This window comes from Phacochoerus africanus, chromosome 9 (assembly GCF_016906955.1).
Source record: "Phacochoerus africanus isolate WHEZ1 chromosome 9, ROS_Pafr_v1, whole genome shotgun sequence".
Lineage (NCBI taxonomy): Eukaryota > Metazoa > Chordata > Mammalia > Artiodactyla > Suidae > Phacochoerus > Phacochoerus africanus.
Genome location: NC_062552.1, coordinates 82,331,624 through 82,475,802, shown reverse-complemented (window position 1 = coordinate 82,475,802; position 144,179 = coordinate 82,331,624). Strand labels below are relative to the sequence as shown.

General features: G+C 38.1%; 6 protein-coding genes and 2 pseudogenes across 6 annotated transcripts; 2 read left to right on the top strand and 6 right to left on the bottom strand.

Moving 5' to 3' along the window:
- Positions 1-25,112: 25,112 nt before the first annotated feature.
- Positions 25,113-26,048, bottom strand: LOC125136456 (olfactory receptor 11G2-like). The gene has a single exon (XM_047797281.1). It carries the CDS (start codon positions 26,046-26,048, stop codon positions 25,113-25,115), a length of 936 nt encoding a protein of 311 aa, XP_047653237.1.
- Positions 26,049-53,810: 27,762 nt separating this feature from the next.
- LOC125136136 (olfactory receptor 11G2-like) lies at positions 53,811-54,746 on the bottom strand. Its single transcript, XM_047796811.1, has one exon. It carries the CDS (start codon positions 54,744-54,746, stop codon positions 53,811-53,813), a length of 936 nt encoding a protein of 311 aa, XP_047652767.1.
- Positions 54,747-65,275: 10,529 nt separating this feature from the next.
- LOC125136737 (olfactory receptor 11H6-like) lies at positions 65,276-73,257 on the bottom strand. The gene is made up of 3 exons (XM_047797529.1): positions 72,500-73,257; positions 70,701-70,705; positions 65,276-66,222 (listed from the first exon to the last, which is right to left on the bottom strand). The coding sequence occupies exons 1-3, from the start codon at positions 73,255-73,257 to the stop codon at positions 65,276-65,278; spliced, it is 1,710 nt and encodes a 569-aa protein (XP_047653485.1).
- A 15,340-nt stretch (positions 73,258-88,597) lies between these two features.
- LOC125135151 (olfactory receptor 11G2-like) lies at positions 88,598-89,515 on the top strand (annotated as a pseudogene).
- A 9,036-nt stretch (positions 89,516-98,551) lies between these two features.
- LOC125136435 (olfactory receptor 11H12-like) lies at positions 98,552-103,260 on the top strand. The gene is made up of 2 exons (XM_047797241.1): positions 98,552-99,320; positions 103,244-103,260. The coding sequence occupies exons 1-2, from the start codon at positions 98,552-98,554 to the stop codon at positions 103,258-103,260; spliced, it is 786 nt and encodes a 261-aa protein (XP_047653197.1).
- Positions 103,261-108,210: 4,950 nt separating this feature from the next.
- On the bottom strand, positions 108,211-109,182 carry LOC125136736 (olfactory receptor 11H6-like). The gene has a single exon (XM_047797528.1). The coding sequence runs from the start codon at positions 109,177-109,179 to the stop codon at positions 108,211-108,213; it is 969 nt and encodes a 322-aa protein (XP_047653484.1). The 5' UTR covers positions 109,180-109,182.
- A 13,154-nt stretch (positions 109,183-122,336) lies between these two features.
- LOC125136735 (olfactory receptor 11G2-like) lies at positions 122,337-123,344 on the bottom strand. The gene has a single exon (XM_047797527.1). The coding sequence runs from the start codon at positions 123,342-123,344 to the stop codon at positions 122,337-122,339; it is 1,008 nt and encodes a 335-aa protein (XP_047653483.1).
- Positions 123,345-138,052: 14,708 nt separating this feature from the next.
- Positions 138,053-139,019, bottom strand: LOC125136734 (olfactory receptor 11H6-like; annotated as a pseudogene).
- Between the last annotated feature and the right edge of the window lie 5,160 nt (positions 139,020-144,179).

The window sequence follows — 144,179 nt, the reverse complement described above, 5'->3', positions numbered from 1 at the left end:
CAGAGTACTCTAGATCAGTTTTCTACTGCTTTGCAACAAAGTAGCTTAAATCAATAACATTCTATTTGCTCATCAGTCTGCACTTAAAGCTAAGCTCAGCTGGGAAGTTCTTCTGCTGATCTTACCTAGGCTTTCCCATGAGTCATCTGGTATCTGGAAGCTTGACTGGGGTTGAAGGCTTTAAGACAGCCTCATTCACATCTCTGGGGCCTCTCTCTCCAAGAGGTCTACTATCATTCAGTAGTCTTGCCCAAGCTTCCTCACAAGGTGGTGAGGAACACTACATGAGGGCAAAGACAGAAGCTGCAAAGCAAACCACACTTAGAATTCAGCAATATCATTATTGCCACATTCTGATGGTCAAAACAAGGCACAAGACCAGGCCAGAGTTAAGGTTCAGCAAATAGACTCCACCTCTATTGGCAGGATGAGGTGGAAAATATTGTATGTATGCTTCTCTATCAACTAGAAACTGCTTAACTACCCACTCTGATTTGGCTAAATCTCAGAAATACCTTTAATATAAGGAAACTGAGATCTGTCCTACAAGGCTTGAAAGTGCTGTTGTTCCAACTTTTACTAACTCAAAGGAGCATCAGCTCTCTTTCATTCCTGCTTTTATCTTAGATTCAAAGATTTGTAGGAGTTCCCATCATGGTGCAGCAGAAACGAATCTGACTAGGAACCATGAGGTTGTGGGTGAGATCCCTGGCCTCGCTCAGTGGGTTAAGGATGTGGCATTGCTGTGAGCTGTGGTGTAGATCACAGACATAGCTCAGATCCTGTGTTGCTGTGGCTGTGGCGGAGGCCGGCAGCTGTAGCTCTGATTCAGCCCAAAGCTTGGGAACCTCCATATGTTGCAGATACAGCCCTAAAAACAAAAACAAATAAGAAAAAAACCCCAAAGATCTGTAATAAGTAATTGTAATTTTTAAATGGATTTGTATTCTGATACTATATATGAGATTCAGTTAAGCTACTGACCTCTAGAGCTTTCTGTACACAGGGCCACTCAGCCTCCTACCTAATAAAAGAGACACAGTCACATTACTTGACTTGAAAGGAGCCTAGAGGTCCCATGAAAACTCTCATTATCAACAAGTGAGATTGGACATATACAGAACTGTCTGATGAACTTGAGCTGTCCAGAGGAGGGAAGTCTGGTGCATCTGTGGCAAAGTCATTATGAAAAATCAAAGACACCAGGTAGAGTAGGCAAGACAAGCAGCAAGGCCTGGTGTTAGTGGCAGTAACTCCTGGTGTGGAATGAGGGTGTTGTTGATCACCCTCCAATGCAGCTTCTCTACCCCTCCCACTCCACCCCCAGGTTTCTGTGCTCCCTAGAATTGATAGGGTTGTGATACAAAGGAAAGACCTGTGCCATTAGTGTCTAATCTCTTCTGTGGGAAAGGATTCCCACAGAAGAGGCTGTGAGAGGCATACAGCAAGCAAAGGGCTGGCAGTCCAGAGAAGGCTACAGAGTTTCAGCTGGTGTCCTGTAGAAAACTCAGGGATCAGCAATTTTGAAAAAGCTGAGCAATGGCTCAAGAATAAAGCCATATGCCACAGACTGGCATCTGCCCAGGATGTAGAAGAATGGCTACAGTAGGGCCATCAGAACAAAGCATCTATACCCCTTATATGAGAGTCTTTAGAGTACTCTGAGCATGCTAGAGAGAATACTTGGGGAAAAGAACCCAGGAAAAGATGAAATTGCTGCTTCTTAAGCAGGTCAGATAAATAGGACTTGGCATGTATCTACTACTCAGCAGATCCCACAGCCTGTGTTTTTGTTTTGTTTTCTATATTTTTTTCCATTATGGCTTATCATGGGACATTGAATATAGTTCTCTGTGCTGTATACAGTAGGATCTTGTTGATTATCCCCTTCATATATTATAGCTTACATTTGCTAACCCTCACCCCCCACTCCATCCCTCCCCCAAATCCTTCCACCTTGGCAATCACAAGTTTGTTCTCTAGGTCTGTGAGTCTGTTTCTATTTCATAGATAAGTTCATTTGTGTCATATTTTAGATTCCACATATAAGTGATATCATATGGTATTTGTCTTTCTTTTTCTGATTTACTTCACTTAGTATGATAATCTCTAGCTGCATCCATGTTGCTGTGAATGTGTAGCCTGATGTTTTGTTTTGTTTTATTTTTTGACTATGTCTGGGGCATGTGGAAGTTCCCAGGCCAGGGACTGAACCTGTACCACAGCAGGGACCTGAGCCCTGCAGTGACAACTCCAGATCCTTAACCCATGGTGCCACAGGGGAACTCCAGACTGGTGTTTTGATTTTCTCATTTTTACTTTTTAAATTTGATTCCTGTACCTGCTTATTAAATGTGTGACATATTTCTTTAAATGTTGAATGCCTAGAGAAATATTTTTCCCTAAAAATTGTTCTAACCATTTACCAACCAAAAGACAGTAAAATCCTAGGTTTATAAAATGTACGAATCAATATGGGGAAGGTTTTCCCTACAAAACTCTTCATTTATGGCTGAAAACATTTATTGCCATCATTCATATAAATGTCTATGGAGAAGGCATACCAATATCTGTCCATTTTAGATTCTATATATTCTACCTTGTAGTTCCTTATACAGTAGGGATGTGCAATTATTGTCTATTACATATGGCATCTATAGTTATTAATTGTGGCCACAAGATATCTGGGGTTCCAGGAAAAGCCCATTTTCTAATTAGTTCCTATTGCCAGTTGGTTCACTTAATAAGTGACCATTCCATTGTAATCAAAGCAAATTCACAGTAACTTTGTTTCTTCCTCCAGAATACATCCTGAATTCAACATTTAAGCATCTGCATTGCTATGCTTTATGATAGGCAAAGACACTACTGATCTGCCTCTGGGCAACTGCAACTGTCTTATAACCAATTTCTTTTTCCCTACACTTAGCACCTTATATCTATTCCCAAGGCAGAAGTCAGAATGAAATTTTTAGATAGAAAGCAGTACCTTGCTATTCCTCTGCTTGAAATCCTTCAGTGGTTTCCAAGCAAGAACATAAAGATGAAAGGGGGGGAGGGGAAGGAGAAGACCAGACTAAAGAAGGGCCAGGTGTTGGAGGGCCTCATTGTCATGTTAATGAGTTTAAACTGCCTCCTAAGGGCAATGGGAGCACTGAAGTTTTATGCAGGCAGTGAAGTGATAAAACCTTTACTTTAGAAAAATTCTTGGTGGATGGATGGAGAATCTATAGAAGGGAATTATACCAACCTACAGAGAAATCCATTAGGAGAGGATTATGATAGTTTGATAATGGTACCTGAACTTTAAGGCATGCAATAATTAAATAGACTGAAAAAATATTTAGGGAAGAAATTATAGGCCTTAGTGATTGGATGAAGAGGCAATGAAGAGGATATTTTAACTGGATGAATTGCGATGCCATCTACCATGCTGGTATAGAAGCTGATTTTGAAGAGAAGTGTTAAGTTTAACTTGGGTCAGTCTGGGTTTCAGTTATTAGTCTGACTTTTCAAGCAGAAAAATCCAGTAGGAAGCTAGATATATAGTATATGGCTTAGCAAAGATATCTAGGCTCGATACTTATATTCTGGTGTTACATGTATACAAGTATATTTGCTGCCAAGAAAGAAGATGAAATCACCCAAGGAGACCATTTAATATGAAAAGAACGTAGGCCTTAAACAGAGTCATAAAGAATGCCAGGATTTAGGGTACAGTCAGGGGAACAAAAACCAACAAAGGATACTAAAAAAGAAATAGTGGGCAAGAATACCGGGAAGGCATATAGGGTTAGGCCACTCAAATGACTGTTCTCTTGCTCTCTGTACTTCCCCTGCTTGACCAGTGCCTGCTGCACCTGCACCCTTCTCACATAACTGGCCTTTCTACATATCTGCCCTGGGCCTCAGCTCATGATTGTTCCTAATAGGTTATCAAAGGGATGGTGAAGGTGTGCCCCTCTGCTGGTTTCCCTGGTAACACATGAAACAACCCAATGTCAATTCCCTCTATAACTTGCAACACTCACCCACCTCCTGCCCACCGGCAAAGAGAAGACTGGGCTTTTTCTTTGAGATCTTGCACTGGACAAGTACAGGCCTGTATGGTGCAGCCCAGCAAAGTGCCAGAGAAGAAAACCATGAGAGCAGCAGGGAAAAAAGAAAAGACAAAGTTATCAACAATGTTGAATTCCATTAAACAAAATCAAGAAAGAAAAACACCAAAGTAAGATCAAGGAAATAATTAACCAAGAATAGCAAGCAAGAACAGTAAGGTCCTGGAGTTCTCCTGTGGCACAGTGGGTTAAGGACCCAGTGTTGTCACTGTAGCAGCTTGGGTCTCTACTGTGGTGTGGGTTCCATGCCTGGCCTGGGAACTTCTGCACATCACAGGTGTGGCCAATATCCCAGCAAGGGTATAATAGGCTCTCAAGGTATTTGTCTGTGAATGTGAAGAACATATAATATGATGGCTAAAAAATGCCTCCCTCTATCAGATGACTACATCTTAATCCCTAGAACCTGTGAATGTTACCTTATATATGACCAAAGGAAAAAAAAAAGAAAAAGAAAGGTCTTTATAGATGTGATTAAATTAAAGATCTTGAGATGCAGATATTACCCTGGATCATCCAAGTGAAGTATAAATGTAGTCATAAATGTCCTTATAAGAGATGAGAGGCAGGGTATTTCATGCCAACAGAAGAGGGGGAAGCAATGTAACCACAGAGGCAGAGATTGGAATGATGCTACTACAAGCTGAGGAATACCTACAGCTACCAGAAGCTGGAGGTGATAAAGAAGAAAGATTCTCTTTGATTGTCTGGAGGGATCATGGCCCTGCTGATACCTTGACGTCAGCCTAGTGGAACTGATTTTGGACTTGAGGTCTCCAGAACTGAAAAAAAAAAAAAAATGTTTAAGCCACCAAATTTGTCCAAATTGGTTAAAGCAGTCATACTGTAGGGGAAAATGACCCAACAAAAAGGTCGAAAGGAGACACCCCAGCCATGACGACTAAGCAAAATCCAGCCAAACTGCCCCTAACCCAGACAACTACCTCTAACCACCCCTCCCCCACACATCTGCTTCTGTAAAACTCACTCCCACGTCTATTACTTTGCCAGTTCTCATTCCGGTCCGCCAAGCACGGACTTGAAAGAACTAGTCCATAAAAGCCTTGTGAAACCCCTCTTCGGTAGTGCTCAGACTTCAGAAGCAATATTTGAATACTGATATAAATAAATCAGTAGAGAGGTTGGATTTAAGGTGTAGGAATGAGATACACCAAGGGCCCTAAGGAAGAATTCAGGGGAGATGTAGAATCCACCCGCAGAAAGGCCTCTGCACAGAGGGGGTCCTGACTCAACTTCACTAATCAAATTCTCTCACTAATCAAATTCATTTATGAAATTTAGGGTTCATAAATGCTGGTCAGACTCTGCTGGCCATTTTAGTGATGCAGCTACAGAGATGTTACAAAGAAAGAAATATAAATGACAGACTTCATGACCTCAGAGTGTTGAAAGAAAAAGTGGCTAAAGTTCCTTACCGTGTTCCCACTCCTGTTCCACCTCCTGATGATTCTGACAGGGATGGAGTAGGCGCAGGTAGTTGTGGAAATCCCAATAAAGGATTACAGATAGAGAGGGAAAACTAGGGGATTTGGGAGATCAGGGTAAGTTAATACATTGCTCAAAAAAGCTATCATAACAAGGCAGGCTTGCTTGACTAGTGGAGGTTCAGAATTGCCTCAGGTCATTGGATGGGGGATGGGATGAGGCCTGCATTCGGATTCAGTCCAAGGGCAGGAGTTTGAGGACTGCCCTTCTGCTGATTTGAATAGACACCTTACCACATACTAAGGAAGAGCAACTGCTCAGAGAAAGAGGAAGAGATGTCTTTTCTGACTCCCAATTCCCTTGGATAATAAAACTGTAGCCCACCTAATCCTCAGGGCAGAGCCTCCTTGCCTACCTGCTTGCATCTCTCCAAGTGTCCTATCATAATAAATCTATTCTTGCCTATCACTTTGTTTTTTGCTGAATTTCTTCTGTGCGATAGCATGAAGAACCTGAACCTCAGCAGGTCCAGACACCAGGTAAGCCATTCTAATTTAAAACTGTGGGTTCAAGTCGCAATCTGGGTTTTGGCTGGGTTTGAGTTCCTGGCACATGGGTTTAAGTCCCAGTGTGGGTTTAGGCTAGGTTCAGGCCATTCGTGCGGTCAGCTTCAATTCTGCTCTTGGAGTCCACAAAATATCTCAGCATGAAAATAAGTCCCCCCTTGTTTTTGTTACTTGCAACCAAAAATTTTTGACTAAGAATTTGACAGGATTAGGTTTTAACCCCAACTTGATCATTTTCTAGGTATTAACTTCTAGGCCAAAGCTACTTAATTTATAAAGTGGAGATAACAAAACCTACCTTTTGAGGTTTTATGGGTTTTATAAGCTTCAAAGTAGAACATATGTGAAACCCCTGGAGTGTCATCCTCAGATGCTCAGTTATTGTTAGTTCCATTCTCCTTCACCCAGAGATGGTTTGAAGAAAATAGAAAAATCTACACAGATAGTTTATTTTACATATAGTACTTAGACCTTGGAAACAGATAGTAAAGAATATTCTATGACCAAAAAGTGCTTGTAGATTATAAAGAACCCTGAAGTTTCCTATGGAAATCTGAGAAAAGATGTGGCACAGTGCCAGAGGACCTTTCCATCCAAGGCAGCCAAATCAACACTGCCTCCCTATGTCTCTTCCAATAACACTGTTTCTGTTTCTGCACCAAATCCACCTCCAAATAGTTACATAATAATAGCTCACCTGGGAATCTATCATGAATATTCTATCAAAGCCTTTTAGATTCCATTTATTTAACATAAGGCACACATTCCTTAAATCCTTAAATTGTACTCTCCACAAAAAACAAGATTTTGCCTCACACCCCGTTCTTCATGGCACCTAAAATATTGCAATTCCCATAACAGGGAAATTTCAGGCAAAATGATAGAGAGGTCATTTTAAATTCCCAAGATTTCTCTTCTTTTTTTTTTTTTTAACTTCTAAAATGGGGGGAGTTATAGTGCCTGCTCCATAGAATTGTTGTGAGAAATAATGAGGCTGTGCATGTAAAATATTCATTGTCTCATTAATGATGATAAAGGTAAGGGAAGAGTACCATAAACCCTTCTTAGCCTTTGTTTGTTTCTTAGAATACTTGATCAAGAGATTTGATGATGCCTCATAGTAATTTTACAGGAGAGTCCTCAGATATTTTTTATTGTGGTCATTTAAAAATAACTCCCTATGCTTTCAGATTAAATTCTAAATCCTCTTGCCACAAACATGACTCTGAAACTAATTTGCAAGACACAAGTTGCCAGACTTGCCATTTACAAGACTAGATGTGCATGTATCTGTTTAAAAAAAAATAATGGTGGCACCTGTGGCATATGGAAGTTTCAAGGCCAAGGGTCAAATCAGAGATGCAGCTCGGGCCTACACCACAGCCACAGCAACACCAGATCTGAGACACATCTGCAACCTAAACCACAGCTGTGACTGAGCTGGATCTTTAACCCACTGAGCCAGGCCAGGGATTGATCCTGTATCCTCACAGAGACTATGCTGGGTTCCTAACCTGCTGAACCACAACAGGAATGTCCATATATTGAATTTTAAACCAAAGAACATGCGACATGAAGTCTTATTCGATCAGCTATGCACTATTTAGTCCCTGAGGTCTGAGATATGCAACTCAGAAACCCAGAACTTGCAGTCAACCTTACACTCTTCTTCACTATCAATAGCAATGAACACTCAGTTAAGCAAATTACCTTCAACTCATCCCCACTTTCCCATTGCCACTCATGTTCTACTAGTTCATGCTCCTGTAATTTTTGAACTGCTCTGCAGAAGCCATCCTCCTGAAATTGGCCTGCTTCCAGCTTTGGACCCTCAAATTCACCTCCTACACTGACATCAAAGTGATATTCTAAACTTAGAACTGATCATGCTATTCTCATGCCCATATTACTCTTGTTAACCACTGCTTTTAGTAATCTAAGTCACTAAATATATCTATTACACTTTCCATCATATGACATCTACCTAACTCTTCAACCACATCTATGTACCTTATGATTCAGCAAAAAGAACATCTTTATAGCTCACTGATTACCCCTGCTCTTTTTATTAATTTGTAAATATATATATATATATATATACACATATATATATACATGTATACACACACACACATATATATATAAAGATACACACACACACCAATGTTCACAGAACCACTGTAAGATATCTTATATAGCTAAGATAAGTGGCCATCAACAGATGAATGGATAAAGAATATGTGATGGAAGGGAGGGGCAAGATAGGGGAAGGGGCTTAAGAGGTACAAAATACTAAGGATGAAATAAGATAAAAGATGTAATATATGGCACAAGGAATATAGCCAATATTTTATAATAACTTTAAGAGGAGTATAATCTGTGAAAATATTGAAACACTATGATGTATATCTGAAACTAATATAATATTGTATATCAAGTATAATTCAATGAAAAACAAAAGCATAAAGAAGAGGAAAAATCACCTATAGCCCCTTCTTAAAAAGACGGCAATTGTTAAAATTTATACATATCTTCAGGTACTTTAAAATTCATTTACCTCCTTATAAAAATTCCAATTTTGGTTTGAATTTGATAGTTACGCAAAGTTAGGCAATTCATGTGCTCTCTTTGAGTTGTATTTTCTCTCTCTCTCTCTCTCTTTTTTTTTAATGGCTGCACCTTGGCATATGGAAATTCTTGGGCTCTAGCCAGAGCTGCCACCCATGCCACAGCTGCAGCAACACTGAATCCTTAATCCACTGCACTGGTCTGAGGATTAAACAGGCACCTCCATAGAGACAAGCCAGATCATTAACCCACTGTGCCACAGCAGGAAATCCCTGCAGGTGGATTCTCAACCCACTGCAGCATGGCAGGAACTCCAAGTCCTATTTTCTTATCTGTAAAATATGAATTATATACTTCTTTCTTATACTCTTCCTTGATCCATTGTGCAACAAAAGAAATGGAAAGTTTTTAGAGGTTGTGAACTTTTAGAAAAAAGGAAATTAATATTATAAAATTTAGTATTTATATCCTAGGAAATGATTAATGAAATAGATTTAAAAATAGCATTTATACTAGGACATAACTTGAAGAAATTAACTTTGTTGTAATTATGTGAGAGAATAGGAACATTTTCAATTTGGATGAGCTCATGACTCATATTGCTAACCATAAAGAATAATGATATTTTAATATACAGTGTATTTATTTTCAGAGGATATAGTATAGCTATAGTATATATAATATTAATATTACATATATATTATATGATAAATTCTTTCTAAAGCCAATATGAGATAAAAATTAACAGATGTATGACCTGTAAGAGTCAGGAAACAACTGAATCATATTTAAAATTAGTTATGGAGTTCCTGTTTTAGCTCATTGTTTAGCGAACCCAACTAGCATCCATGAGGATGTGGGTTTGATCCCTGGCCTCGTTCAGTGGGTTCAGGATCCTACATTGCTGTGAGCTGTGGTGTAGGTCACAGACACAGCTCGGATTCCGAGTTGCTGTGGCTGTGGCGTAGGCTGGCAGCTACAGCTCTGATTAGACCCCTACCCTAGGAACCTCCATATGCCGCATGTGTGGCCTTAAAAAGACAAAAAGACCAAAATAAAATAAAACAAATAAAATAAAATAAAGTAAAATAAGTTAGAGTCATTAATATTTTATAATCAAATTTAATTAGCATGTTAAGGAAATGGAAATTATGTATACAGATAGTAAAGAGGAGCAGAGAATTACTAATATATTAAAGTTGAAAAAGGAGATAGCATTAATAATAAAAAGTATTCTAGATATCATAAGATTATAGAAAGTTGTAATAATTGTTTTAATTATATAGCTGAATCACAGACAAGTAGATTTAAAATCCTTTGGCATTTCTCAAGTGTATAAAAGATCAATATCTACTGGATTATAATAGTTTCCATCTCTACTGAGGATTCAGCAGAAATAAACTGACCTAAATAATCATCCTAAATAAATTATATCTGAAGGTTTGGAGAGGAATGAGAATACCATTATGAAACCCTCAAAAGGATGCCTAACACAGGTTTTAGAGTTTACACATTTGCACATGTTTAAAGTTAAGCTGTGCATTGTGTATGTAGCCTTGATCTACCCTTTGACCGCTAAGCTACAAGGATTTAGGTCCTTCCCTATGATAGTAACTTTAGTTAAATTTTTTATTTCAGTTGTGTCCACATAAGAATGCTTAGAGAAGGAGGACATTAAATAAGATGGTCTTCCATCCAAATAATACATTATTAACATTGGCCAAGACATGGAAGCAACCTAAATGTCTATAGACAGAGAAATGGATAAAGAAGATGTGGTACAGGAGTTCCTGTTGTGGAGCAGTGGAAATGAATCCAACTAGGAACCATGAGGTTGTGGGTTAGATCCCTGGCCTCACTCAGTGGGTTAAGGATCCAGCATTGCTGTGAGCTCTGGTGTAGACTGCAGATGCGGCTTGGATCCCACGCTGCTGTGGCTATGGTATAGGCTAGCAGCTGTGGCTCTGATTGGACCCCTAGCCTGGGAACCTCCATATGCTGCAGGTGTGGCCCTAAAAAGCAAAAATAAATTTAAAAAAATGTGATGGTCTTACTAAGCTATCTGGCAGTGAATCTTTCAAATTAAAATGATACCTGCTTCAGAGATGATCACTATGGATACTTTTGTATGTTCAGTGAACAGAAATATTTCTGGCTCATGTAATGGGAATGACTTTTGACTTTTTTTCATCTGTAGACAAAAAATTAAACTATTTCTTCCCCTGAAAAGTAACAACTCAAGCTTCTAGAAATATCCACACTTCCCCTCCTTCACTGCTTTCAGTTGTCTGTCCTTTGTTCAAATATTCCTCCTTTGGCTAACCTTTGCGGGTTTTTTTTTGTATTTAAAGAAATTAATGTATAAGACATATTAGTTTCAGGTGTACAACATAATGGGAACTTAAATCTATAAGGATTTAAGTCCTTTTCTATGTTAATGACTAGTTAGAATTCTTATCTGAGGAATTATGTTCTTTAGGTTCAGCCTGTGGAACAGACATTGCCAACAGGGATAGAGATGACCAAGTCTTTTCACAGCCCACTAGCTGTAATATTCCTCAGAAAGCAAGAAACGGTGAACAGTATAAGATGATGCAGAGAGACCAGAATGATGATTAATTTACTCTGAGGTATTTCGTGATCTTCATGTTTAAAGAAGATGCAGGGGAAGCTGTCAGAGTGTAAGGAATTAGGAGGAGGTCATTGATGGGTAATAGAGCAGTTAGTATTAAGGGGAAACAAATATTTCTTGAAAGTTGGAACATAAAGAGAGATGATCATGGAAAGATAGTATGGAACTGAGTTATAGCAACACATTCTAAATTAGGAATTTGTCTTTTCAAAGGCATTGTGAACCACTGAGCACTGAAAATGACAAAAACAGATGGAAAAACATACCATGTCCATGGTCTGGAAGAGGCGATATCGCTAAAATAATCATACTACTAAAGACAATCTAGAGATTCAGTGCAATCCCATCAAAAAAAAAAAAAACTGCCTTTTTTTTTTTTTTTACAAAACTAGAACAAATAATTTTAAAATTTGTATGGAAACACAAATGACCTCAAATATCCAAGACAATCTTGAGAAAAAAAAAAAAGAGTTGGAGAAGTCACTTCAGACTATACTGCAAAGCTACATTAAGCATAACAAAATAATACTGGCACAAAAATAGTACAAAGATCAATGGAATAGAGAGCCTAGAAAAAAAAACACACACAATTATGGTCATTTTCACTTCTATGACCCACTGGAGTTAGTCAGGCAGTATATGGTTGTACATAAGGCAAAAAGATTTTCTTTCCTCTCTCTCACACCAAACAGTAAGACTATTTCTTACAATTTGCATTTACTATTTCTATGATAATTAGTAAAAAATTAAATTTTATTTATCTTCTGAATTTTTTCTTCCTTAAGTTTTCTAAACTGTATGTGCAAAAACAGACCTTATTATCTGATACTTTTCCTTTGATGTTTATATCTTCTTCTTGTACTCTGTTCCTCTCTCCATGAATCAATGAGAATACTACAGTTGTACACAATATAGGAAACTTTGGACCTGGAAGGGACTGCAGAAATAATTTTCTATTACCTGCTCATTTTACAGTTGAGGAAATAATACTATAGAGAAATGAAGTGTGTTATCTGAAGTTACAGAGTAAGTCACTGAATAAACTTGAATAGAATTTAAATTTTATGATTCACAATGTGGATTATGAATCCATAGTGTGTTTAGTCCAACACACTAAAGTTATTTCTGAGTTAAAAGTATTAATTTTGGTGTGAAATTATGGATCATGTAATCAAATCAAGAGTTAAACTGTTCCACATAGATTATGACTATGCTAGCTTTTGATTGGAGAGTGGAATAGCCTTACAGATAATTCACACACACACACACATGCACACAGGATTTTTATGAAGTTTCCTATTTAACTTGCTAATTTTTTTTTTGGTTGAGTTGATTTTAATATAAGTAAAAGCCAAGTATATTTACATATTCCTTAGAGATTCTTTAATCTTACTTATGAGATAAATATTTCAAATTAAGAGGATGATGTTTAAACATTTTTTAAAATCTCTTTTTTCCTCTCCTTTTGTGATTCATTCATAGCTTCCTATGTTGTTCTGCCAGGATTCTGGGTGACAATTCCCTTGGATAAATGAACCCATGTCGGCAAGCCCAAATCTCTGCAGTATCATCTGGTAAGCACTTTATTGTGCCAATTAGCCATATCTTTCACAATAACAGTCTTCACTATTATTCACTTTCACTATAAAGCTTCATACACATGAAGCAATGCTAGTTTTAACCAGGCAAAGTTGCATATGGTTAACTCTTTTGTAATAGTAACATATCAGGTCTTTATAGTGTGTTGGTGACAAATATAGAAATAGCTTAGGGATATTGGTGTATAATGTTGAAGTCCCCAAGGTCAGTATTGAATAAACATCTGGTGAAGGATCAGTTGTAAATAAATTAATTAATTGCTACCTTGTACAACAGAAACAACTTCAGTTGAGCTTAATAAAGAAGAATCAATACACATGAGAGGAAAGAGAACATGCAGTCAGAAACTGAAATTACTTTTTTTCCTTTAATCCATTGCTATCCAAGATTGAGACCCAAGAAAGGGAATTAGAAAAGTTAGGAGGCAGTATTGTAAGTGGGAATGGAATTTGACTTGGTTTAGTTCTGGGCTTTATTTCATCTCCTGATGTGAAGACAGAGCCCCTTTCTTTCCCCCGTTAATAAGAGAGCACTGGGGGCAGAGTCTCTACGGGAAGCAAAAGGAGTTCATGCGGGCCAGGACAATGGCAGTCTGGGAACTCCACCAGGAGCTCTGAGATCAGGCATTATGCAGATTTGCCTTTTCTGACCATGGTTATTTAAATAGGTAGGATGAATTATGACTGTGTTTGAAGCACCTTAAGAAACCCAGATGCTTACGGACACTTGAGGACAAAGCTTCCTTCTCTCTCACTTAGATCAGCCTAGGATGCTGGGAGTAGAATGTGGGGCACTGGAGAGGGACTACGAGGTGTTAAATAATCAGAACGTCATGAGAAAAGAGCAAAATCGTTTTTGTATACTGGATAAAGACAGATCAGAGAAGCAATATAAGTTCTACCTCTTACCAGTCTAACCTGGGGTTTCCCTTCTCATGGTCTCTACTTCCCTTACTGTGAAAAGGAGCTAATATTAGCAACTTTTATGGTTTTTGAACATGCATATAAAGATGTTATTGTGGTGTTTTGCCCAAGATAGCCACTGTTTTTGTTTTGATGTGGGTTGCTATTATATTTTCATAGCTAGCTCGCCAAAACTGCTTCAGACTGAGAGATGTTACCTGATTGTGCCTCATCAATTCTTTAATATCAGATATGAAGTTGTACAGCCAAATAAATTATATCCGTATCTCAAAGTGCAGCATAGATCTTAATTTTTTACCTAAGATAGCCCTGATCAGTCAGGCTCATGTGTATTCTTTCTACTTCAAAAAATTTATGATTATACTTCTTATTTGACATTTTTATATAAGTACATCATTTTTATTTTTCATGGGCTAAAATGTAAAACCTTAAAGGTAGTGAATAATATTTTGACACTTCCAGAAGTCCACAGTGTCCTGGAACAATGCATTCTGCTAATTAGATATTTAGGAAATATTTGGTTGATTGATTACTTATGGGTATGTTAAAGGGCAAAATAAATGACAGAAAATCTATAATAATATTCTAATATGTCATAAGTTATGCAAAAGGAATTAGAGAAGAAGGAGATTAAGATGAAGAGAAGGCTATCTATTGGATATGGGACATAAAACCAGCTGCAGATGAGGGTAAAGATGGTGGTAGCACTCAAATGTGGAGAATACCATCACTGTGGTGAGCTTCCTTACATCCTGCGCTGGCATTCTGTTATAAAATCACAGAAATGTTCAACTTGAAAGGATTACCTAGCATCTCCCACCCCAGTTCCTTATACTTTACTGATAATGTAAATGAATTTGAGCAATGAGTCAAGTGTAGACAGGATGGGAGAAATAACTTATTCTAGCTTCCCACAGACTTAGGTCTAGGACTTGATCACAAATCTTGTGCTTCCAAATGCAAGGTTCTTTCTGAAATTGTGTGAGCCAAGAAAAGTGATCATGGCATGGACAATGATCTACAAATACCAATCACATAGAATTTGGTTTGCTACTTTGCATTAGCTCATCCACGTCTAGCTGCTGCAGCACAAACCTCTTTTCTGGCATGTCCTAATTCCATCATATACTCTCACAGCTTAAGCTATGTGATCACTTTCACTCCAGCTGAGTGACAAAAGCTGGAAAATTCGGGGGTTTCTGTATTATCTTTTATCTTATGGGAAAGAGGAAAGTGATTTGATAAAACTGTGATAGCAACGCTAAACATGAGAGAGTATTAATGTGTAATGATAAGACTAATGGCATTGCATGTAGCAGGTAATCAAGGGAGTAAGGAAAGGGAAGGTCATCAAAATTGTCTCAAACTCCATGGGCAGGAATAACCAACTGTGAGAGACAAATGAATAAGTTATATATGAATAAGTTATATTCCATTTCCTCTTTCTTTCCTCATGTTACTCCAAGGCACTCCTATATTGCCTCTTATGGAAACTGAGAGTATTTTAGGGAGGCTGGGGTGTTAGAAGCAGTGTTTTGTGGCAATGAGTTACTGCCTATTTTCTGCAACTAAAATTTAATGGATTTGTAAGTAAGACAACGTTTTTTATTCATGACTTGAAACTCATGCAGTCACTGACTCCCTATAATATTGATGTCTTCTTTACCTTCTTTTTCAGGTAAAATTTTGTCACCTCTGCTTGCAAAGGCAATGGGTGGAGTCAATCACTCTGCTGTGTCTGAGTTTGTGTTCCTGGAACTCTCTAATTCATGGGAAATCCAGCTTCTTCTTTTCCTTTTTTCCTCTGTGTTCTATGTGGTGAGCCTGATAGGAAACCTACTCATTGTGTTCTCTGTGAGCACTGACCCTAACTTGCACTCCCCCATGTACTTTCTGTTGGCCAACCTCTCCTTTCTTGATGTGGGGGTTTGCTTGATTACAGCCACCAAAGTGATTTATGACATTTTCAGAAAACTCAAAGCCATCTCTTTATTCATGCTACTGGGGGCACAGAAATGTCACTGCTCATTGCCATGGCCTTTGACAGATATGTTGCCATATGTAAGCCTCTCTACTACCTGGCCATCATGAGCCCACAAATATGCATTTTGATTTTGGCTGCCTCCTGGGTCCTTGGCATCATCCATTCAGTGGCCCAATTGGCTTCCGTTGTAGACTTGCCCTTCTGTGGTCCCAATGCATTGGACAGCTTTTACTGTGACCTCCCCCAACTCATTAAACTTGCTTGCACAGAGGATTAATTGAGCATGGTGATATATATTATCTCCCATTCTTAGTTCTGTAAGACATTCATTTACTCCATGGAAAAAAGGGCTCAAAGCTGAAATGTATGTTGTTAGCCAAGGTCACCAAGTATTAAGTGATAGAACGTGGAATATAGTTTTTATATACTGAAGCCTATAGCCATTTCATTATCCATGCAGCTTCTTTAAAAAAAAAAAACAGAATTGCTATGAGGTGTAATAAGAGCTAAAACAGAGGTAATTCAAAGAATTTTGAAATCAAACACAGATTCTATCTTTAATAAAAGTCCCAGATGGCGTCTTCAGTCCCTACAGCCACAGTGAGATTGATGATCAACCTCAATATATTTTGACTTAAATGGGGCACTCAAGCTTTTTACTGAAGTCCTGTTAACTTCTCTAGACACTTCGGTGATTATAGAGAAATAAGATAAGCAGGATAGTCCTAAAATTCATTTGGAGACTTAAAACCACTTATCACTAGCCTGGGAAAATATCAAAATTCAAAGTCTGTTTTTTATTAAACATTGTTTCAAATGACAAAATTTCATTTTTTATGGCTGAGTGGTATTCCATTGTGTGTGTATATGTGTGTGTGTGTGTGTGTGTGTATATATATATATATATATATATATATATATCACATACTTTTTATTCATTCATCTGCTGATAAATACTTAGGTTGCTTCCATAGCTTATCTGTTTTAAATAATGCTGCTGTGAACATTTGGGTACATTTACCTTTTTGAATGAATGTTTTCATTTTCTTCAGATAAATACCCAGGAGTATAATTCAAGGATCTTATAGTAGTTCGATTTTCAGTTGTTTGGGGCATATCCATACTGTTTTCCACAGTGGGTGCATCAGTTTACATTCCCATCTACAGTGCACAGGGGTTCCCATTTCTCCATATCTTTGCCAACATTTATTATTTATGGCCTTTTTGTTGATAGCCATGTTGACTGGTGTGAAGTGATATCTCATTGTGGTTTTGATTTGCCTTTCTCTGAGTATTATTGATCTCGAGCATCTCTTCATGTGCCTATTGGCCAACTATATATCTTTACTGGAAAAATACCTATTCAGGTCTTCTGCTCATTTTTAATCAAGTTGTATTTGTTGTTGAGCTGACTTATTTCTTTAAATATTTTGAATATTAAACCCTTGTCTGTTGCATGGTTTGCAAATATTTTCTTTCATTCTGTAGGTTGTCTTTTCAATTTCTTAAAATTTTTTTATTATTGTTGATTTACAGTGTGGCATCAAATTCTGCTACAGCACAGTGACCCAGTCATACACATAATGTACATCCTTTTCTCACCTTATCTTCTACCATTTTCTATCCCAAGTGATTGGATATAGTTCCCTGTGCTATAAAGCTTATCCATTCTAAATGTAATAGTTTGCATCTACTAACTCAAAACTCCCAGTCCATCCCACTCCTTCCACCCTCCCCCTTGGCAACCACAAATCTGTTCTCCATGTCTGTGAGTTTGCTTCTGTTCTGTAGATGAGTTCATCTGTGCCACATTTTGGATTCCACATATAAGTGATATCATATGGTACTTGTCTTTCTCTTTCTGACTTCATTTAATATGAGAATCTCTACTTGCATCCATGTTGCTGCAAATGGCATTATTTTGTTCCTTTTCGTGGCTGAGTAGTATTCTGTCATGTATATGTACCTCATCTTCTTAATCCATTCATCTGTTCATGGACAATTATGTTGTTTTCATGTCTTGGTTATTGTGATCAGTGGTGCTGTGAACATATGGGTCCATGTATCTTTTTGAATTATAGTTTTGTCCAGATATATACCCAGGACTGGGACTGCTGAATTATATGATACTTCTATATTTAGTTTTCTAAGGAGCCTCCATAGTGTTTTCTATAGTGCTTGTACCCATTACCATTCCCATCAACAGTGTAGGAGGGTTCCTTTTTCACTACACCCTCTCTAGCACTTGTTATTTGCAGACTTCTTAGTGACCAGCTATTCTGACCAGTGTGAGGTGGTACCTCATTGTAGTTTTGGTCTCCATTTTTCTAATAATTAGTGACACTGAGCATTATTTCATGTGCCTACTGGCCATCTGTATTCTCTTTTAGAGAAATGTCTATTTAGGTCTTCTGCCCATTTTTCCTTTGCTTTTTTTTTTCTGCTGTTGAGTTGTATGAATTGTTTGTATGTTTTGGAGATTAGGCCCTTGCCAGTTACATTGTTTGCAAAGGTTTCCTTCCATTCTGTGGGTTGTCTTTTCATTTTGTTTATAGTTCCTTTACTGTGCAAAATATTTTGAGTTTAATTAGGTTCCATTGGTTTTTGTTTTTATTGTCATGATTCTAGGAGGTGGATCAAAGATGTTGCTGTGATTTATGTCAAAGAGCATTTTGCCTGTGTTTTCCTCTAAGAGTTTTATAGTGTCTGGCCTTACGTTGAGGTTGTTAGTCCATTGGAGTTTATTTTTGTGCATGGTGTTACAGAATGTTCTAATTTCATTCTTTTGCATGTAGCTGTCCAGTTTTCTCAGCACCACTTATTGAAGAGATTATCTGTCCTCTACTGTATGTTTTATCTCCTTTGTCATAGATAGTTAACCATAGGTGCTTTGGTTTATTTCTGGTCTTTCTATTCGGTAGATAAAACCTCTCCAGAATGTGGTCATAGAGGGAACTTAACTCAGCATAATAAAGGCCGTATATGATAAATCCACAGCTAACATCACTCTCAGTTGTGAAACAGAAAACATTTCCACTAAGATCAGGAACAAGACAAGAATGTCCCCTCTCATCACCTTTATTCAACATATTTTCAGAAGTCATAGGCATGGTAATCAGAGAAGAAAAAGAAATAAAATGAATCCAGATTGGAAAGGAAGAAGTAAAATTATCACTGTTTTCAGATGACATGATACTATACCTAGAAAATCCTAGACACTGCTTGAAAAGTGTTAGAGCTCATCAATGAATTTGGTAAAGTTAATACATGGAAATCGACTGAATTTATATATTATATCAAGGAAAAATCAGAAAGAGAAATTAGGGAAACAATCCCATTTACCACTGTATCAAAAGGAATAATGTACGTAGGAATAAACCTACCGAGGAAGACAAAGACCCGTACTCTGAAAATTGCAAGACACTGATGAAAGAAGTCAAAGATGACACAAACAGATGGCAAGATATACCATGCTCTTGGAATGGAAGAATCAGTATTCTCACAATGACTATACCACCCAAGTCAGTCTACAGAATCAAAACAATCCGTATCACATTACCAATGGCATTCTTCAGAGAACTATAACAAAATATTTTCAACTTTGTATGGAAACACAGAAGACTCCAGGGTTAAGAATCTAACTAGTACCCATGAGGTTTGATCCATGGCCTTGCTCAGTGGGTTAAGGATCTGGCATTGCAATAAATTGTGGCATAGTTTGCAGATATGGCTTGGATCTTGATTCACAGTTGCTGTGGCTGTGGCATAGGCCAGCAGCTACAGCTCTCTGATTTGACCCCTAGGATGGGAACTTCCATCTGCCACAGGTATAGCCCTAAAGAAGAAAAAAATACTGAAAAAGAAAAATGGGGCTGGAAGAATCAGGCTTCCTGACTTCTGACTATGCTACAAAGCTACAGTAATTGAAACAGTATGGTGCTGTCACAGAAATGAATACAGATCATGTAGTCCTATTTGAGGATTTCTTTCTTTAGTCATTTGCATTTTTGGCAGGGTATTATTATTATAACACTCTTGTATGAAGCTATAATGGATGACAATGTACAAAAATACTGAATTACTATTCTTTACACTGAAACAAATATAATATTATAAATCTGCTATACTCCAATGAAAAAAACATGGCCTAAGTTTATTCTCTGTATTTCTGTTTTTTCCTGTTTTACTGTAAGTAAACTGCCTCTCCCTTACTTTACAATGCAAGGATGGAATTCACTGGAATCTGGAGCTGCTTGCATTGAAAAAAAGAAGGTCTGCTTCCTAGATTTGTGTTCATACCAGTCCATATAAACCTATTCTTGATTTGTGGGTCTTTTTCATGGTTATGCTGCAAGATCATCTTCTGAAAGTGAGGGAAGTAGTGAGAATATATGAGATTTATATAGAAATTTAACAGAAAAGAATTTCTGGTTATGGTTATGACTAAGCAGCTTGTATTAAACTAATAACCTTTCTACAAAAAATAACTATAATATCTGGAGGACATATATAAAGCAACCATTTGAAGACCCTAGAGAGTCATCAATACAGAAAAGACTTCAGGGGTTACAACTGCAAGATGAAGGAACAAGGAGATGAGTTCCATACTCACCTTGGGTGTTGTGGCCTGAGGACATGACAGTCCACTGGCTTGGGAAGGGGTATGTGGACATGGAGGCATGAGGGAAAGAGTAGGGGGAAGGAAGAATAAAGTCTCAGCAAGAAGCAGTAGTTTCACTGAACTGAGGAGATCAAGGATTTGGTATTTATGGCCAGCCACCAAAGCACCTGGGGTTTGGGAAACAAATTCTGGAGAAAGGAAGACCACAGTGAAGGAGGAGCAAAAGACGATATAGTCTCCTTGCAAGACATTTTTTGATTTCTAAGCCATTCATGTGCAAGACGAGATTTCAAGAAATCTAGCAGGGTGCAGAACTGGGAGTCTAATGAGCCAAGCAGAGGTTTCAGAGGTCAGGGTTTCAAAGAGTACAAGAATTGGAAGTCAGGGGTCACTCAGTCAGGTGAAGATATGCTGAGAACAGTCCAGGCTTGCAGTTGAGATCTCAGAAAGGCCATGATCTTTTTAATTTTATTTTAATTTAACTTAATTTTATTTTTTGCTTTTTAGGGCCATACTCGTGGCATATGGAAGTTTCCAGGCTAGGGGTCAATCGGAGCTGTAGCTGCTGGCCTACACCACAGCAACGCAGGATCCAAGCCACATCTGCATCCTACACCAAAGCTCATGGCAATGCAGGATCCTTAACCTACTGAGCAGGGCCAGGGATCAAGCCCACACCGTCAGGAATACTAGTGGGATTTCTTTGTGTTGCACCATAATGGGAATGCTGGCCATGTTCTTGAGTAAAGATCACATCCCATAAGTAACAACAAAATTGGCTCAGATTATTTTTACAACACTGAAACTTAGTCCTTAGGTGAGAACAAAGTGATCTACATTTATTTGTCCTGCTGCTAGAAGAAGCCACAACTTTTGTTGAGTTACCATACCATTTTATGTACAATGTTAAAAATAAAATGATCAGCATTTAATTTTAAAAATGAAGCATATGAAGAAACAGGACAAATGAGCAAGAACCATAAGAACAAACGATAGACACATAGGTGACTGAAATTTGCTCAATGCCGGGATGAACAATTTTCTGAGGAAAGTTTTTTTTACCCTGAAAATAATTTAAGTACAATTTTTAAAAATGTCTGCAAGTAAATTAAATATAATATTCTGCTGTACTTACTCAAGAGCCTTTTTAAAATTAGATTTCACTGGTGTATAGTTGACTTAACAAAGTTGTGTTAGTTTCAGTTGTATGGCAAAGTAAATCAGTTATACATCTACATATATGTATTTCTTTTCAGGTTCTTTTCTCACATAAGTTATTAAGCAGTATTAAGTAGACTACCCGGTGCCATAAAGTAACAACACAGGTCCTTGTTACCTACCTGTTATGTATGTAGTAGTGTGTATATGTCAATCCCAACCCTCTAGTTTATCCTTCCCCTCCATATTTTCCCTTTGGTAACCATAAATTTGGTTTTAAAATCTTTGAGTCTGTAAAGATTCTTTCTTTCTTTTGTATCATTTTTTTTATTATGTTCCATATATTAGTGGTCTCATTTGATACTTGTCTTTCTCTGTCAGACTTACTTCACTTGGTATGATAATTCCTAGGTCCATCCATGTTGCTGCAAATGGCATTCTTTCATTATTTTTTATGTCTAAGTAATATTTTATTGTTTATATGTACCATATCTTCTTTATCCAATCCTCTGTTGATGGACATTTATGTTGCTTCCATGTTTTGTCTGTTGCAACTAGTGCTACAAGGAACATTGGGGGTGCGTGTATCTTTTTGGGTTATGGTTTTCTCCAGATAGATGGCCAGGAGTGGGATTGCTGGATCATATGGTAGTTCTATATTTAGTTTTTTAGGGAACCTCTGGACTGTTTTCCGTGGTGGTTGCACTAGTTTTTATTCCCACCAACAGTGTAGGAGGGTTCTCCTTTCTCCATATCCTCTACACCATTTATTTATTTTAGATTTAAAAACTAATTTTGTTTTACAAAGACAGAAATATAGATCAGTGGAACAGGATAGAAAGCCCAGAATTTAACCCACGCACCTACAGCCAACTAATCAATGACAAAGGAGGCAATAATATGTAATGGAGAAAGGACAGCTTGTTCAATAAGTGGTGCTGGGAAATCTGGACAGCCACATGGAAAAGAATGAAATTAGAACACTCCCTATCACCATACACAAAAATAAACTCCAAATGGATTAAAGAACTAGATATAAGACCAGACACTATAAAACTCTTAGAGGAAAACATAGGCCAAACACTCTCTGACATAAATGACAGCAACATCTTCTCAGATCCACCTATCAGAGTATTGACAATAAAAACAAAAAGAAACAAATGGGACCTAATCAAACTTCAAAGTTTCTGCACAGCAAAGGAAACCCTAAACAACACAAAAAGACAACCCACGGAATGGGAGAAAATCTTTGTAAGTGAATCGACTGACAAGAGATTAATCTCCAAAATTTATAAACACCTTCTGCAGCTCCATGCCAAAAAAACAAACAGCCCCATCAAAAAATGGGCAGAAGATCTAAACAGACAATTCTCCAAAGAAGACATACAGGTGGCCAAAAAACACATGACGAGATGTTCAACATCACTCATTATTAGAGAAATGCAAATCAAAACCACTACGAGGTACCACCTTACACCAGCCAGAATGGCCAGCATCCAAAAGTCTACAAACAATAAGTGCTAGAGAGGTCGTGGAGAAAAAGGAACCCTAATACACTGTTGGTGGGATTGTAAATTGGTGCAACCACTGTGGAAAGCAGCATGGAGATTCCTCAGAAAACTAAATATAGAACTACCATTTGATCCAGCAATCCCACTCCTGGGCATCTATCCAGAGAAAACCATGACTCGCAAAGACACATGTACCCCAATGTTCATTGCAGCACTGTTTACAATAGCCAAGACATGGAAACAACCTAAATGTCCATTGACCGAGGAGTGGATCAAGAAGATACGGTACATATACACAATGGAATATTACTCAGCCATTAAAAGGAATGAAATACCAGCATTTTTAGCAGCATGGATGGACCTAGAAACTATCATGCTGAGTGGTCAGTCAGACAATGAGACACCAGCATCAAATGCTTTCACTGATATGTGGAATCTGAAAAAAGGACATACTGAACTTCTTTGCAGAACAGATACTGACCCACAGACATTGAAAAACTTATGGTCTCCAGAGGAGATAGTTTAGGGGGTGGGGGGATGTGCCTGGGCTGTGGGATGGAAATCCTGTGAAATCAGATTGTTATGATCATTATACAACTACAGATGTGATAAATTCATTTGAGGAAAAATAAATAAATTAATTAATTGATTAAAAAAATAAAATAACAGTACAGGGAAAAAAAAGATGTGGTCTGTATACAATGGAAAATTACTCAGCCTTAAAAAAGGACAAAATAATGCCATTTGAAACAACATAGATGGACATAGAGGATATTATGCTTGGTGAAATGTCAGAGAAAGACAAGTACTGTATGTTATCACTTATTTGTGAAATCTAAAAAATATAATAAATATGAAGGTATATGCAAAACAGAAACAAACTCACAAACAGTGGTTAGGAAAATATCTGTTTTCCTAACAGATAGTGGTGAGGAGAAAGGAGAGCGTGAGGGGGGAGGGGTAAATAAGGGCTTGGGATTAAGACGTACAAACGACTATGTAAAAGTAGATGAGCAACAAGGACATAATAACAACTTTAAATGGGGTGTAATCTATGCAAATATTGAATCACTATGTTGTACACCTGTAATTAATATAATATTGAAAATCAACCATACTTCAATTGAATAATTTAGTCATTGAAAAAAAACCTAATTTTGTTTTTATTAGGGTATAGTTGATTTACAATGTTGTGTCAATTTCTGCTGGACAGTATAGTGACCCCATCAGGTTGATGATTGCCATTCCGACTCGTGTGAGGTGATACCCCTATTGCAAAGGAAGCAACTGATAGCAAATTACTCTCCAAAATATATAATAGCTCACACATGTTTTTTTTTTCAGCTACACCTGTGGCATATGAAAGTTCCTAGGCCAAGGATGGAGTCTGAGCCACAAGTGTGATCTACACCACAGTGTGGCAACACCTGGTCCTTAACCCACTGTACCAGACCAGATGGAACTGGCGCTACTACAGAAACAGCACTGGGTCATTAACCAACTGTGCCACAGTGGGAACTCCTCATACAAATTTATACGAAAAAAAAAACAGCCTAATTAAACATGGCCAGAAGATCTAAATAGACATTTCTCCAAAGAAGACAAACAGATGGCCAAAAGCACAGTGATAATATGCTCAACATAAATAATCATTAGAGATTCCAATCAAGAGCCTTATTAATAAATACTTTTTATAGTATGAGGTGTTTTTTTGTTTTTGTTTTTGTTTTTTGCTTTTTAGGGCTGCACTTGCTGCATGTGGAAGTTCCCAGGCTAGGGGTCTAATTGGAACTGTAGCTGACCACAGCTCTAGCTGACCAGCCTAGACCACAGACACAGCAATGCTGGATCTGAACCGCATCTGCAAACTACACCACTGCTTAGAACAACACCAGATCCTTAACCCACTTTTCAAGGATAGGGATCAAACCTACATCCTCATGGATACTAGCCGAGTTCATTACTACTGATCCATGATGGGAAAGCCTATAGCCTGAAAAATTTCTGCAGGGCCTTCTTCATATCTTTGTTCCTGAGACTGTATATCACAGGATTAAGAAGTGGGGTCACAACAGAATAGAACAGAGTCACAATTTTCTGTGTTGGAGCATCATGCTCAGGGTTTGGGCTCCCATACATAACCAGTACAGAGCCATAAAACAATGAAACCACAGCCAGATGAGAGCCACAGGTGGAGAAAGCCTTTCTTCGTCCAGCTGCTGAAGGGACTTTCAACACAACTCTAAGGACCAGAGCATAAGACCCCATAATTAAGATAAAGAGAATAACCATAGGCACAGGATTTAAAATAGAGAAGACAAGCCCGATCACAGGAGCTTTTCTGCAAGTGAGTGCAAGAAGAGGACTTGGGTCACACAGGAAATGGTCAATGACCCTGGATCCACAGAAGGACATTTGGGAGACAATGATGATGGGAATCAAGAACCAGAGGAAACCAAGTACCCAGCAGCTGACCACAAGATTGGAGCAGAGACGTGCAGTCATGAGAGTGGGGTACTGTAGAGGCCGGCAGATGGCAAGGTATCGATCAAATGCCATAATCGCCAAGAAAAAGCATTCTGTAGAACCCAAGGAGAAGAAAAAGTAGAACTGGAGAAAGCATCCAGAGAAGGAGATGACCTTGTTGTCAGAGAGGAGGTTGGCCAGCATGTTAGGGACAGTGGAGGTGACATAGGAGATCTCGAGGAAGGAGAAGTTGGCGAGCAGGATGTACATGGGGGTGTGGAGTCTCTGATCCCAGCGCACAGCACAGATGATAGAACCATTGCCCATGAGGGTCAGGAGGTAGACCCCAGCGAAGAGCAGAAAGAGGAGGATCTGTCCGTGCCTGGAGCAAGGGAAGCCCAGGAGGATGAAGCCGGTGATGGTGCTGGAGTTGCTGGGGGTGTTGGAGATGTTCATGTGTCTGGGAGCTGTGAAAGGATCAGCAAATATCAAATGAGTGTGCACAGGCATACAGGGACCCAGAGTTCAATTTAAACCCTCTTGGGAAACTAAAAAGGGACTTATATGTCAATAGCAATTTGTTTTCTCGAAAACTCCAATATGACCTGGGTTAATTCTCTTCTTATCAACATTTTCATCATGGTCTCAAGACAATTTCTGGTCAGTATTTATTAGTCCTTCAAAAAATATTATAGAGTTGTTTGAAGATTCCATTAGACTTAATGGATTATATCCACATAAATGTATTCCATTTAATGGAGTATGTACCTCTATCTATTTATCTATCTATATTCCTATCTATCAAGGTACCTGCCTATTGTCACAAAATGGACTATCTTACAATTTCAGAAGAGATGACGTCATTGCATTTGTGCCAGAATCTGAGCAAAATATGTAGCCATGCAACATGAACTCATAGAACTTTTTGAATAACTACTTTTACATCAGTTTGGAACCAGGACTTATTGCAAACTAAATGATTGCCTTATTAATTTAATAATATACACCAATTATGTATGAGAGAATCAGATCAGAGAATCAGATCCACCTATAGGGAGTTAGCCTTAGTTTCTATTGTGTTAAACAGCAGTCTTAGCCATTGAGTAGATCCAAGATGAATGAATTATTGATGGGCACTGTTAAAGCAGGTCTGTGCTTAGCTGGAAAGGGGATATGAATTTTCACAGTCTGCAGCTATAATTCTATAACAGTGCAATGAACTATGGATATCATTGATAATGTGGAATTCTAAATAGCAGGAGCTGGAAAACTAAAAGTTTGCTGAATCCTCCAGTAACTACTTGGCAGCATCTCAAGGCAGAGTGACCTTTGGAGGTTGGATATCTGCAAAATGCCTTCTTTTTATTCAGAACAAGTTAGATTACCTTTGTTAAACACTCATGTATATATTGACCTTGGAATCAATAAGAACCCTGTAAGGAAATGTATAAATGAGCAACATAAAGGAACGTCTGTGTTCCTCATTCATTCTTCTATGTAAAATCGTATTTTGCTTCTTTGAAGTGTGGCACAGGGATCCAGGGAGTCTAATAATTCCTTGCTAGGAATATTGAAGTTCTGAGAAGCTGAAGTTCAGATCAAATTCTCATCAAGAGCTAAAGGTGACAGGAACAACTGACACACCTTCTCAAGTGCAAGTGGGAGTGCTTAGAGTGGTGTTTTGGAGGAGGAATACAGCTGTGTTGGTTGGAGTAGGGAGGAGACATTGGGAGTGGTTATTACATAATACATGTTCCTGTAAAGCCATGTCTGGGTCATTTTAAACTGTAGATCGCCTGATTCCCATTGCATGAGGGATTCTGTTGGCCAGTCAATCTCCACAAATCTGCCCGAGTGTCTTTTAAAGTATGTAACTGAAATAGGGTTTAGTGGACTCGATTCTTGGTGGGAGGAGAGTGGCCTAGGTGGTTGTACCTGCACCATGAACTTCCATTTTCTAAAGTCTCTTTTTTTTTTTTTTGGTCTTTTTTGTTGTTGTTGCTATTTCTTGTTTCTTGGGCCGCTCCCACGGCATATGGAGGTTCCCAGGCTAGGGGTCAAATCGGAGCTGCAGCCACCGGCCTACGCCAGAGCCACAGCAACGCGGGATCCGAGCCACGTCTGCAACCTACACCACAGCTCACGGCAACGCCAGATTGTTAACCCACTGAGCAAGGGCAGGGACCGAACCCGCAACCTCATGGTTCCTAGTCGGATTCGTTAACCACTGCGCCACGATGGGAACTCCCCTAAAGTCTTTTTCTCTTCTGCTTTGAAAGTCACTTTTCTAAGGGTCCAGTAAATGTCTGAGACCACATATTTACCTTTTATAAAGAGAAATTCCCGTTGCGGCTCAGTGGGATAGGAACCCGACTAGTATCCATGAGGATGTGGGCTCGATCCTTGGACTTGCTCAGTGGGTTGAAGATCTGGCGTTGCTGCAAGCTGCATTGTGGGTCTAGATGTGGCTTGATTCTGTCATTGCTGTGGCTGTGGTGTGAGCCAGCAGCTGCAGCTCTGATTTGACTCCTGGGATGGGGACTTCCCTATGCCACAGATGGGTCCCTAAAAGGACCAAATATTAAAACAAAGGAGGTGAAGGCAGACAATAGAAGAGTGTAACATTTAAAAAAAGTCACTCTGTACTACTTTCACTCGTGATCAGTGATGTTAAGCTTTTATCCCTTTTTGAATCATCCTGGCCATTTGCAGTGTGTTTTCAAAGTTATGTTGCAGTCACGTGACCCTATTGATTGGTAATGATAAAAAGGGGACAGAAAGGAATAATTGTGCTGTGTGTAAAGGGCCCTCATGGTTCTGACAGTGATGAAGTCTCTAAGTCTAGTACCAACTCAAAGAAAGGTATTTATTATGCTCAACTAAGAACAATTGTTACTAATCATGATTCAGTATTGCTGACTAGGTTTGTGGAGCTGGTGTTCCTGAAATTTCATTTTAGGAGTAAGCATCTGCTCAACAATCTAATAAATGACCCCTTGAATGAATGTTTAAGAACTCTTTTTTTGGGGTGGGGGTTGGAATTTATTTCAGTGTAGTATTTCCTCCCTACTCTTAACCTCAGATGTAATTTGTCAGCAATTTCTGTTAGTTTTTCTCCAAAATAAATCTCATGTCCAGTATTCTCTCCCTCAAGTCATCACCTTTTCTCGCTTGGGCCACTGTGATGCTGTCCTAACTGGCTCCTGATTCGACCCTTGCTTCTCTTCAACCTTTTATCCAGGCCATGGCCAAGGTGACTCTTTAAAAAAAGGACATCAGATCAACCCTTTTCTTTCCCATAAACTTCAATTAGCTTCCCAGTACACTAAGAATATAGCATCTTCAATCTACACTGTAGATTTGACCACTCTTAACATCTTCAACCTCATCTTGTGATTGTATTAATCAGTCACACTGATCTTCTCTCACTCTGTCTCACATAAGCACACAAACAGAAACTCTCCTGTGCAAAGGATGATGATAAAATTTGAATTTCATGTAACTTTCATGTGTCACAGAATGTTAGTCACCTACTGATTTTTAAATTTAAATTAAAATGTAAGAATTCTTAGCTCACTGGCTATAGAAAAGCAGGCAGCAGGCCAGATTTGGCCCAATGGCTATAATTTCCTGATCCTATATAGGTCTATGCCTAGACAGGGACAGGAAAACAAAGACCATTTATTTTATTGTGGAACAATGGAAGCTCTGTGATCTAGCAAGTGTCCTTGTTAGGCAGGGAGGAGCCCTCCAGAGGGCAGCTGGAATCAGCCTGTTTTTCTTCTGTGCTAAGAGATCTATTGGACCAGCTCGCAGCTTATTTAGAAGAATGAGCTTCCAAAGTTATTGCGTTTTGCCCCTCTCTCTCTGAACACACACACACACACACAGTTACACTCATGCATGCTCATTTACCCTCCTCTGCATGGTACCTTAGTAATATAACATTGATCTTCTTTTAGTTTCTAGACACAGCGAAGTGGGTTCCTGACTCAAGGTCTTTGTTCTTGTTGTCCTTCATGGTCACTCTTTATTCCTAGTTCTTAGCAGAATATGAAGAAGATGATATGTACTTTGTCAATTCTTAAAAGTAATGATTGTGTATATTGTTACCAACATAGAGAACATACACAGATGATATGGCGGTATATTCAGATTACTTCATTTGAACTTCAAAAATCCTGCGAGATGAAACTTTAGGAAGTGGATTTTACAAGAAAAGTCTCCAAGTGATCTGAGTCTTTGAGAGTGCTGGCTCAGACTTGAGAGGAATCTATTCAAAGGAAGTAATGGGAGCTTGAATGTTCTGGGCAAAAGGATAAGCCCCACACCAGGTGGTTTACTCTGAGTGCCAAAGGTAATCATGGTCCCACAGGTGTGGATGTTAAAGTAGCAGAGAGGGAGGATGGGATGGAAATTCTAGGTTCAGTATTAGAGACAAAGTTGACAGTGGCTCTATGGAGTCTTCTAATGTCTATAAGCTTCATTTTCTTTGTATCAAATGGGAGTAGCCTCTTTTTTTTTTTTTTTGTCTTTTTAGGGCTGTACCTGTGGCATATGTAGGTTCCCAGACTAGGGGTCTAATCGGAACTGTAGTTGCTTGCGTACATCACAGCCGGCCTATGCCCCAGCCACAGCACACCAGATCCAAGCCATGTCTGTGACCTACACCACAGTTCGTGGCAATGCCGGATATTTAACCCACTGAGTGAGGCCAGCGATTGAACCTGCATCCTCAAGGATACTAGTCAGATTTGTTTCCGCTGAGCCACGGTGGGAACTCCCAGGGAGTAGCCTCTTATGATTTTTAACCATTTTCATTATAACCTGTTTCCTTCTAAGTATACTGCAAGTATACTTGATATCAGGACTTTGTAGATCTAGAGGTTATATTGTATTTTACCTCTAGTTCTCAGGTGAGAACATCAGTTAGATAGTTTATCACTTCTACATGAAGCCAAAAGATCCAAGCCGGTTCCCTTTCAGGGCAGTTCTTCTACTTTAGAGAGTCTGAAAAAGCTTCCCTAGAAAACACGAAGGGTGTGAAAAAGGATACTCTGTGTGTCATCAGCATTTCATGCTTGACCTAACTAAATTGACTGTGAATGAAAAAAAAAAAGCTATTTCTAACAAGATCATATTGTTTGTTACTTACCTTTTTTTAAAAAATTTTTTGGCCATACCAGCATCATTTGGAATTTCTAGGACCAAGGATTGAACCTGCACCTCAGCAGTGAGCCAAGCCCCTGCAGTGACAATGCTGGATCCTTAACCTGCTGCACCATAGGAGAAACTTCCTGTTACCTCACTTTTTTTTTTTTTATTTTTACTTCCCTCCTCTGTATAGAGTGGCAGTGCTGTTTACCTGGCACAAGGGGAAACCTGAGCTGTCCAGGAGGCATGCAGATTCCCCTGAATCAGCTGTAGAAAGTTTTGTGGCAGAGGGAGTGGGAATGTGCATGCAGTGGTGTCAAGGCTGTGCTAGGTATACAGGATATTTGGCCTGAGTTCACTAAAGAGTCAAACAAAATAAACTACATATTCATTTCCATCATATGTTGGCAAGATGGGATAGTCAAAGTCTAGTTCGTCCATGTCCTCAGCTATAATGTATAAGATGAAGGAAAGAACCTTTCTCTGGAATTTTACTTTTGTCCCAGGGCTAGTCCAAGAAGGCACAATGGTGTGGAATATTATTGACCTGCTCTCTCAAGAGCACACCCCTCTTCTTCATTTTGTCTGTATGGGAGATGTCATAGCTGTCGCATTTCTTGAAAATAAGAACAACGTTTCCACTTCTGAGAAGGGGTAGGCAGCTGAAGCATAATAGAGAAGGATTTGGAGTCAGGAGTGTAGGGTTTGAATTTCCAGTCATACTTCACCAGTTGTGAAAACTTTGTCAAGTCAGTTATTTAAACTATTTCCAGTTCTTTCAAGTGTAAAATGGGCACAGTTAACATTTCCACCAAAGGGTTGAGGACTCTGAATGGGGTAACCCTGTGCAGCCTTGTCTTGATCCTGAAACAGTGTACTGCTTAGAAATCGTTAGCTGAAGAATACATAGCTAGACAAAGTCAAACGGAGGCTTATTTAGAGGGTAGTAGTTCTTGTAGTTCTTTCATGATTATTTTCTCCTCTAAGCATTACCTCATCCCCTTACATGGACCAGAGGGGAATCCATACCTGAAGTATCTCTGGCAGTGTTTGATCTTCCTGGAGAGGGGACTTGGTCTCCTCTACAAAACCCATCAAGGAGTGAAGGAGTAGAAATAGGGTGAAGATCTTTCTGTGTTTGCTGGAGGATGGAGGGATTATAAGCAGAGCCTCCTGGTAGTGAGGATCCATGAGGACTGAGTTACCACTTCCAGAAGGAGAACTGTTTTAGGAGGCTGTTCCATACCAGGTAGTCCCTTCCCCTGGGCCCTTCCTTCTCTGGAGACCCTGATGCCTTCTACCTTTGTCTTCCCGTAGAGTGGAGCATACTACCTTTTGCAGCCCCAAACTTCTTGGGGTTGGCCTGGTATCTAATCGGTCTGTAAGCCAACTCAGAGTGCCTTCCAGTTGTTTCAGGGCAAGTCTGTAATTGTAACCCTGAGTGTGTTGGCTGTGATGTGAGAAGCTGTTCACTGGGTCTCTAGTGAGTACTTAATTGTGGGTTTTGGGAATAGAGCCTCCTCTGATTCTCCAGAAAGAGAGCTGGGCTGGTGGGATTTGTGACCTTAGCCACAGAGGACTCTGTATAAACTCCAGGAATCAGTCTCTTCCCTGGTCCTCTCTGGCTCTTTAAATTCTCCTCTTCTTTCCTGTTTGTGGTTGTGGCCTGTGTGCCCAAATCTTCTTCCTTTCCTCCTTTTCTTCCTTATTTTTTTCTCTTCCCACTCCATCCTCCCCTCCTCTGTCTTCCTTGTTGTTCCTCTTTCTCTCTCTCCATTTTTCTTTCCCTCTTGCCTGCCTGCCTGCCTGCCTTCCTCCCTTCCTTCCTTTTCTCTTCTTTCCCCCTGCTTTTTCCTTTTCCCTCTCCAGGCCACCATTTTTCTTTTCTTCGAGCAGTTTCTTGTGCTTCTAGAAGCCGTCACACTTTGAACCTTGCTGTGAATTTTGCCGTTAATCTTTTGAGACTGAATTTATACTAACATTTTATTTTGGAAATAATCAGCCGTTTTACTGGCAATAGTCACATTTTTTAATAGCATTTTTCTCTGTGTCACTGAATAGACTTGCCCAAAATATGTCTTTTTAAAAAAAACCCACTTTTTTTTGAGGTATGTTTCATGTGCAAGAGCTCTACGTATTGAATGAATACCACTTGATGAATTTAGGGATAAGTGTACACCAGTGAAAAACCATCAGGACTATCAAGTCCATAGACATATTTATCACCTCCCAGAGTTTCCAGCTAATGGTGTTTCCACTATTATTATTATTTTTGGTGGCAAGAATACCTACCCTCTTAGAAAATTTTTAGTATGCAGTACAGTATTGTTAGTTATGGGCACTATATGGTATAGCAGATCTTCAGAAGGTGATTTATCTTGCATACCTGAAACTTGCTTACTTTTAGCATTACCTCTGCACTTTTATGTGCCCCCAGCCCCTGGCAGTCATTGTTCCACTCTCTGCTTCTATGAGTTTGACTACTTTAGATTCCACATATGTATGAGATCATATAGTATTTGTCTTTTGTGTCTGGTTTGTTTCACTTTGCATAATGTCCTTCAGCTTCATCCATGTTGTCCAAACGATAGGATTTCCTTTTTTTTTCCTTTTTTTTTTCTGTCTGTGTCTTTTGTCTTTTTAGGGCTGCACCTGTGGCATATGGAGGTTCCCAGGCTACGGGATCTAAATGGAGCTGTTTCTGCCAGCCTCCACCAGAGCCACAGCAATGCCAGATTTGAGCTGTGTCTGCGACCCACACCACAGCTCACTGCAATGCCGGATCCTTAACCTACTGAGTGAGGCCAGGGATCAAACCAGCAAGCTCATGGTTCCTAGGAGGATTTGTTTCTTCTGTGCCATGACGAGAACTCCATTTTCCAGATTTTAGCTATAAGGCTTTCAGCTTTTCTCCGCTGAGTATTAGGTTTGCTGTGGGTTTGTCATAAATGGCTTTGATTATGTTAAGGTATGTTCCCTCTACACCCACTTTGGTAAGAGTTTTGATCATGAAAGGATGTTGGACTTTGTCACAGGCTTTCTCTGTATCCATTGAGATGATCATGTGGTTTCCGACCTTTCCTGGATTAATATAGTGTGTGACGTTGATTGATTTGCGTATGCTGAACCATCCTTGTGCACCCGGGATGAATCCCACTTGGTTGTGGTGTATGATCTTTTCTATGTGTTGTTGGATTTGGTTGGCTAGAATTTTGCAGAGAATTTTTGTGTCTATATTCATCAAAGATAATGGCCTATAGTTTTCTTTTTTGGTGGTATCTTTGTCTGGTTTTGGAGTTAGGGTGATGGTGGCCTCATAGAATGTCTTTGGGAGTGTTCCTTCTTCTTCAACCTTTTGGAAAAGTTTAAGGAGGATGGGTATAAGTCCTCATAGAATGTCTTTGGGAGTGTTCCTTCTTCTTCAACCTTTTGGAAAAGTTTAAGGAGGATGGGTATAAGTTCCTCTTTGTAGGTTTGGTAGAATTTGCCTATGACACCATCTGGTCCTGGACTTTTATTTTTAGGGAGTGTTTTTATGACACATTCAATTTCATTTCTATTGGTTGGTCTATTCAGTTGGTCTGTTTCATCTTGATTCAGTTTTGACAGGCTGTAAGTTGCTAGAAAGTTGTCCATTTCTTCTAGGTTGTCAAATTTGTTGGCATACAATTGTTCATAGTATACGTGTATGGCTTTTTGTATTTCTGCATATCTGCTGTGATTTCTCCTTTTTCATTTCTTGTTTTGTTTATTTGGGTTCTTTCTCTCCTCTTCTTGGTGAGTCTGGCCAGAAGTTTGTCAATTTTGTTTATCTTTTCAAAGAACTGGCTCTTGGTTTTATAGATGTTTTCTATTGTTCTTTGCATCTCTATTTTATTGATTTTCTTCCTGATCTTTATGATTTCCTTCCTTCTTCTGACTTTAGGTTTTATTTGTTCTTTTTTCTAATTCGTTTAGAGGATGGGTTAGGTTGTCGATTTGAGATTTTTCTTTTTTTTTGAGGAAGGCCTGCACCGCTATGAATTTCCCTCTGAGCACTGCTTTTGTGGCATCCCATAGATTTGGAGTGGTTGTGTCTTCATTTTCATTTGTCTCAAGGTATTTTTTAATTTCCTTCTTGATTTCCTCATTGACCTATTGGTTTTTTAGTAGCATGTTGTTTAGTCTCCATGTAGTAGGTTTTTTCTCATTTCTTTTCCTGTGGTTGATTTCTACTTTCATGTCATTGTGGTCAGAGAAGATACTTGAAATAATTTCTATACTTTTAAATTTGTTGAGGTTAGGTTTGTGGCCCAGCATGTGATTGATCTTTGAGAATGTTCCATGGGCATTTGAGAAGAATGTATATTCTTTTTTTTGTATGTAGTGTCCTGAAAATGTTGATCAGGTCTAACTTTTCTATTGTGTCATTTAGGATCTCTGTTGCCTTATTGATTTTCTGTCTAGAGAATATGTCCATTGATGTGAGTGAGGTGTTAAAGTCTCCTACTCTGATTGTATTCCCATCAGTGTCTCCTTTTACATCTATTAGTATTTGTTGGAGGTATCTGAGTGATCCTCTATTAGGGGCATATATACTGCCGATTGTAATATCCTCTTCTTGAGTGGATCCTTTTACCACGAAATAGTGTCCTTCTGGTCTTTCTTCATAGTCTTCATTTTAAAGTCTATTTTGTCTGATAGGAGGATTGCAACTCCTGCTTTCCTGTCTTGTCCATTGGCATGAAATATCTTTTCCCATCCCCTCATGTTCAATCTATATGTGTCCTTTGCCCTAAGGTGAATCTCTTGCAGACAGCCGATTGTAGGCTTTTGGTTTTTAATCCAGTCTGTCACTCTGTGTCTTTTGATAGGAGCATTTAAGGTGATTATTGATAGATATGTATTTATGGCCATTTTAAGCCTTGTTTTGCAGTAGATCCTATGTTTATCTTTCCTTTTTTTTTTTTTGGTTGGATGATTTCCATTTATTTTATGCTTGAGTACTTTTCTTTTTAGTTTCTGTGAATGTAATGTTTGGTTTTGATTTGTGGTTGCCCTGTTTTTAAAGTATGTTACCCCCTTCCTGTACCTGCTTGCTTTAGTCTGATAGTCATATAGGCTCAAACACATCATTAAAATAAAAAAAAGAATCTATATTTTCTTACTTTCCGTCCCCACATTCTATGGTTTTGAAGTCTTTTCTTTTCTTTTTTTTTAACATCTTCATGTTTATGTCTGTATGCCGGCTTATTTAAGTGATTGTTTTCTACTGGTTTCCTCCATCCTGTTTCTTCTTACTTCTTTCTTTCTTTCTTTATTTAGAGAAGCCCTTTGAGTATTTCCTTTAGAATGGGTTTAGTATTGCTGTACTCTTTTAGCCTTTGTCTGTTGGAGAAATTCTTTATTTCCTGTTCTATCTTAAATGATATTCTTGCTGGATAGAGTATTCTAGGCTGTAAATTTTTTCCTTTCAGAACTTTAAAGGTATCTTGCCACTCCCTTCTGGCCTGTAGTGTTTCTGTAGAGAAATCAGCTGATAGCCTAATGGAGGTTCCCTTATAATTAATGCTTTGCTTTTCTCTTGCTACCTTTAGAATCCTCTCTTTATCTTTACCTTTTGCCATTTTTATTATACTATGTCCTGGTGTGGTCCCATTTGGGTTCAACTTATTTTGGGCCCTGTGTGCTTCCTATATCTTGGTATCAGTATCCTTTAAATTTGCAAAGTTTTCAGCCATAACTTCTTCAAATACATTTTCAACCCCCTTTTCTTTTTCTTCTCCCCTGGAATTCCTATCATGCGTAGATGGGCCCACTTTCTGTTATCCCATAGATGTCTTATGTTGCTTTTGTGTTTTTTCAGTTGGTTTTCTGTCTTCTGTCCTGATTGGGTGATTTCCACTATTCTGTCTTCCAAGTCACTGATTTGTTCCTCTGCATTATTCCTTTTGCTCCCTATTGCCTTTAGCTCAGTTTGTGTCTCTGCAAATGAATTTTCTAATTTTTCTATGTTCCTCCTTATATTTTCTAGTTCCTGTCTAAAGGAATCTGCATTACTGTTCATATCTGCTCTGAATTCCTTGATATTCAGCCTTAATTCCTTCAGTATTTTCACTATGTCCCTTTTGACCTCAGTCTCTGTCAGACTGCAGAGGTCCGTTTCATTGTTTGCTGCTTCATGTGAATTCTGTTCTTTTCACTGGGACTGGTTCCTGAGTTTCTTCACCTTGCTTATGGTTTTCTTTTTCTGTGAGTTTAGGGAAGCCACACTGTAGTCTTGGAGGGCTACTTGTATGCAAGAGCAGCCCTTTGTATTTTGTGTGGGGGGGGTTACTATTTATTTTTGGTGTGGGAAAACATTGAAATGTTTGTTGTTTCTTTGTTTGGTGTGAGCATGGTGTTATCCCCAGGGTGCTGAGTGTGTCCAGGGAGAAGGAGGCAATGGATAGGGTTAGTAGTCAGTGCCTGGTTTTGGGGCTCTTAAGAGCAGCAAGGACCTGCAGGAAGGTGGTGCAGGCTCCTCCTAGCTGCAGGGCCCTGGGAAGTGGTAATGAGCCTAGGCAGATTTCCAAGGTGCCCGGAGCATGTGGCAGTGGCAGCAGTAGGGTGTGTGAGTTCCCAGGGGAGTGAGAGCCCCAACAGGTAGTGTTTGATTGCAGTGCCCTCCTCTGAGGGGATTGGAGCCACACGTGGTGCCTGTTCAGGGACCCCAGTGATAGCAGGCCCTGCCGACCTCTGGAGTCAGTGATAACTGTGGTGGTTTGCCCTTGCTACCTGCAGACAGTTCAAGGGAGCACCCTGTCTCACTTAGCCCACAGAGCAGGTGCTGCACAGGCTGCTCCTCGTTTCAGGATCCTGGGAAGTGACAGAGATCAAGAGTGTGTGTACTGCCCAGAGCATTTGGCAGTGACAGCCACAGGGCCGGTGTGCTCCCAGGGGTGTGAGAGCAACAACAGGCGGTGTTTGGTCACAATACCCCTCCTCTGTGGTACCTTTGAAGTGCTTAGGTCTGCAGGTGGTGCCTGTTTTCGGACCACTAGTGGTGGCGGGCCACGCCCACTCTGGAGTCAGAGATAACTGCTGTGCTTTGCCCCTGCCACCTGTAGACCATTCCAAGAAGCATCTCATTCTGCTTAGCCCCCACAGGAGCTGCTGTACCAGCTGCTTCTAGTTGTAGGGTCTTTGAGAGGACTGTGATCAAGCATCTGGGTGCGGCCCAGAGCACTTGAAGGTGTGTTCCCAAGAGGGTGAAAGCAACAATGTGTGGTGCTTGGTTGCAGCGCCCTCCCCCCCACCCCCCGCTACCCCTTATGTGGCTGGGGCCTCTGGTGGAGCCCACTTACAGGTCCCCAGTGGTGCAGGCCACACCTTCCTCTGGCCTCCAAGAGGACCGCCCAGGTCCTTCCCTGACACTGCCTGTAGATCACGCAAGAGGCACCATGTTGCACTTAGCCCAGTGCTGCCCTTAGCCCCCACAAGAGGTTCCTGGCACCCTGAGCCTGCACAAGAAGCCCCTGTTCTCCTATAGCCAGAGGAAGTGACTTCTCCTGGTGCCCCCCACAGCCTATGCCAGAGACGCCCCACCCTCTGAGAGCACGGGCACGCATGCGCAGGAGATTCCTACGGCGGCCCGCCCCTCCTCCTCTCACTCTCCCCAACAATGGCGCCTTGCTTCTCCTGTGGCTCCCCATGCCATGGCGTTCCACTGCCCAGCCTGTAGATACCACTGCCTCACCCATGGCGCACTACTCCTTAGCCCCTCAGGCTGTCCCCACACAGCCAACCCCTGTCCTCTCCCTGGGACTTACCTCCGGAGCCTGAGTCTCAGCGCCCAGCCCTTGCCCAAGCATCTCAGCCTGTGGCGTCCTGGCCGGTGGTGCAGATCATCTGTGTGGCTCTCACTCTGCTTTGTCCTCAGTCCACCTGCAGCGCTTTTCTCCGTGACTTTGAGGTCCCTCCATCTCGGCTGATCTCCTGGTAGGTTAAGTGGCTTCACCAGGGTGTGGGTTCCTTTTCTCCTTCACAGCTCCCTCTCAGGAATGCTAGTCCTGTGCTGATTCCTTTTCTTTCTCTCTCTTTCTCTTTTGTTCTACCCAGTTATGTCGAGGGTTTCTTGCCCTTTTTGGAGGTGTGAGTTCTTCTGCCAGCATTCATTAGATGTTCCGTGTGAGTCGTTTTACATGTAGATGTGTTTTTTTGGTGTGTTTGTGGGAGAAGGTGAGTGCCACGTCTTACTCCTCCACCCTCTTGATCTGCCTCCCCCCAGCTTATTTATTCTATGCATAGTAGTTTGTACCTCTTAATACCTTACACCTGTATTGCCCTTCCTCCCTTCCCTGTCCCCACTGGTAACCACTAGTTTATTGTTCATGTATGTGAGCCTGCCTCTGTTTTGTTACATTCATTTGTTTTATTTTTTAGATTCTGCATGTAAATGATAATATACAGTATTTGTCTTTAACTTATTTTAATAAGCATAATACCTTCCAGGTCCATCCATGATGTTGCAAATGAGAAAATGTCATTATTTTTTTAGTGATGGACTGGTATTCCATTGTGTGTGTGTATATATGTGTGTATATATATAAATGATGCTGTGAACATTTGGGTACATTTTTTTTACTACCCAGGAGTAGAATTGGAGGATCTTATGGTAGTTCTAATTTTAGTTGTTTGAGACACATCCATACTGTTTCCCACAGTGGCTGGACCGGTTTACATTCCCACCAACAATGTATATGGATTCCCATTTCTCCATGTCTTTGCCAACATTTATTATATAAGGCCTTTTTATGATAGCCATGCTGACTGGTGTGAAATGAAATCTATTGTGGTTTTGATTTCATTTCTCTGAGTATTATTGATATTGAACATCTTTTCATGTGCCTTTTGGCCAGCTATATATCTTTACTGGAAAAATATCTATTCACGTTTGTGCTCTTTTTTTTTTTTTTTTGTCTTTTTGTCACTGCACCCACAGCATATGGAGGTTCCCAGGCTAGGGGTCCAATCAGAGCTGTAGCCACCTGGCCTACACCACAGCCACAGCAACGCCAGATCCGAGCTGTGTCTGCGACCTACACCACAGCTCATGGCAATGCCAGATCCTTAACCCACTGAGTGAGGCCAGGGATCGAACCTGCAACCTCATGGTTCCTAGTCAGATTCATTTCCACTGTGCCACGACAGGAACTCCCTCCCCCTTTTTTGCTCATTTTTAATCAAGTTGTTTGTTATTTTTGTTTGAGTTGCCTGAGTTCTTTATATATTTTGGATATAAAACCCTTGTCTGTTATATGGTTTTCAAATATTCCATTCTGTAGGTTGGCTTTTCATTTTGTTAATTGATTCTTTTGCTTTGCTCATTTAATTGAAGCTTTTGAGTTTCATGTAGTCCCATTTGCTTTTTAAATTTTATTAAAGTATAGTTGATTTACATTGCTGTATCAATTTCAGCTGTACAGCATAGTGACCCAGTCATATATATATATATATATATATATATATATATATATATATATATGAGTGTGTGTGTATATATATATATGAGTATATATATATTGCGGGGAGCCGAGAAGATGCAGGGACTCAAAAAAAAGGACCTTGCCTGATGGCAGAAAAACCTGAAGACAGGTTCCTAACCAAGGAAGGGAGCTCACCTGAACGCTACAAGCCAAAGGTGGGCTTCTGCTCAGGATGAAAGCCTGCCTGAATGGTACAAGCCAAGGGCAGGCCTCAGGTTACACAGCTCTCATTTTGATGTTGATGGGCAAGAATTGGGGCTTTCCTGGGAAAACAATTTCCATGTTTGCGCCAGAGAACATGGATTGTTTCTCAGGGGACCTAGTCTTTCCTGCTGTTTTGTTTGTTATTCAGTTTTCCTCAGTCTTTCCTGATTATTTACTTATTATTCTTATTTTCCTGTGGTGGTGTGTGATTTAACAAAATTACAACAATAGTATAATAAGAATTTCATCCTGAAGGGCTTTCCCCTATTTAAATCCAACTTAATTAAAACATAGTGTTTATCTACTAACTAGTTATACAGTAAACTTTAGAGTTGGGATTTTAGTGAGGTTCATGCAAGTTAGACATATATTATTCATGACCAAAAGACACCTAGCTAGCTATGAGGTATAGAAGCTTTTAAGTGATAGCTGGTTAAGTTGGTTTATATTTTCTTACACTGTCTCCCTGCCATAACACTTTAAAGATAAGCACCAGTCTAAAAACAAGATTTGTGAATGCCAAATTCTTGTGTCTGTGACCTCTTCAACTTGTAGAGACTTGCTGGCCATGGGATGATTTGTACTGCGTCTCCTCCTTTTCAAATGATGTATTATACCTAATTGCCCTTAAATTGTACTCACTAAATGTGGTTAAAACAAAGACCTTAGAACATGATGTATAGCTGCTGTGCCATATTATTACCATGTAATAGTTAACCAATGTACTTTTAACACTGTGATGTAATCTGTAGTGAAAAACTGTCTGTATAATCAACCACTTATGCCAATAAAATTTGAGCAGTCCAGCGCCCTGAAAGAAGGGATAAAGAGGCTGTCTCCATTGCAAAAGGCTGACGTGCATCCCTCTCCTTTGGGAAAAGTGTACACTCCCTGGCCGCCTGGAGCTGGCCTCCGGCAATATATGGATATAGATATATTCTTTTTCTCATACTATCTTCCATCATGTTCTATCCCAAGAGATTGGATATAGTTCCCTGTACTGTACAGTGGAACCTCATTGCTTATCTATGCTAAATGTAATAGTTTGCAACTACCAACCTCAAACTCCCCATCCATCCTACTTCCTCTTTCCTCCCCCTTATCAACCACAAGCCTGTTTTCTATGTCTTTGAGCCTGTTTCTGTTTTGTAAATTGTTCATATGTGCCATAGTCTAGATTCCATATGTCAGTGATATCATGTGGTATTTTTCTCTTTTTTACTTGCTTTACCTAGTATGAGAATTTCTAGTTGCATCCATGTTGCTGCAAATGGCATTATTTTGCTCTTCCTTATGACTGAATAGAATCCAATTGTATATAGGTACCACATTTTCTTTTTTCTTTCTTTTTTTTTCTCTTTTTTTCTTGTTTTATTATTTTAATTTTTTTCCGCTGTACAGCATGGGGACCAAGTTCCTCTTACATGTATACATTTTTTTCCCCACCCTTTGTTCTGTTGCAATATAGGCATCTAGACATAGTTCTCAATGCTACTCAGCAGGATCTCTTTCTAAATCCATTTCCAAGTTTTATCCAATAACCCCAAGCTCTTGAACCCTCCCACTCCCTCCCTCTCCCCCTGGGCTGCCACAAGTCTATTCATCCAAGTCCATGATTTTCTTTTCTGTGGAAAGGTTCATTTGTGCCCTATATTAGATTCCAGTTATAAGTGATATCATATGGTATTTGTCTTTGTCTTTCTGGCTCATTTCCCTCAGTATGAGATTCTCTAGTTCCATCCATGTTGCTGCAAATGGCATGATGTCATTCTTTTTTATGGCTGAGTAGTATTCCATTGTGTATATATACCACCTCTTCCGAATCCAATCCTCTGTCGATGGACATTTGGGTTGTTTCCATGTCTTGGCTATAGTGAATAGTGCTGCAGTGAACATGTGGGTGCATGTGTCTCTTTTAAGTAGAGTTTTGTCTGGATAAGATGCCCAAGAATGGGATTGCAGGGTCATATGGTAGTTCTAAGATAGATAGATTTCTAAGGTATCTCCAAACTGTTCTCCATAGTGGCTGTACCAGTTTACATTCCCACCAACAGTGTAGGAGGGTTCCCTTTTCTCCACAACCCCTCCAGCACTTGTTATTTGTGGACTTATTATTCTGACTGGTGTGAGGTGGTATCTCATGGTTGTTTTGATTTGCATTTCTCTAATAATCAGTGATGTTGAGCATTTTCTCATGTGCTTGTTGGCCATCTGCATATCTTCCTTGGAGAACATTCTATTCAGGTCTTTTGCCCATTTTTCCATTGGGTGGTTGGCTTTTTTGCTGTTGGGTTGTATAAGTTGCTTATGTATTCCAGAGATTAAGCCCTTGTCCGTTGCATCGTTTGAAACTATTTTCTCTCATTCTGTAAGTTGTCTTTTTGTTTTCTTTTGGTTTCCTTTGCTGTGCAAAAGCTTTTCAGTTTGATGCGGTCCCATGGGTTTATTTTTGCTCTAATTTCTATTGCTTTGGGAGACTGACCTGAGAAAATATTCATGAGGCTGATGTCAGAGAGTGTTTTGCCTATGTTTTCTTCTAGGAGTTGGATGGTGTCCTGTCGTATATTTAAGTCTTTCAGCCATTTTGAGTGTATTTTTGTGCATGGTGTGAGGGTGTGTTCTAGTCTCATTGCTTTGCATGCAGCTGTCCAGGTTTCCCAGCCATGCTTGCTGAATAGACTTTCTTTTTCCCATTTTATGTTCTTGCCTCCCTTGTCCAAGATTAATTGGCCATAGGTGTCAGGGTTTATTTCCGGGTTCTCTATTCTGTTCCATTGGTCTGTCTGTCTGTTTTGATACCAGTACCACACTGTTTTCATGACTGTGGCTTTGTAGTATTTCTTGAAGTCTGGGAGAGTGATGCCTCCTGCTTGGTTTTTGTTTCTCAGGATTGCTTTGGCGATTCTGGGTGTTTTGTGGTTCCATATAAATGTTTGGATTGTTTGTTCTAGTTCTGTGAAAAATGTCATGGGTCATTAGATAGGGATTGCATTGGATGTGTAGATTGCTTTGGGTAGTATGGCCATTTTTACAATATTGATTTTCCCAATCCAGGAACATGGAACATCTTTCCATTTCTTTCCATCTTCTTTGATGAAAGTTTTATAGTTCTCGGCATATAGGTCCTTTACCTCCTTGGTCAGGTGTATTCCAAGGTATTTGATTTTGTGAGGTGCAATTTTAAAAGGTATCGTATTTTTGTGTTCCTTTTCTAATATTTCATTACTGGTATACACAAATGGGACTGACCTCTGAATGTTAATCTTATAGCCTGCTACTTTGCTGAATTTATGAATCAGTTCAAGTAGTTTTGGGGTTGAGTCCTTAGGGTTTTCTGTGTATAGTATCATGACGTGTGCATACAGTGACAGTTTTGTCTCTTCCCTTCCTATTTGGATGCCTTTTATTTCTTTTGTTTGTCTAATTGTTGTGGCTAGGACTTCCAAAACGATGTTGAAGAGCATTGGTGAGAGTGGGCATCCCTGTCTTGTTCCAGATTTGAGTGAGAAGGCTTTCAGTTTTCCCCCATAGATTTTGAGAGGTTGTGTCTTCATTATCGTTTGTTTCAAGGTAGTTTTTAATTTCCTTCTTGATTTCCTCATTGACCCATTGGTTTTTTAGTAGCGTGTTGTTTAGTCTCCATGTAGTAGGTTTTTTCTCATTTCTTTTCCCATGGTTGATTTCTACTTTCATACCATTGTGGTCAGAGAAGATACTTGAAATAATTTCTATGCTCCTAAATTTGTTGTGGTTAGCTTTGTGTCCCAATATGTGGTCGATTCTTGAGAATGTTCCATGCACACATGAGAAGAATGTGTATTCTGATTTTTTTGGATGTAGTGTCCTGAAGATATCAATGAAGTCTAACTTTTCTAATGTTTCCTTTAGGATCTCTGTTGCTTTATTGGTTTTCTGTCTAGAGGATCTGTCCATTGGTGTGAGTGGGGTATTAAAGTCTCCTACTATGATTGTATTCCCATCAGTTTCTCCCTTTATGTCTGTTAATATTTGTTGTATATATCTGGGTGCTCCTGTATTTGGGGCATATGTGTTGATGATTGTAATTTCCTCTTCTTGAATGGATCCCTTAATCATTAAATTGTGTCCTTCATTGTCTTCCTTTACGGCTTTCGTCTTAAAGTCTATTTTGTCTGATATGAGCTTTGCGACTCCTGCTTTTCCTGTCATGTCTATTGGCGTGAAATATTTTTTCCCCACCCCTTCACTTTCAAGCCTATGTGTGTCCTTTGTCCTAAGGTGTGTTTCTTGCAAGGAGCAGGTTGAAGGTTTTTGCTTTTTTATCCACTCAGCCACTCCGTGTCTTTTGATTGGGGCATTCAGTCCATTGACATTTAAGGTGATAATTGATAGATGATTATTTATTGCCATTTTAAACCTTGTGTTCCAGTTGATTTATGGTTCTACATTTTTCCTTTCTTTTTTTTCGTTGGATGGTCTCTGATTATTTTCTGCTTGAGTATTTTTTTTTCCATTTTTTTTTTTTTTGCGAATGCAATGTTTGGTTTTGGTTTGTGTGTGCCCTGTTTTTTAAGAATGCTAACCCCTTCCTACAATTGTGTTTTAGCCTGATGGTCCTGTAGGTTTAAACACTTCATTACTATACTAAAATTAAGAAGATAAATAAACAAAAAAATTTTTTTAAACAAAGAATCTATTAATTTCCTTACTTCTCTTGCCCACATTTTATGATTTTGATGACTCTTTTTTTCTTTTTATTTTGTTTGAAACATGTTCATGATTAAATCTGTATGCTGGCTTATTTGAGTGACTGCTCTCTGATTGTGGTTTCCTCAATCATCCTAGTTCTTCCTCTCCCCCCCCTCCTTTTCCTTCTTTTCTTTTTGGTTTAGACAAGCCCTTTCAGTATTTCTTTAAGCCTGGGTTTTGTATTGCTATATTCGTTTAGCTTTTGTTTGTTGGAAAAATTTTTTATTTCCCCTTCTATTTTAAATGATATTCGTGCTGGATAGAGTATTCTAGGTTGCATATTTTTTCCTTTTAGCACTTTAAATATCTCTTGCCATTCCCTCCTGGCCGGTAGTGTTTCTGTAGAGAAGTCAGCTGATAATCTTATGGGGGTTCCCTTGTAGGTAACATTCTGTTTTTCTCTTGCTGCCTTTAGGATCCTCTCTTTATCACTAACTTTTGCCATTTTTATTATGATGTGCCTTGGTGTGGGTCTGTTTGGGTTCAGTTTGTTTGGGGCCCTCTGTGCTTCTTGTATCTTGAACCCAGTATCCTTTAGATTTGGGAAGTTTCCAGTGATAATTTCTTCAAATGTATTTTCCATCCCCTTATCTTTTTCTACTCCTTCTGGAATTCCTATTATGCATAGATTGGCCCAGTTTATATTACCCCATAGGTCTCTTATATTGCTTTCCAGTTTTTTGATTCGGTTTTCTGTCTGTTGACCGGATTGAGTGATTTCCATTATTCTATCTTCCATATCACTGATTCATTCTTCTGCATTATTCATTCTGGTTTTTACTGCCCTTAGTTCCGTTTGCATCTCTGCAAATGAATGTTCTAGTTTTTCTTAGCTCCTCCTTATATTTTCTAGTTCCTTTCTGAGGGTATCTGCATTACTGTTCCTATCTTCTCTTAATTCCTTCAGTATTTTCACTATTTCTCTTTTGAACTCCAGGTCTGTCAGACTGCAGAGATCTGTTTCATTGTTGACTGCTTTAGGTGAGTTCTCCTGTTGGTTTGACTGAGGGTGGTTTCTCAGCTTCTTCATCTTGCTTGTTGTTTTCTTTTTCTTGGTGGAGTTGTACTCCCCGTGGCTGGGCAGGGTTTGCCTTAGCACTGCTATGGAATGTTTCCCGAGGGCTGGCAATGTTGGTCAGTCTTATTTGAGGCAGCATGGCTTTTCCTGAGGGTGGGTGAGGCTGACAGGGTCTCTCTGAAGCAAAGGAGGACTTCCTGAGGGCAGACAGGACTGGGAGTTCTGCAGCGAGGTGGAAGCAGATTTCACACAGCTGGGTAGAGTTTGCTCTGGTGTTTTTGGGCTGTGGGGCTTTTGCAGGCAGCTGATGGTCCTGGGCAGCTGTTTCCGCAGGAGTGCTGCTCCCCCTGAGGGTGGGAGAAGCTAGCTGGGCCACTGAGAACCCAAGGGGACCTTCCTCAGGGCAGCTGAATTGGGAGGACCACCTTGGGATGGAGGCAGATTTTGCACAGCCAGGCTGAGTTTGTTCTAGGGGCTTTTGCAGGGGGCTGGTGGTGCTGGGCAGCTGTTCCACAGGAGTGCAGCATACCCCGAGGACAGGAGCGGCTAGCTGGGCTGCTAAGAACCCAAGGGGCTCTTCCCCAGGGCAGCTGAAATGGCAGGACTGCCTCGGGATGGAGGCAGATGTTGCACGGCCGGGCCGAGCTTGTTCTAGCTTTTCTGGGCTGCAGTCCTTTTTCTGGGGACTGGCAGTGCTGGGTGCTGCTCCATGGGAGTGTAACCCCTCCAGAAGGCAGGCAGGCCAGGGTAGGGAAAGCCCTTGCAGTGGTTGGCTTCCTGCAAATGGTGAGGCCAGCCCTCCAGGATGGTAGGCAGTCTCAGGTCTGGCATGCGAGCATTGGGTAGGGGTGGGAGTGGATGCACTGGGAAGCACAGCTTTCTGATAGCTGGCAGGCAAGTGAGCTCACTGTGGTGTGGGGAGTATTGTGTGGCAGCTCACCCCTTCTCCTCTACCCTCCCCAACACTGGCACCTTGTCTCTCCTGCAGATCCAGCTCTTCTGCCAGGTTCTCTCTGATGTGGCTTTCTGCTCCCCAACCCTGGGCGTATTGCTCCCTCCACCTGCGACGCTCTACTTTCTAGGGTCCTAGGCAGTCTCTGCCCTGCCAATCCGATAGACTGCTTCCTAGACCCCCTGGGTGGTCTCTTCCCTGCCACCCTGACCAACAGGTTCCTAGTTCCCCAAGAAGACTCCACACCACCCACCCCAGCCCATTCCTGAGGACTAACGTCCAGAGCTGAGGTCTCAGTGCCCAGCCCCCACCCAGTGTCTCCATTTTTGGTGTCTGTGCCAGTAGTTCAGATGATCTGTTCGGTTCTCACTCTGGAGATCCCTCCGATTTGGTTGATCTTTCCATGGAGTAGGTGACTTTCCAGGGTGTGGGGTCCTTTTCTCCTCCACAGTTCCCTTTCTGGAGCTCCCATCCAGCCCCAATTCCCCTTCTCTCACTCTCCTCTTTTCTCTTGTTTTACCCAGTTATATCATGAGATTCTTGCCATTATTGGAGTTTAGGTTCTTCTGCCAGCGATTATTGCTGTTCCGTGCCAGTCGTTTAACCTGTAGATGTTGTTTTTTTGTGTGTGTGCGTGTTTGTGGGAGCGGTTGAGCATGTCCCCCTACTCTTCTGCCGTCTTGCTTCCCTCCGTACCACATTTTCTTATACCATTCATCTGTTGATGGATATTTAAGTTGTTTCCATGTCTTGGCTGTTTTGAATGAACATAGCCTGCAGTGTTCATATTCTACAATGAACATGGTGGTACAAGTATCTTTTTGAATTGTAATTTTGTCTGGACATATGCTCAGGAGTGGGATTGGTGGATCATATGGTAGTTCTACATTTAGTTTTCTGAGGAACCTCCATAATGTTTTCTATAGTGGTTGTGTCATTTTACATTCCCAGCAGCAATAAAGGAAGGTTGCCTTTCCTCCACACCTTTTCCACCGCTCCAGCATTTGTTATTTGTTGACTTGTTAATGATGGCCATTGTGACTGGTACCTCATTGTGGTTTTGATTTGAATTTCTTTAATAATTAGTGATGTTGAACATTGTTTAATGTGCCTGCTTGCCATCCATGTGTCTTCTCTGGAGAAATGTCAACTTAGGTCCTCTGCCCATTTTTTGATTGGGTTCTTTTGTTGTTGTTGTTGAGTTGTATGAGTTGTTTGCATATTTTGGAGATTAAGCCCTTGTCAGTTGCATTGGTTGTAAAGATTTTCTCCAGTTCTATGGGTTGTCTTTTAATTTTTTAATGGTTTCCTTTGCTATGCAAAATCTTTTGAGTTTAATTAGATCCCATTGGTTTATTTTAGTTTTTATTGTCATGATTCTAGAAGGTGGATCAAAGAAGATGTTGCCGTGATTTATGTCAAAGAGTGTTCTGCCAGTGTTTTCCTCTAGGAGTTTTATGGTGTCTGGCCTTACATTTAGGTTTTTATGCATTTTGAGTTTACTTTTATGTATGGTGTTAGAGAATGTTCTAATTTCTTTCTTGTGCCTGTAGCTGTCCAGTTTTCCTAGTACCAGTTATTGTTCCATTGTACATTCCTGCCTCCTTTTTATGTTCTTTCCTCCTTTGTAATAGATTAGTTAACCATAGGTGCTTGGGTTTATTTCTGGTCTTTCAATCCTGTAGATAAAGACTGTCCAGAGAGTGGGGATAGAGGGAACCTACCTTGGCATAATAAAGGCCATATATAACAAACCTACAGCTAACATCATTCTCAATGGTGAAAAATTGAAAGCATTTCCACTAAGATCAGGAACAAGACAAGGATGTCCACTCTCACCACATTTATTGAACATAGTTTTGGAAGTCCTAGGCATGGCCATCAGAGAAGGAAAAGAAGTAAAATGAATCCAGATTGGGAAGGAAGAAGTAAAACTGTCACTGTTTGCAGATGACATGATAGTATACCTAGAAAAATCCTATAGATACTACCAGAAAACTGTTAGAGCTCATCAATGAATTGTGTAAAGTTGCAGGAAAAAAATTAATACACATAAATTGATTGCCTTCCTACATAATAACAATAAAAGATCAGAAAGAGAAATTAGGGAAACCATCCCATTTACCATCGCATGAAATACAATAAGATACCTAGGAATATATGTACCTAAAGAGATCAAAGACCTGTCCTCTGAAAACTCTAAGCTGCTGATGAAAGAAATCAAAGATAACACAAACAGATGGAAAGATATACCACACTCTTGGATTGGAAGTATCAATAGTGTCAAAATGACTGTACTACTCAAGACAATCTACAGAGTCAACACAATCCCTATGAAATTACCAAAGGCATTCTTCACAGAACTAGAACAAAATACTTTAAAATTTGTGTGGAAACAGAGAAGACCTCAAATAGCCAAAGCAATATTGAAAAATATCTGGACAAAACTTTCCTTGAAAAAGACACATGTACCCACATGTTCATTGCAGCGTTATTCACAATAGCCAAGACATGGAAAAAACCCAAATGTCCATTGACAGATGACAAGATTAGGAGGAAGTGGTATCTATACACAATGGAATACTACTCAGCCATAAAAAAGAATGAAATGATGCCATTTGCAGCAACATGGATGGAACTAGAGACTCTCATCCTGAGTGAAGTAAGTCAGAAAGAGAACGACAAATACCATATACTATCACTTAAATCTAGAATCTAATATAGGGCACAAATGAACCTTTCCACAGAAAAGAAAATCATGGAGTTTGGGAATAGACGTGTGGTTGCCAAAGGGGAGGAGGAGGGAGTGGGATGGATGGGGTGCTTGGGGTTAATAGATGTAGACTATTGCCTTTGGAATGGATTATCAATGAGATCCTGCTGTGTAGCAGTAGGAACTATGTCTGGTCACTTATGATGGAGCATGATAATGTGAGAAAAAAGAATGTATACATGTATGTGTAACTGGGTCACCATGGTGTACGGTAGAAAATTGACACAACACTGTAAACCAGCTATAATGGAAAAAATAAAAATCATAAAAAATAAGTAAATAAAAGAAAAAGAAAAATGAAACTGGAAGAATCAGGCTCTTTGACCTCTGGCTATACTACAAAGCTACAGTCATTATAACAGTATGTTATTGTCACAAAAACAGAGGTATAGATCATGTAGCCCCAGATGATGTTTTTCCTTTTGTGGTTTTTGCTTTTGAGAAGGTGTTATTATCATCATACTGTTGTGTTAACCAATAATAGATTCTAACCTCAAAAATTCTGAATTACTGGCTTTACACCAAAACTAATATAATAGTTTAAATCCCGAAAGTCCAATGAAAAAATATGCCCCAGATTTGTTCTCTGAAGTGCTGGTTGGTTTTTCCTCTTTTACTCTAAGTAAACTGCCTTCTCCCTTACTGCACAATGAAAGGATGGAATCCATTGGAATCCATCTGGAGTAAACTGCCTCCCCCTCAGTGCATATGAAAGGATGGAATCCACTGGAGCTGCTTGCTTTGAAAAAAAGGTCTGTTTCCTAGATTTGTGTTTATTCCAGTACCTATAAATATATTCTTGATTTGTGGGTTTTTTCACGGTTATGCTCTAAGATCATTTTCTGAAAGTGAAGGAAATAGTGAGAATATATGGAATTTATATATGACATAAAAGAATTTCTGATTATAGTAATGACAAAGCAGCTTTCATTAAACTAACCCTTCTAACAAAAATACTGTAATACCTATAAAATTCATAAAAAAAACCATTTGAAGGCACTTGAGAACCATCAATACAGAAAAGACTTCAGGGGTTACAACTGCAAGATGAAGGAACAAGGAGATGAGTTCCATACTCACCTTGGGTGTTGTGGCCTGAGGACATGACAGTCCACTGGCTTGGGAAGGGGTATGTGGACATGGGGGCATGTGGGAAAGAGTAAGGGGAAGGAAAGAGAATAAAGGCTCAGCAAAAAGCAGTAGTTTCACTGAACTGAGGCGATCAAGGATTTAGTATTTATGGCCAGCCACCAAAGCACCTGGGGTTTGGGAAACAAATTCTGGAGAAAGGAAGACCACAGTGAAGGAGGAGCAAAAGATGATATAATCTCCTTGCAAGACATTTTTTGATTTCTAAGCCATGTGTGTGCAAGATGAGATTTCAAGAAATCTAGAAGAGTGCAGAACTTGGAGTCTAACGAGCCAAGCAGAGATTTCAGAGGTCAGGGTTTCAAAGAGTACAAGAATTGGAAGTCAGGGGTCACTCAATCAGGTGAAGGTATGCTGAAAACAGTCCAGGCTTGAAGTTGAGATCTCAGAAATGTCTTGTTCTTGAGTAAGGATCACATCCCAGATGTAGCAACAAATTGGCTCAGATTGTTTTTACAACACCTAAACCTAGTCCTTAGGTGAGAACAAAGTGATCTACATTTACTTATTCTACCTCTAGAAGAAGCCGTAACCTTTGTTGAGTTGCCATACCATTTTATTTACAACATTAAAAATAAAATGATCAGCATTTAACTTTAAAAATGAAGCATATCAAGAAGCAGGACAAATGAGCAAGAACCTCGAGAACAAATAAGCAGTAGACACATGCTCCTAGGTGACTGAAATTTGATCAATACCAGGATGAACAATTTTCTGAAGAAAGTTTTTTTTTTACCCTGAAAATAATCTAAACACAATTTTTATAAATATCTGCAAGTAAATTAAATACAATTTTGGAGTCACAAGCCTTTTTAAAAATAGATTTCACTGGCGTATAGTTGACTTAACAAAGTTGTGTTAGTGTCAGTTGTATGGCAGAGTAAATCAGTTATACATATACATATATGTATTTCTTTTCAGATTCTTTTCTCCTATAGGTTATTACACTGTATTAAGTAGACTACCCAGTTCCATGCAGTAGGTCTTTTTTATCTATCACATACGTGGTAGTTTGTGTATGTCCCTCCCAACCCCCTAATTTATCCTCCCTTCCACATTTTCCCTTTGGTAACCATAAATTTGGTTTCAAAATCTTTGAGTCTGTTTTTGTTCTGTAAGTTCTTTTGCATAATTTAAAATTATATTCCACATATTAGTGGTCTCATGTGACACTTGTCCTTCTCTGTCAGACTTACTTCACTTAGTATGATAATTTCTGGGTTCATCCATGTTGCTGCAAGTGGCATTGTTTCATTATATTTTTACGCCTGAGAAATATTCTATTGTTTATATGAACCACATCTTCTTTACCTAATTCTCTGTTGATGGACATCTAGGTTGCTTTCATGTCTTGTCTATTGCAACTAGTGCTGCAGTGAACATTGGAGTGCATGTATCTTTTCAGATGATGGTTTCCTCCCGATAGATGCCCAGGAGTGGGATTGCTGGATCATATGGTAGTTCTGTATGTAGGTTTTCAGGGAACCTTCTTACCGTTTTCCATAGTGGTTTCACCAGCTTGTATTCCCACCACAGTGTAGGAGGGTTCTCCTTTTTCCATATTCTGTCCAGCATTGATTTTTTTAATAGACTTTAAAATTGTACTTTGTTTTTATTAGAGTGTGGTTTATTTACAATGTTGTATCAGTTTTCTGATGTACAGCATAGTGACCCATTCAGTTTTGAAGATTGCCATTCTGAGTGGTGTGAGGTGATAACCCCTGCTGCAAAGGAAGCAACAGACAAGAAATTACTCACCAAAATATACAAACATTTCAACAGATTTTTTTTTTTCTTTCAGCTACACCTGTGGCATATGAAAGTTCCTAGGCCACGGATGGAGTCTGAGCCACAACAGTGATCTACACCACAGCTGTGGCAACACCAGGTTCTTAACCCACTGTGCCAGGAAAGATTGAACCAGCACCCCAACAGAAACAACACTGGGTCATTAACCTGTGCCACAGTGGGAACTCCCCATACAGCTTTATACAAAAAACAAACAAACAACAACAACAACAACAAAAAAAAAACCCCAAAAAAACCAAAAAAACACCCCTCACACAGCCTAATTAAAAAATGGTCAGGAGTTCCCATTGTGGTGCAGAGGAAAAGAGTCTGATTAGTAACCATCAGGTTGCTGGTTCGATCCCTGGCATTGCTCAGTGGGATAAGGATCTGGCATTGCTGTGAGCTGTGGTGTAGGTTGCAGATGCAGCATGGATCCTGTGTTGCTGTGGCTGTGAGGTAGGCCGGAAGCTATAGCTCTGATTTGACCCCTAGCTTGGGTACCTCAATATGCCACAGGTAAGACCCTAAAAAGCAAAAAAAAAAAAAAAAAGTCAGAAGGTCTAAACAGACATTTCTCTAAAGAAGACAAACAGATGGCCAAAAACTCATGAAAAGATGCTCAACATAACTAGTTATTAGAGATTCCAATCAAGAGCCTTTTAATAAATACTTTTTATAGTCTGAGGAAAAAAAATTTTTTTGGGGGGGGTTCTTAAGGCTGCACCTGTGTCACAAGGAGGTTCCCAGGCTAGGGGTCTAATCAGAGCTGTAGCTGCCAGCCTAGACCACAGCTACAGCAATGCAGGATCTGAGCCAAATCTGCGTCCTACAGCACAGCTCATGGCAACACTGGATCCTTAACCCACTTAGCAGGCCAGGGATCAAACCCCTGTCCTCATGGATAACGGTCTGCTTCATTATTGTGGAGCCATGATAGGAATTCCTATATTCTGAGAAATTTCTGCAGGGCCTTCTTCATATCTTTGTTCCTGAGACTATATATCACAGGATTAAGAAGTGGGGTCACAACAGAATAGAACAGAGTCACAATTTTCTGTGTTGGAGCATCATGCTCAGGGTTTGGGCTTCCATACATGACCAGTACAGAGCCATAAAACAATGAAACCACAGCCAGATGAGAGCCACAGGTGGAGAAAGCCTTTCTTCGTCCAGCTGCTGAAGGGACATTCAACACAGCTCTAAGGACCAGAGCATAAGACCCCATAATTAAGGTAAAGAGAATGATCATAGGCACAGGACTTAATGTAGAGAAGAGAAGCTCTATCACAGGAGCTTTTTTGCAAGTGAGTACAAGAAGAGGACTTGGGTCACACAGGAAATGGTCAATGACCCTGGATCCACAGAAGGACATTTGGGAGACGATGATGATGGGAATCAAAAACCAGAGGAAACCAAGTACCCAGCAGCTGACCACAAGATTGGAGCAGAGACGTGCAGTCATGAGAGTGGGGTAACGCAGAGGCCGGCAGATGGCAAGGTATCGATCAAATGCCATAATCGCCAAGAAAAAGCATTCTGTAGAACCCAAGGAGAAGAAAAAGTAGAACTGGAGAAAGCATCCAGAGAAGGAGATGACCTTGTTGTCAGAGAGGAGGTTGGCCAGCATGTTAGGGACAGTGGAGGTGACATAGGAGATCTCGAGGAAGGAGAAGTTGGCGAGCAGGATGTACATGGGGGTGTGGAGTCTCTGATCCCAGCGCACAGCACAGATGATAGAACCATTGCCCATGAGGGTCAGGAGGTAGACCCCAGCGAAGAGCAGAAAGAGGAGGATCTGTCCGTGCCTGGAGCAAGGGAAGCCCAGGAGGATGAAGCCGGTGATGGTGCTGGAGTTGCTGGGGGTGTTGGAGATGTTCATGTGTCTGGGAGCTGTGAAAGCACCATCAAATTATTGAATAATTGCAAAGACAGATGGGGACTCAAATATGCATTGGAACCACCCTGGGGAATGCAATAAACAGTTATATGTCAATAGTTACTATTTTATCTAATCCTGAAATATTGAACTGGCTGAGTGGTTGGGTTGTAAAAACACAAGAAGTCAATGAATATTAGTAGACAGAGACATTTCCTTATTTTGCAATATATAGAAACATGCTTGACATTTAAATAATTATTTATAAAACTCTTCAGTAACTATAACTGAGGTCAAGAAATAGATTATCATTTGCACCCTCAAATCTCCTCTCATGCTCTATCACAATCACTACCTCTGCCTCTCTCTGTCCCTCCAGTTGAAACATTCTCCTTTCCTGATGGTAATCACCTTCCTTCTTTTCTTTGTTTTAATAACTAAGTATGGAGGTTTTCTGTTGTGTCTCAGTGGTGATGAACCTGACCAGGATCCATGAGGATTGGTGTTCGATCCTTGGCCTTGCTCAGTAGGTTAAGGATCTGGTGTTGCCGTGACCTGTGGTGTAGGCTGCAGATATGGCTCGAATCTGACATTGCTGCAGCTGTGGCATAGGCTGGTGGCTACAGCTTCCATTAGACCCCTGGCCTGGGAATTTCCAAATGCTGCAAGTGCCAACCTATAAAGCAAAAAACAAACAAACAAAAACCCAAAACAAAACAACTAAGTATGCATTCTGAAACACAATTTTTTGTTTTGATAGTTTTTATATTTTACATAAATGAAATTATGGTATATGTAGTACTTTTGGATGGCTTCTTTTATTCAACAGTAAGTTTTCTGAAATTTATTTTGTGGCATGTATCTATAGTTTGTCCATTTTTACCACTCTATACCATTACAGTCTATGAATAAACCACCACTTATTAAACCACTGTACTACAGTTGGGTATTTTGGCTATTTACACTTTACAGCTATTAGGAGTAATGCTTCTATGAATATATAGTTCCTTTTTTCTGGTTGACCCATGTGTGCATTTCTATAGGCTGGATCAAAGGGCGTATGTATCTTCAGTTTTCATAGATTAAGCTAAACACTGTTCCATCATTATTGCACTGTTTATCACTCTCACTGACAGTATATGAGACCTCTGATTGTCAACATCTTTTTGTAATGTTAAGGTCTATATTTACCAGAGCCTGGGGAATTAAATATAGACTGAATTTTAATGGCTTCTCTCTTTTTTCTTTTCCTTTTGTAATATCAGACTTAGTAGTTGTCTTCCTGACAGTGGGTTTTTTTTTCTTTCTTTTTTTCTTTCTTTCAGGGTAGATGCTTATGTCAGAACTGTTTTGCTTTCAAGGAAGAGAATTCTGAAGATGATAAAGAAAACTGTCTCCAAATTTGATTTAGGAGAACATTTTAATGCATGATGTAATTTACAGCCACTTTTATCTTTTATAAGATTGAGTCTTGTGATCTGCCTTATGATTTAAGAAGACATATCTTTACTGCACCCCTTCTTTTTTCATATGCTTCTCTCAAGAGAGAATTCTTTAAAGTGGGTCACACAGGAACATCTTCCTGAGCAGCAAATTTCAATAGAACCTTTGTCATCAGCTCAAAATCAGTTTGCCTGAGAAGTTACTGTATTAGACATGATTAGGAATTAGTATAATGCTTTGCACTTAGGCATCTTTTAATAAATATTTAGAAAATGGTAAACTTATTAATGATGGCCATTCTGGTACCTCATTGTAGTTTTGATTTGCATAAATGCTAGAGATGGTGTAGAGAAACGCTATTGGTGGGAATGTAAATTGGCACAACCACTATAGAAAACAGTATGGAGGTTTCTCAGGTAACTAAATATAGAATTATCATATGATACAGCAATCCCACTCCTGGGCATATATCCAGACAAAGCTTTCATTCAAAAAGATACATGCACTCCTATGTTCATTACAGCACTATTCACAATAGCCAAGACATGAAAACAACCTAAATATCCAATGACAGGTAAATGGATTAAGAAGATGTGGTATATATACACAATGGAATTGTACTCAGCCATAGAAGAACAAAACAATGTCATTTGCAGCAACATGGATGCAGCTAGAAATTCTCACACTTAAGAAAGACAAATACCATATGATATCACTTATATGTGGAATCTAAAATATGAAACAAATGAACCTGTCTACAAAACAAACAGACTCACAGACATGGAGAACAAATTTCTTGTTGCCAAGGTGGAGGGTTGAGGGAGTGGGAGTTTGGGGTTAGTAGATACAAGCTGTTACTTTTAGAATGGATGGGCAATGAGGTCCTACTGAGTCCAGTCTCTTGAGCTAGAACATGATTGGGGATGCTATGAGAAAGGGAATGTGTATGTATATATGACTGGGTCACTTTGCTGTACAGCAGGAATTAGCACAATACTGTAAATCAACTATAATTAAAAAAAAGATATTTAGCTGGGTAAGCCACCATCAATATTTTCAATTTAGTGATATAATACTATCACAGCAGAAATTGACACAACACAGTAAATAAACTATAGTGTAATAACAATAAAATAAAATTAAAAAACAAATGTTATAAAATGAATGAATAAATGCATTTTTTTAACTTCCAGAAAGAGATCACACCAACATAGCTACTTGTGGACAAAGCCGACTTAGACTCTGTGGCCATGGAACGAGGGACCCTTGGGACTACTGGAATCGCCTTTTCTCTTTTGAGGTACGGAACTAACTTGTTGATTCTATTTGGTAATGCACTCTACCAGTTTCAAGAGGAAAACATTCATATTAATTGTAGGAAATAACTGCAGCTTACTTCTGTTAATACATATCCCAGTCACTTAGAGTAGAGTTCCTCCAGTTAAGAGAAAGGATTAGCAATAATCTAGTCTTGCTCAAACAGGCCTTTGATTATCTGGGTCGTGAATATGACTATGCAAAATCCATTAGTTCTCTTTCTAGTTATGTTAAACTGTGGAACCTGATATTATTGATTTAATGTTAAGATACATGTAGCAGGAAACTTGAAAAGAAGAGAAAACTTTAAATTTCTTTGTTTCCTCTTCCAATCTTGGCAGAATGACTTTGGATGATTATATGTTTATATAATGACTTTATATTTTTCTGGGTTAAAAAACATTGTGAAATAATCCTGCAGTTCAGGCCTTGATTGTCTTATAGCCTTGGTAAATAGGAGATGCATAAGGAACATGAAACGTGTCTATTTTCCATTATTTTTGAGAGTTGGCATAGACTCTTCACAATAGTCTGTCTGAAATATTCAAAAGCAATAAGACCTCACAACACTGTAAATCAACTATACTCCAATAAAAATAAAATAAAAAGGGAGTTCTTGTTGTGGCTGAGTGGATTAAAAATCTGACTAGTCTCCATGAGGATGCAGGTTTGATCCCTGGCCTCACTTGTGGGTTAGGGATCCAGTGTTGCCATGAGCTGTGGTGTAGGTTGCAGATGTGGCTTGGATCCTGTGTTACTGTGGCTGTGGCATCGGCTGGCATCTGCAGCTCCAATTTGACCCACAGCCTGGGAACTTCCATATGCCGCAGGTTCAGCCCTAAAAAGCAAAAACAAACAAACAATAACTCTCAAAAAACCCTTCCTGCAAAAGTGGCAGAAGGTGTTAGGGAAGGGGGTAATTGATTACAGTATATATATATATATATTTTTTTTTTTGGAGAGGAAGAAAAACTGTGACAGGAGATTAATAAACTGTTAATGTTTTGAAAATTATTAAATATGTGCAAAACCGTCCATCTCTGAGCCACATCTAGTTATAGATTTTATATGATTTCAGTGACATGGGGGACTCATGTGGCCAATAAAATTTCCCAAGATCCTTGTAGTTTATGTCTACAGTTACCTCAGGTCTTTCAGTACCTCATATGTGGGAGGATTTGGTTCTTGTACCATAAACTTACCCTTTCTAAATGCCCTTTCCTCTCAGATTTTAAGGACATGTGGCTAGGGACTGAGATTAAGTTTCAGGTACCACATATTCATCTCTTGAAGGTGAACTTAAGCCAGACATAAAATATCTAATATGTATTTGCATTACTTGATACCATTTTTATTGAGGATGAAAATGTTCAGAAAGTGGTATTTTAAAAAATTTTTTATTACTCAAATGAATTTATCACATCTATAGTTGTATAATGATCATCACAGTCCAATTTCACAGGATTTCCATCCCACAACCCAAGCACATTCCCCCCACCCCCCAAACTGTCTCCTCTGGAGACCCTAAGTTTTTCAATGTCTGTGAGTCAGCATCTGTTCTGCAAAGAAGTTCAGTCTGTCCTTTTTTCAGATTCCACATGTCATCAGAAAGAAAGTGGTATTTTATTTTTTTAAAAAAAGTCTTTTCCATTATGGTTTAATTACAGGATATTGGATATAGTTCCCTGTACTGCACAGTAAGACCTTGTTGTTTATCTACTTTATGTATAGCAGTTTGTATCTCCTAGTCCCAAATCCTAATTTATCCCTCCTCCCACCGCCTTTTCCCTATGGTATCCATAAATTTGTTTTCTAAGTCTGTGAGCCTGCTTCTGTTTTGTAAATAAGTTCATTTGTATCATGTTTTAGAGTCCATATATAACTGATATATTTGTCTTTCTCTTTCTGACTGACTTATTTTAGTATGATAATCTCTAGGTTCATCAGTATTGCTGAAAAAGGCATCATTTCATTTTTCTTTTATGACTGAGTAGTATTTCATCATGTACATGTACAGAATATGGCATTTTCTGAAACAATTCTCTGTTTTTCTGAAGCATTTTTCCTAATGCCCTTTTCTTTGAATGGGGATTTTAATTAATATTGGAGCCATAATGATACAATAACTTCTAATGAATAGAAGGAGTCAGTCAAAAGAAAATTGGCTATTACATGCTAAAGTCACTTAAGAACTCTAAATTTCGTAAAGGTAAAAAGGTCATTTTTAGGTCTATAGTTTAATACCAACTAAGAGAAAAGTCATTCAGTTTTTCCATAGGTGAAAATAATTTATTACCTTTTGTGGTTAGGACAGTTTAAATCAAAGTGTTTTGGAGTTCCCTTCATGGCTCAGTGGTTAACGAATCCGACTACCATGAGGTTGCGGGTTCGATCCCTGGCCTTGCTCAGTGGGTTAAGGATCCGGCATAGCTGTGAGCTGTGGTGTAGGTTACAGACGCAGCTCAGATCTGGCATTGCTGTGGCTGTGGCATAGGCCGGTGGCTACAGCTCTGATTAGACCCCTAGCCTGGGAACCTCCATATGCCATGGGTGAGGCCCAAGAAAATAAAAATAAATAAATAAATAAATCAAAGTGTTTTGCAGGATCCTTTTAAAAAGGTATTTTTGTGTGTGTGATAAACTTTGTCTATTTTCTCAAAATATTTTCAGCACTTTAAATGGCTTAGTTAATGTTCAAGAACATATTCTTTCTGGTCTGGTTTATTTCAATGTTACATCTCTTACCTCTCACGTCTAATTCATCAGCAGGATGCTTCTGTTTCTCAAATATGGCTCATATCATTCACTCCTCTGTCTTTACTGTCATCTCTTAAGTTCAAACTATCATCCTTTCTGTTTTGGACTTCTGCAACAGCATTCTAACACAGCTCCTTGTTTCTAGTTTTGCCCTTTTGTCCTCCATTTTCCAAGCAGCAACACAGTACTTCTTAAAATGGAAAAATTGATCATGTTAGACTTTTAAGTAAAACCTTCCCCTCTCAGCAGTTACGTGCCAGGAAGTCTTACAAAGCTATTTTAGAAAACAGGAAGGTATTCTAGGGAACAGGAATTATCATCACTATTTTATGCTCAATCTAATATATTTAACCAGACTGAATTGTTACTTACCTTTTATTATTGAGCTCCTCTGTACAGAAGAAATTATGATGTTACCGCCTTATGTCTAAGCTGAAGCTCTCAAAAAACCAACCAACCGACCAAACATAAGAGGCTGGTAAATTCACCTTGCATCAACCACAGAGGGCAATATGAAGATGGGTACAATGAGGTCTGTGTTTATGTACCCAGGCTACTTGCACTGAGTTAATTAACAATAATCACCTTTTTTTTTTTTGGATTACTTGTTAAATAAGTTAACCCTGGAAAAGTTGAGATAGACTATTTCTGAGCAAGCCAGGTCATGCTACCCAGAGTGCAAGGGAGACATTCCCTGATTTTTTAATTTCCTGTTAAAGCTCAGTACAGTAGAAGCCTTGGTACCTATTTGCTGGCCCTCTCTATATAGCCAAGCCAGAGATGTCTCAGGACAAGTCAGTTCCCTCCTGTAGTTAATTTGTGTAGTTTCAGTGAGGGGTCTGCCCCATGTGTAACATTGGATAATCTATTTCAGGAAAATATTTAAGAAGAAGGGTAATTTTCCAGACTAGGACGTGTGGTAGGCTACTGTATATAATAGAAAAAGGATTGGATTTAGAACTAAAGAGCTTTGTTTTACTACTCATAGAAAATAAATACTTAGTTTCCTTAGCTATAAAATGGGTATTCTTTAAAGGGCTGTTATAAAGATTACTGACTGAAATAAATTCATGTGGAAGTAACTTGACCATTCCCTGACCAGTAAGATCTTAAGAAATATTGGTTGCATGTGTATGGTTGTAGCAAAGAGAGCTTTGGTTAAAAGCTGGTAGATCATGTTTTGTTTTTTTTTCTCTTCTAAACAATATAACCTTATTACCTGGAACAGCAGGGGTAGTTCTACACTGAAGCTTCTTGAAAGTTTCTTTTTTATTTTCTTAGAGAGAAGAGATAGTCTTCTTGACAATAACTAGAGAGGAGAAAAAAAGTGGAAGTGATTATGATAAGGGTCCTTGCATGTTTTTGCTGAAGGTTGGAGGGGTTATAAGCTTAGCCTGCCAGGAAGTAAGCCCTGTTTTCCCTGATCCTTAAGGATTCATTTACTTCTGGTGTCAAGAGATGTCTCTATGTTCATTATTCACTTCTCTTGGGACTTTCCTTAAGTATAGTATGATGATGTCTGTATCCACCTATGTTGCTGTAATTGGCGTTACCTCATTGTTTTCTTATGGCTGACTAATATAATATAAAAGATCTTATGTAATAATATCTACCTATCTCTATCTATCTATCTATCTATCATCTTTTTTATCCATTCATCTGTCAGTGGACATTTAGGTTGCTTCCATGTCTTGACTATCACAGATTGTGCTTCTCTGAACCTCGGGGTGTGTACATTTTTTTTGAATTAGAGTTTTCTCTGGATATATGCCCAGGAGTGGGATTGTTGTAGCATACGGTAACTCTGTTTTTAGTTCTTTTTAAGGAACCTCCATATTGTTCTCTGTTGTGGCCATACCAGTTTACATCCCCACAGTGTAGAAAGATTCCCTTTTCTTCACACCCTCTCCAGCATTTATTATTTGTAGACTTTTTGATGATGGCTGTTCTGACTGGTATGAGGTAAGGGTTAGACTTGGATTAAGGCAGAGCATCAGAAAGTTGATATTTGTACCACAGAACTTAGATCTGGGAAGAATTGCTAACACTGAGTTATACTTCTTTATAATACTTTTGATTTTATTAAGAAATGCCATAAGAATCAGCTGTATTGAACTATATATATGTCAGACATTTTGGGGAGCCACTGTTCAGTGTATCTCTTAGTCTCTCTCATATGAATCACCATGAAAGAGGTTGAGAGAGCTAGGAGCCAGTAATTTAGCTTTCCCCATGAACCAACTTGTTTTCCTTTTATAGTTAATGAAAATTGTACAATAGATAATGTTTTCCCATTCCCCACTTCATTTTAAGGGAAGTTCATAACACATTTAGAGACTTGACTTAATGCCAGCAGAATATCCTATAATGTGTAAATCATCATTCTATTTGTCCTTTTAAAATTCACATTTCTAGGAGTTCTCACTGTGCCACAGTGGTTAAGGATCTGGCATTGTCTCTGAGGCAGCGCAGGTTTGGTTCCTGGCCTGGTGGGTTAAGGGTCTGGTGTTGCTGCAGCTGTGGTATAGGTCACAGCTGTGGCTTGGATTCAATCCCTGGCCTGGCAACTTTCATATGCTGTGGGTGTGGCCAAAAAAGGGACAAAACATTCACATTTCTCTTATTCTTTCTTTTGGTGCTCTTTAGTATATCAGATCCTTAATAGAATGAGATGTAATATAATATAATAAAGGCACATATAAACAAACATATAAGTAAATAAGTAGTTCCAAGACAGGAAGACCTGGTGAAGGTATTGATTTTATTAAGGAGAGATTTTTATTAAGCCTTCTTCCTACTATATAGTGTTTAGCAGGCTTCCATAGGAGTTCAGATAAAATACTTTTTATTGTGGCCTAGACGATCTGATGCTGCCTACCTCTTCAGCCTCATGTATCATTTTCCTTATGCGAGACAAATCAACCTATCTTATTCTTCGAAAACCCCAAGGTTTTACTTGTACTCATTCATATGGGACTTGATTGCCCTAGATCCTTGCATGGTGTATTATCTTACTTTGAAATATCACTTCCATAACAAGGCATTCTCTAACCATTTGGATCTAAACTATACCCTGTCCTACCCCAACAATGAACTATATTCATACTCTCCTTTATTATTTTTGTTTTATTGAGATATAACTGACATATAAGGTTATTTTCAGGTGTAAAACATGATTCAATATATGTAAATATCATGGCATAATGACCACAGTAAGTCTAGTTATAATAAGCATCCACCACTGCATATAGTTACTTATTTTCTTTTTTTACCCTTTGTTCTTTTTATAGCTACTAGAATTGTAGATTTATGTGTTGAAGTTCTTATTATCTGTCTCCCTCACTAGAATGTAAGTTTCACGAAAGCAAGGACCTGATGTTCTACATTGATAAAAACCCAATGAACATCAAAGAGGTAAATAAATGTTTATTGAATGAATGAATGAAATGTACCAACCCCAGATGCCAACTGGCCAACTTATTTATGATCAAGTAGTTGAGCCAAATAACATGGACCTGCCATAAAATTCCTTTGCATCCATTTTCATCTCAGTATCTTAGAATCATTGGCTTTTGCTCTCTGTCTGCTTTTACCTCTTTTGGGCTGTGTGCTCCATCCAAACCTTCTTTCACTTGAAACTAACCCAAAAATATATTGCCATTATATGTTAATTTTCTTTTAAAATGTAAATCTGTTTACAAGTATCCTCATTATCTTGCACAGGTAGGAAAAGGTAAGAAGAATGTAATCTATTTCTTATTTTATAAATGGAGGATTAGAAACTAGAAGCAGAAGAAACTTCTGCTGGTACTGTCATGAATATTTGAGTCACCTATACTACTCGCTATAACTCCTTTCACTTTTCCCAGCTAATATAAGATTTTTTATTTCTCTGTCTATATCAGATTTTTATTTAAAAATAGTGGTTCTGTAAGATCAGTCTGTGGACAGGTGCTGCTCTAGGTGCACCAGAATCATCTGGGTAGCATTAAAATGGGAATTTCTGGGGTCAACTTCAAGGATTCTGAATTAGACGATTTGGAGAAAGACTTAGGAATCTGTTCTTTTAAAGAGATTCCCCAAGAGGATGGATTGGGGGTTTGAGAATGGCAAAGGCACTTCTGTATGTGGAATGGGTGATCAATGGGGATCTGCTGTATAGCACAGGGAAATTACTCAGTGTTCTGTGACAACCTATATGGGAATGGATATGTGTATATGTGTGGCTATAGAGCAGAAATTAACACAACATTGTAAATCAACTATACTTCAACAAAATTAAATTAAAAAAAATAAAGAGCATGCCAAATAATCATGAAGTAGTGCTTTGCGGCATTATTAGTCTTTTGGATGTTGGTTAAATAAAAATGTGCCTCAATTATGACTTCATTGGCACTAATTGCTTTTAATTTGAGCTACAAAGGTGTGAATGTCCTTCTCTTCTACTGGGAGTAGAACAGAGATCATTAGGCCAGAGAAGCCACGTGTAAGAGTGGGTGCACAAAATAGAGGAAAGTGATCACAGATAAAAGGCAAGTAGTTATTGGAGGTCAGAATAGGAGAAGAGTTTAAAGTTCAGATCCAGGTCATTAATTCAAATGACTGTCTATCAAGTCCTGTTTTGAAGGTAAGGTCTGGTTTATTTGGTTGTGCCATTGTCTGTACTTGACTAGGCAGAGGTGGATGGATTTCAGTCTATGTCTCTAGGTGACAGAAAGTAAAGTCCTTCCTTTTTTTTTTTTTTTTTTTGCTGCACTTGTGGCATATTGAAGTTCCCAGACTAGGGAACTGCAGCTTCTGGCCTATGTCATAGCCACAGCAATGCAGGGTCTGAGCAGCTTGCAGCAATGCCAGATCCTCAACCCACTGAACAAGGCCAGGGTTGGAACCCACATCCTCATAGATACTAATTGTAACCTGCTGAGGCAAAATGGGACTCCACAAAGTCCTCCTTTTTAAGTTGGAATAGAAATGAGGAAAAATAAGTGTTATGATCTTAGTCTACTCATGAGCTCTCATTTGCTTTGGCTAATTTTTGTGCACATCTGGATTTTTCTCAAGGCAGCCTTCATGTCCTTGTTCCGGAGACTGTAGATCAGAGGGTTTACAAGTGGGGTCACTGATGAGTACAACAAGGTGACAATCTTCTGTGTCCCAGCTGGATTTCCAGAGGTTGGGCTTATGTACATCACCATGATAGTTCCATAGAACAGAGACACTATAGCCAGGTGGGAACCACAGGTGGAGAAGGCCTTACATCTGCCAGCTGCTGAAGGGACACGCAACACGGCTCTGAGAACCAGGGTGTAGGACCCAAGGATGAAGAAGAAAGTGATGAAGATAATAAGAGAGCTCAATATAGAACAGGAGAGCTCAATTCCAGGAGCAGGGATGCAAGAGAGGGCCAGTAAAGGACCAGGGTCACAGACAAAGTGGTCAATGGTATTGGGGCCACAAAAGGGAAGTTGTGTGATAAGATATATAGGGACTGGATAGCAGAGGAAGGCTGTTACCCAGCAGAGGACCACCAAGTTCATGCAGAGATGGCTGCTCATGATGGTAGGATAGTGGAGAGGTCGGCAGACGGCCAGGTACCGATCAAAAGCCATGAGGGGCAGTAAGAAGGTCTCGGTGATGCCCATGGAGAAGAAGAAGTAGAACTGGAGGAAGCAGGCAGTGAAGGAGATGGTTTTGGTCTCAGAGAGAAAGTTCCTTAACATATTGGGAACGGTGGTGTTGACGTAACAGAGCTCTAGGAATGAGAAGTTGGCCAACAGCGTGTACATGGGGGTGTGGAGTCTGTGATCCAGCTTCACTGCACAGACAATGGCCCCGTTCCCCATCAGTGTCAGGATGTAGGACACAAAGAACAGCACAAAGAGGAGGACCTGAACCTCTCTAGAGCAGGGAAAACTCAGGAGTGTGAATTCAGTCACTTTGTTGACTCCTGACACATTCATGGCTTCCTAAGGGGTGGAGAGGAAGAAATGACAGTGACAAATTTGACTTTATTCTCTAATGTTTAGAAATATTTCCTTTTAGAGATCCCTCAGTGCCTCAGACTCTATTACTCTATTAAATAAATAATGTAACTATACTGCTCAAGACTGTAAAACTTTGAGAGTGCTTGATATGTTCAGACTTTGAATTTTATACTTTCTTATTCTTCTTTAAGTATTTTCTCAGATCCAGCAAAAAATAGAATCTTATGCAACAAACAGCTTGGAGAAGGTTATTGACAGTACTTACAAATTATTTATAAATAGGTACGAACATTTTGTATTTGGAGCTATAGGATAGGATATATAGAGCCTTAATATTGGACACAGAATTTCAGTTCTCTGGATCTTTGTAATTAGAGAACAAATGCTAAGCATCATAAGAGGAGGGGAAAGGTAAAAACACAGTGAAATCTTGTGCATTTCACTTTTATTCTGAATTAGTGTTGGAATTATAAGTGTTAGCCTTTTAAGGTGTCCTGATAACCCAGACAAGAAATATCATCATAAGAGGAGGGGAAAGGTAAAAACACAGTGAAATCTTGTGCATTTCACTTTTATTCTGAATTAGTGTTGGAATTATAAGTGTTAGCCTTTTAAGGTGTCCTGATAACCCAGACAAGAAATATCAAATGTGCCATCGTTTCTTCAGTGTTCATCATGGTTTGCTAACTCAAGAAAACCTTGAAAGTCTAGATATCTACATAATGTTCCTTTTACCATTAGTTTAATACTTCTGTACAATCTTGATCTAGGTTGAAACTAGAAAAATGTAGAGAAAGTGAGCAATGGATCTGATATATTACAGACGTTTGAGATCTTTGCCTGATGTGTGAAGATTTCTAGAAAGGCTGCTATTCTAGTTATGGATAGATGCAGAGGATCATAAATGTTGGATACTCATAAGCAGAGACCTCTGGGAACAGAGGACAGTGGTGGGAGCCATAACTGTCCCTCTGGACAAGGATTCCTCTCATTTCTCCTCTTTTGTCACATTCCCCATCCTATTAAAGATGTGGAAGGTTAAAGTTGTTTTGGTAAGTGTATTAAGAATCTTTGTGAAATCTTCCTTCTCTGAGTAAGACTTCGTTCTGAACTTTAAGTGACTTCCAATGCTAGAGAAACAAAAACAAAGCCATTGAAATCACTTAAGATTCTGTTGTCAGTCATTTGGTCTTAATGTATTAAATTGTTTTTGAATCTCCTCTGTTAGTGAGGGACAGTTATCATTTGTGCCAAAATGACCCAAAGTGATAGGCCTGAGTGATACTTATTCAGGAAAATATAAGTGCAGAATACAGACCCAGAAGTATTCAAAAACAGTATTCTAGCAACGAATATTTACCAATGTAGTAGTTATAAAATGTATTACTTTCCAGATAGCATAATATCGTAGCTTTAAGGATAATCTTGATGATTGCAAATAGTGACACAAAGGATGAGAGAAATTCAGAATTTTTCATATCATATTTCACTGCAAGGCTCCTCTTTAATCTGTGAAGAGATCATATATGGCACAGCAAATCTGTGCGTGATTCCTTGTAGCAGGAGTTGATAGTTACCCAGAAGCCAAAGTAACCAAGAGGAAAGAGTGAAAATAGCAAGGAATATCTGGTGCTATTGTGCATGAGGATTCCAATGGCTTTGTAAACCACGTGGGAGTGAACTCACCAATCTGGAGTGCTCCGTCATTGCACTGCTCTCCCTCCTTGCAGAGGCAGCAGATGATCATCGGCTCTTGGTGGAGCCAAACACAGGTTAAAACAAAACAAAACAAAACAAAAAACAAACCTGTTTCTTTTTTTCTACCCTGCTTCTCTTAGCTGCTTTGTTGTTCATTTCCAGATGTCACTTTGCTAATATATTTGTTTCTCCAAAGACCTGGTTCTCACTGGGTACAACCCCTGGTTAATAAGGGCAGAATTTATATACATTAAGGCTCTTACCTCATTATTATCTGTTTCACATCCCTGATTCTCAGCCCTCTTAGTTTTTTTTTTTAATTTTAAAACATTTTAATTTATTTATTTATTATTTCCCCAATACATTATTTTTTTTCCTACTATACAGCATGGCGACCCAGTTATACATACAAGTATGCATTTCTTCTCACATTACCATGCTCCATCATAAGTGGTTAGACATAGTTCCCGGTGCTATATGGCAGGATCTCATTGCTAATCCATTCCAAAGGCAATAGTCTGCATACACAATGGAATACCACTCAGCCATAAAAAAGGACAAAATAATGCCATTTGCAGCAACATGGATGGAACTAGAGCCTCTCATACTGAGTGAAGTAAGTCAGAAAGAGAAAGGCAAATACCTCTTAGTTTTAAAGATGGATCTCCCTACATTAATTCATGTAACTTGAGATACCATTATTTTTATAGTCACACAAAAGAAGGATGAGGTACAAAACACAATTAAGAGCTATCCTATACTTGCACCTCTTCTGAACTCATCTCCTTGTAGAAATCATGGGTCTGACTTGTAATCTTCTGTTTTTTCTCTAGCAAAAGGCAGGCAAGATTGGGAGCATAGCATACTTGGCAACCATCAGCCCAGAGAAGGGGGTAACCTTATTAGACAAAAATATTGTTTTAGAGAGAAATCAGCACATGTGCTGCACAGCAGAGATTTATCTATGTTGCTCTGAAACCTCCTGAGGGACAGTCTCCTATCAATTCCAAAAGTGAGAATCTATGAGAGGAGAGTCTTAATTGTCTCCCAAATGTTCCCTTCCCTCAGGAGCCCACTAATTGGCTTTTGGGACCCACTTTCTCCAGTAGTGAATGATCATCTCATGTTATTTTTAGAGCAGATGTTTATTTTGTTCTATAGACAGGTTACTCTCATCATTGTGCAAACAGTACAGTAGCACCAGCTCAGTTAGAAGTTTTGGTTTATCTTCTTATTCCTTTACATTCACTTTCATTCATTTTTTGAGCCCGTCTGCAAGTTCTGAACTCTTATCTGTCAATATCAGAGTAATGTCATGAGAGTTCTCATTCTTTTTCTGATTAACTCACTCTGGCTTGAAAATGAGTATTCCCTTTAGTTTTTTGGTGAAAAACTTTCTCTCTTGATCAGCTCTGTGCTTCTAGCATGGTACTGATAAATAAATATCATTTCATGGTAAGCAGTTCCCAGGAGACTGTGGTGCAAGTGGTGAAACATCAAGCATCTAGAAATTCCTCCTAGCCCTTTAGAGTATTTCAAACTGTTTAGTAGATGTCCCTAAAAGCTGACATGATTGTTGTAATTTTCTTGCTTCTTTTAAGTGAGAAATTGCTGAGAGGGTTGTTGACTCAAACTTCTGAACCCCTTTGTGTTTATTACTTGCATGCGCATGCATATGCACATGGGTATGTATGCATTTGGTTCAGATATTTAACTATTTTTTTCTGTTATTGGTTTGAACGATGTTAAATGATACTGGCTCTTGTTAACAATTTACTAATGACTACATATTATTCAATGACAAAAAGAGGTTTTTTTGGGTAGGTTATAAATTGAACTTACTCATTTTCTCAGCATCATTTCTGTAAGGCAGAGTGTTTTCATCTTTTAAATAGAAACATCACTTCTTCCACCATGAAAATTGATATCCTAGGATGCACAGTCATCAAGTTTTCAGAATGATTTATTAATGAAACTGTTTGGTGTGTGAGGGCACAAAGAATTTTCTTGATACTAATTTCTGCCAAAATTATGATTAGGAGCAAATAATTTATTTAACTTTCATAGGATAAAATGTGCTTTTTCTGACAGTTGAGCTGAAGTATTAAATTGCAGAACTTAATGGAACAAGTTGAGGAACACTTTTGAGCTTTAATATAGCTATATCCACATCTACATCTATAGCTGTCTCTCCAAATATGTAGTAAAGTGCTCCCTCCTGTTCAGTCATGATCTGACCACTAAGCTAACCAAGCAGAGACTTCAGTAGCTACGCATACCAGGTGATAGAGACTTCTTAGAATTAGTAAAAATAATGCCATTAAATAAATAAACAGCATCAGCATCAGCAACAAAAACAATAATCACAACAAAACCTGGAGAAGTAGGAGGAATTCAATGTTCATATTTTCCACATATATTATTTAAAACATCCAGTTTTAAATGAAAAGAGAGAGAGAGAGACATGTGAAGAAATTATATGTCCCATATATACAGGAAAAAACATCAGCTAATAGAAACTGTCCTCAGGGGAGTCTAGATATGAGACTTATTAGGCAAAGAATTTAAATAAGCTTTTATAAATAAGTTCAAAGAATTAAAGAAAAAATTGTGTCTAAAGAATTAAAGAAAATTATGAGAACAGATACAAAGTATATAAAATAGATCATCATTAACAAGTCAACAAATAATAAAAGCTGGAGAGGCTGTGGGGAAAAGGGTACTCTCCTTCACTGTTGGTGGGAATGTAAATTGGTACAACCACTATGGAAAACAACATGGAGATAGCTCAGAAAACTAAATATGGAACTACCCTATGATCCAGCAATCCCATTCCTGGGCATATATCTGGACAAAACATTCATTCAAAAAGATACATGCACCTCTATGTTCACTGCAGCACTATTCACATTAGACAAGACACGGAAACAACCTACATCTCCATTGACAGATGAATGCATTAAGAAGTTGTGGAACATGCAGACAATGGAATACTACTCAGCCATAAAAAAGTACAAATTAATGTCATTTGCAGCAATATGGATGGAACTAGAGATTCTCATACTAAGTGAAGTAAGTCAGAAAGAGAAAGACAAATACCATATGATATCACTTACATGTGGAATCTAAAATATGGCACAGATGATCCTATCTACAAAACAGTAACAGACTCAGGGACATAGAGAACAGACTTGTGTTTGCCACAGGGAGGGAGGAGGAAGTGGGATGGATGAGGAGATGGGGTTGGTGGATGCAAACTGTAATATATGGAATGGATGGGCAGTAGGTCCTAATGTATAGCACAGGGAACTGTGTGTGATTGGGTCGCTGCTGTACAACAGAAATTGAAGAAACACTGTAACTCAACTATACATTAATGAAAAAATGTGTGAGCTAAAAAAATAGATAAGCAATAAGTATATACTGTATAGCACAGGGAATTATACCTATTATTTTTAATAACATATAAAGGAATATAATCTGCAAAAACACTGAATCACTATGCTTACACCTGAAAATAACACAATATTGTTACTCAACTATACTTCAGAATTCATAGGGACAGAAGGTAGATTGATGGTTGTCATAGGCTAAATGGGGAGGGGAGTAGGGAATGACTGCCGGTGGATGTGAAATATATTTTTGGGGTGATGAAATATTCTAAAATGTGTCAGTGATGATGGTTGCACACCTGTTTTAATAAACTAAACTACACTGAATTGTCCACTTTAAAAAGGATGAATTTTATGGTACATGAATATATTTTAATCAAGCTGCTACAAAACAAGAAAAAAGGTTAAAAAGTTTTTATTTCTATAACTAGATTGTGGTTTCTCTTAAACCAGGAAATATTGCTAATCTGGGTCACTCCAAAGGCCAGTATTATAATGCCAGATTAGTTTTTCATAGTCTTTCTTTTTTCTGTGCGTAATCTCCCCAAAATAAGAATGTGAAATCATTCAAAAGAGACTGGCTTATCCTGCACATCAACTTTTTTGTCAAAGCATAATTGTTATACTTACGTGTTATTACTATTGAATATTCAATTTGATTGACTTGCACCATTGTGGCTTTTGGAAAGAAAAGGAATGTGTGTATGGTGTCATTCTTTGTTACCACAAAGTTTAGAAATCCCTAAATTTGAATGCAGTGGTTCTCAACCCACTCTATGTATTATGGTATCTGGGGAGCTTTTCAAAATACCTGTGCCTAGGCCCCAGTACCCCCAATTTGGGTCAGTTAGTTGGGAACCACTGCTTAGTTGGAGGTAGATGTCAGTAGAATGTGCTACCTATGGTTGTGATTACTGTGAGCCTTTCAGAGAATGTTTCAGATCAATGATTTTCCAACTTTAATGTACATAATATCAATTTTAGGAAGCTCCTAGAACTTTCTTCAAGGCATCTTTCATTTCTTTATTCCGGAGGCTGTAGATCATGGGGTTGAAAAAAGGGGTCAAAACTGAGTAGAACAAAGTTGTGAACTTCTGCATGTCCCTCTGCTTGTCCTGACCCTGGGCTCACATATGTCATCATGACAGAACCGTAGAAAAGAAACACAACGGCCAGATGTGAGGAGCAGGTAGAGAAGGCTTTCTTCCGGCCAGCAACTGAGGGCACCTGTATTACGGCCTTCAGCACCAGGGTGTAGGATCCAGTAATGTAGAAAAAGGTGGCAAAAATGAGGAGGGAGCTCATGGTGCCACATATGAGAACAGTCCCTGGGATTGGGACACATGCTGAAGCCAGGGCCAGCAGAGGTCCCAGGTCACACAGAAAGTCATCAATCACATTTGGGCCACAAAATGGTAGCTGAGTAACCAGTATCCCTGGGATCAGGAACCAGAGGAAACCATACACCCAGCAAAAGGCGACCAGGCTGCTGCAGAACTTAGTAGTCATGATGGTAGGGTAGTGCAGGGGGCGGCAGATTGCCAGGAACCGGTCATAGGCCATGGTGGAGAGAAATAAGCATTCTGTTGTGCCCAGTGAGAAGAAGAAGTACAACTGGAGGAGGCATTGAGCAAAGGAGATGGTTTTGGTCTGGGAGAGGAAGTTGGCCAGCATGTTGGGTACATCAGAGTTGACGTAGCAGATCTCCAGGAAGGAGAATTTGGCCAGCAGAATGTACATCGGGGTATGGAGCTGGTGGTCCCAACGCACTGCACACACAATGGCCATGTTTCCAAGGAGGGTCAGGATGTAAGTTATGAAGAATATGGAAAAGAGGAAGAGCTGTATTTCCCAGCGGCAAGGGAAGCCCAAGAGGATGAACTCACTCACAGTGTGGGAAGAATTTCTGGCCTTAGAGGTCATCATTAGCAACTATCCTGTGAGGATTACAGCAGAAGTTACATATACAAAGGGAATCATGCCTCCTGATTCCTCCCCAGGAGATGAGCACATTTTTCTGAGCATAGAGGAGGGGGCCTAGACCAGTGGTTTCTATTTTTGATTGGGCACCCCAACAATACAGGTGTTGAGTCTAGTCTATAAATGACTCTTCACTTTTAAAGTATATACAAACCACTGTCAAGCAACATAATAAATATTGGTAAAGATTCTTAAAAAGTTTTCTTAGAATAAAATAAAAATAAAATTCAGATATTTCCTTTCTGCATGTCTCATTGGGTTGCCTGGTGCACCAAGCTTTGGAGAACATTGGTCTAGACAGTACAGATGGGTGTCTGGCTAAACCTAAATTAATTTAGTTATAAAAAACTGCAGATGACAGATTTACTGAACCAAACAGTAATCTCAGCTAAGTGGCATAAAAGAGAGAAACTGAGGCTTAAAAAGCCAGGTATGAAAATAACTACAGGATGACTTTAAGCAAGTTACAATTTAACTTCACTAAGTGACCACTTATAGACCATTATTAGAATCGATTTTCTATCTGTAGGATGATGTAATACATTAGCTCCAGATTTTGATAATATCAGAATCATAGGACTCATCTCTGAAAGATGTAGATTTCTGGGCCCCAGTTCAGGTCTGGGATCCACTAACGTGGCAGAGCGAGGCCTTTGGCGGCATTATGGATCTTGGCTCTGCCACTTCCTGAGGAGTATTTCCTCAAGGAAGGACTAACCTTCTGAGACTAAGAATGGCATCAAATAATATATACAAAAGCAGTTTATATATTATAAAATGCAACCAAAATATAAACTATTATAAACTGTTAAGGAATATGCTAGATGTTATTATACTCCTTTGTTAATCTTATAAATTAAACTGATTTCAAAATGCAAAATAATATTTTTACCGGTGGAATTTTACCCATGTGACAGGCTAAGTACCTGTGTGTATGTGTGTACATACATGTGTGTATGTGTGTGTATACATGTGTGTGTATGTATAGAGAGTCCTCCCAGACCACATCAGATTCAACTCCCTAAAAAGTTTTAAGACCATTTTTTTTTTTTTTTGCCCATGAGACACACACCAGAGCTCTCATTTTCTTTATAGACTGTCTTCCCTGGTAGGGATGTCATTATAATCTTAAATAACAGGATCATTTTCCTGATGGCTACACTGTGGTTTGTACTAATGTTAAGGCCAACTATCTTTGAATCTACAGAACTTCCTGAGTTATCTGTTCCTACACTGCTCCCCCCGCCCCCTTCACCAGGTTCTCCTATGGGATTTCCTGGGAAATGAGGATCAGGTCAGTACTGATCCTGACCTGTATTCGTTAGTGTCATACAGGTCAACCTAATGAATACTGTTTCAAAATAGGCAGCCTTATGGAAATCAGGTTTTTTTTGTTGTTGTTGTTAGCCATGCTAGCAGTGTGTGGAAGTTTCCAGGCCAGGGATGGAACCTGTGCCACTGCAGTGACAATGCTGGATCCTTAACCCACTAGGCCACCAGAGAAATCCTGGAAATCGGGTTTTTGATACAACCTTTTTTTCTCTCTTGTATTCTTTGATTTTGTGATGTATTCAGCACTGGAGAAAGCCTGGCTATTCTTTTGAGAGAAGTTTATCTAAATTTTAGGTCTTGGCCTAGGCCAAAGCTTAACCCATAAGAAGTTTGGAATAAGGGTCTATCTGTCATCTCTGTTCCACCTTTTCTCCCCTTTTTTCCTATTTTAGAAGCTCAGAGCTCAAATGCTCTGTTCACCTTTTCTTAATAATACCAGTTTACTGGAAAAATCCCAGTTAACTCATGCATGAACTTAACCTCTAACATCTGTGAATATTTTAGCAGTTTTCATTTTCCATGTTCTGTACACAAGGGCATAAGACAGGATGGCACAAACAGCAAGTTTATCGGAGCAGCATTTGCTTGGGGAAACTTGTAGACTCAGGATCAGTCACAGGTGGGCTGGTCCCTTTTGTTCACTATAACCATAATGACACACATAAATCTAGTGATACTACATTCCAAGAGGGCACCCAAACTTTTGAGATTGGAGGGATTTTTAATTGCATGATTAGGGAAGTGCTAATCCCTCTTCAGATGTGATTAGGGCTGGAATATAATATCAAAATGAAGAAAATTTGGCTTAGTACTACTTCCAGGCTCAGAGTTTGTGGCTGGGGGAGAGGGGAATATAGACTTTTCTCCTGGTGTGACTGGACACTGGAGCTTAAGCTTTGCATTGGCAGAGGTAAGATATGACAAGTTAGTAGTGAGATTCCTTAGTTTAGCCACTTGGCAGAGAAAGGATTGCCTAAGGTCTTGTGTGATAGCTGCTTCATTTCCATGGAGCTTCACAGGAGGTAACTGCCTCTTTGCAAGGGCACCTTGAAAGGGATTAGTTTTGAACAAGATAACCCTTATGTAGAACATGTATCTTTTTTTTTTTTGTACTTTCTTTTGTACTTACTCTATAGGGAAGTCATAACAAGAGTTGTTGCTTCCATTTCAACAAATGAGGCGATAAAGACTCAAAGAGGTTAAGTGCCTGAGGTCCCAAACCAGTAAATGGCAAGGTCAAAGCTAGAGTCCAGGTGTTTCAGCTCCTGTTTTACTGCCCATCCCAACTATTTTGGAGGATCTCCAGCATAAATGTATCTGCGATGTCACCATCTCAGGGGGAAAGTGCATCAAATTAATAAAATGAATAACTGTTGGTGCTAGTAGACAACACCACACCATCTGAGGGGAAAGTAGGTACGATCTCTGTAGCACCCCTCAAAATGTACCACTTAGGGGGAATAATGTTTCTTTTATTTTTCATTTTTACATGGTTATTTTTTTGTAATAAGAATGGTTAAAAGGCATACAAATATCATACGTCATACTTCAAGAGCTGAACTTAAAATATTCTCAAATGTAGTCATAATGTGGCATCAATTGGGTATGGCAAATGAGATCTGATGCAGGTGTTATTTCTGGCAGTAGTTAAAAAAGAAGTGATTCACTTTCAAATGAACTGAAGTGAGAAGGGCAGAACAGACAGTTATTTGCAGTTATTTTACCTGACTGTTGTGATGTGCAATATTCAGCTCCTGTAGTTATCCATAACCTGAGGCAGATTACTACTCTTTCACTTATACAAAATCAAGATAGTTAGTTGACTTAAAGAAGTAAAATGGAAAATCAATTTTAAAAAGGGAGAAGAGAGAGTTCCCTGTTGGAAGCGATTAGGGATTTGGCATTGTCACTGCTGTGTGTGGCCTGGGTTTCATCCTGGCCTGGGAACTTCTGCCTGCTGCAGGCATGGCAAAAAAAAAAAAAAAAAAAAAAAAAAAAAGGAAAAGAGAGAGAGGAGACTAAGAAGATGATGATAGACACTGAGGAGACATGTAAGGGGGATTCAGGCAATCATTTCTTTGCATTTTTGGGTGTTATAATTCTATTTGTTAGAGCCTTTGATTCATTATTTTATTATTATTATTATTATTTTTTTTACCAATTAGATGTTACCCATTTCTACCACTGTCTGCTTGAATCTTTGTTTTCCAGTTGTTTTTGTAGCATGAAGGCCAATTGATTCAATATGCTGTGTCTTAGGGAATCACTTAAGGGAATAGTTGAAATCTGTTTCTATTCACGTGTTTCCTCCTATATCATAGAGGAATAAAGCAACTGTCAAGTCTGGCCTTCTGTTTCTTGGAGTAACTTATCACTCATATTCACTGGCCTCAGAGATAGCATGAATTAAAATGGGATCTAAAAAAAAATCACATTTTCTTATTTATCTGAACTCACTGAGTCTTTGAGCTGGAAGAATCTATAGGGGTTGTGTAGCCTCTTCTTCCACCAGCAGTAAGAGGTACTCTCTTCTAGTTGCTTGTTGGTTATCCAGCTTCTGCTGAAATAATCCACAACAAAAGGATTATTGAAAGGCAGAAGAGCTTTCATTTTTAGAAGTTGTAATAAACTTCCTTGTTACATTCCCAGGTCACTTTCCCATCTTCATTTGTCTGCTTGGTCCTACTTCTGCCTCAGGGAAGGGGAGTTAACACTTACTATGTGCCCATCATATGGGCACACTCTATCAGAATTTTGAACAAGTATTATCTGTTTTATTCTTCCTACAATTACAGAAGTAACATTTGAGCCACGGGAAAGCATTAAGGGCAGTGCTGAGCAGATTTGTGTTGTTTCAACTACATTATGATGAAACTCAGAGTAAGACTACACAGCAGCATTTAAAAATATTTTAGGGGAGTTCCTGTTGTGGCTCAGTGGTTAATGAATCTGACTAGGAACCACGAGGTTGCGGGTTCGATCCCTGGCCTTGCTCAGTGGCTTAAGGATCTGGCGTTGCTGTGGCTGTGGTGTGGGCTGGTGGCTACAGCTCTGATTAGACCCCTAGCCTGGGAACCTCCATATGCCATGGGAGCGGGTCTAGAAAAGACCAAAAAAAAAAAAAATTTAGGAAGATATTCATATCTTCTCTATTTGAACTAAGCACCTTTTGTTTCTTCAACTTAATATGACACGATTTCCAGAGTGCTCACCCTCCTAGCTGCCTTCTTTTGATTCCTCATACCTTTCTGAAGATGTGATCTTACTAAAACCGAATGCAATCTCCCTCATACTGTGTGGCTGACACAGAGCACTGTGATACTATAATCTATTTTGCTCCAGAAACTCATGGAGGGTTAAATTCTTTAGTTTTTTGTGGCAGTAACTTTTTACTTCTGACTTTATTGGTTTTTATTTTACCAGAGCCCTTAGAGTTTTGCTCACAAGAACTTCTTTAAAGACAGTCTGGCCCCATTTTATGCTTGAGTCATTGAGTGTTTGAAGTGAGGAAGGTTAGTTGCTGATTTTCACCAAGTGTTTCAGCTAATTGAGATCTTTAAAATATTAGCTTTAAAAATTAAAATATTAATTTAATTTTAATTTAAACATTAAAATATTAGCTTCCAGTTCTATTTTTATTGCCTATGGATTTGATAAAATTTCTAATTATTTTCACCTATGTTTTTGATTAAAATACATAGAACATTAAAAAAAAATGCTTTTCCAGATCACTTAAAGCTTTTTCTAGGCTAACATGTATTATTATCAACAATTATAGACAGATGGCTAACTAAGCTAAAAATAGAGAAATAATACAAAAGTGGTGAAAATGACATTGTATCTGGAAAATTTCTATCATGTATTACTGAAAAGAGGGCTTATGAAAAATTCTTAGAAGCAACTTTTTACTTTAAACTAGTGCTGTTGTTTAATTTCAGTTAAATTTTTTTTTCATCCTCAGAAGTCTCTTTAAGACACCAATAGTGGTTTTCAAATCACATTTGTAAATTCTGCCTGCACCCTGGGATATAATTTGCCTAGGTCTGAGAATTTAAGCTTATTTAATATAATAAAATTCATTTACATGTCAGTTGTCTCTTACACATTTGTTATTCTTTCTATAGAATATGCTATAGAATATTCCATAGAATATGCTCCTTTGGAGCAGTCCATATTCTGAGCAGCTCTGGAGAGAGGGCAGGAGAAAGCCCAGTCTTTTTCTTTCATCTCATAAACTTGCAAGCGTGGAGACCATAATGCTATCAGCTGGTGTTGTAAAGACCTTTTTAAAAATTTTATTTATTTATTTTTTTCTTTTTATGGCCACACCTGGGGCATATGGTAGTTCCTGGCCAGAAATGAAATCTGAGTTACAGCTGTGACCTTATGCCACAGCTGAGACGTACACCACAGCTGCAGCAATGCAGGATACTTAACCCCCTGTGCTACAAGAGAACTCCTGGAAAGACCTTGTTTAGGTTTCAGTCTAGTGAAAAGTTCACTAAATTCCTTAGAGAAATTCATTCTTTCTTTATAATCACTTTATTTCACTTGTCTCTCTGGATTTATTTCTGTCTCTTTCTTTCTCTATTTATTTTTTTCCTTACAGTTACTTTTAAGATGACAAAGTGACTTCAGATTTCTGTCCCTGGAAAATTTAAGAACTGTCTACAATACTACCTACCTTATATTGTTTCAGTACTTCTATAATAAGTAAACATATTTCTCAACATAGTATAAGTAAAACATATACAAATAGTAGCATTAACTTTTTGATTACTGTCCATCAGAAACTATAGTTTATTCTCTGTTGACTGTCACTTTGCTACTATAAACCAAATACTTATGTGCAAAGTACAGTCTTTTCAGGCTTATCCTCTAAACTTCATTTGGCTTTATAAGCTAATCACTGGCCTAAATCATTTCAAAACTTCAATACAAGTTAACTGAGTGCCTACCGTATTCATGTATGCTTTTCGAAGCAAGGGATATTTTGGAATATGTATTTATATTATTGAATGGTAAGATGTCTTAAAAATTAGAAATATTATTCTTTTCAATAGAATTAAAAGCCTTTAAAATTTTTATTTTTTATTTATTTATTTTTTTAAATAGCTGCACCTGCTGTATATGGAAATTCCCAGGCTCAGGGTCAGATTGGCACTACAGCTGCTGTCCTATGCCACAGCCATAGCAATAGCAACATGGGATCCAAGCTGTTTCTGCAACTTACACCACAGCTTGTGGCAATACCCGGTCCTGCCAGGGATCGAACCTACATCCTCATGGACACTATGTCAAGTTCTTAACCCACTGAGCCACAGCAGGAACTCCTAAAAGGCATTTTAAGAAGTGAATATGAAGTTTTAGTGTAAATTGGGGAATTAAACCCATAATTCCACATTTCTAGATGAAGGTTGTTAATTTGAATATGAATGACACAATTTTGTTTTTCAAACAAGCAAAGATGAATAATCATCATACCAGGGTTGGTGGATGTTCAGTGAAATGTCATTCAGTAAAACTGTTAGAGGGAATACTAACTTGTAATTTTTTTTTTCTGGCAGGCAGTTTAGAAATATCCAGCACTTTTAAAGCATTTATACCCATTACATAAAAATTAGAGGCATAGAAAAAATTCATACAGTGCATAAACATTTCCAGAGATCATGTTAAAATATAGACTCTGACTTAAAAGGATTGCTTGGGCTTGGGATTCTAAATTTCTAATAAGCAATAGGGTAATGCCGATTCTTTGAGTAGCAAAAGTTTATGAAGTTCTTTATACTTTATAGAAGTTGTGTAGCAAGATGCATTTCTGTAGATAAGTTAACTAATACTGAGGAATAGAAAAATTTCTGGAAAAAAATAAAAATTAATGGTGGTAAATTTTTTAAGGTCAGATGATAGGTTCTATAATTTTCTTCTTTATATATGTTTATGTTTCTTAAAATGTCTATGAGTAACATATTTTTATAACCTGAAAAAATAATTATTAAAAATGTTGTTTTTAGGAGTTCCCGTCATGGCGCAGTGGTTAACGGATCCGACTAGGAACCATGAGGTTGCGGGTTCGGTCCCTGCCCTTGCTCAGTGGGTTAACGATCCGGCGTTGCCGTGAGCTGTGGTGTAGGTTGCAGACGCGGCTCGGATCTTGCGTTGCTGTGGCTCTGGTGTAGGCTGGCGGCTACAGCTCCGATTCGACCCCTAGCCTGGGAACCTCCATATGCCACTGGAGCGGCCCAAGAAATGGCAAAAAGACAAAAAAAAAATGTTGTTTTTGAAGGCACTTACTCTTCTGGATTTTCTATCTTCCCTAAACAATTTTTATTATTCCGGGAATGTTACAAGGTGCTAGACCATTATTTGTGCTATGTTTGACTTACCATACAGGATATCATTTCTTCTTGTTACTTGAATTTAGAGTCAGTGAGGTCAATTTCTGTGCTAGGGTTGAGGAGAAAGGAAAAATTCCCAGCAGGACATCCTGTAGTCTGTATTTTACTTTCGGTGACTGATGCCATTTCATAAACCTAGGGCAGGGATTAGAAGTTAAGTTTTGATGCCATTTCATAAACCTAGGGCGGGGATTAGAAGTTAAGTTTAAAAAAATCAAATGCAGCGTTATGAGAAATGATAACCGTCAGCTTCTAGAGAGGATTTGTATTGTTCCTCCTTTCCCACTGGAATGAGTATTGGCTTATGCTCAGTCTGCTTTTCTTCCCTAAAGGAAACTAAAAGAAAAATGGTATTTTGGATTTTAATTTTCTTCAGTCAATTTTATTTTAAGGAAAATGCTGTACTTTAGAATAAAAGTCACAAAACCATGGTAACATTAGAAAGGATTAAATGAAGGTAATATACTTACCTATCTTTTTCCTTTTGCATTTCCAGTAAACAAAATTTGAAAATAATTATTTGTTTTTCAACTAGAAAGGTAGAAAGATACTTTCTCAAACTCACATTTCCACCTTCAAAATATAACACATATTTTCCCTATCCCACATTCATGAAATATTGGTATATGCCCTTCGTTGGAGTTGATTCAGGCACTGATGGGGAAGAGGAAACAGTGTCTCAGATAAACCTTTCCTCTGGTCTTCATTTCCCTCGGATCTCAGAGTTCTGTCCCTTGTGCTTTCACTTTCAATGCATTGGGGGCATGTGTTTTTTGTTTGTTTTGTTTTGTTTTTTGAAAGTTGAAAAAGATGTGATTTTTTTTCTCCTCTCTAGTAGTGATAAAAATGAAAGTTTAGATTCTGCACTTGTCCCCAGTGAAACTATTGCTGGGCCAAAACTGGGGTCCCTAAAGGAACTCTTTGCTAAGATTCCCTTAGATGGATGGACATTACCCCAAGGATCCATCCTTTAATGAGTTTACTTCAAATGTCTGATACTCCTTTTCTCACACTGGACCAAAGATTCTACTCCATCTGAGTTGATGCTTTGCATTTGTCATGTAATTTTGAGGCTCTTTCTCTGGTTAAAGGGACATCTATTTTGTTTACTAATTTTTAAATTCATTATCTGGGTTCAAAAGTCTCATGCATTTTACTTTGATGTACAAATATTAGAGTTAATATTTACTGAAAGCTTATTATATGTCAGGCAGTAAGATGAGTAACTTTTATGAACAAGCTCATTTAATTCTCCAAATAATCTAATATTGTTAGATATTACTATTTTTACTTTTAGGAGAAGTTATTGAAGCTTAGATAAATTAATTTGTAGTATCTAACAAATGGGAATGTCAATATGTGAATTCCTTTTTCTCTGGGAGCAGAGCCTGAGTTCTTAAATACTAAACCATTTACCCTGCATTTTTACCTGGCCTGGAAGAAAAACACTACCTATTGATATCTTATACCAGATACTGTGGCAAATTCTTGCATGTAAGTCATTTAATTTAATCCTTGCAACACCCTATGTACCAGGTATCACTGTTGCAATTTTTAAAATTCTGATTATCAAAGTAGTATGTATTTAAACAAAAATTTGGAAGATTTAGAAAAGTTAAGGGAGCTCAAAAAATTACTGATTTTTTTTAAACAGATATAAATTCAAGTAAAACAGTATATTTCCTCTGGTCTTTTTTGTCTAACAATTTTTCTTTACACATATGAGGTTATGTAGCATTTATAATTTAGTATTTTGCTTCTATTTATAGCCTGCATTTTCATATAACTAACTCTCTTAAATATTATTAAAGCTGTGTGATAGTGTTTTTATGGCATTTCCCTAGTGTATTTAGGCTGTTTAAAATTTTCTGATCTTAAAACAATGCAGTAAGAATAATTGGGTTTAGCTTTTTAAAAATTTTATACCATTTACCTAGAATCGATTACTTGAAACAAAATTTAAATATCAAAAATATATATGTATACAAAATTTAATGTTCTCAATAGGTATTGCCAAATTGCTTTCTAAAATATATTCTCAAAATATGTGTTAGTGATGATGCCATATTATACTATTCTTACAAGCATATGGATGGTATTTTTAAAAATTATATTGATAAAATAAAAACATTCATATCACATTTTATAGTTGCATTTATTGGACTGCTAATTAAATCTGATTTTTCCAATTTCACTGATATAATTTGCATACAGGACTGTATAACTTTAAGGTGTACAGCATAATGATTTGACTTACATATATTGTGAAATGATTACCAAGATAAGTTTAGGTAACATCCATCATCTCACATAAATCCAAAAAAAAGAATAAGAAAAAATTTTTCTTGTGATGTGATCTCTCAGGATTTACTCTCAATAGCTTTTATATACTGTACAGTAGTGTTAACTTTGGCTAACATGTTGTACATACATCTGTAGTACTCTTTTGTCTTATAACTGAAAGTTTGTACCTTTTGACCACCTTCATCTAATTCCCCTTTCCACAACTACCTGTCCACGACCAAAAACCTGATCTTTGAGTTTGGTTTAAGAATTTTTTTTTTAGGTTCCACATGTAAGTGAGAATATGCAGTATTTTTCTTTCTCAAGTTAGTTCACTTAGCACAATGTTCTCAAGGTCCATCCATGTTGCTGCAAGTGGCAGGGTTTTCTCCTTTTTATGGCTGAGTAGTACTCCATTGTGTGTGTGTATGTGTACGTGTGTATGTGTATGTATGTGTATATAATATTTTCTTTTTTTTATAATTTTTTTATTTTCCCACTGTACAGCAGGGGGGTCAGGTTATCCCTATATGTATACATTACAATTATAAGTACTCAATGCTATTCAGCAGGATCTCCTTGTAAATCTATTCTAAATTGTGTCTGATAAGCCCAAGCTCCCGATCCCTCCCACTCCCTCCCCCACCCCCTCCCATCAGGCAGCCACAAGTCTCTTCTCCAAGTCCATGATTTTCTTTTCTGAGGAGATGTTCATTTGTGCTGGATATTAGATTCCAGTTATAAGTGATATCATATGGTATTTGTCTTTGCCTTTCTGGCTTATTTCACTCAGTATGAGATTCTCTAGTTCCATCCATGTTGCTGCAAATGGCATTATGTCATTCTTTTTTTATGGCTGAGTAGTATTCCATTGTGTCTATATACCACCTCTTCCGAATCCAATCTTCTGTCGATGGACATTTGGGTTGTTTCCATGTCCTGGCTATTGTGAATAGTGCTGCAGTGAACATGCGGGTGCACGTGTCTCTTTTAAGTAGAGTTTTGTCCGGATAGATGCCCAAGAGTGGGATTGTGGGGTCCTATGGAAGGTCTATGTATAGATTTCTAAGGTATCTCCAAACTGTTCTCCATAGTGGCTGTACCAGTTTACATTCCCACCAACAGTGCAGGAGGGTTCCCTTTTCTCCACACCCCCTCCAGCACTTGTTATTTGTGGATTTATTAATGATGGCCATTCTGACTGGTGTGAGGTGGTATCTCATGGTAGTTTTGATTTGCATTTCTCTTATAACCAGCGATGTTGAGCATTTTTTCATGTGTTTGTTGGCCATCTGTATATCTTCTTTGGAGAACAGCCTATTCAGGTCTTTTGCCCATTTTTCCATTGATTGATTGGCTTTTTTGCTGTTGGGTTGTAGAAGTTGTTTATATGTTCTAGAGATTAAGCCCTTGTCGGTTGCATCATTGGAAACTATTTTCTCCCATTCTGTAAGTTGTCTTTTTGTTTTCTTTTGGGTTTCCTTTGCTGTGCAAAAGCTTTTCAGTTTGATGAGGTCCCATGGGTTTATTTTTGCTCTAATTTCTATTGCTTTGGGAGACGGACCTGAGAAAATATTCATGATGTTGATGTCAGAGAGTGTTTTGCCTTGTTTTCTTCTAGGAGTTTGATGGTGTCCTGTCGTATATTTAAGTCTTTCAGCCATTTGGAGTTTATTTTTGTGCATGGTGTGAGGGTGTGTTCTAGTTTCATTGCTTTGCATGCAGCTGTCCAGGTTCCCAGCAATGCTTGCTGAATAGACTTTCTTTTTCCCATTTGATGTTCTTGCCTCCCTTGTCAAAGATTAATTGACCATAGGTGTCAGGGTTTATTTCTGGGTTCTCTATTCTGTTCTATCGGTCTGTCTGTCTGTTTTGATACCAGTACCACACTGTTTTGATGACTGTGGCTTTGTAGTATTTCTTGAAGTCTGGGAGAGTGATGCCTCCTGCTTGGTTTTTGTTTCTCGGGATTGCTTTGGTGATTCTGGGTGTTTTGTGGTTCCATATGAATGTTTGGATTGTTTGTTCTAGTTCTGTGAAAAATGTCATGGGTCATTTGATAGGGATTGCATTGAATCTGTAGATTGCTTTGGGTAGTATGGCCATTTTTACAATATTGATTTTCCCAATCCAGGAACATGGAATATCTTTCCCTTTCTTTCCATCTTCTTTGATTTCTTTGATTAAAGTTTTATAGTTCTGGGCATGTAGGTCCTTTACCTCCTTGGTCAGGTGTATTCCGAGGTATTTGATTTTGTGAGGTGCAATTTTAAAAGGTATTGTATTTTTATGTTCCTTTTCTAATATTTCATTGCTGGTATACAGAAATGCAACTGACTTCTGAATGTTCATCTTCTATCCTGCTACTTTGCTGAATTTAGGAATCAGTTCAAGTAGTTTTGGGGTTGAGTCCTTAGGGTTTTCTATATATAGTATCATGTCATCTGCATGCAGTGACAGTTTGATCTCTTCTCTTCCTATATGGATGCCTTTTATTTCTTTGGTTTGTCTAATTGCTGTTGTAGGACTTCCAAAACGATGTTGAAGAGCATTGGTGAGAGTGGGCATCCCTGTGTTGTTCCAGATTTGAGTGAGAAGGCTTTCAGTTTTTCCCCATTGAGGATTATATTCGCTGTGGGTTTATCATAAATGGCTTTGATTATGTTCAGGAATGTTCCCTCTATACCCAGTTTGGCGAGGGTCTTGATCATGAATGGATGTTGGACTTTGTCAAATGCTTTTCCTGCATCTATTGAGATGATCATGTGGTTTTTGCCTTTTTTTTTTGTTAATGTGGTGTATAATGTTGATTGTTTTGCGTATGTTGAACCATCCTTGTGAACCTGGGATGAACCCTACCTGGTCATGACATGAGGAAATCCACCATGGAAATATCTCAAACTTCAGGTTTTACTGTCTCTTAAAAATTCCAAAGCCAGTTTTACTCATTTGCGCTATGAAAAACTCAGCCCCCCCTGGGAAGGTCTTGTAATTTAAGATCTTCCCTGACCATATAATTATCCTTCCAATAACAGAGCTTTAACATGGTAACTTTCTGTTTCATAGTTCCCCTCCAAACTCACTGCAAATTCCTTCCCACCCTCTCTAAATCACCTTGCTGTTTTTACTTGAAATCACATCTGGGCCACAATCACCACAGTAATCAGGGTCTTGTATTATGTAGAGCCATGTCCTGTTTATTGTCACCTTTACTTAAAGTGTTCATCCAGGGAGATGCCGAAAAAGATGCTCAGATGAGGGTGGGAGGAGAGCAGGGTATTCCATGTTACTCTTCATTCTAGGCTAGGAAAGGGAAGGGAAACAGGAGGGAATAACAGCAGTATCCTATAGAAGGCAGAGGAGGGGACAGACCTCCTGATTGCTATTATTTGATCAAGCCTTCTCTATACTTTTTTAGATAGCAGTCTACTTAGGTTAGATTGATTGTGTACTGTGGAATCATGCAAATGGGGTTCAAGCCTTGACTCTACCATTTACTACTCTGTGACATGGGCAACTATCAAATATTTCTAAAATCTGGCATTTCAACAGCTTATTTGAAGTAATTCTCTAGGAAAGAAAGTTTTATCAATCCAAACTGAAGGGACTCAACTTCAGTTCTACTCCCTCAGCTTTAACTTATGCACAGCAGGAGGGAAGAGAGTCTGGACATGTCAGTTTTAACTAAAATGGAATTTTTTTCCACAAAAGGAAGTTTCCTAGTAGTGGTTAATTTCAGAAAGCCCACAAAGTCTAACAACTCTGTGGCTGAGATGCTGTGTGGAAGGTATAGGAAAAGAAGAATAGAAGCCAACAGATTGGGGACCAGAGAAAGAGGAATATAGTGTAGAATAAAATCAAAAGGAGCTTAATTCAAAAGATAAGGAATAAATAAGGTAATTTCAATGATCAAATTAGGCTTTTCTGGGCTAATTAGGAATTCAACTGTACGGTTTTTATTGAGAGAGTCATTCTGAGTTGTATATGATGCAACTTTGGAACACTTTCAATTATAAGGTAGCACTGTGGGAGTGTATTGAGCTCATATCATTCATGAGAGCAAATACACAGAGATAAGAATGTGTATGGAAGCTGAATATGCTCCCTCTAGGTTCAAACAAATACTTTTTTTGGGGGGGAGATCAGCTCATATTTTGTTCTAATAAATAGGCTTTCAAGCATTCATTTTTCTCTCCTTGGTAGTTTATACTATTTCCCCTTGATTTTCATTTTAAATGTGGAGAGTTTAGTAAAAAAATAAACCCAACAAAACAAAACCAAAGGAAAACCAAAGACTTGACATCTTATTTTTTTCTAAGTGGAAAGTGAAAGTGACTGTTTAAGAATGCAGTGTTTCATATAATTTGTAAAAACAGCAAACTGGCAAATTTTGCAAATGGGATTGAAAGGCTATAGTAACTGTGAATGAAGGGGACTCCACAGAGGATAATTTGAATTAAAACAATTTAATTTAAATATTTTAAAGCACATGCTACTTCCTTAATTTTGACTGGGAATTGCTGAACTAGCTTCCACTTATTTATAAGCTCTCTTTCATTTTATATATATTTTTTTCTCACTTAGTAGTGTAACCTCCATATTTTACTTTCATTGCTATCAATCCAAAGCTTCTGAAAGAAGCTCTGGGTTCAAAGTTCTCTGGCACCCATATAGTATAATAATTCTCAAAAGCCAGATGTTGTCTTTTTCACATCAGAATCACCTGGGGATGTAAGTTTTTAATGGAAACTAATGAAGAATTTAGTGTATATATTTAGAGGTGTGCATTATTATTGTGACCTACGAAGAGTCTATAGTAATGTAATTAAATAGGGAGAATTTATGGACCTTGTGATGATGATGGAAAGGATAGTGTAGGCAACAAAATAATTCAAGTCTGGCTGAAGGGTGTGGCTGCTTTCCTAAAGCTTGCTAGTGTACTTGATTTAAATAAAGCTGGCCAATTCAAGTGTATAATGCTCCATTTTTGTCTCTTTTTCTTATAGGCAAAAATTGGAAGAAAAAGCTCTAGAAGAAATAATAGAGTATTAGTTAAAGTAATATTATCAATGATGCTTTTCTGTTTGTCTTCCATCAGTGCTATTTTAAGAAAAATTCTTTGTACTAACTAAATATTAATATTCCATTTTATTCTCCACCTATAATACTACTTACTTCCAATGAGAAATTGAGGTATGGAAACCTGAATAAAATAGGACACTTAATATGTACTTCTGATTATGTCTGTGCATATCAGATGTTAGGGAGAAATGCATGTTTTGCAGAACAAGAATGCCACTGCTACCATTCATGAATTCATGCTCCTGGCTTTCCTGTGTAGTCAAGAAGTGGAAATTCTCCTTTTTGTTTTATTCTCCACCATCTACATCTTGACGTTGTTGGGCAACAGTGCTATTATCTGTGCTGTGTGGTGGGACCAGCAACTCCACACCCCCATGTATACCTTATTGGCCAACCTCTCTTTCCTGGAGATCTGCTACATCAATTCCAATGTGCCCAACATGTTATTCAACTTCCTATCCAAGACCAAGGCCATCTCCTATAATGGCTGCGTCTTGCAGTTCTACATCTTCCTCTCTTTGTGCCACAGAACTTTTCTTCCTGGCCCTGATGGCATTTGACAGGTGTGTTGCCATCTGCTGTCCATTGCACTATCCCACCATCATGACCAGGAAAGTCCACGGAACCCTTGTGTGTGCTTACTGGGTGGGTGGATTCCTCTGGTTAGTTACACCTGCTGCCCTTATCTCCCAAGTTCCATTTTGTGGTCCAAATGTCATTGATCACTATCTCTGTGATCTTGGGGCAATGCTGGCCATATCATGTGTCCCTGTCCCCAAGACAGCTCTGACTTGTAGCACTTTCAGTGCTGTGATAACATTCATCACTTTGTTCTATATCCTTGTGTCTTACACTACGGTGCTTCGAGCTGTGGTCCGGGTTCCCAAAGGTTCAGGCAGGAAAAAAGCCTTTTCTACATGTGCCTCCCACCTGATAGTGGTGTTTCTATTTTATGGTTCAGTCACAGTGATGTATGTAAGCCTGGGATGCAGAAGTTCTTGACCATGTTGTACTCAATTGCAACTCCACTTTTAAATCCTCTGATCTACAGCCTTAGGAGTAAGGAGATGAAGGTTGCCCTGAGGAAAGTTATGTGTAAAATGTAAATATAATTCCTGAATGTTTTCATTTGTTTGTTTTTTCCTTCTTTTTTTTTTTTTTGGCTGCCCCTCAGCATATGGTGTCCTGGGCTAGGGATCAGATCCAAGACGCAGCTGTGGCAACACGATCCTTAGTGCCAGCGGGGCATCAAACCTGCATCCTAGCACTCTAGAGGCACCACTGATCCTGTTGTGCCCCAGTGGGAACTCCTAGTTCCTGACTGGGAGACACTTTGGTGAGCTAAAGTTCCTTCGAGGACTGTTGTAAAGAATCAAGAAAAAATATACTTAAAAGTAATAAAAGGTACTTGATCTAAAATAAATATTTCCAGAGGAGAATTTCTTAAATTCAAAGCTTGTTTCTGTTACTTACTGAGTGACTAGTTACTCAAATTGTTATTTATCTGTTTTCCTAATTTTAAATGGAGAAGACCCAGTTAAATTATATCTATATTGTAGAGTTTTTTGAATTAAGTGAGTTAATATGTGGAAGCATTTGAAATAGTATCTGGCACTCAATAATATTATAATATTATATAATAAATTATCAATAAAATTATGCCAAAATTTATTAACATTAGTTATTTGTTGCTAAATATCAGTTTGAGCAGTTTTTTCCCTAGACTTTAAAAATATTTTATTTTATTTTTTTACTATTGAAGTACAGTTGATTTACAGCTTTATATTAGTTTTAGGTATACATCATAATGATTCAATATTTTTATAGATAATAATGCTCCATTTACAGTTGTTATGTCTCTATTTCCCTATGCTGTGCAATATGTCCTTATAGGCTATTCATTTTATACATAGAGGTAATTTATACCTCTTAATCCTCTACCTCTATCTAATTCCTCTTTTCTCACCTCTCTCTCCTCACTGGTAACCACTAGTTTATTCTGTCTCTGTGAGTCTGTTTCTGTTTTGTTATCACTTATATGTGGAATCTAAAAAATAAAATAAACAGGATGTTCCCACTGTGGTGTAGTGGATTAAAAATCTGACTACAGTGGCTCAGGACCCTGCAGAGGTATGGGTTCAATCCCCGACCTGGCACAGTGGGTTAAAGGATCTGGTGTTGCCACAGCTGTGGTGCAGGTCACAGTTGCAGCTCAGATTCAGTCCTGGCCAGGAAACTTCCATATGTTGCAGGTGTGGCCATAAAAAACAAACAAAAAGAATTTGCCTTTCTCTGTTTGACTTATTTCAATAAGGGTAATACCCTGTTGCAAATGGCAGAATTTTGTTCTTCTTTTTTTTGGCAGTGCCCGTGGCATAAGGGATTGAAACTGTGGCACAGCAGTGACCAGAGCCACAGCAGCGTCACTGCTTGCTCCTTAACTTACTGTGCCACAAGGGAACTCCAGAATTTCATTCTTTTTAATGACTGAGTAATATTCCATTGTATATATTATATATACATCACTTCTTCTTCATCTGCTCATCTGTTGATGGGCTTGTAGATTGCTTCCATATCTTGGCTATTGAACATTCCATATCTTGGCTGCTATGAACATTCATGTGCATTTATCTTTTCTAATTAACATTTTTCATTTTCATCAGATATGTACCAAATAGTGGAATTGTTGGATTTTGTGGTAGTTCTATTTTTAGTTTTTTGAGGAACTTCCATAGTGTTTCCAAAGTGGCTGCACCAGTTGACATTCTCTTTTCTCCATATCTTTGTCATTAGTTGTTATTTGTAGACTTTTTGATGATGGCTTCACAAGTATGAGGTGGTATTTCATTATGGTTTTGATTTGCAATTCTCTGATGATTAGTGATATTGAGCATCTTTTCATATGCCTGTTGGCCATCTGTACATCTTCTTTGAAAAAATGTCTATTAAGGTCTTTTGCTCATTTTTTTTTCTTTTTAGGGTCACCTCTACCTGTGGTATATGGAAGTTCCCAGGCTGGGGGTCACATTGGAGCTGCAGCTGCAGGCATATACCACAGCCACAGCAACAACAGATCCTCAACCAACTGAGCGAGGCCAGGAATCGAGCTCACATCATGGATACTATCTCGGATTTTTAACCCACTAAGTCACAATAGGAACTCCATTCTTCTTATTTTTTAATTAGATTGTTTGTTTTTGATATTGAGTTGTATGAACTATTTATATTAGATTTTTAACCCCTTATTGGTTATACCATTTGCAAGTATTTCTCCAATTCAGTATGTTGTGTTTTACTTTTGTTGATGATTTCATTTGCTCTGCAGTAGTTTTTAAGGTCCCATTTATTTATTTTTGTTTTCATTTCTTTTGCATTAGGAGACAGACCCAAAAACATACTGCTCTGATTTATGTCAAAGAGTGTTCTGCCTGTGTTTTCTTCTCAGAGTTTTCTGGTTCTTATCTTTTAAATTATAACCCTATTATTTTTGTATAAAGAAGAAAGTGCCTATTTTTTAAAAAGATTTGAGTTTTGAAAGATGTCTATATAAATGCACATCAAAAGGAGAATTTTTGCACTCCCCCACATTTCCTTGTCTTATGAAAGGGAAAACAGTGATTTGTTGGATAAAAATTGATGAGGGCTGTCTTTTGGCTCCACTTCAGTAAATAAGAACAGTTATTCCAATTTTTAAAAAGGGCAATTTTTAGGTGTTTTTGTGAATTAAATGAGAAATCACATGTAAAAGTGTTTGTAAAATGCACAGTACAGTCAAAAGATTAAAGCAACTGAAATGTTCATTAATGGATTAATGGATGAAAAAATATGATATATACATATACTGCAATGTTGTTCAACCTTATAAAGAAAGGAAATTCTGAAACATGCTGAAACGTGGATGAACCAGCTGTTCACATACTCTATGATTCTGCTTTTATAAGATTCCTAGAGTAGTCAAATTAATAGAGACAGAAAGTAGGATGATAGTTGCCTGGGGCTGGGGAAGGAGAAGTGGGGAATTATTGTTTAATAAATACAGAGTTCCAATTTTGGAAGATGAAAAGAGTTATGGAAATGGATGGTGGTAACGATTTCTCAGCATCGTGAATGTGCTTAATGGCACAGAACTGTACACTTAAAATTATTAAACATAAATGTTATGTTATCTGTATTTTACCACAAAAAAAATAACAAACATTCAAAGCATACTAGCAGGGTCAATTGTTTTTTATTTTGATTATTATCAATTAACATTTCTACTTTACTCTTTTCCAGCAGCCCCTATGGCTGTAGTCTTATCTGTGTGTGCACTTTCTTTCCCTCTCTGAAGTTACTGTAATAGCTATTTCTCAGTAATAAAAGCTGCAGAGGGTGGGATATTTTCTCTTCAAATCATTAATACTTCTCCACTCCCCAACTCTAACAGAGCTTTGCCCTCCAGGGTGCCTCTTTGCTTTGCTCTTTGATAGACACAAAGAGTGATTTCAAGAAGGCAGCTACTCGTCTTTCTCCAATGCAGATTTCCCACCTCAGGGAGTAGACTAAAGACTCTGAAGTTGATCCTGTAGGTGAGAAGAAAATATTTAAGGAGGAAAGCAAGAAAATGACATGATAAGATTTGCATTTTAGAAAACTTGTGTCTAGATACTGCACTGTTCAAGGCCATAATATAGTTCCTTCTCTCACTAAATGTCCAATTAGCTTTAAGGAGATGATGAACTCAAATTAATTTCATTATCTCAGTCTTTTGGGCATTTCACAATTCCTTTTGGAAATACAGCCAGGAAATCTCTATTTTACAGTAATAATGTCAGAATTTAAGGTTAATATCTTGATATTTATGTTTGGTAGGTATTCACTTAAAATTAATTTCTTTTCTTATTGAAAGTGCCCAAATTGCATAAGTATAATTCAAAAACTATAATTCAAAAAGATACATGAACCTTAATGTTCACTGCAGCACTATTCACAATAGCCAAGACATGGAAACAACCTAAATGTCCATTGACTGATGAATGGATTAAGATGTACATATATACAATGGAATACTACTCAGCCACAAAAAGAATAAAATAATGCCATTCACAGCAACATGGATACAGCTAGAGATTATCATACTAAGTGAAGTAAGTCAGAAAGACAAAGACAAATACTGTATGATATCACTTATATGTGGACTCTAAAATATAGCTTAAATGAACCAATCTGCAAAACAGAAATAGACTCATAGCCATAGCGGGCAGATTTGTGGTTGTCAAGGGAGTGGGGGTAGGGAGTGGGATGAACTGAGAGTTTGGGATTAGTAGATGCAATCCATTAAATTTAGAATAGAAAAACAGTAAGGTCCTACTGTGTGGTGTAGAGAACTGTATCTAATCTCTTGAGACAGACCATGACAGAGGATAATATAAGAAAGGGAATGTATCTATATGTAGGACTGGGTCACTTTGCTATACAGCAGAAATTGGCACAACATTGTAAATCAACTATCATTTAATAAAAAATAAATACAGAATGGGAGTTCCCATAGTGGCTCAGTGGGTTAAGAACCTGACACTGTCTCTGTGAGGATGTGGATTCATCCCTGGCCTCACTCAGTGGGTTAAGGATCTGGTGTTGCTGCAAGCTGTGGCATAGGTTGCAGATGCAGCATAGATTCAGTGTTGCTGTAGCTGTGGCATAGACCTGCAGCTGCAGCTCCAATTTGACCCCTAGCCTGTCGCTTTGCTATACAGCAGAAATTGGCACAACATTGTAAATCAACTACACATTAATAAAAAAAATAAAAAGTTCAGAAAAGAAAGAAAGTGCTAAATTGAAATTCTGGGTAATGGAGTTCCCTGGTGGCTCAGCAGGTACAAGATTGGTGTTGTCACTGCTGTGGCTTGGGTTGCTCTGTGGCACCGGTTCAATCCCTAGCCTAGGAACTTCTGCACGCTGTGGGTGTGGCCAAAAAAAGAGAAAAGAAATTCTGGGTCTTTCATTCACTGTGGAATCTAAACAATAGAATAACCCCTGAGGCTTCTACAACACTTTTGGCATCTGAAAACAATCTTGAAAAAATAAGAACAACAAAAACTCTCCTATATTCCCTTGAGCCCTCTGTAGCATAGTTCCACGGAAGCTTTTTGATGTTACATATAGAGTGTATGACAAAGTCTGTGTTAAATGTAATACAGTTCTTATGAGTCAGAGGAAACTGCAAGTGTGTAAAGAGGTTAAAAAAGTCATGTGCTAGAATATAGAGCCCATCTTTAGAAAGTAGAATATAAAAATTCTCCAACAAATGTGATTTGCATGATGTATGAGGGTCCTAAGGTAATGACCTGGTTTAGATCCAGTGAGTTCTAAAGCATCACATAGCCCTCATGTGTGCATATTGAAACAGCATGAGATCTAAGTTGGTTCTAATGGCTCATGAGTAGTTAATAGAGTTCTCCATATCTTTATTTGGTATGATCATTAACTTTGTGTTCTCGAGGATGTAGATTATAGGTTTGAAGGGTAGCCATTGGGTCACCTTGGATGAAAAGAGGGTCTTAAAGTCATGTTCATGTTCTCTCAGTTGACACTGATGTATATCATCATAATGGAGGCATAAAGTAGTATTGCTTTATTTATTTATAAAGCCCAGTTTGAATAACTAAGCCAGTAGCACAGTATACAGCCTTGGTGCTAAGAATAGAGAGGAAAGTAATAGTAATAAAGAAAATTCTGGAACCTTTCTGGAGGGAAATGTGACCACATTGACCAAAATTTAAAATGCATTTACTCTGTGACTCCAAATTTTTATTTCTTATCATTGTCCTTCATACAAATTTTTTCCTTAATTTTTCCCTGCTACTTTTGAATTAGAAAATCAAAGGGAATTACCCCCATAAAGATATACATTATGATATAGACAACCACAGTTGTTTTCCTTTATATATTTATCAAAATGTAATTAGTTGGGAGTTTGTTCCCTTGTGGCACAGTGGGTTAAGGATCTGGCATTGTCACGGCAGTGGCTCAAGTCACTGCTCTAGCATGGGTTTGATCCCTGGCCCAGGAACTTCCACATGCCCTGCATGTGGCAACAAAATAAGTAAATAAATTATTTGATTCAATTAGTCACATTTTTCTCCAATCTTCTTTTTAGTAGATAAAACATGAACTGTGTTTCTTTAATACTCATTTAAATTCCAATGGGTATTCCTGATCAACAGGTGATTGTTCTACAAGTGATGATTCTGGGACTTAGGTTTTTTTCCCCATTTTGGCTTTATCACTTTCAAAGCTCAGCTTCCTGGGTCATATCAAGGACCATGTGTGGGTAAGGCCTGAAGTGTTGCACATCAGTTTTAAGTACATTCTACTGACTAGGCTAGAACTCAGTCACATGAACACACCTAACTGCAAGGAAGGCTTAGAAAAAATGTAGCTTTGACTTGAAGGAGAGGAAACAGATTTGTCTCTGTCATAGAATTAGTGTCTTAACTTCTTTGTTGACCAACATCTATCTTGTTTGATTTATATGTAGAAATAAGGAGTTTGTAAATAAAAGAAACAGCTCTGTGGAATAAGTTTATTTTCAATTTAGTGTTTGAAATTAAAGCTGCCATTTGGACAGCAGGAATGGGAGTCTGGGTCTAACAGAGTTTGAAGGTAATGGTACATATGTCAAAAACTTTGTTAGCTAAGACGTAATTTATTAAGGTTAGGATAGGCAACTCTGGAGGGACCAATACTGTGTTAACTGGAATATGTATGTGTATGTACATGTATTTGTGTGTGAGTATACATATTAGTGTTGCACATACATGTAGTTTTCTTCTTCAGTATGATAATCACTGAAGACATGTACTCAACTCTGTATGATGCATGTTAATTGCTACCATCACCCCTGGAGTTGAGGTCTCCAGAGAAGGGCTTTGGAGTCTGGAAGGTATAAGTAATGAGGAAGGGAGAGATTTGTGTCATGTTCTATTCTCTGAGTAAAACACGAGAGGGATTTTTGTGAAGAAGGGAGCTGAAAGGTGTTTCATCACGGAGCTGACACCTTAGATTCCTCGAGTTAAGTGTGTATGGGCACAATCTCTATGTCTGTTTTACTTTATATATTGATATGAAAAAGGAGTATAAAATTTCCTGATTATTTTCCTTTGCAACACTGTTCCTACTAGAAAAACCTTATTAGACATGGGATTAAGGAATTTTTTTTTGTCACATCATTTCGTCTTTTGCAGGTCATATTCAAAAGAATTGTATGCTTGGCAGACAGGAAAATGGGAATTTTTTTTCTTGAAGACTTGGGCACTAATTTAGGATGATTATTTCCTGTTAATCTGTTCACTTTCACACAGAGGACAACATAACAAGTCAACACCCATTTTGTGTGGCTCGTGAGAGAAGAAAACTTTGAAAGTAGAAGCTAATTTACTTAATGAAATATAAAATGCATATTCAAGACTGGGGAATCAAATGGATTTGAGAGATACCCAAAGGCAAGAATGGTAATTGACTCTTCTGAAAGTTGACCTGTGGGAACAGAAAGACCCTCAGAGTGCGATGGTTGTGCTGGGAGTGGCTGTTTCCTGTGAGGCATCCCAGATGAGAGGACAATCAGAAGAGAGCTAAAGAGTTTCACTGTGGCAAATGGAAAGCAAGAGCTCTCTTTTCTGTGTCTTCCTTCTGTGCTCCTTGAGCAGCATTTAATTGCCTCGGCTGATTTTATTTTATTTTTTAAAGGTTTTCTTTACTTTTTTATCATAGTTGATTTACAATGTTCTGTCAATTTCTGCTGTATAGCAAAGTGTATGTATATACACACACACATTCTTTTTCTCACATTCACCTGAAGGAGCAAACAATGAAACAGACCTCTGCAGCCTAACAGACACCAAGTTCAAAAAGGAGACCTCTGATGATTTTAAAGACCAGGAGATTAGGTTTCTCCCATTACCCATCTCTTGAATCCATCCCTGGTGTGTTTTTGCCTATACATTACCCTATGACAGGCTTTTCACTGCTTTTCCCTCGGTTTGTTGAAGTAGCTTTCTAATAGGTTCCTGCTAATTTCATTAATTACACTGAAATTGTCTAGAAAATTGTCTTGCAAATGCAGCTTCCATAAACCTTTGATCATTTACTCTTCTGTTAGAGCAGCTCAAGTTTTCCACTGATAGCAAGTTAAGCCTGAACTAGTCACTGACAGTGAGTCCTCCTCCATGTGGTCCCATCTCCGTACCTTATATCTTACTATTTCTTTACAAGTATTCTAGACTTCATTCTTTTGGACTTTAAACATAATTTCTTGCATTCAAATCTTTTCACATTATTATTATATGCTAATAATGTTCTGCCTCCATCATTGCCCTCGGAACATTCTGTCTTTTGCCAAAGTTCATATCCCTCTCAGAAGCCTTTCCTTATTTTTTTCCAACTGAATATAATTGTCATGGCTCACACAACAACAAAAATTACTGTTGTGATTTGTCCTATCATGTTGTTGCTGTGTGAGTGGCAGCACCACAATATATGTTGAGGAATGCTAAAATCCAGTCCATATTCTATACTGGCTCTCCATAAAGCTTCCAAAATATAAACACAATCTAAGCAAAACCAGCTTCCTTGCTGTGCAAGTGAGGCTCCAAGGTAAATCCCTTTAGCTCTCTTCCAATCCAATTTAAACTCTCTCTATATAGAGATCCTAGTCTGTGATGTATTGTTTGAGGTTGCTTTCAACAAAAGATACTTGATTTAAACTCCAAAAGTGCAGGGGCTTTGCTTTTTTATTCACGGCCTTTCTCTGTCTCCTAGGACAGTGCCTGGCAATAATATGTGCAAAATAAATGTTTATCGAATAAATGAGGAAGGCAAGGAGACACAGAGGGAAGACCAGCTCACTTTTCCAAAGGGAAGATGGTAATGTCACAAATCTAAATTGTGGAAAATCAACATATCTCCCTTTGCCCGGAAGAAGAAAAACAGTGTAAATATTCCAGTGGTTCTGTCGGTCACTTCCACAGGTCAGACTGATGAGGACCGTGGAGTCTAATATCTCTGGGTCTGTGAGTGAGTTCATTCTTCTGGGCTTTCCCTGTCGCAGAGACATCCAGATCCTCCTCTTTGTACTCTTCTCCGTCATCTACCTCCTGATCATCATGGGGAACACATCTGTCATCTGTGCTGTGTGGTCAAGCTGGAAACTCCACACACCCATGTACATCTTCCTGGCCAACTTCTCCTTCCTGGAAATCTGCTATGTCAGTTCCGATGTGCCCCAAATGTTAGCCAACATCCTCTCCCAGAGCGAGAGCATCTCCTATGTTGGCTGCCTGCTCCAGTTCTACTTCTTCTTTTCTATGTGTGCTGCTGAATGCTTATTTCTGTCAGTGATGGCTTTTGATCGATTTCTTGCCATATGTAGACCTTTGCATTATCCCACCATAATGACCCATCGCCTGTGTGCTTGGTTAGTGGTCTTCTGCTGGGCTGGTGGCTTTCTCTGGTTACTGACCCCTTTGATTCTAATATCTCAGGTGCCTTTCTGTGGTCCAAATACCATTGATCATTTCCTGTGTGATCTAGGACCTTTGCTGGCATTGTCCTGTGCTCCAGTATCTGGAACTACCCTGATCTGTGGTATCATGAGCTCTCTCATCATCTTTCTCACCTTCCTATACATTCTTGGCACTTACTACTCCATCCTAAGTGTGGTGCTACAGATGCCCTCAGGCTCAGGAAGGCATAAGGCTTTCTCTACTTGTGCCTCCCACCTTGCTGTGGTGTCTCTGTTCTACGGCTCAATCATGATGATGTATGTTAGCCCAGGTTCTGGGGACCATCCTGGGATGCAGAAGTTTGTGACCTTGTTTTATGCTTTGGCGACACCATTCTTTAATCCCCTGATCTACAACTTCCGGAACAAAGGTGTGGAGGAAGCACTAAAGAAAATTTTGAATGTGTTATTTTGGGAAATCTTTAAAGGCTTCAAAAGTCACATTTAATATAAGGCATCATTAATATTTAGGAGGATGCAAGATCCCAGGTGAATGAGATCATGTTTTTTCCCTTTAATGTTTCAGTTACTTTTATTTCTAGTGTTTTTTTAATTGAAATAATAGATTTAGAATGTTGTGTTAGTTTCAGATATATAGCAAAGTGATTCATATATATATATATATGTAATTCAGAAATATATGTATTATTTTAATATTCTTTCCCAATATGTTATTACAAGATATTGAGTATAGTTCCATGTGCCATACAGAGGGACCGTACTGTTTATTTTATATATAGTAGTGTGTGTCTTTTAATCCCAAACTCCTAATTTGTCCCTCTTCCCTTTCCCCTTTGGTAACCATATGTTTGTTTTCTATGTCTGTGAGTCTATTTCTGTTTTGTACATAAGTTCATTTGTATCATTTTTTTTAGATTCCATGAGTGAAATCATATGATATTTGTCTTTCTCTGTGTAACTTCACTTAGTATGATAATCTCCAAGTCCATCCATGTTGCAAGTGTCATCATTTCATTCTTTTTTTATAGCTGAGTAGTAGTCTATTGTATGTATATATATCACATATTTTTATCCATTCATCTGTTGTTGGACATTTCATTTGATTCCATGTCTTGGCTACTGTAAATAGTGCTCTATGAACATGGAGGTACCTGTACCTATTAAAATTAGAGTTTTTCTCTTTTTTTGGATTCCAGGAGTGGAATTGCTGAATCATATGGTAACTCTGTTTTTCGTTTTTAGGTTTTTTTTTTTTCTTTTTTGGCCATATCCAAGGCTTATGGAAGTTCCTGGCCCAGGGATTGAATCTGAGCTGCAGCCTCTACCACAGCTGCGGCAACACTGGATCCTTAACCCACTGCTCTAGGCAGATATTGAACTGGCAATAGGATGGAGACGAGCTGGATCATTAATCCACAGCGCCACAGTGGGAATTCCCTATTTTTAGTTTCTAAAGGAATCTCTATACTGTTCTCCATACTGGCTGCACCAATTTGCATTCCTACCAACAATGTAGGAGGGTTCCCTTTTCTCCAAACCCTCTCTGAATAGTAGTCTATTGTATGTATATACAATATATACATAAAAATGTCCATCAACAGATGAATGGATAAAAAAGTATGTGATATTATTTGTAGGCTTTTTGATGATGGCTATTCTTACCCATGTGAGGTGATACCTTGTTGTGGTTTAGATTTGCATTTCTCTAATAATCAGTGATGTTGAGCATCTTTTCATGTGCCTGTTGGACATCTGCATGTCTTCTTTGGAGACGTGTCTATTTAGACCTTCTGCCTATATTTTGATTGGGCTGTTTGATTTTTTGATATTGAGCTATATGAGCTGTTTGTATATTTTGGAAATCAATCCCTCATCCGTTGTATTGTTTGCAAATATTTTCTCCCATTCTATAGGTTTTTGTTTAGTTTATGGTTTCTTTTGAAGTATAAAGGTTTTTAAGTTTTATTAGGCCTCATTTATGAAAATTTGCTTTTATTTCTCTTTCTCTAGGAAATGGATTCAAAAAAATATTGCTGTGATTTTTGACAAAGAGTGTTCTGCTTGTGTCCTCCTCTAGGGAGTTTATAGTAGCTGGTCTTACATTTAGGTCTTTATCCCTTCATTTTATTTTATTTTCCTATATCAGGAAGATGATTTTTAAAAATTCATTAGACCCAGTGCTTTAAGTCTTAGGAAGTTATTACTCCTGCTCCAGATATGTCTGTACTTTAGATATACTCTATTTTGAAATCCAACTTAATAAGAGTTTTGCACATTTCTTTGTAATTGAGTTTCTAGTTTCTCTTTTGGTTTTCACTACATACTGCTTGATGTATTTCACCATCCTCAAATTCTGCCTTCATCAAACCCAGTTCTTTCTTAGAGCATAGCAAATGTTGAATGTGTTGCAAACATGTAGTTAAACAACAATCCTTCAGATAACCAGGTTTTTAAACAAAATCCTCAACATCAGAGACAATTTAACAGCATTACTTTTGTATATTCCATATTTCCAAGTGTTGTTTTAGGCACCAACAATGGTCCTCAGTAAAATCCTGTTGTCTTGATGGACTGTTCACTTTTGGCCAATGCTGTCACTTTAGGAGGTAGGTCCACATCTTCTATATGCTGCCATCTGAAGTTTAGTTACTAATCTATGTAAGCCAAGGAGCTACAGACTTTGTTGGATCACTACCACCCAGGCCTAAATTGCACTTATTTTCATGTAGTTCTCTGTACATTTCTTGGTGTCACTCAGAGATAATTTCTATTCTCTAATTTCTTGTTTTCTAGAATAGTAATTTAATTTATAATATTGAACTTCACGAAGAAATCTTAGGCTAAAACTTTGTTCTAGGAAAACTTCAGCACTAACTTTACTTTCAAACCTAGTCAAACATCTGCAAACTCCTGCTGGATATTTTTACATGAAGATGCATTTCAAATTTAAATGTCTAATCCTAAATTTTTAATCTTTTAAATTAGCTCTCACCATCCTTATCTGTTAATGCTCCACTTATCTGTAACTTGAACCTTACAACCTTAACATTTATAATTCCTCACCTTCTTATATCCAATTCTGTGGCATCTTTTCTGTAGTCCTTTGTCATCCTTACTCAACATTTCTCATCATTTTTGTCCCTGTCCTAGCATTCCTTACCTGGGAAGGCATAATAATTTGACAAATAAGCTCTCTCTCTCTGAAATCTCCATGTCAAATTCCAGAAGCCTTTTCTTTTTTAAAATGATTTTTAGTTTTTCCATTATAGCTTGTTTACAGTGTTCTGTCAGTTTCTACTGTACAGCAGAGTGACCCAGTCACACATATATATAGATTCTTTTTCTCACATTATCCTCCATCATCAGAACCATTTTCTTAAACCTCCTTTCCATCAGCCCTCACACTTATTTCCTCTCTACTTACACAGACTTTGGGGACAATTCCCAAATTCCTTCCTCCCTCCCTTCCTTCTTTCCTTCCTTCTTTATTATTATTTTTTTTGGATACCTACCACTATATATATGTGTTCAAACCCGGTAGAATGTACAACTCAATGTGTCAGTGTAAGTTCAGTTGTAACAAATGCACCACTCTGTTGATCTTGGGAGAGGCTACGCATGTGTAGTAAGGGGACTCATGGGAAATTGCAGTGACCCTCAAACAACTGCTCTAAAAAATAAATTCTAAAACTATAGATATGGATATATCATTATGTAGTTAGGGGCTTAATGTTTTCCTCACGTAATAATAAATCTGAAAGCAGACTATCCATAGCCACTGCTCTGGGCTGGATTTGTGACATTTATCCTTTACATCCTCATCCTCATATTTGTTACCATGGTTGCAAGAAGGTTCTAAACATCCAGATGTTTCCCTGTTCCAGGCTCGAGGAGCATGAAGCAGAAATTCCTGCTTTGGGAAAGCCAAAAACCTTCCCAGAAACCCGGTTTTTGTCTCATTGGCCAGACCTATATCACATAGCCAATCTAGATGCAAGGGAGGCAGAAGAAACAATGCATTGCTATTGTGAACAAAGTCAGGATTCTTTTACTGGGGAAAAGGGGGATGCATTTTGGGTGCGCAATAGTAGTCTCTGCCACAGAAAGACCTGGAGAGTTTTCTGCAGTCACCTTAGATGTAATGAAACTTGCACAGCTGCTAACACTGACCTTTGACAAGTATGAAAAAGCTGAAGAAGAAAAGCATACAAACTTTCAAGAAATGTTCACATTTATAAACCTAACGAAAGACAAATAGGACTGAAAACTTGACTAACCACTTGAAATTAATTTTTGTTGATTATAAAAATGTTTTTGTAAATAGTTGCTATAGCTAAATTGGAATTATAACAAGTTCTTCTTGGGATCAGAATAGTATTGTACAAAAAGCATTTGACTCTAAAAGGCCACCTGTGAGTTCAATGGTGAGGAAAAGAATTTGGAAGAGAAAAGACTAAAGAGAAAAAGCTGTTTGAGACCTAGTTTTCTGTGACTGCTTTCTAAAAGGTGTCTCTAATTTAAACATCTTACCCCAAGGAATATATAAATACATTTGTCCCTCTATATTCACAGGTTCTGCATCAGTGGATTCCACCAACTGGGGATCAAAAATATTCAGGAAAAAAAGTCCAGAAGGTTTCAAAAAGCAAAACTTGAATTTGCTATGTGCAGGCACTATTTGTATAGCATATACATTGTGTTTACAACACATAGCATTTACATTATATGGTATTATAAATTACCTAGAGATGATTTAAACTCATGGGAGGATGTGCTTAGGTTATATGCAAATACTGTGCCATTTTATATAAAGAATTGAACATCCTCAGAGTTTAGTATCTGTGGGGGTTGCTGGAATTTTCTCATTCCTGATTCTTTTACAGTCACAGATAAGAGTAAAGACATCACCTTGGGGGAGGACCAGTGAGTGGTATACTTTGAGAATTCTGGGGAAGTGGATCCTTGGAACAAAAATAGTATTTGTTGGTATTAAGAAGAAGGTAGAAATGACAGGCTTGATAGCTTATCTCAGAAATAGCTAACAGTTTCTGTCCACTGTCTTATTTGTTAAAAGATGAAAATCTCTCTCATGATTTTGACATTATATATTCATATTTAAGTGCATCTCATGCAGAAAAGTTAGATTTGATTAGCAGTACCTCAAGTTTTCAGTGAAGGTGGTTGTTTCCATGTGAAAACCTGGAAGGAATTAAAATGTGAAGATTTATGTATGTATGTATATTACATGGGTATATAAATGTACCAGCGAAATCTGCTTTATTGTCTCATAAAAGAATAGGACTAACCTAGATGTGAATTGTATACATTAGCCAGAATTTCTTATCCTATCTCAGGAAAATGGCTTGAAGTAGGTCCACTGAAATAAAAGATAGGAATATACACTTAAAAATTGACAAACATCCAAGTGGAGATTATAAGAAGGCATATGTATATGGAAGTCTAGAGGTATGAGATGAGATTGGAAGTGGAGACAAAAGCTTGGGGATTAATAACATATTAATGATATTCAAGGTGATTAGATTCTTTGAGATCCTTCTAAATCAGTGCTAATAGAGATATAATGTGAGACACAAATATGAACCATGTATATAATTTCAAATATTCTAATAGCCACATAAACAAAGATAAAAGGAAATAGGTGAAATTAATTTTAATAATATATTTTGTTTGACTCAATTTGTCTAAAATAATGTTATTTCAACATATATCAACATAAACATTATTAATGAAATATTTACATTCTTTTATTACACTAAGTCTTCAAAGTTGGTATATAAATTGACACTTATTACCCTTCTCAATTAGCACTAGTCACCTTTCAAGTGGTCATAGCCACATGTGGGTCGCGGCTATTGTATTGGGCGGAACAAGTATATGTAGAGAATTCTGAGGACTAAAGATAGACCTCAAGAAATGTTGAGGTTCAACATATAAGTCGGTTGTCTTTATTTTTCAGAATAAAGTTTCTTTGCTTAGAAGGAACAACAAAATCCTTTTATTTCACCAATTTTCCTAACTTAAACCCTGATTTTGGTGGCAAAAGGACCCACTGCGTACATTGAGTCACACATATATGCACTGCCTCCTGGGAAAGAGTCTTTCCTGAAGAATTGTGTTTTCAGCTTCATTGTCCTAATTTTTTCTAGACTGACAGAAGTCCCTGAAGAAGCTAGATTTCTTTTATTTTTTTTCTGCCCAGTATCTCAGTAGAGGCTTGGAGCTTATCTTTGTATAACTGGAGTTTTTATTGCCAGACACTGCTTTTTAGGGGAGACTAGGGCATGGGTAGAAGAGTCAGTCAGTTGTAGAACAGCACTTAAGTATAATCTGATTTATATACTCATGCAAAACCCATAATTTATATTTTTATATATAAAAGCCCAGAAAAAGTTCTAGAAGTATACCCACCAAACTGAACATATTTCTGTAGAGACAAGTAGGTGTGTAGAGGTATGGCAATATGAGGATCTTCATTATTTTGTACTGTTCTGTTTTTTACAATGAAAATTGTTCACTATAAAAACATGTTACTTGTAAATTTTTAAAAATATAGGGAAAATAGAATATAATTCATCCCAGTGTAGCTAACCAAGACCTGGTTATCCAAAATTCTATGTATATAACATTTAGGCCAAAACAAAAAATATTTTATTTAAATAATTTTATATATGAATATCTTTCTTAGACACTATACTAACCTAGATGTAAATGGGGATCTTGGTTATTTAGTTATTTGTGGTCCATTGACACCAAACCTAAAAAATTTGGCTCAAGTGAAAGAGTAAGTAAAGAATCTTCCTCCTCACCAGTTCTAAGAAAGGGGAGTGGGCAGCTTTAGATTTCACTGCAGCTAATGTAGACTTTCCCAGATAATGGACAATTTCCTTCCCTTTAGCTGAACTTCTGTCTCTCAGAACTTCACATAGGGTAGTAATAACTTGTAAGCATCATACTATGTTCTAACAACACTCATCATGAGATAGACAAGCCTTCAACTACCCAAGGAAAGTTCGTTTCCCTTTTCTCATCCCACTTCTTCACTGCTGTTGCATAGGTGGATCATTTAGTTGAGTCCTACCCCATGGAATTTCCAGAGGGAACATCACCCAGGCATATTACAGGGGAGTCAAAATGCATGTGTTGTTACTAGTTGGTGTTTTATTTTTGCTGCCCAGTATCTCAGTAGAGGCTTGGAGCTTATCTTTGTATAACTGGAGTTTTTATTGCTAGGTATTAGCTCTTCCAGCCTTTACTGCAGTTACAGTATAGGGATATACTCTACCAATTCTACCAAAAAGATACAGCTATTCCAGACTTTAATTCAGGACAGTGGTGCAAGAAGCAGAAGTGGGTTGGCAAGGGGATAGCAATGTTTAAATATTGGCAAGAAAATAACAAAGAAGCAGGTAGCACAGTGATTGCAGGGAAGACACATTCCTAGCATAGAATTGGCAGTGACATCTGGTGGCTCATGACAGTGGGCATGGCTGTAATGATTGTGATTTTTCATCAGACAGATTCCACAGGGCGGTTTGCACATTGATCTTTGAATCTGAGCCTTAACTCAGATCTGTGACATTCCTGGTATCTCATCAGTAAATCTTCACCATTGCCATGTTTAATCAACCAGAGTCAGCTTCTGTTGTATGCAAGGAAGAATCCTATTAATATTACATCATTGTACATTTACTTTAAATAGGTGCAGTCTCAGTGATCTGTGGAGAACAAGGGGAAACTAACCCTTCTGGATGGGTAGGTCAGAATTTTACTCTGGTTTCACAATGGTCTAGAAACTTCATTACTTAGCATATTCTATTACAGGAAATATCCCCCAAAGCCAAAATAGCTTAGAAGAGAGCTTTAAGGTGTCTATTTATAGAGAAACTTGAGTTAAGCTCTGGTCTGGATTGGATATTGTCAGTCAAATCACTAGTTTTTTCTTCGATATATAGGAGACAACTTCACAAACCAATCCTTTCCCCAGAAAAGGAAATTTTGTGCTATAGTTTAAAATAAGATATATAATATTGAACATATAAAACTTAATGTTATAAACTAGTGTTACCTCAATGAAATTTTTTAATTAAAAAATTAAAATGTGAACATTTTAGAGTACAGACAGATGATCAGCTCAAGTAAATAGTTTATATTAAGTGCTAACTACCTTTAGGTAGCTTAAGGTTTGTTGGCAGAACCTATTTTCTGGTTTCTCATGTCTATTTTCTGGAACCATAAATCTCTACTAAAAATTGGAAGGTCTAGAAACCCAGGTTTGAGTAAGGAATACTTAATGGTTTGGCAAATGTGAATGTGTGCATGTCTTTCTCTGTATCCTCTTCAAAGTTAGACTGAGAATTTTCCTTAAGAAGAAGCCATATCATTTCCCATTTTCATCTGCTGCACACCATGGACACCTTACCAGCTTGGTAGTAAGGAAACACAAAGGAAACGACATTACTTTGGGTTGTGATGATCATTGTACAGCTATAAATGTAATAAAATTCATTGATTTAAAAAAAGACATTACAGTTTTAGTGACAGTTATTGGGTCTTTGATCTTATAGATAAAGCAGTTGAATTTTTGTGAGTATAGTGAATAGGTGCTATATCTCATTAGAGAAACACCTATAATTGGAAAGGAAAAAATAGTTGATAAATTTGAAACACATAAAACAGTATTAGGATAAAAACCATTAATTTAACATTAGTTTTAGGACTTCAGAAAGTCTCCAGAACAGAGAAATGATACATTGATGAATAAAAAGTCTACAGAACTTTCCTACAATGGACCTTTAGGCTATTTGCTTATGAGATAGGATGAGGGGTTTGTGTGTGTGTGTGTTTGTGTGTGTGTGTATGCAGTGAATCATACTTTTATGAGAGTAAGGAAGGAATCAAACACTCAGACATATTCAGAAAATAGCTTTTTAAATTTTTTTTAATTTTAATTTTTTGTCTTTTTGTCATTTCTTGGGCCATTCTCACGGCATATGGAGGTTCCCAGGCTAGGGGTCTAATCGGAGCTGTAGCTGCTGGCCCAGGCCAGAGCCACAGCAATGCAGCATCCGAGCCACATCTTCGACCTATACCACAGCTCATGGCAACACCGGATCCTTAACCCACTGAGCAAGGCCAGGGATCGAACTTGCAACCCCACGGTTCCTCGTCAGATTCATTAACCACTGTTCCACGATGGGAACTCTGCTTTTTTTTTTTTTTTTAATGAGAGAAATTCTGTATTCCTGAGAGAATACAGATATAATGATGTAAATTTTTATGTCATTTCTCTGTATTTTTAAGAATTTCTTTTGATGATGCACCCAGGACTTTCTTTAGTGCATCTTTCATATCTTTGTTCCTAAGGCTGTAGATCAGAGGATTAAAGAATGGGGTTGCCATGCAGTAAAATAAGGTTACAAATTTCTGTGTCCCAGGATGGGTCCTGGAGCCTGGACTCACGTACATTACCATGACTGAGCCATAGAACAGTGAAACCACCAAGAAATGGGAGGCACATGTAGAAAAAGCTTTGTTCCTGCCTGAGCCAGCTGGAACCCGAAGTACAGCTCGCAAAACCAAGGTGTAGGACCCAAGAATGTAGAGAAAGGTGACAAAGATGATAAGAGAGCTTACAGTAGCACACGTTAGAGTAGTTTTGGGAACTGGGGCACAGGACAGTGCCAGCAATGGTCCCAGGTCACAGAAAAAATGGTCAATGATGTTAGGGCCACAGAAGGGCACCCGAGACATGAGAATTGCAGGCATCAGTATAGATAGAAAGCCACCAGCCCAGCAGAAAACCACTAATCGGGCACAGAGATGATGAGTCATGATAGTGGGGTAATGCAGAGGTCGACAGATGGCAAGGAACCTATCAAAAGACATCACAGACAGAAAGTAACCCTCAGCAGCACACATGGAGAAGAAGAAGTAGAACTGGAGCAGACAGCCAGCATAGGAGATGCTCTTGGTCTGGGAGATGATGTTGGCCAACATTTTGGGCACGTCAGAACTGACATAGCAGATTTCTAGGAAGGAGAAGTTAGCCAGGAGGGTGTACATGGGTGTGTGGAGTTTCCGGCTTGACCACACGGCACAGATAATGGATGTGTTCCCCAGGAGGGTGAGAAGGTAGATGAGGGAGAACATGACAAAGAGGAGGATCTGGATGTCTCTGCGGCAGGGGAAGCCCAGGAGAATGAACTCACTCACAGACCCAGAGATATTATTGGCTTCTGAGACACTCATTCTTCTGATCTATGAAGGGAATGAGCAATGGGACCATTATATTTGACATTTCCTCCTTCTTGAAAAGTTATTTTTATTTCCTTTGACTCATATACACTCCTTTAATTTATGTTTGTGAAAGGGCTCCATATAGTTTCGAAATCAATAACTCATCTTCCAAGGATTAGGCTTAGCCCAGTGTGATCAGAGTTCTAAGAACCCGTTTGAACATGTTTATGCTCCCACAGCCCCCATTGTAACAGTTCCCATTTTTCAGAGTATTTATTTCACTGACATCGTATAAAATAGAGTCCAAATTGTTTTTTTCTGTTTGCATTTAAATTCTTCCTTGATGTATAGTTTCATAATACACACTGTCATATATACATCTAATTTCTCCTTGTTGCAAAGAAAATTTTGTTTAGAATTAGAATTTTGAAAAATTCTAAGAAAAATCAAAATTTAAATATAAAGTTGGATTAGGTCAGTACAAAGAGTTCCTTACCACATTGTCAGTAACATATCTTCATGAGAGGTGTCCTGGATAACTCTGTTAACTGAAGTGGAGTGCTAAAGCAACTGCCACAAATTCCACTCTAGCAAGAACCAATTAGCATATTATACCTGGTATTTAACTTCTACTTGCTGGGAGACAGCTAATTTGATAACATAGAAAAAGGATCTTATTTGTCTTCACTCTTTGTCAGGAGATCCTTACTCTCAAATAGAAAAATAGTGACATTCCCCTTGTGGCTCAGCTATCCATGAGGATGTGGGTTCGATCTCTGGCCATGCTCAGTGGGTTAAAGGATCTGGCATTGCAGTGAGGTGGTAGTGTAAGTTGCAGATGTGGATTGAATCAGATGTTGCTGTGGCTGTGGTGTAGCCGGGACTCTGATTCGACCTCTGGCCTGGGAACTTCCATATGCCACAGGTGCAGCCCTAAAAAAAAATAAAAACCAAAAACCAAAACAAAACAAAAAAATAGAAAAATAGCAAGAGGCAGAGGTCTCTTAGCTCAAAGGGCTTCAAAAGTATATCAGACAATTCTCCAAAGAAGACATACAGATGGCCAAGAAACACATGAAAAGATGTTCAATGTCACTCATTAATAGAGAGATGCAAATCAAAACCACTGAGGTACCACCTTACCCCAGCCAGGATTGCCATCATCCAAAAGTCTACAAACAATAAGTGCTGGAGAGGGTGTGAAGAAAAAGGAATCCTGTTATACTGTTGGTGGGATTGTAAATTGGTGCAACCACTGTGGAAAGCAGTATGGAAATTCCTCAGAAAACTAAACATAGAACTACCATTTGATCCAGCAATCCCACTCCTTGGCATCTATCCAGAGAAAACCATGACTCGCAAAGACACATGTACTCCAATGTTCATTGCAGGACTATTTACAATAGCCAAGACATGGATACAACCTAAATGTCCATCGACAGAGGAGTGGATCCAGAAGATGTGGTACATATACACAATGGAATTACTCAGCCATTAAAAAGAATGAAATACCAGCATTTTTTGGCAACATGGATGGACCTAGAAACTATCATGCTAAGTGAAGTCAGCCAAACAATGAGACACCAACATCCAATGCTTTCACTGACACATGGAATCTGAAAAATGAGCAGGCTGAACTTCTTTGCAGAACAGATGCTGACTCACAGACATTGAAAAACTTATGGTCTCCAGAGGAGACAGTTTGGAGGGTGGGGGAATAAGGCCTGGGTTGTGGGACGGAAATCCTGTGAAATCAGATTGTTATGATCATTATACAACTACAGACGTGATAAATTCATTTGAGTAATAAAAAAGTATATTATGCACATATTATGGCTTTCCCTCCTTGAATCAAATTCCTATTTATAATAAAGAAGTATTTTAACAAGGCTACTAATTAAAGCTGAGTATCATACCATTTTGCCTTACTCCTCTTTGATCTGTCCTGTGTCCTGATTCTTGGCACATTTTATGATAGGAATCCACTTTTGGACACTTTCTTTAAAAAACATTTGACTTCTAAGACAGTAAGCATAACAGCAACCACTGTTATGTAATAAACATTGTGACTGTCACTTAACATTCATCATCTCATTAAATTCCACTCCTCTCTACGCTCCAGTTCTCTAGAGCCTTAAAAAGACGCTTTCACATTTCTAAACATAGCACTGAGTTTTATTGTTCCTCTAAGCAGCAATTCTAAAACCCAACCTTTTTTTTTCTGTACAACTTCCAGTTATGTATATATTAGCTCTGTTCCTTATGTATATTTAATTTCTTCATATGCAACTTGCTTTTATTAAATTTCCACTTGTGCATGAGGAGGACTGGTGTCAGGAAAGAGCTGTGTTAGGGCCTGAGGCCATATACCACAGGAAAAGATTATTTACATAATTCTCAGAGTCTTCTCTCTCTAGTTTACATCAAGTACATCACCTAAGATGGTGAGGTAGGTGTCTTCCAGGCTAGCAGTTTCCATCAAATGCCAAAGAGAGATCAAGTGTGAAAAGATTTGTGTTCATTCAGAAAGACCAACCAAACATGGTGCCGTAGACTGGTGAGTTGAAATGGGAAACTATAAGCCATAAATTCAAAATTAGGTGCTCATTGGAGGAGTTTTTGACTGGATATTCAGTGACCAGAAAAGATGGTATGATGCAAGAAAGCAGAACTAGACAACCGAAGTTTTTATTATTTGATATTTAGCTAAAGTGTATATAGTAAGAACCACCACATTCTTTAGTGTGATGATAATTTTACTTAGTTGAACTGACTGCTGCGGTTAAGACTGCATGTAAACAGGGCCAAGAAACGTGATAAAGAACAGGAGTGGAAGGGAAGGAGTGTTTCAGGGGGCTTATATGTTAATGATAAATCTCCTTTTCACTTTTAGTTAGCATCAGTGTAAACTCACCTTAGAATCAAGGTGAGAATAGGAGCCCTTGAGAAGTAGCCTTTGATGTTTTGAAGGTGGCTCTTGAATGAGCAGGTGTCAATCAAAATTTGAAGTAGGAGAAAAGAAAATATCACACAAAGAAAAAGAGAAAGAAGTGGAAGATTTTTCTTTCAAATCTTATCTTTTGTTGTTGTTGTTGTTGTTGTTGTTGCTATTTCTTGGGCCGCTCCCGCGGCATATGGAGGTTCCCAGGCTAGGGGTCGAATCGGAGCTGTAGCCTCCAGCCTACGCCAGAACCACAGCAACGTGGGATCCGAGCCGCGTCTGCAACCTACACCACAGCTCATGACAACGCCGGATGGCTAACCCTCCGAGCAAGGGCAGGGATGGAACCCGAAACCTCACGGTTCCTAGTCGGATTCGTTAACCACTGCGCCACGACGGGAACTCCCAAATCTTATCCTTAATACAACTTGGAATCTTGTGAATGTCCTTCCTTCCTTTCCCAGCTCAGGGGCAGCCTTCTTGGTCTTTGACGGTCCCTCTGATCCTGCCTCACTGTTCTAAAAGTTCAACATACCAGGTGTCCTTCTCTCCCTGCCTTGGGTCACTGTGAGTTCTTCCTGGGACTACATATTGACTTTTCCTTTCACTGTAAATATTACTGTTCAATCTTAATTATAGCTAATGAAAATAAACACCCATTACTTACAAATGTTTTATCTCCTTTGAAGTGGTAAGAAGCTCACTGGCTTCTGTCATCTTGTTATCTGAAAGATAATGCAAAACAGAGATGTGTTCAGATTTTCCTGTTGGGTTTTTTAAACAACTATATTCTGGATAGACATTTGAGATGCCCCGTGAGGAAGAATGAAACCTTTGTTAAAAAATATGTTATTTTACAAACGACTTCATCTATAATGTAAAATATAGAAAGAAATACAAAAGAGCATGCACAGCCCTCTTTTTGTAGCAATAACACACACAGTGGACATTGCAGCAGGCAGTCAAGGGGCTACCATCTGAGCCCTCTTAGAGATTGTAGGTGTGCAGAATTTGGGGTTCCTGATGATACTCTGCCAGAGTTTGATCTTCACAAAGGATCCTCTTTAGCTGCAGAAAAGAGTAAAGTGGCAAGAAACTCTCCTTTCTATTTATTATGCATCCCTTTCTGGCCACATATTGTCCCTGGAGACCAACCCCTCAGGAACAGCAGGGACAGTCACAGTGCATCACTCAATCCCCAAGTGCATTTTACTGTCAGTGATAAGCACAAAGGTGAAAAGGCCTCCCTGAATTTGTTAGTGAGACTGTCACCTAGTAATGGCCCCTCTGATTTGCTGACACCTCCAGACAACCTCTGGATTTAAAACATCAGCTCCAGGAGTTCCTGTTGTGGCTCAGTGGATTAAGAACCTGACTATTATCCATGAGGATGTGGGTTTGATCCTTGGCCTCACTCAGTGGGTTAAGGATTCAGCATTGGTGTGAGCTGTGGTGTAGGTCACAGACATGGCTCAGATCTGATGTTGCTGTGGCTGTGGCATAGGCTGGCAGCTTAAGCTCCGATTCAACCCCTAGCCTGGGAACTTCCATGTGCCGTGATTGTGGCCCTAAAAAATAAAAATAAAAAAGTAAATGAATCATTCTATTAAAAAAAAAAAACTTTTGGAGTTGATATAGGTAGTGCTTAGTTTCATTATGCTGCTTTTGTTCTTTGCAAACATGCCCTATACATTATATAATTAATTTTTAAATGAAAGTGAATTTAATTAATTTTTCCTGCAGTGTTAATTCCCTTTTCCCCTTTTTAAAAAAATAAAATTCAGTGAACTTTATTGTATTTATAGTTGTGCAACTATCAGCACATCCTAATTTTAGAACATTTCCATCCCAAACCTCCAGTCTATCCCTCCCCGACAACCTGTCTCCTTTGGTAACCATAAGTTTTTCAAACTCTATGAGTCTCTATCTGTTCTACAAATAAGTTCATTGCATCCTTTTTTTAGATTCCACATATAAGTGATAACATATGATGTTTGTGTCTCACTGTCTGACTAACTTTACTTAGCATGATGATTTCTAGATCCATCCGTGTTGCTGCAAATAGTATTATTTCATTCGTTTTTATGGCTGAGTAATATTCCACTGTGTATATGTACTACATATTCTTTATCCATTCCTCTGTCAGTGGACATTTAGATTGCTTCCATATCTTGGTATATAGTGTTACAGTGAACATTGGTGTACACGTATCTTTTTGAGTCATGGTTTTCTCCTGATAGATGCCCAGGAGTAGGATTGTTGGATCATATGGTAATTCTATTTTTAGTGTTTTGAGGAATCTCCATACTGTTTTCCTTAGTGGTTGCACTAATTTACATTTCCACTAACAGTGCAGGAGGGTTCCCTTTTATCCACACCCTCTCTAGCATTTATTGCTTGTAGACTTTTTGATGATGCCCATTCTGGCTGGTATAATGTGGTACCTCATAGTAGTTTTTATTTGTATTTCTCTAATAATTAGTGACGTTGACATCTTTTCTTTTTTTTTTTTGCCATCCATTTGTGTTCTTTGGAGAATTGTCTGTTTAGATCTTCTGCCAAATTTTTGATGGGGTTAATTTTTTTGGTATTGAGCTGTAGGAGGTATTTATAAATTTCAGAGATTAATCCCTTGTCAGTCGTTTCAGTTGCAAATGTTTTCTCCCATTCCATGGGTTGTCTTTTTGTTTCATTTAGGGTTTCCTATGCTGTGCAGAAACTTAATTTTCATTAGGTCCCATTTGTTTATTTTTGCTTTTATTGTCATTACTCTGGGAAGTGGATCTGAGAAGATACTGCTGTTGAAGATTTTGAGAATTTTCTGGGATTTTGAGAGGCTCACATGCATCCTTAATGTGACTGTTAATCTCAGGGTGAGAAGTAGAATCCCTGACTCAATAATTTGGGCAGAAACAGAATTTTAATAGGCTTGGAGGCAGGCATCTGGCATTGGCTCAGGGAGATCCTGGATTATGTGAAAAATACCTCAGTTCTACTCATAGCTTTCCTCACTCCCTCTACTATTGCATCTACATTCATATTTTTTTTTTATGAGAAGTGTTTTGTGATTTTTTTCCCTCTTGAGTTCTCTCAAAATGTTGATTCATTTAAAAAAATCTTTAAATTATGGAAGTTAGACTATATATCATTATCGAGAACCTAAAAAATCAGAACAAAAAAGGATATAACATTAACATTTGATGTATATCTTTCTCTATGTTTACATTAAAAGTGGATCATATCATACATGTTGTTGTTTTGGAATATACTTTTTAAAGTGTACAAACTAGAGTGAATCTGTTGCTATTTTAGTTGCTACATTCCAACTAGCAGGGAGTAAGAATGCTCATTTTTCTCACATTTCTCAAACACACACACAGAGGCTATTATAATTCTTTTTGCAAATTACCATTATGAATATTTTAAAGTAATAAGTCATTATTTTAATGTGTGTTTATTTAATTAATTAGCAATTAGATTGAATGTAAAATATTTTATGGCTCATTTTGCCTTTCTTTCCCTTTCTTCCCATTTATGTATATCAGTCATTTGCTGTTCATGTGTTCATTTTTCTTGATTTGCAGTAATTATTTATATTTTATAAATACTCATTTTTACCATTTTGGCATTTGCCTGTTCAGTATATATAGTAATTTTTTAAACCAATCAAAGTTATTTTTTATTTAATCATATTTATCAGTCTTTCTCCTAATGGTTTATACTTTGATTTTGTGCTTTGGAATATATTCACACTTTGAGAATATATATTGATAATATGTAAGATGTAGAACTGAAATGTCTGTTTTTGTGAATAGAAAATGTGGATAGCTATTAAAAGGGAAGCATACATAACCTGTTTCCAGGGTGAGTGGCAGTTTCAGAAAGGATAATCATCACTTCTCTATTAAGGAAGGAGTTGATGTAATCAATTTACCATCAAGTGGCCTGCTGCTTCTTCTCGGTTAAGATCATGTTGATGGCTCAGCATCAATTTCTACTGCTGGCTGCCTGGTCATTTGTAGATAGTTAGGTAACTAGTTAGATAACTACGTCAATCTTGGTAGAGGCTCATGTTTTGGTCTCATGCATAATCTCAGCCCTACCATTATGTGAACATATTGTGGAAACACTGGGATGACAATGATAAAAGCTACCTGATGTGCAATATGAATCATTCTATTCACTTGGTTTTCATCCACTGCAGTGGGCATTGGTATGAAATGCTAAGATTTGCACACTTTGTGTCAATTCCCATAGTTCTATCCACATTCCTCTTTCTTCTCTGATGTTTTCTTTTTTCTTTTATAAAGTTTTTTTTTATTTAATGATTTTTATTTTTTTCCATTATAGCTGGTTTACACTGTTCTGTCAACTTTTTACTGTACAGCAAGGTGACCCAGTCACACATATACATATACACTCCTTTTTCTCACATTATCATGCTCCATCATAAGTGACTATATATAGTTCCCAGTGCTATAGAGCAGGATATCATTGCTTATCCAATCCAAAGGCAGTTGTTTGTATCTATTAACCCCAAATCCCCAGTCCATCCCACTCCCTCCCCTTCCCCTTTGGCAACTACAAGTCTGTTCTCCATGTCCATGATTTTCTTCTCTGTGGAAAGGTTCATTTGTGCCATATATTAGATTCCAGATATAACTGACATCATATGGTGTTTGTCTTTCTCTTTCTGACTTACTTCACTCAGTATGAAAATCTCTAGTTCCATGCATGTTGCTGTAAATGGCATTATTTTGTTCTTTTTTATGGCTGAGTAGTATTCCATTGTGTGTGTGTGTGTGTGTGTGTGTGTGTGTGTGTGTATCTCACATCTTAATCCATTCCTCTGTTGATGGACATTTGGGTTGTTTCCATGTCTTGGCTGTGTGAATAGTGCTGCAATGAACATATGGGTGCATGTGTCTTTTTCAAGGTTAGTTTTGTCTGGATACATGCCCAAGAGTAGGATTTCTGAGTCATGTGGTAGTTTTATGTATAATTCTCTAGGGTACCTCCATATTGTTCTCCATAGTTGTTGTACCAACTTACATTCCCACCAAGAGTGCAGGAGGGTTCCCTTTTCTACACAACCCCTCTAGCACTTGTTGTTTGTGGACTTATTAATGATGGCCATTCTGAATGGTGTGAGGTGGGACCTCATAGTAGTTTTGATTTGCATTTCTCTAATAATCAGTGACGTTGAGCATTTTTTCATGTGTTTGTTGGCCATCTGTATATCTTCCTTGGAGAAATGTCTATTCAGGTCTTTTGCCCATTTTTCCATTGGATTATTGGCTTTTTTGGTGTTGAGTTGTATAAATTGTTTGTATATTTGAGAGATTAAGCCCTTGTTGGTTGCATCATTTGAGATGATTTTCTCCCATTCTGTAAGTTGTCTTCTTTTTTTTTATGGTTTCCTTTGCTATGAGAAACTTGTCAGTTTAAGTCCTATTGGTTTATTTTTGCTTTTGTTTCTGTTGCCTTGGAAGGCTGATCTGAGAAAACATTTGTAAGTTTGATATAAGAGAATATTTTGCCTATGTTCTCTTCCAGGAGTTTGATGGTGTCTTGTCTTACATTTAAGTCTTTCAGCCATTTTGAGTTTTTTTGGTGCATGGTGTGAGGGTGAGTTCCAGTTTCATTGATTTACATGCAGCTGTCCAGGTTTCCTAGCAACAGTTGCTGAAAAGACTGTCTTCCCATTTTATGTTCTTGCCTCCTTTGTTGAAGATTAATTGACCATAGGTGTCTGGGTTTATTTCTGGGTTCTCTCTTCTGTTCCATTGGTCTGTGTGTCCGTTTTGGTACCAGCAGTACACTATCTTGATGCCTGTGGCTTTGTAATATTGCCTGAAGTCTGGGAGAGTTATGTCCCCTGCTTGGTTTTTTGTTCCTCAGGATTGCTTTGGCAATTCTAGGTCTTTTGTGGTTCCATATAAATTTTTGGATTGTTTGTTCCAGTTTAGTGAAAACTGTCATGGGAAATTTGATAGGTATTGCATTGGATGTGTAGATTGCTTTGAGTAGTATGGCCATGTTTACACTATTAATTTTTCCAACCCAGGAGCGTGGGATATCTTTCCATCTTCGAATCCTCTCCTCTCTGATTTTCTCTCTTCTTTCTTCCAAATCCCCGCCTGACCAGAAAAAGCATTTGTTATAGCCCAAGAGTTCATGACTGTCCTTACCTTAGTGTTCTTTGTTTTGTTTTTACATCACACAAATGAAAAAGTAAGTTTACGTTTTTCATTTCTGCATACTAAAAGAACTTGTCCTAAACATCAGGATATAGTCAGCTTCTGAGTTAGGCTGGATGTAGCAACCATCTATTTCTGGCTTATATGGGTATATGAGTCAACTCTTCCCTGAAATCAGGACTGAGTTTCTTCTTTCTTAATTTACCAGTTGTTAGGAATCCATTATGAGACCATAGGTATAAACTAAGGAAGAGGTGTTTGTGCAGCAGAAATAGGTGATGTGTCCTTTGAATTTGCCTGGATACACTAATGTACCATTTCTGATGCACCACGAATTGCTGCTGTTTTTACCTGAATTTATGACTTTGGTAGATATGACAGTAACCTGCACATCATGGAAAGCTTTGTTTGCATTGCCACCTGATTTCTCAAAGTTAGATGTGCAGGTCTTTTTCCCAATGTAAATCAAGATATCCTTTGCAAATGGTAAATAGTTCTATGTAATAAAAAGTGTGACCTTATTCAAGGAATTAAAGGATGTGCTGTAACAGTCTAATGATGCTTATCACATCATACTATTATCTACATATACTGCTGCTCAGCAGGGGAACATGAAGAGCAGCCTGTGGAGATTTCTTTTTGCTCTTGGTCCCACTAAAAGTCAATATCATTCCAAGTCAACCACTTGATAAATGTATCATAGCAGTAGTCCACAAATTTGGTTGTTACCAAAATGGAAACCGTGGTGGGGGGTAGGAGGGATTAATCAGAAGTTTGGGATTAACATATACACACTACTATACATAAAATAGATAACACTACTGTATAGCACAGGGAAGTCTACTCAATATTCTGTAATAACCTATATGAGAAAAAGGAATGGTTATATGTATATGTATAACTGATTCCCTTTGCTGTACTCCTGAAACCAATACAAAACTGTAAGTCAGCTACACTCTAATAAAAGTAAAAACCCCAACCCCTCCCAAACCCAAGCAAAAACAAACAAATTCAGTTTTATCGACATCTCAAATATCCCACCAAATCCTGTGCCTCTTTCTTAGTAGCAGGGTTGCAAAGTATAGCAACTTATCCTTTATTTTAGAGATGTGCTCTGACATGATAATTTGTCTGCCAGAGTTTACACTTCTTTCTTAAATAAGTCAAGAAATAAAAAGCTTGGGTTGGTAGGGATGTGTGGACTGGGGGTTTGGGATGGAAATGTTCTAAAATTAGGTTGTGCTGATGGTTGTACAGTTAAAAATATAATAAATTCCAATGAATTAAAAAAAAGAAATTATGGACCACCTTTGAAATAATGAAACTGAGTTAAAAAAGGAAATAAAAGAGTTCATAATTCGACGGCTCTTATAATTCATTGTCTCTATCCTATTTAAATGCTAGAGCTATTGCATAGATAGTACTTTTCCTTCTACTTGTGACTTCTTCCAGCTTTTCAGAGTTGAAAATCTTAGTGACAGAGATTCTCTTCTATACTAGGGGTTATCACCATGTGACTTACTCCTTGCACTGGAGATCCCGCTATCTCTCCAGGATCTTGGAGTGTGATTTGTGGTGCCACTTATATACCAGTTGTGTTCACAAGAACTCTCATGAAAGCAGAGCTATATAGGGAATTGGGTGCAGATGTTACATATAAGGTGATCTTAGAGAGCAAGAAGGAGTAGAGAGAGTAAAAGAGGGAGAGGGAAAGCCACTGTAGAAGAAGACTGGATTTCAAGGCCTCTGAAACACATAGGGAATAGGCAGATGTTTTATGCATTTATCCATCTGTACTGATCCCAAAACATTTCAGGGCTGCACTTATGTACAGGCTGTGGAGCTCTGGTGACTTCTGAGAACCTCTGAGGCAGAAATTTGAAAGCTGTGTGGTGCTTTTCCAGGGGAACACTGTTACTCTGAATTAAAATGCATGTGGAACTATTCAGTACAACTGCAGCTGAAAAAGAAGCTAACCAACAGCATTTTCTACAATAAACTTCTGGTTCCATTATCATTTAGTAGTTGTGGGATATTTGGGAAATCCCTGAACCTCACTAGAACTGTTAGTTTTCAAAATTTTTTTTTAGCATGGAATTGATTATAACTTGCTCCAGAGGGTTGTATATAATAAAGTGACTCTTCTCAAAACATTTAGTGAAATAATAATCTCATGAGGTGATTTTGGAGAAAAGGAAGTTATCCTGTCAAAGTTGGATAAAGTTGCATTCCAATGTATGTATTTTGGAGATTCATAATGCTTATAATGTCTTGAAGACTTCATGAATTTGCTTAATTTGGCATAACCCATTACTTGCTTTATTTAAATATGGCACTTAACAAAATTGAGCAGGCATTTTTTCCTTTTCCTATTAACTTCACATGGATTTTTCCTAGAAACACATATTGGAAAACTTGGAGATTTTTATATACTTGGTTTATTTCAGTGATTCAGTTGATAAATGCTTAGAAATTATAGTACATGTTAATTGAAATAAATGAAGTAGGCTGCAAGGCTGATTTCTGTACCTGAGGAAGTAAGAATTTATTTTATGGTTTAGACAGAATGTAACTTTTTGATAGTAGTGTAGGGAAGTTTCTGAGGGAAATTGTGAAGACAAGAAATTGTCTATTGAGTAAGATAGATTATCGCTTGTATCCTTAAAAATAGTTCATCTAAAACAAATGAGACAAATTCAGAGTTCGTATTTTATCACTAAAAAGATAGATTTCATTCCATTTTAAGTGGCAGCAACCTGAAATATGGGGTAGAAGTCTTCCTGATATGGAAAGTCTGAGATGCAAAGAGCCTGATTAATTATTACCTCAAAGTTGGTAACAAATGCAGAAACCACACACATTTAGAAACAATAGTACCTTTTAATCACCACATTTTCATCTCTTTCCCCTATCTGTCAGTAAAGGTAGATGACTGTAGGATGAACAAGCCATAAGTACCCAGAGGGAAATCATAATTAAAATACTCAGGAAAACATCAGCATATTATATCTATGTTAAAGATGTTTTGGATGATGTTCTTAAGGTTTTTTGCTTATGTAAATAATTAATCCAGGCAGTTGTTCAGCCATTCAGTCCACTTTGCTACTATGAAGTAGGGTAAAGAAAACTTTCCTTCTGTTATTGAACTCCCAGAAATCCTGTCCCTCCATGTGCAGACAACCTCAAATCCATGGTTCTTTCTTAAAGAAAGTCCAATTATAATTGTACTTTACTTTGTGGAAAAGGTGACTCTCTGAAGGCTGTAAATGTAGCTCTGTAAATTGTGTTTTATTTTCCTCTTGCGTTATGTTACATTTTATAGAGTCATCTTTAAAAAATAGGTAGCTAATGGTAAAAATACAATTTATAATCAAACCTACAGTTGTAATTATATATTCTAAAGAAGAGAAGATTGTTGGAGACATTTTGGATAACACTTAAATATGTCAGATGGCAAAATACTGAAACAAAATATGGTCCTAAAACCTGTCAATTGATATTGGATTTGCAGCAAAGGAGTTAAGTTCTGACTAATGCCTGGCCCTTTACATTTATCATCTATCTTAGTCCTATGTAAATAACCTCTAAATTCCTAACTCTTATTTTGGGTACTTTCTGACTCACAGCTTCACATCCAGCTAAGGTTATTTGTTTCTTTACAATCCTTAGAGTAAAAACATGTATCAGAGTGGAAGATCACACCTACAAGGCTGGATGACTTTCATACCGAAATTCTTCGTTTTAGTCAGTAATTACCAGTCAAGGAGAATCTTCTTATAGTGTTAATCTCAAAACAAGTTTATGACCTATATAACATCCTTATATGTTTTTCCAATTCTGAAATACAAAGCAGATTTATACTTCTCTTGATGAACTCAGGTATAATGAAAAGTTCAATTTTCTTAAGACAACTTCATTTCTTAACTAAGGCTAATCCATCATGTAGTGAATGATTTTTATGATGATTATTGGTTTTATCATAACAATTCCCTTGCAATATCATTACATTTTCTAGAAAACTATCTTGCTCATATCTTATTAAGGTAGGTTGTGTTGGTACTTGATTCACTATGACTTCTGATTAATGTTTTATGAACAGATATTTCACTCCCAAAGACTTTCTTTAGGACAGCCTTCATCTCCTTGTTCCAGAGGCTATAAATTAGGGGATTGCATAAAGGTGTTACCACAGAATAAAATAAAGTCACAAGTTTTTGCATTTCCACTGGGTGTTCTGATCCAGGGCTAACATACATCACCATAACAGAGCCAAAAAAGAGGATTACCACAGCCAGATGAGAAGCACAAGTGGAGAAAGCCTTGCACTTGCTCGCTGCCGAGGGCATCCTTAGCACAGCCAGAATCACCAGAGCATAGGAGCAGAGGATGAAGAGAAAGGTGCCAGTCATGAAAATGGTATTGAAAGTAGAGTAAATGAATTGCGTGGTGGTGTCTTCAGAACAGGACAGCATCATCAGTGGGACAGGATCACACATGAAATGGTTGATGACATTTGGGCCACAATAGGGCAACTGAGAAATGAGAACGACCGGGGTTAGGAAGAGGATGAACCCACAGGACCACCCAAAGACGATGAGGCCAGTGCACAGTTGTTTTGTCATGATGCGTGGGTAGTGCAGAGGACGGCAGATGGCAAGGTACCTGTCAAAGGCCATGATGCAAAGGTAGAAGCCCTCATCACACCCGAAAGAGAAGAAGAAATAGAACTGTGCAAAACAGCTCACAAAGGAGATGGACTTGCTTGTGGACAGGAAGTTGGCCGACATGTTAGGGACAGTCGTGGTGACATAACATATTTCCAGGAGAGAGAAGTTCCCCAAGAGGATGTACATGGGGGTGTGAAGGCGCCGATCCCACCGCACAGCGCAGACAATGGCTGTGTTCCCCATCAGGGTCAGGGTGTAGGCTACTGAGAAGAGCCCGAAGTAGAGGAGCTGCATTTGTGGGTGTGAGGGGAAGCGGAGGAGGATAAAATGGCTAACGGTGTGGGTGGTTTCTCTGCTGGACACATTCATTATTCTGGAAGACATGGAGATGATGATACTGCACTTCAGTGGAGTGTGCTGATTCTTCCTGAAAACACCTAATGTCTTTATCTTTTATAAGTTGTTAACAGACTTTTCCTTAAGCGACTATAACTATGACATTCACGATCCAGACCCTGAGCACATATTATTTAACTCACAATAGGAGTTCCCGTTGTGGCGCAGTGGTCAACGAATCTGACTAGGAACCAGGGGGTCGCAGGTTCGGTCCCTGCCCTTGCTCAGTAGGTTGACGATCCGGCGTTGCCCGTGAGCTGTGGTGTAGGTTGCAGACGTGGCTCGGATCCCGCGTTGCTGTGGCTCTGGTGTAGGCCGGTGGCTACAGCTCTGATTGGACCCCTAGCCTGGGAATCTCCACATGCCGCGGGAGCGGCCCAAGAAATAGAAAAAAAAAAAAAAAAAGACATAAAAAGTCACAATAATCAAAAAGAGGGAAAAACATAAATTGGAGACAAAATTTTACCTTTTGAGAATGCTAAACTTGGTACTAGGAATGTAAACTTTTGTGATTCTGATAAATTGCCTATATTCATCTCCTCTTTCATCTGTTTACCCGTGCTATTGATCTTATATTTCTGTGCATGTGTTCTTTCAACAGTACTAAGGATACTTGTTTCTTTATGATTTGTAAGTGATATAATAATAAAACTGAAAGCAAGATATTGTAAAGCACTCTGTTCCAATGTGGTACCATGGTAGAACCTAAATCTCATTCTCACTTTCAGTTCCTCCAGCTTATTCAAGGTGTAATATGCTGAATGTGACAATTAAGAAAAGGAAGAGCAGCCTGTCTCAGTGACTGGACAAGTTTAGTGTGCCTGATATGGTATCCAAAGTCAAGTTAGTTACAAGAAATATTATATATATATATATATATAAATAATCTATAATAATAAATATAATAAAAAATAATATATAATAAATTATATATATATGTAATGTGTCTGTGAGGATTTTCATAATGCTTTATTCATAGCCCCTTTCCATGTCCTTCATTTTAGACAGACCTTTGGTATCTTTTTACATCCCACTATCTTATTACGCCCATCTAGGCCTTAAAAATGAAACAAGAAATGTCTCCTCTCCCTCTGGCTGCTTCTATCCCAGGTAGTTGTCATTGAATCAAAACTGAACTCTTCTGTTTCCTCAGCCTAGCTCCAACTTACTACATTTGGCTAAATAAATCATTCAAAAATATTGCTTTCTTTCTTTCTTTCTTTTTGATTGACAGTTTTGAATTATTTTAGGTGTACAGCATGGCGATTCAGTATTTTTACAGATTATACTGCAATAAAAGTTATTTCAAGCTAATAGATATATTTCTCTGTTCTATATAATAGATCCTTACTGCTTATGTGTTTCATTTATAGTAGTTTTTATCTCTTAATCCTATACCCCAACATGATCTTCCTTCCCCCTTCTTCTCCCCACTGTTAACCACTTGTTTGTTTTCTATATCTATGATTTGTTTCTATTTTTCCATATACAATCATTTGTATTATTGTTTACATTCCACATACAACTTAGTATCATACAGCCTTTTGTCTTTGTCTGGCTTTTTTCCATAATGGAATATTCTCTAGGTCCATCCACACTGCTGCAAATGGCAGATACAGGAGCAACTCAAGTGTCCATCAAGAGACGAATGAATAAAAAAGATGTGGTATATTGATACATGGACTAATAAGCCATAAAGTAATAAAATTTTACCACATATATTATTGTACCAATAACATTACAGTGTAATGGAATATTATTACTCAGCCCCCAAAATATTTATGAACATCTTGTGTAGGCTTTGAATGCTGTGTAAACAGCTGTGGATGTGACAGAGCTTGTGCACATGGAGGTTAACAGCAGATTTTTAACACTTTTTTTTTTGCTGAATTTTGATTTGTTTTTCCACTACTGGAAATACTTCTGGATTCCATAAGGAATATTTAATAAATCAAGGTTGCCTTTTCAAGGTGGGAATGTAAGACTTTGAGTCTGGAAAGCCCTTGACATAGTCCTGTATAGGAAGATAATATCAGGAGTCCTAAGTCTGGCCACATAGATTGCTAACTCTTTTATTTGATGATTGAGATGGCACCTAAATTGAAGGAACTGTTACTATTTATAGATCCCCATTACGCTTTGGAATATGTAAATATAGATGTAGTAAATTAGGCCAGCAAAATTCTTGGCTCTCTGTGTTGTCTCAAATAGTTTGTTACTGATTTTAAAGAATGAATTCACTTATTCACCCAGGGATTTTGAAGAATCATATCTCCTAATACCTTGTTTGAAAGCTGTGTTTATATTTCAGTAGATTATCTCTCTGTCCTTTAGATATTGCTGTTCTTTTTTTTTTTTTGTCTTTTTGCCATTTCTTGGGCCGCTCTAGCGGCATATGGAGGTTCCCAGGCTAGGGGTCCAATCGGAGCTGTAGCCGCCGGCCTACGCCAGAGCCACAGCAACGCGGGATCCGAGCCACATCTGCAGCCTACACCACAGCTCATGGAAACGCCAGATGGTTAACCCACTGAGCAAGGGCAGGGTTCGAACCCACAACCTCATGGTTCTTAGTCGGATTTGCTAACCACTGCACCACGACGGGAACTCCAAAACATTCTTGTTCTTTTTACTCAGGATCCTAGTGTCAGTCATCTTGACGTATTCATGTAGAGAGAAGTCATTGACAAAGGATTTGTTTTAAATCATTATTGATACTTACCCTTTTTATTTTGGACTATTTCCTAAGGATAGTGATTGTCCAATGACAGATTTAGAGTACATCTTGAATACACAAAAAAAAAGAAAAAAGAAAAACAAACTCATACATGCTGAAATTGTTACTTCAAGAAGAATTAATACATGTTAAACCAGGGTACATTAATCTAATGGAACTGAGGAGCAATATGTGGGCTTGGGAAAGAAGATATCTCTTAAATGAAAGGTTTGCCATATTTCCTCTACTCACCAAGCATCAGAACTCATCAAAATAAATCCTTCTCCAGTAGTTTATGAGTTAATAGGCATTTCCAGTAGAAACCCTAAGCCTCTTGGTTTCTCTCTCTCATTCATCTCTTAGAGAGAAAATGAACTGAGTGAAAAATATCTTCCAAAACTTAAGGAAACAAGGAGGAAATCTGTATTTTTAGAGTTGTTTGGTCAGCATTTTGTTCTTATGAAATATTTTCAGCTTCCTCAAAGATAAGAAATACTTCCTATAAAATTACTTTTGTAAAAAATTGGAGCACATGTGGCTTTCAGGGTAGAGTTTCCACTCACTCCTTGGATGAATGCTGAGAAGAGGTTCAGAGATGGGAAATGAAGTATTACTCCATGGAGCAGAAGGCATGTGAGGGACCCACAAGAAATTGGATGATCCAGTTTATAATCTTTCATGGGTTGTAAAGGGTGAATCCTGCAGGATATTTTTTCTCTAGCTTCAAGGCACATGGTTGTGGTGAAGATGAGAGCACAGATGAAGGTAATATATTTGCAGACTTGCTTGCATCATGATCTTTGGGGATTTGGGGCTTTCTCTTGGTACTTTGTTAGTATTTGTTTAAAAGAGGAGATCATTTTGAATTTTCACTTACTCATAATCCAGCACCAAGTCTTACTATTCACAAAAGAATAGTGAAAATGTGGAAAGAGATTCTATTTTTTTATGCTTTTGTATCCATGTATAGTTGAAGGTTCCTAGGGAATAATTAAGTAATAATTGGGATGTCATTGTAACGACAATAGGAAGCTTTATCGCTAGGTTCACTCCATTTATTTTGAAGAAGAAGAAATCACTCTTTGCCCATCATATATTTGTACTTGCATAGTTTTTTAGTGACGTTGGAGTTGCATTTTAGTTACAGCAAAAAGAGTTGACAGGTAAATCTCATAAAAATAGAGAGTAGAATGGTGATTGCTGAAGACTGGGGATATGAAGGAAATGGGGAAATGTTGGCTAAAGGGTACAAATTTCCAGCTGTCATATGAGTAAGTTCTAACTCCCAAGCTTATTCTATGGTGATGGTGAAGCCACCAATGCCCTGATACCAAAACCAGACAAAGATAGCAGAAAAAAAGAAAATTAAAGGCCAATCTCATTGATGAACCTAGACACAGAACTCCTTAATAAAATGTTAGCAAAGCAAATCCAACAATGTATTTGGAGAATCATACACCATGACCAAGTGGAGTTTATCCCAGGGATGCAAGTATTCTGGAATATCTGCAAATCAATCCCTGTGATACACCACATTAACGAAATGAAGACTAAAATTCACATGATCACTCAGTAGATGCAGAAAAAGCTTTTGACAAAATTTGACAAAATTCAGTACCCATTTTTGATCAAACAAAACAAAACAAAACAAAAAACTCTCCAAGAAGTGGGCATAGAGGGAACCTACCTTAACATGATAAAAGCTATATATGGCCAACCCTCTGCTAACCTCATTCTCAATAGTAAAAGCTGAAAGCATTTCCCCTAAGATCAAGGATATCCATTCTCACTACGTTTATTCAACATAGTTTTGGAGGTCAGAGCAATCAGAGAAGAAAAAGAAATAAAAGGAATCAAGATTAGAAAAGAGGAAGTAAAACTGTCACTGTTTGCTGATGACATAGAAAATCTGTGTCTATACTTAGAAAATCCTGAATTGTTGTCAAAAATCTATGAGCATTCATCAGTCAATTTGGTAAAGTTACAGGATACAAAATGCATAGAACACTCTTGCTTTCAATACATTATCAATGAAAGATCAGAAAAAGAAATTAAGGAATCAATCCCATTTACCATCATATCAAAAAAATAAAGTACATAGCAGTTAACATACCTAAAGAGGTGCAGGTCCTGTACTCTGAAAACAATAAGATGCTGTGAAGAAAATCAAAGATGACACCAACAGATGGAAAGATGTACCATGCTTTTGGATTGGAAGAATCAATGTCGTCAAAATAACTGTACTACCCAAGGCAATCTACAGATTCAATACAAAGCCTATCAAATTAACAATGGCATTTTTTCACAGAACTAGAAAAAAAATTTTTAAAAATGTGTATAGAAACAAAAAAGACCCTGAATAGTCAAAGCAATTTTGAGAAAGGAAAAACAGACGTGAAGGAACCAGGTCCCCTGACTTCAGATATACTACAAAGCTACAGTCATCAAAACAGTGTGGCGCTGGCACAAAAGCAGAACTATAGATAAATGGAAAGCATGGAAAGCATAAAGCTAACCCCATGGACCTGTGGTCAACTAATTTATCACAAGGAGGCAAGAATATACAATGAAGAAAAGACAGTCTCTTCAATAAGTGGTGGCGTGAAAACTGAACAGCTACACATAAAAGAAGGAAATTAGAACTCTCTCTAAAACCATATACAAAAATAAACTCAAAATGGATTAAAGACTGAAACATAAAACTATATAAAACTCCTAGATGAATACATAGGCAGAACACTCTTTGACATAAATTTTAGCAATATCATTTTGGACCCATCTCCTAGAGTAATGAAAAAAAATAAACAAAAATAAACAAATGGGACCTAATTAAACTTAAAAGATTTTGCATAACAAAGGAAACCATAAACAAAATGAAAAGACAATCTACAGAATGGGAGAAAATCTTTGCCAACCAAGCATCTGACAAGGGATTGATTAATCTACAAACAGGCAAACATCTCATACAACTCTCTATAATAAAAACCCCCAAACAATCCAATTAAAAATGGTCAGAAAATCCGAACAGACATTTCTCCAAAGACGAATGGCCAAAAAGCACATGAAAGATCTTCAGCATCACTAATTATTAGAGAAATGCAAATCAAAACTTCAATGAGGTATCACCTCACACCACTCAAAGTGGCCATCATCAAAAAGTTTCCAAACAACAGTGCTGGAGAGGGTGTGGAGAAAAGGGAACCTTCCTATACTGTTGGTGGGAAAGTAAGCTGGTGCAACCATTATGGAGAACATGGAGTTTCCTAAAAAACTAAAAATAGAACTACCATATGATGGAGCAATCCTACTCCTGGGCATATATTCAGAGAAAACCATAATTCAAAGAGATACATGTACCCCAATGTTCATTGTAGCCCTCTGTACAATAGCCATGACATGGAAGCACCCTAAATGTCCACCAACAGAGAATTGAATAGAGAAGATGTGATATATATATATAAAGTGGAATATTACCCCTCCATAAAAATGAACAAAATAATGCCATATGCAGCAACATGGTTGGACCTAGAGATTATCATACTATATGATGTAAGTCATAGAGAGAATGACAAATATATAATATCACTTATATGTAGAATGTAATAAAAATGATGCAAAAGAACTCATTTTATAAAATAGAAACAAACTCACAGCTTTTGAAATCAAGGTTACTGTTACTAAATGGGAAACCCTTGGGGGGCATGACAAATTGGGAAGAATGGATTAACACATACACAATGCTCTATATAGAATAGTAAACTAACAAGGACCTACTGTATTGTACAGTGAGGTCTACGTAAGTTTCTGTAATAACCTAAATGGGAAAAAAGAATGGATATATATGTATGTATGTATGTGTATATATATATATATATATATATATATATATATATATATAATTGACTCACTTTCCTACAAACCTGAAACTATCACAACACTGTAAGTCAAGTGTACTCCAATAATTTTTTTTAAAAGGATGAGTAAATTCTAATGTATAGCTTTGTGACTATAGTTAATAAATATATACTTGAAATTTGGCAAGAAGGTAGATCTTAAATCTCATGTTTCCTGCCCCAACCAAGAAAACATAGTTTTGTGAGGCAGTTGAGGCATCAAATAGCCTTATTGTGGTAATCATTTTATGATATATATGTGTATCAAATCATCATGTCATAAATCTTAAACTTGCACAGTGTTATATGTCAGTAAACCTGGAAAGAAGTTAGTGGCTTAAGAAATTTAATTGGATCTCATTGCTTATCTGTTCCAAATAGAATATTTTGCACCTAATAACCTCAAACTCCCAGTCTATCCCACTCCCTCCCCCTTACTGTTGGCAACCAGAAGTCTGTTCTCCATGTCCATGAGTTTGTTTATTTTCTGTAGATAGGTTCATTTGTGTCATATATTAGATTCCAGATATAAGTGATATCATATGGTATTTGTGTTTATCTTTCTGACTTCACTTAGTATGCGAGTCTCTAGTTGCACCCATATTGCTACAAATGGCATTTTTGTTATTTTTTATGGATGAGTAGTATTCTACTGTGTATATGTACCATATTTTCTTAATCCATTCATCTGTTGATGGGCATTTAGGTTGTCTCCTTGTCTTGTGAATAGTGCAGCAGTGAACATAGGAGTGCATGTATTTTTTTGAATAAATGTTTTGCCCAGGTATATGCACAGGAGTGAGATTGCTGGATCATATGGTAGTTCTATATTTAGTTTTCTGAGGTACCTCTGTACTCTTTTCCACAGCGGTTGAACCAATTTACATTCCCACCAGTAGTGTAGGAGGGCTCCCTTTTCTCCACACTCTCTCCAGTATTTGTTATTTGTAGACTTATTAAAGATAGCTGTTCTGACCAGTGTGAGGTGTTACCTCACTGTAGTTTTGAGATCCTGCACAGGGAACTATATCCAATCACCCGGGATGGAACATGATGGAGGATAATGTGAGAAAAAGAATGTGTGTATATGTATAACTGGTCACTTTGCATACAGCAGAAATTGACAGAACATTGTAAATCAACTATAGTAATTTAAAAAAGGAAAAAATTAAATGACATTCACTTATTCCACAAATATTTTATGGAATGCATTTAATATGCAAGTCACTATTTCAGATCTCATGTCTCTTATAGAAAACAACCCCCAAACTCCTGTCTTTGCAGTATCTACATTTTATTGAACAGAGGAGAAATAAATAAATAATTACACATGTATTAGAAAATAATATGGAGAAAAAAATAAATCAGAGAGTGGGGAATGTTAGAATGACAGAGTTATGATTGTTAAATAGAGTAGAAAGGAAAGTGACAGAAGGCTACATTTAAACAACATCTTAAAGTGAGAGAACAAACTTTGTGGATACCTGGTAAAATTGCATTCCAGGCAAAAAGGATAGTTAATCATAGAACCAAGGCTGAAGAAAGTATAATATGATGGAGAAAGAGCAAGAAGGCTGCTGTGGCTATGTAGTGTAATGGGGAAGTAACAGAACATGCTAGCAGAGAGATAAGACCGAGGGCAGATCATTTAGGGCTGTGTAGGGTGTTATAAAGACTTTGGCTTTCACTTTAAGAAAGGCTCAGTGGAGGTGGTTGGGCAGAGAATAAAATAAAGGGCTTAAGAGTTTTTTTTAAATTTCAAACCATTATAACTAAAACTATATATATTATAATTGTAAAGTTCACTGAGTTATTAAAAGTACACACACCCATTTGGCAACCTCCTGAATAAAAGAAATGGAACATTACCTAGCATTTTAGAAGTCTTGCGACATTTCTTATTACTACTTCTCTTTCCAGAGTAACCTCTATCTTGACTTCTAATGCCTTCAATTTGCCTAATTAAAACATATAAAAATGAAATCATACAGCATCATTTTATGTATGGAATTGTTCACTCATATTAAATATGTGAGATTTATCTGTGGTCTTTCATTAGCTGTAGTTCGTTAATTTTCCTTGTTCTATAGTATTCCTTTGAGTACATATAAAACATTACAGGGTGTTGTTGGGATATTTCGGTTGCTTCTGGTGTGGGGCTGTAATGAATAATATTGTAGTGAATAGTATTCTGCATATCTTGGTGTAGATTTGTAAATAATTATGTTGTATATATATATGACATGCTGAATCCTATGGAATGCATATGTTCACCTTTAAGAGACAACATCAAAGTATTAAAAAATGTTTGCTAAAGGTACACTCTCACTTGTCATATATGAAAATCCCCATTTTCTGCATTTATTTATTTATTTTTGCCAGTTCTTTGTTATATCCTTAAAAAACAATTTAGGGAGTTTCTGCTGTGGTACAACAGGATCATTGGTGTCTCTGCGTGACCAGGACACAGTAGGTTAAAGGATCTGGCATTGCTGCATCTATGGCAGAGGTTGCAATTGTGGCTTGGATCTGATCACTGACCAAGGAACTCCATATGCTGCAAGACAGGGCAGCCAAAAAAGAAAAAATAATTTAGGAAAACACACTCTGTGTTATATTTGGACATACTCTTTTTCTGAAATGACTTTTAAATAGTCTTGTCCATTTTTCTGTTGGGAATTTGTTATCAGTTTAAAGATTTTAAAAATATATTCTGAGAGACACCTGGTCTTGCTTCTGAACTTAGGGGGACCACTGAGTATAGTTCACGCTCTCCATTTTTCATAAATATGCTTTATCAATTTGAGGAAGTTCTTTTTTATTCCTAGTTTGTTGAGCATTTTTGTCATGAGAAGGTTATTTGGCTTTTATCAATTACTTTTTCTGCATCTGTTGAGATGATCATGTGTTTTTTCCTCCCCCTTCATCTACCAATGGGGTATATTATATTAATTTTTATAAATTGAACTGTCCCTGCATTCCCAACAACAAATACCATTGTTCATGGTGTATATTCCTTTCAATATGCTGCTGAATTCAGTTTTTTAGTATTTGTTGAAGATTTTTCTATCTATATTCATGAGGGATATTGGCCTGTAGTTTTCTTATCTTATCATATCTTTTTCTGGCTTTGGTATTAAGATAATACTAGCCTTTTGGACAAATTAGGAAATTTTTATACCTCTGTTTAGAAGAGTTTACGAAGGATTGGTGTTATCTCTTCTTTCAGTGTTTGGTAGAGTTTACCTGTGAAGCCATCTGGTTTTTGAGTTATCTTTGCTCTGTGGCTTTTGATTACTGTTTTTTTTTAGCATTTTTTTTTTGGTTTTCTTTTTGTAAAGATTATTTTTCCATTATAGTTGATTTACATTCTGTTAATTCCTGCTGTACCACAAAGTGACGCAGTCGTGTGTGTGTGTGTGTATATATATATACATACACACATATATATGTATAATATATGTGTATATGTGTGTGTGTGTGTGTGTGTGTGTATGGAGGTTCGCAGCATATGGAGGTTCCCAGGCTAGGGGTCTAATTGGAGCTGTACCTGCCGGCCTGTGCCAAAGCCAAAGTAACACCAGATCCGAGCCATGCCTGTGACCTACACCACAGCTCATGGAAAGGCGGATACTTAACCCACTGAGCAAGGCCAGGGGTTGAACCTGCAACCTCATGGTTCCTACTCAGATTCATTAACCACGATGGGAACTCCTGAAATCTTATTTTTCTCACTAAACAGCATATCTTAAGTCTTTAATTATATTTTGGGACAGTCTTCAATACTATTTTTTGTATTACTGGTAAAACATTCTATCATGTATACATACTGTAATGGTCCTGACAATTTATTTATTGGTGGATATATAATTTATTTACAATTTCAGATTATTCTCCAGGCCTGACTTTCTAAGAGGAAGTTTGAGGAAGTGAGATGGTTAAGAGAAAATGCACATGATATAAAGGAGAACCAGTTTGAGGAGAGAGCACAAAACCAAGAAGTGGAAACTTTTGTCATACTCGGCTTACTTATGCGGTTAGTTTATACATGGGTGGTATTGAGAGGAAACTGATGAGGTCTCCAAAACCAGACATGCAGCATTTGCGTCCTAAATGAGCTCTAGGCAGTGAGTAAAATTTCCAAGAACATTTATAGTAAATACTAGATATACCAGCTTTGTTTGTGTGTCTGTGTACTTTATGTAGGTTTTATTTTGTTCTTGAAGGATCAGGTATGTGTCTGGTGTACTGGTTCTGAACCAATTTTAGTTTGGGGGATAGGGTCCCTGCTCAAACTTCTTTGCAGATTTTGTTGCCGAAGGTTTGGCAGTGGCTGCTTCAGCTAGCAGCAGGCAGACTCCCCCCTCCAACACCAAACAGAATCCCTTGTGTTCACTCAGCCTCAGCTCCAGAGGCAACATCCCCCCATTTCACTGAGTGAAGAATTAGATATAAAGAATAAGCCTTCTCTAATACTGTGAAGTTGAAATTTTTGAGTTAAAATTTTTAAAAATTTTGGTAAAAAAGGTAACAAGCTTATAGTAAATTTTTAAAACACCTCAAAGGCAGAAGAAAATTACCTAAAATTTTTACTAAAAGCTTGCAAAAAAATTCCCTTACTATATTTTCTTAATTCCAAAATAGGTTTGGATAAAATTATGTAAGTCTTTTCTTTTATTAAAATAATGATTTTTATTTTTTCCATTATAGCTGGTTTGCAGTGTTCTGTCAATTTTCTACTGTATAGCAAGGTGACCCACTTACACATATATGTATACATTCTTTTTTCTCATATTATCATGCTCCATCATAAGTGACTAGATATAGTTCTCAGTGCCATACAGCATGATCTCATTGCTTATCCATTCCCAAGGCATTAGTTTGCATCTGTTAACTCCAAATTCCCAATCCATCCCACTCCCACCCCCTCCCCCTTGGCAACCGCAAGTCTGTTCTCCGTGTCCATGATTTTCTTCTCTGTGGAAAGGTTCATTTGTGCCATATATTAGATTCCAGATATAAGTGACATCATATGGTGTTTGTCTTTCTCTTTCTGACTTACTTCACTTAGTATGAGAGTCTCTCGTTCCATCCATGTTGCTGCAAATGGCATTAATTTGTTCTTTTTTATGGCCGAGTAGTATTCCATTGTGTATATACACCACCTCTTCTTAATCCATTCCTCTGTTGATGGACATTGGGTTGTTTCCATGTCTTGGCTGTTGTGAATAGTGCTGCAGTGAACATATGGGTGCAAGTGTCTTTTTCAAGGAAAGTTTTATCCAGATATATGCCCAAGAGTGGGATTCCTGGGTCATATGGTAGTTCTATGTATAGTTTTCTAAGGTACCTCCATACTGTTCTCCAAGGTGGTTGGACCCATGTACTTTCCCACCAACAGTGCATGACGGTTCCCTTTTCTCCACACTCTCTCTAGCATTTGTTATTGTGGACTCTTAATGATGGCCATTGTGACTGGTGTGAAGTGGTACCTTGTGGTAGTTTTGATTTGCATTTCTCTAATAATCAGGGATGTTGAGCCTTTTTTCATGTGCTTGTTGGCCATCTGTATATCTTCTTTGGAGAAATGTCTATTCAGGTCTTTTGCCCATTTTTCCATTGGGTTGTTGGCTTTTTGCTGTTGAGTTGTATTTGCTGTTTGTATGTTTGAGAGATTAAGCCCTTGTCAGTTGCATCATTTGAGACTATTTACTCCTATTCCGTAAGGTGTCTTTAGTCTTTTCTATTTTGGAAAAAAATAATAAACTCGGCATTATATTGTTAACATTTTCTACTCATCTGCTATATTTCAAAACATGATTTTGAATATCTGTAAGGCATCTGTATGATATTTTATAATTCGAATGTATCTTAATTCATACTTTCTCCAATTACTGAACATTGGATAGGTATGATTTTGATGTTATTATTTTTGTTAAATTCCTAAATTTGTTTGGGATGAAATGACAGATTTGTCACATTTCCTTGTTATACCCAGAAATATGATAGACACCTCCATTTATTGATTTTTTTCTGATTTAAAGTTCAATATTTGCAGTTTCCTTTTTACATACTTCACTGATTTGTGGTGAATTTATTTAGAGGCATTCTACTTTTTTTGTCATCATGAATGACATTTTCTTTCCTTTGTATTTTCTTCCTAATTATTATCTTTTGTATATTTACTTTTCATGATGCCACCATTTTATAGTTTCTTATTGATTTTCATCATTTTTTGAAATTATTTTTCTGAAAATTTGCTTCAAATATCTTCTAGTAACTCATTGAGAAAAATAGGCAGAAAAATAAGCACTGTCATGAGAGCAACTTTGTGAGTTTCAATACAAGAGATAATTGATGAATATTGGTATGCTATGTTTTAGTCTCTATCTTCGCCCTCTTTCTTTAGGGAGCATTATAGGGTTGAGTGCTTTTATTTCCCTTTTATTTAGTACTTTAAAAAATTTTTCGTTACAGTTGGTTTACATTGTTCTGTCAATTTCTGATGTACAGCAAAGTGACCCAGTCACACATCTATACAACTCTCTTTAGTTTTAATGAGAGAAGGTGGGGAATGCTGCATGTGGTTCCCTTCTTCCCTCTCCTGCACAGGGATATTGTGTAAGGCTCTGCAGGGGTTCCTGGCATAAGGGAGCCTGTCCAAAGGAGGTAGTGATGACTGTTACTCAGCCTGTGCTCTGGGAACAGAAATGTGCACCCTGATGTGTGTGGGGAGGTCCTCCCTGAGGAAGGGTTGCATAAAAGCACTTTCTGATCACGACCTGCAGCTGAGAGAATATGCCCTCTCAGAGTAAGGTTTGTTTACTAAGATGCAATTTGATGACTAAGTCCAGGCCACTTTGAAAAAATTAACTGGAGAGTAATATAACTCATTTCTGACATTAGCCGTACTATCTTATTTTTATCCTCTGACTCTCTCACACACTAACCTCTCTGCATGGTTTATTTTCATCCTAATACACCCAGGGAGAAAAGCACTTTAAGAAATCATAAAGCACTTAAGGTATGAATTATTTTTTTTTTATTAAGTTTATTCCAGGTGAACTTGTTTCCAGGTCTCACTTCTGTTCTGTTTGAGTGCATTTATTCTTTTGATTGCATTCTTCTGGGTGGTAGTAAGATAAAGAAGGAGTAGATCAAGTTATGTGACCCTAAAACAACCCAAACAGTAACCAGTTGGAGAAAACTATTTTCACAAGATTATGTTCAAAAATTGGCCTGCTAAGAAGAAATTTTTTACATGCTTATTTGATGAAGACTCTCAACCCCCAAAGGACCTATATATGGACAAAATTCTTCTGAATAAGGAAGGGAAAGATGTTCTGGTCCCTCTTGTGGGTGGTGGGGAGAGGATGAGAAAAGAGGAGAATGAGGCAGCACCAGGGTAAAATATGCGAAGCTAAGTGTTGAGCATGGTCCTTCCTCTGACTCTCCCGAAACCCATCCCTGAGTTAGGCTTATTAACCCTTGCAAAGCTGGAATGGTTTGATTTCATATAAAATGTTGAAATGGATGAGGTGCACACCCAGACTGATGTGACCAAAATAAGACAGCGGGTGCATTAGGAGAGAGGATAGAAGCACACATGAGCCTGCTTGTATGGTGTGTGCATGTGAGTGTGTGTGTGTGTGTGTGTGTGTGTGTGCAGACAGTGGTATAGACTCTAGCACCTCTAATCCAACTATGGAACTCATGGATCAGAGGACCAAACTACTTAAATTTGCCAAGATATAGGGGAATTGAGCAAGTGAGTATCTGGGTTGTATATGCTATTTTTTTCTTGTAAAAATGTCTTGAGTATTTGGCATTTTCACTATTTCCATGCAGTAACAAAGGAACATTCATCACAACATTTATATTGATTAATACAAAACAGTAAAGCCTAGTACAAATGGTTACGTTAATTCTCGGTAGAATGTACTTGCAATTTGCCATCATTGAAATGCATCTAAAAATATTCCAGAGGATTTAGGAGACATAGTGTCTCCCAAATTTACTTAAAGCCATTAATCTTCTATAATTTTACCACTCTATGTCCTACCTATATATGGATTCTAGCACTTGAGAAGCTGTCTTTGACCAAATAGCATGCACCTAGACAGTTTTCTCAGGGCTTCCTTCATCTTCTTATTCTGGAGGCTGTAGATCAGGGGATTGAAAAGTGGAGTCATCACAGAGTAAAATAAAGTCACAATTTTCTGAATCCCTGCTGGATTGCCTGCTGTGGGACTCACATACATCACCATGATTGAGCCATAGAACAGGGACACCACAGCCAAATGGGAGCCACAGGTGGAGAAAGCCTTACGCCTGCCTTCTGCTGAGGGGACCCTAAGCACAGCCCTGATTACCAGGGTGTAGGAGCTGGTAATGAACAGGAACGTGGAGAAATTAGGACTGAGTTAAAGATGGCACAGATGATCTCAGTGGCAGGGGCTGGCACACAAGACAACTTCATGAGGGGTCCTGGGTCACATAAAAAGTGATCAATAGTATTGGGGCCACAAAAGGGAAGCTGGGAGATGAGATAAACTGGGAAAAGGAAACAGAGAAGCCACACACCCAGCAGCAGGCTCCCATTCTGATGCAGCGTTGAATTGTCATGACAGTAGGGTAGTGTAGGGGCCTGCAGATAGCAAGATACCTGTCAAAGGCCATGGCAGACAAGAAGAAGTTTTCAGTGGTGCCCATGGAGAAGAAGAAGTAGAACTGGAGGAAGCAGCCAGAGAAGGAGATGGTCTTGGTCTCGTAGAGAAAGTTGGCTGGCATACTGGGGACAGTGGAGGTGACATACCACATCTCCAGGAAAGAAAAACTGGCCAGCAGGATGTACATGGGGGTGTGGAGGTGCTGGTCCCACCACACTGTGCAGGTAATGCACAGGTTTCCAATTAGTGTCAACAGGTACATCACAGAGAAGAGTGAGAAGAGGAAGATCTGCATTGCCCAGGTACAGGTGAAGCCAAGAAGAATGAATTCACTCACAGGGTCAGAGTGATTAGTCCCTCCTGGGTTTTTCATTGTTTTTCCCTTCTCCTACAACTACAGTAACAAGACATTACATGTTACAAATGATTCTATAGAAGTTTTCTCATTCAGATGTTTTCTGAACTTCTTTACAGTTCAGTTCACAGTATAGTTTTAGATGTTTTGAAGATTTCCAGCATTCTTTGCCCCAGTGTTTCACTTGAGAAATAAGGATCTTGGAGGTGTGGATGCTTATTACAGCCGTATCATCATGATCACCATGCCTATCACGGTCTACTAAATACCTGCCTTTGTGTCATGTTCTCAGCACTACATAAACCATGGGAGATGCTCCTTGCCATTCAGAGGCTTTCAGCTGAGTTCAGAAACATCCCTCTGGGCCAAACCTATATAGGGACACAGGGAGGTTTAAACAAGTATATAATTAATGCTCTGTGTCAATAGAAGATAACATTGCAAGAATGTATAGCCATAAAGCAAGAGTTTGTTTACTACTGTAATCTTTAGTGCTCTCACAGGCAAGTTTTAGGTGGGGTTTCTGTTTATATAGTATTGGGAAGGTTGGAAAAGAAATAAGGAAAACAACATTTTATCAGTGATTGCTTATAGCAAGGCTAATTGTGAAGTTTGTGTTCCTTCTTATTTTTAAAGATCCCCATGAAAAAATTCCACAACTAGCATTGTTAATTTTTCTCAATGTTTAGCAACACATGCACAATTCTACAAACTACTCTTTATTTTAACTTGGTCATCTTTGAAGTAAAAAATGTTCTTGTTGAAAAGGAGTGAGCTTCATGCATTGTCACTTTGAATAAACATTATAAATGAAATTGGTATGAATGAATGAGGTTCCTAGACTACAAAGTATCATGTTTCTCAAATTACCATAAATTGAGGACAGAGGTTCCAGTCCTTAAGTGAAATTTATCATATGCTGAGAAACTACCTTAGGATAGTATTCTCTATATATTTTTGTCACATAGAACAGAAATAACTCCAGTGGTATATATCATTGAAAGCACTTTGAGATTTAAATTACATTAATGGAAGTTCTGTGCATGCAGTATTCATTTTTATCACTCTCTTTCCGTGTATTATCTGAGGCTCCTATGTTAGAGTTCCTTATGGTTGCCTTGGCCTGTAAATTTTTTTTCTGAGTACTGGTCCTTCATATTTTTCTTTCTCCAATTATGCTCTCTGCAAGTGACCTGTCACTTAGCCCCTTGACATAAAAACCGTCTATGTGAGATGAAGACAGATTTTCTCTCCTTAACTGTGATTTTCTTCAATCTAGATTTACCTAGTCAACTTCTTACTCAACATCTCCATTTGCTCTGGAAGGTCACTAAAACACAAGGAGCCCATGACTAAACTTTTGGTTCTTCTCACCTGAAACATTCTGGTTCTTACTTCTTTGCCATGTTACTCAATGGCACCTCTGTTTACTCAGTTGCTCAGGCCATAAACTTTGACCACATCCTTACTGCCCCTCTGAATGTTCTTCATCCAAACCATCAGCAAATCCTTGAGGCCTCATGTTCAAAATGTAGTCTTTAAAAAATCTGATCATGTCAACTACCTACTCTTAAACACAACTCTATATTCCTATGCACGCTCTATTTGGCCAGCGAGGCCTTTCTCCATGCCCTCACCTGTCTACTGACCCTGCTCCAGCCATGCTGAAACTTGACTATGCCAGTGTGGTCAGTTTCAAGGCCCAGAATCTCCCTCATTCCTCCTTGCCAATACTCACGTGCTTTAATCTCTTATTTTATTCTGATTTCTGGTAAAAACCAAAGACTCAGAGAGGCCTTTCTTAATTTAGCCCATCTTTACTGCTCTATGTCCCAGTTCTGCTTTTGTTTTCTACAAAGCACACATTACTACCTGGCATTGTATTATATCCCCTTAGTGCATATTTTCTGCCTCAGATACCTGAATGTAAGAGGTCAGTATTTTGCTCCCAGGTGTAGTCCCAGAATCTAGGACAATGTTCAGGATATATTAGCAGTGCTCATTAAAATATTTGTTGTCTCAGTCAATGAGCAAGGCCTAATAATAACCAATTAGGAAAACAGTTGCTTGTAGGCAGGAAAAAAGTCTAAGACAATGAAGACCGGAATCTCTAGTTTGTTAAAAACAAAAGCAAGGCAACAAGATGTGTGTGGTGACAGCCTCAGTGCAAGTAAACAGGAGGATATCCGTGAGATGAGCCTACTCAAGACCACCCTTGAAGCTCCTTCTCTCTGTGAATCACCTTGTCTGTCTTTATGTTGCCTTCATCCACCCTGCTGGGTGCTCAGTGCTTTCTTATTGTTGCTAAGTTACAATCATGGTGTAAGAGTGTTTGTGTGTATGTGTGTGTGTTTGTGTGTGAGTCTACACACACTGGTTTTTGCTCTCTCTTCTCTCAGTGTGTTTCTGTATCTAATTTTCCATATTTTAAAATATTTTCATTGAATGTCTTTTACAGTTCTTTTTCTCTTAAAAAGGTTAGTGAACTCTTTTTGATTTCCCCTTCCTAAAGAAAATATGGCTTGTCAATTACTTTAATAGAATGTTCTATTCTTAGAAGAAATGTAGAAATGTAGAAGTTTCTTCTCCATCATATTCAGGGTCAGGAAATCTGGTGTATGTGACTTGAATAAGTAATAAGGTATAAGTTGTCATCCCACTCTTGTGGTTTTGTCATTTAGCTACCATCTCCATTATGTCAAATATTGTTATTTTATTTAAATCTATATATTTATACTTCTATAAACAAAATACATTATAACCTAACATTTAATCAGACTAGTTCTAACATTAGAGGCAATATTAATTGAGAATCTGAGCAGTGTCCATTATATGAAAGCTATTCAAATTTATATTTTCATGTGGAAATAATACAATGAAGGGTTAGGGAAGGGTGAAAGAGAAACTACCAAAAATTTTGGATTTCACTTTACCTGAAGTTTTCATGTGAGAATTATAGAATCTGATAAAGGGTAGAGTCCAAAATTTAGGTTTCTCTCTCCTGGAATATGAGGTCAGCCACAGTCTCCTTATTCTCTTACTTCAGTGGGAGGAAATGTGCAGCAAAGCCAAACAGTACCACTGGCATCCAAATAACTTAGATGGCTTCTAAACAGCTTGAAATTGTGGTTACATGAGGCTATAAAGAGTACTGTAGTCTTTCCTGGTTTGGGAAGAACCACTTATACCTGCCTCTAAAGGAGAGGATATGGCAAACACCTTTTAAGCTTGGCTGTTCTGCCCTGGACAGCTCATCTTGGAGGGGAGGTGTTCCAAAGCACTATGCGTGTGCAGTCAGGCTTTACCATAAGCTCCTGTTCCCCATACAGAGGATTTTAATAAATGTGCCAAGATTGTGCCTGATCCTTCTAGATTACTCAGCTTCTCCCAGTGGCCTCATCTAGGTGTAAGAGTGAGACTATTTTGGCCAAATGTTAGAAAGCATTTATTTAAGTGAGGTCTAAATTGGCCCAACCTCTAGGGGAAATGGAAAGATGATGAGGCTTGGAGTCTAAGGTGGTGAATAATTTACAAAGTTCAAGGGAACTTTGTATGAGGATATTGAAAAATCCTGTATCATCTGTATAAGTTTTTACTGTAATGCGTCTATATTTTCCAACAGTAGAGATGATACTGAGCTTTGGATTGAAAATGTCAGAGCAAAGGGTAAATGAAGCCAAAGTTTATAAAGACTGGTTAGTTCTTGCAAAGAATTTAAAAAACATTTCTCAGTCTTTTTTTTTTTGTCTTTTTGCTATTTCTTTGGGCCGCTCCCTCAGCATATGGAGGTTCCCAGGCTAGGGGTCAAATCGGAGCTGTAGCCACCGGCCTACGCCAGAGCCACAGCAATGCAGGATCCGAGCCGCGTCTGCAACCTACACCACAGCTCACGGCAACGCCGGATCATTAACCCACTGAGCAAGGGCAGGGACCGAACCCACAACCTCATGGTTCCTAGTCGGATTCGTTAACCACTGCACCACGACGGGAACTCCTCTCAGTCTTTTTTAAAAGAAAAATTCTTAATGAATTTTGTTACATTTATCAGTGTACAACAATCATCACAAACAAATTATAAGGCATTTCCATCTGAAACCTCAGTGTATCCCCTGACCCTGTAACCTGTCTCACTTGGAAACCATAAGTTTTTCAAAATCTGTGAGTCAGTATCTGTTCTGAAAAGAAGTTCAGTCTGTCCTTTTCTTTGATTACACATGTAAGTGTTAGCATTTGATGTTGGTGTTTCACTCTCTGACTGACTTTGCTTGGCATGATAATTTCTAGGTCCATCCATGTTGGTAAAAATGCCAGTATTTCTTTCCTTTTAATGGCTGAGTAATAATATTCCATTGTGTATATGTGCCACTTTTTCTTGATCCATTCTTTTCTGTCAATGCACATTTAGGTTTTTTGCATCTCCTTGGATATTGTATATAGTGATGCAGTGAACATTGGAGTACATGTGTCTTTTCAAGTCATGGTTTTCTCTGGATAGATGCCCAGGAGTGGGACTGCTAGATCAAATGGTAGTTCTATGTTTAGTTTTCTGAGGCATCTCCATACTGCTTTCCACAGTGGTTGCACCAATTTACAATCCCACCAACAGTATAATAAGGTTCCTTTTTCTCCACATCCTCTCTAGCATTTATTGATTGTAGACTTTTTGATGATGGCCATTGTGGCCGGTGTAAGGTGGTACCTATAGTGGTTTTGATTTGCATTTCTCTAATAATTAGTGATGTTGAACATCTTTTCATGTGTTTTTTGGCCATCCATATGTCTTCTTTGGAGAACTCTCTGTTTAGATCTTCTGCCCATTTTTTGATGGGGTTGTTTGTTATTTTGGTATTGAGCTGTAGGAGGTGTTTATAAATTTTGCAGATTAATCCCTTTTCTGTTGATTCATTTGCAAATATTTTCTCCCATTCTGTAGGTTGTCTTTTTGTTTTGTTTATGGTTTCTTTTGCTGTGTAGAAACTTTCAAGTTTAATTAAGTCTCATTTGTTTATCTTTGTTTTTATTGTCATTACTCTAAGACGTAGATCAGAGAGGATGTTGCTGTTGTTTATGTCAGAGATTGTTTGGCATATGTTTTCCTCTAAGAGTTTTATAGTATCTGGTCTTCTATCTGAGTCTTTAATCCACTTTGAGTTTATTTTTGTTTATGGTATTAGGGAG

What these genes read in the sequence shown, in the direction of transcription:
- LOC125136736 (XM_047797528.1), bottom strand. Translation starts at nt 109,179, where the DNA reads ATGAGTGTCTCAGAAGCCAATAATATCTCTGGGTCTGTGAGTGAGTTC.
- LOC125136435 (XM_047797241.1), top strand. Translation starts at nt 98,552, where the DNA reads ATGGGGAACACATCTGTCATCTGTGCTGTGTGGTCAAGCTGGAAACTC.
- LOC125136737 (XM_047797529.1), bottom strand. Translation starts at nt 73,257, where the DNA reads ATGACCTCTAAGGCCAGAAATTCTTCCCACACTGTGAGTGAGTTCATC.
- LOC125136735 (XM_047797527.1), bottom strand. Translation starts at nt 123,344, where the DNA reads ATGAATGTGTCCAGCAGAGAAACCACCCACACCGTTAGCCATTTTATC.
- LOC125136456 (XM_047797281.1), bottom strand. Translation starts at nt 26,048, where the DNA reads ATGAACATCTCCAACACCCCCAGCAACTCCAGCACCATCACCGGCTTC.
- LOC125136136 (XM_047796811.1), bottom strand. Translation starts at nt 54,746, where the DNA reads ATGAACATCTCCAACACCCCCAGCAACTCCAGCACCATCACCGGCTTC.